The sequence below is a fragment of the Nothoprocta perdicaria genome, unplaced genomic scaffold (genome assembly GCF_003342845.1).
Source record: "Nothoprocta perdicaria isolate Ctin4 unplaced genomic scaffold, notPer1 scaffold_1, whole genome shotgun sequence".
Taxonomy (NCBI): Eukaryota; Metazoa; Chordata; class Aves; order Tinamiformes; family Tinamidae; genus Nothoprocta; species Nothoprocta perdicaria.
The window spans coordinates 13,643,273-13,756,557 of NW_020454093.1; the positions used below are offsets into that span (position 1 = coordinate 13,643,273).

The 113,285-nt window shown below is 40.2% G+C and overlaps 2 protein-coding genes across 4 annotated transcripts in view; one reads left to right on the forward strand and one right to left on the reverse strand.

Moving 5' to 3' along the window:
• Window positions 1-33,146, forward strand: part of LIFR (LIF receptor alpha) — a 49,593-nt gene extending 16,447 nt beyond the window's left edge. For all 3 annotated transcript variants that reach the window (XM_026037886.1, XM_026037894.1, XM_026037900.1), the window contains exons 3-21: window positions 4,539-4,693; window positions 5,374-5,494; window positions 7,490-7,641; window positions 8,784-8,947; window positions 9,686-9,860; window positions 10,024-10,293; window positions 12,074-12,203; window positions 14,118-14,281; window positions 15,506-15,651; window positions 17,975-18,140; window positions 18,283-18,353; window positions 18,764-18,977; window positions 21,366-21,545; window positions 23,105-23,206; window positions 24,463-24,630; window positions 25,254-25,415; window positions 26,373-26,466; window positions 27,053-27,131; window positions 27,791-33,146. In XM_026037886.1, coding sequence (XP_025893671.1) covers window positions 4,612-4,693; window positions 5,374-5,494; window positions 7,490-7,641; window positions 8,784-8,947; window positions 9,686-9,860; window positions 10,024-10,293; window positions 12,074-12,203; window positions 14,118-14,281; window positions 15,506-15,651; window positions 17,975-18,140; window positions 18,283-18,353; window positions 18,764-18,977; window positions 21,366-21,545; window positions 23,105-23,206; window positions 24,463-24,630; window positions 25,254-25,415; window positions 26,373-26,466; window positions 27,053-27,131; window positions 27,791-28,429 — 3,279 coding nt within the window. In that variant the 5' untranslated portion in view covers window positions 4,539-4,611 and the 3' untranslated portion in view covers window positions 28,430-33,146. The remainder of the gene's footprint in view (window positions 1-4,538; window positions 4,694-5,373; window positions 5,495-7,489; window positions 7,642-8,783; window positions 8,948-9,685; window positions 9,861-10,023; window positions 10,294-12,073; window positions 12,204-14,117; window positions 14,282-15,505; window positions 15,652-17,974; window positions 18,141-18,282; window positions 18,354-18,763; window positions 18,978-21,365; window positions 21,546-23,104; window positions 23,207-24,462; window positions 24,631-25,253; window positions 25,416-26,372; window positions 26,467-27,052; window positions 27,132-27,790) is intronic.
• Window positions 33,147-40,929: 7,783 nt separating this feature from the next.
• On the reverse strand, window positions 40,930-112,838 carry EGFLAM (EGF like, fibronectin type III and laminin G domains). The gene is made up of 23 exons (XM_026038651.1): window positions 112,745-112,838; window positions 91,837-91,946; window positions 89,750-89,833; window positions 88,018-88,044; window positions 83,570-83,687; window positions 82,681-82,816; window positions 76,463-76,629; window positions 70,779-70,894; window positions 70,193-70,535; window positions 67,711-67,811; window positions 66,594-66,694; window positions 65,441-65,585; window positions 64,276-64,465; window positions 61,046-61,171; window positions 60,228-60,471; window positions 55,382-55,493; window positions 53,760-53,876; window positions 51,116-51,296; window positions 46,993-47,071; window positions 46,004-46,147; window positions 43,470-43,553; window positions 42,433-42,536; window positions 40,930-42,014 (listed from the first exon to the last, which is right to left on the reverse strand). The coding sequence occupies exons 1-23, from the start codon at window positions 112,830-112,832 to the stop codon at window positions 41,860-41,862; spliced, it is 3,072 nt and encodes a 1,023-aa protein (XP_025894436.1). The 5' UTR covers window positions 112,833-112,838; the 3' UTR covers window positions 40,930-41,859.
• Window positions 112,839-113,285: the final 447 nt, after the last annotated feature.

The window sequence follows — 113,285 nt, forward strand, 5'->3', positions numbered from 1 at the left end:
TTTTTTTTTTTTTTTTTTTTTTAACAGAATCAAGCATTTGGTCAGCTATACTCTGAAAAAGATATGAAGGAATCAGGCCAAGAAATACACAATCCAAAACATAGCCTGTAGGAGAGCTTCTGGTTATCTCCTCTTTTTGGTGTGAAAGGTTACGCCTAAGGAGGTTGGGAAAGGAGGTTGTCACCATCCCACTAGTAGCACCATGCTTCTTTTCTCAGCTTCTCTCAGAATCTTTAAGCTTGTTCACAGCTGCCAGGGTTTGAAGGAAAGGTGTCCACAGATATTTTCCTAGGCACACCTTATTAATAWGGGAGTATTTTCCTCCTCTCTTTGATCCACCACTAGGTGCACTGTATGCATCGAAGCATCTTTAAAAGTCATTAAAAAAAAAGTAATTAAAAAGTCCACAATTTGAGCGGAGCTGTTCAAGGCTGCGTTGTGCGTGTGAGTGTGTGCGCGTGCACATGCTTTTTCTCATTTTGCTTTAAACAAGAGTCACCTTCCTTTGGCTTCAGTGATTAAGGATATGAATCTGATTGCTCTTCCGTTAATTTAACTGCAYGAAAAGCAATTGAGAATGACTTCTTGCTAACCAGAGGGAGAAGGGTCAGTTCCTCCGCACATCCCAAGGCCATGAGCAGAATCCTAAACATCTTAATGTCACTTTCAACAGAGTTATTACAGAATCCTATTTTTAGCAGTTGCTCTTAGACGTGGGCATTTATGTACTGAAGCTTGACATGCCTTTGCTGTAGGTATGTTATTACTTTGCATGTAAGTACTTGTTGAATATACACATGTGTTTGCTCGTTAGCATAGGTTTGTGGGAGTTTTTTCCTTGTTTTAAGTTTTCAGAAATGAAAGACCTTTTCAGGCAAGTTCTTCAAAATGAATTTCTTATTCAACTGTATTCCCACTACATCAAGAGGTTTGCAGATCATTTGATTGATTTGGAGTCTGAAATACCTGGCATAATAGCTATGTGGCTGCTTTATACAGAAAGATCTGCAGCTGGATCACAAGCTGAAAATGAGTCAACAAGTTGGAGTGTTGAGAGAAAAGCAAATACAGCCTGGGATGTGTAAACATGTACTGTGCATAGGTTTACTTTAGAAAAAGTCTTTCATTGTGCTTTATATTATTCAAGGCRTCTGGGGAAGAAATATGTCAAAGATGAGGACACCAGACTTGGTGAGTCTGGTACAAGAGAGTGTTGCAGGATTGATCATAAATTGATTAATTGGTCTGAGAAATAGTGAGAAAAATTTGGAGTTTTTAAGGGAGGAACTAGTGGAGACATGGTGTCAGTCATTTTCTGTATAAAAGGTTGCTGCAAGGGAGAAGATGATAAGCTCTACTTTGCCTGCTGGAGATAGGACAAATAATGCTCTTAAAATGGAACAAGGAATAGCTGTGAGCTCTTTGGGAACAGAATGACAGTGCCAGTGAAGAGACATGAATAGATTGCTTTGGGAGATGAGATTGTTATGGGGTGCCCTATGCCCTATCAGTGAGTTTTTAAGAACACATTGGACAGGCTTTTGTTAGAAATGATTTAGTTGTAGTGGCTCTTTCTGACAGAAAGATTGGGTTGATCCCTTGGGACCTTCATATTTTCTTTATTCTTTTTTTTTTTCTCTCTTATAAAAGGTTTGCAACCTTTAAGACTTTTGCACATGGTAGCAACTCTTCCTATTCCATTCCAGCAAGCCTTGGTTAAAGTTTGGCTTTCTTCTAATTTGTTCCTGAGCATTTCTCGCCCTAAAATATATCTCTAACTCTTATATTGTCCTATGCCATCTTAAGAGTAGTTCTACCTAGAGGATAATATACCCCGTATTCCTATTCCTTCAGAATAAGGAAATCTCCCTCATCTTGTTTGTGTTGTTCTTAAGATGATGAAAGGCAACTTTCACCCACAGAAAGGGAACTTCCTATTTTAAACTTAACTCAATTATTTTGTAACTTTATAATTAAAATAGATCTAAAAATGGGGATCTTCCTGACTTAGTTATAGAACGTGAGTCTGAACTGCCCACTTTTTATATGTGAGAAAACAAGAGCCAAGGAGCCTACGCTTCTTACGAAAACGTGTGGTTTACAAGATGCTCATCATGCTCTGAATGAGAGCACATAGGTTCCCTTTGCTGACTGTCTCACTTTGAAACAGAAGCTAAAATTGTTCTTACAATTATTTATGAGAATTCAGTTGTCTCTCTTTTCTTGTAATCCACTGTTATAATTTTATCCTTAAAACTTCCATGGTARAGGGATTAGTCAGTAAACTCAGTACTGTTTATATAGAAATAGAAGGTTTTCTTGAAGCACACACATACACAGGCACTTGCCAAATCTACCTCAGTAACTTGGTCTTTTGCATAATCAAATGGGTTTTGCACAGTCCTGTATAGAAATGTATTGTGAAGGTGAGAGACTTGAGATTTAATTAATTTCACAATGCACAGTTTGCTTTGCTTTAAGTGTTGCCAGTGCTTGATCCATCTTTTATCCTTTCCTTGGCTTCTGTTAAATGTCAACTAATTTTGATGTGAAACTTAAGATTCTGGTTATGGGCTTTCCTGCAAACCAGAAATGGACTTACTTTGAAGTTCTGAAGTATTTTGATTACTTCAGTTCTTCACAAACGGTTATAATTTACGTTTATGCATCCAGTGGAAATCAGTCATTTTATTCGTGCAATTCCCAAAGAATGCAAATGGGCTTCAAATTCTTGATAAAGTTAAAGGCTTGCCAGCAAACTTGAAACCTGGTTCTAATGTCAAAGATCTTCATTACTACAAATTCCCTGAGACATACCAAAATGCAGTGGTGCTTTTTGATCATGAGATGGTTATATTTTAAAGGCAGACAGGTTCTTAATCCATCTTGACCTCAACATGGACCTGTTAACCTTGACACCTGGTCTTTAACAAGTTACAAGACATTGATATTATTGCCTAGGAAAGTGTAAAAAGAAGATCTTTATGTATGTAATGTAGTCTGGCTTAGATGAATCAGTATGTATTTTAATGAGTTTTCAGCTGACTTGGAAACATGACGTAGATGAAATAGTTATTAAGGCTATTTACTCTGTTTTGGTTTGTTTTGTTAAGTATCTTYTTTTCTACCAGTGGTAACACCAGCTTTTACTTAGCTCCTTTCTCAGTCCCATGTTGATGGGGCCTTTTCCTCAGTTTTAATATTGCAGAACAAGAGAAACAGAGAAGAAGCCCCTTTGTATTATAGCCCGGATTATGCAAGTAGAGCTGATAAATTTATCCTAGCACAGGACCAACAGATTGGTGATAGACAGAAAAATATTTGGGGTATTCCCAACACTGTGATCACAGAGGCATTTTAAAAGGAAGAAAATAAGGCAGGGTTTAACTGTAGTGACAAGGAAGCATCTTCCTAGTGATTCAAGGAAGGCATCCTAAAAATTAAGGAGGCTTTTAGACAAAGTCTTTTTTTTCTGACCATGATATATGTCTAGCTTTTTGAAAAAAACTTCTAAGACAAGGTCAGGAGCCTTTTGACTTCTTTTACAAGAAGTAACCTGGACAAAATGTGAGTTTTAGAARACTGTTCTGTAAGAGAGACTTGCTCAGCTGTATTGTTATGTAAAAAAGTCCCTGCATTTGCTGTTTGTCAGTGTAATAGCGGCCAGTGCTACACGATGGTTATGGTCTCTGGGAGGGCACAAGCCTTTCGTGTATTTGGGGATGACACATCCGAGCCTGGCTGAGCTTTAGGCTGCAGCTTTCTTGTTGACAGCAAAGCCTGATGTTGGTCAATGTGTGGGTGGAACCGAATGTGTTCCCCAGATCCTGCTGCGCAGTGGAGATTCACTTTGAAAAACATGCAACTGACTGATCTTCAAAGAACACATTAACATCTATTGTAGCTCGTATTCCAACTGTTTTTTACCATAAGATCAACATTTGCATTTACAAAAATCCAGACTTAGAAAATGGCTATGAGTTTTTGGGCTTTTTTTTCTTCCATAAATCATACTTTAACACTGGATTGAATGTCTTGGATTACCAAGTCTAGTTCTGCACTGTCTCAGGCTTCTTATAACCTTGAGAAGCAACAATATGCAGAGTGAGGAGGGAAGAAAGAAAAGCCAGCAAATTCTCCTTTCTCCTTAAGCCCTAGTCCGTAGCAGGAGAAATTTGCATTCATGGTACCTGGGACACTTTGTGAGTATGACCTTTCATCCGAGTTGGAGAGCACTCTTTTAGAAGAGCACCTTGCCATGTTTATCCTGTTCTGGCCTCAAATAGCCCTGAAGGAGGTCTGCATACAACTGAATTTTACATGTGTGTGATTCTTGAGGTTATCTGTGAAATACCTCACTGAAAAAGTATGCATCAAGGAGTGGTTGGGACAGTGAATTAAGTTTGCTTGCCAGAGAAACTAAAAAAGTTACTGGGCCTGAGGGAAGTATTAGAGAAAAGGAAGGAGATAGAACAAAMACTCATGTTTGTGAAGGACCAGCTCTGGGATTTCAAAGGGTATTTTTGTTTTTATTTTAGACTTGACCAGCTTGTTGGAAGATGATGTTTATTCCTGCTTGAAGCTGCCATTCTGAAAACACACAGTAAAAGAATGTGGAAGAATTCAAGCCTTCACTGTGTTTTAGCACTAGCTATTTTATGTTTAACAAGATTAATATGTAGTCAAGAGATAGGTGAGTGTATTTTGATATGGCACACTAATTAATTTCTCTTTGCAGTCTATTAACCGACACCATTTAGCTATGTTGCATTTCTAATATATATTCTTCCAAAAATTGTCACCTCTGTGGTCCCACAAGATCCTAGAGTTAGTGGTACTACTAGGCTGATCTCTGTTTTCTGGAAACCAGGACAAAGCTGGGTCTTAAATTCCCTGAAGCATGACTGTGGTCACCTGCATACTCTGTGTGAACATCTGCTTTCAGGTGTTCTTGCTGTAGACCTCAGCTGCCTGTGACATGCTATCAATAATTGCTCTCTTGTCATTAATTGCCCTTGGTGTGGGGCAGTGAAGGAGAGCAAAAAGCTCATTAAGTTCATCATCAAGGCTTGTGGTTTTACCTTTGGCCCAAAGCCTGCTTCTTAAGGAAGGTCAGCAAATGGATATTGTGGAAAGAAATAGCTGCCTGTGATTAGGTACATGAATATAAATCTAATTTTAGGGTACTTCTGGCAATGTCTGCCTTTCTGTAATCAGGCACAGAAATCATTCATCAGTTTTTAAGATACTGGCCAAAAATACATGMAGTAAAATGGTAAAAGAATGGCTATTGGTATGCGCACAAACACCTGTTTTGCAGTTGGTCAATTTTGACTTGCATTATGTAACTGTATAGTTCTTATCCTACTTTAGGTTCTCCAGGGGAACCACAGAATTTGAAATGTATAATGCACGATTTACACAAAATGATCTGTACTTGGGATGTATCTTCCAGAAGAAGATATGGACAGACTGATTTTTGTTACACCACCAGGTAAGTCCACRTACACCTAACTGAAAATTGTAAACCTGTGATGAAAGTCTAGCTATTCCTCAGTCCTTTCCCGTGGAATATGTGATCCTATTGTTTTCCAGCATGTCCCAGCCAGTTATCCATGGGTGGTGCTCTCCTCAGGCACTGTTAACTCAGGCAATGGCAGGTCTTCTGGCAAAGTATTGGTTCATGCTAACAATTATCCAAAACAAAATCTCCTGCTTGCTCTCTTCAAAGGGCTGGAAGATGCTCTCATTTCTTCAGAGTTCTCTGTGTTTTTGCCTAGCTCTTGCTCAGAGATTTCATAAGGGACATCTCCATACCGGGTTCATTCCAAAAGGAAATGATAGTTGGAAGAAGCAAATCCTGGTGTTATGGGCCAAAGCAGTAGAATACATGACATAAGTGTCGAGATTCACATGTGGAAAAACATAAAAAATCTCTTGGTGGTTGTCTTATAACCTTTATAAATTTTAATCTGTCTGGAGATCATTATGTCAGAGGAAGCATGAAAGTGAGTCCACATTTAGACTAGCCTTTCCAAAATACATGAGAGTTGAAAAATTTCAAAAAACATTAAAAAAGAAAAATCTTCAATATATTTTTCACTAATGAGAACTACATGTGCAATCCATGCTATGGATCTGCCAAATACTTATGTGCTATGGAGTTTTTGTGTCTTGAATCTGCCCCCGGTCCAGTTATTTGTACTGTCTTTCTTCCTGTAAATCCTTGGACAGCTCTAACTTGTCCTTGGGGTCCTAGGATTTGGCTGCACTTCTTCTGCCTACATGCTTGACTTTTTTTGTGTTTAGTTCCGCTTGTGTTGACAACTATCATCTCTATACAACAAAAAATATGTATATGCAACAATGTAGGCAGAGTTTTGGAGTGCAGTTTGGGAGATTCTGTCCTCTTAACAAGAATAACCAGGTAACTGTTGCTATTCCTTCTTAGCAGAGCAGAACAGGCTTGACTCCCAGAAATAACACTGGAACTGGGGGCTTGGCTTAGCTCAGATAGGGCTTGACTTAGCTCAGMTATCCGTTAGGGAAAGAGAGTTTGGGTTTCAGTTGCTCAGACGTCCTCTAATGGCATCGCTGTAACTGATTAGCAGCAGACTTTCTGAGCACTCAGGTTTCATTGGCCTTCGCTAGTGCAGTCTTTTGCATGAATCTTTAAAGTTCAGCTGAAGCTTTTGACTTCAACAGACAGGAGTTCCAGGTCCTGTTCCAGTTGTTAAGTGAGTAATAGTCCCTCCACGGGAAGTCTGGTGTTGTTCTCTGTCCTTTCCTTCCTCCCTTCATCCCCCAAGAGGAAGATCTGGATTTTTCCAAACTATTTTCCTTTCTAGCTACATATCAGTGATTATGAGCAAACGGACTTGACCTTTTGATTATGTTCTACATTGATCTGCAACCTTCAGACAGACCAGTTCACCTTGCCCTGACCACTGTTTGAATGATTCTCTCTTCCACCCRCCTCATCTTTTTATATAACTGAGTATCAGAAGGAAACTAAGAATTATTTTCTTTTATTTTTTTCTGTGATGGAGTGACAAAAACTTGATGGTTGTATCCATGTTCCAGAATTCTGAAAAGGTGGGAGAGGAAGTCAAGAAATGTGAGGGGGAGGGTCCTGTTGGCTTTTGTTTTATTGATTTTTTTGCTTACTTTGAAATTYTGATTCATGGTGACTTGGGGTTGGGAATGTGTCTTTTGGTTAAAAAGTCATGTTTTATCACTTTGCGGTGTTCTTTTACCAACTGTGGAGCTGCATTATGCACCTAAAGTCTACCACTATGATAAAGTGACTTGAAAGAAAAGGGAATGTTTGGTAATCCAATATTAACCAAAGCATGTGCAATTGTAATCTTTCTCAGACTTGACACGGAGYTTCCTTTCTTGTGTTACATAGAGGTTGTGTTATACAAATGTCCTGGAATGTCTCATCTTCCTCTTAGCTGGAATACCTACCTAATCTCTCTCTTTTCAGTGACCTTCTCCCTCCAGTGTGCATCAAAACTAGAGAGAAAAGAGTAGAGATTCCAGTCACGGACAGTTCCTTCACTGTGACAATAACCACCAACAGCATTTATGGAGCTGCTTTTGCCACCAAAAAATTTGCAATTCACAGGAAAGACGTCTGTAAGTAATGGCTTTTATATGTGTATATAAGGTCTTTATCTGATCACTGTTAAGACATGCTCCAGAAGTGTATGTGCTTGCCATTTTCTGTGGCAGCGTTCCTGAATGTAAAATGTTGATGTGCAGAGTCCCTATGCATCTGGCCATATGCAGTAGGTTGTTTTTCTCCCCCTTTGGAGAAAAGAAAATCTCTCCACTTATGGCACTTTTCAGTAGCTTTTGTCTTCTCCTTTACTGTGAGCAAGTCAGAAACTAACATTTATCTAAAAAATGCGTGCAGTTCATACTGGATGTCTTGCTGACTCCAAGCAGAATGGGCCTCCTCACAGGTTATCCCAGGTAGAGTGCTGCCTGTGCTCAGCACTTTGTAGGCTCTTGGAGCTTCCCCTTGGCTGGTACCCAAGCTGGATGAATGACACACTGAAAAAAAAATAAAAACAGAATTTATCCTGCAGCAACCCCACTCTATTTGAACTGCCATAACCCTCTCTGGGTTCTCAGTCTCTTGCTTCACTACCGCCCACTCAYACAAGAGACACTTCTAGTTAGATAGTATCTCTGTACTGTTCCTGTCATTGCCATGACTTTCATCATGTTCCTCATCTTCCTCTACAGAGCCTCATTCAAACTTCTTCCACCATTTGCTTTTGCTCTCTTTTCTCCATGCTGCTGCTTTTGCTGTGGCTTATACTTCCTCCTTCACTCTTTCCTGCTGGTCTCCAAAACCCCTTTCTCCCTTTGGAACTTTTACTTTCTCCTCCCTACCTGTATCCCTTTGTACACTTAAACTGTAGTTCTCTTATCTTGATGGCATTGAGTGAAGGTTGTGAAAGGTAATACGATGCCTTCCTTGCAATGCATTTTGAAGAGTCATATTCATGATCAGTTACTCACACATCTGCATGCTCAAATGGCAGAAGAAAATGCCACTTAGTGACTCATCAGCGCCTGTGCTTTCCTGGGAACCTTCCCATTCAAGTAATGACAGAGCCTATCTAGTGCTAATTACAGACATTGACCTACATGTTTGTATGGCTACCAGCCAGTTCAGAGCTGAGACATGTGGCTATGAAACACCTGTAGGACTGATGTTGCTGACTAATGGCTTGAATATGGGCTCTTTTTCCCTCTCTCTTTTCAAGCATTCGTTCCACTCGCTCCACGCATTCTTAGTTTAACTCCTGACTTTTCAACTTACACATTAAATCTGAAGTGGAGTGATAATGGATCAGTCTTCCCGTATGGATTGGATGCATTTTGGCAGATTGAGATACTCCGTAAAGAAACAATGGAAAAAGTAGCACAAGTAGGTCTTTTCCTTTTTTTCCAAAAACTATATATATATATATGTTTTTATCTTTTACCCACAYGCACCCCGTAATATTTTGAAGGGGTCTTTTGAAGAAAGTTCAGAATGATGCAAAGCATTGAGCTTTGYAGATTCTGAGCATAGTCATGATGCAAGTAGGTATCTTTCTGTTAAGTTTGGAGAGTAAGTTAGTTAAGCATTTTATAGACACGATATATACATCACTTTATTATCCTGAGGGCACTATGCGGTGTCATGAATTAAGCCAGTATTAGGAGAATGGCAGTCTCCATTTTCTAAGGTCTGTCTCTAACTTTGTTCTCTAAGTTTTGCAAGTGAAGAAAAAAGTATGACCTAAGAATAAAATTTAGAAGGAGGAGGTTCATTTTGCAAAAGTTGGAGCGTATCCCTGTGTGGGAGATGCCCTGAGTACTGGGATGCGACATATACCTTCTGAAATTTTTTGCAAGCTGCCTGCTGTCCCTCAGATATCTGCCCTCTGGCATTTTTGCCTGATAGTCTACCTGGTTGGTGGGCTGTTTAGCATCTTAGGCTCTTTTCTGAGTAAATTCACCTAGCGACTGAAAATATTAGATGGGATAATATGCCCATCTGTCAGGATTTTATGATTTGCCACAATTAATTCACCCATCTGTTGACACTTGCAAGATTCTGCATCTTTGTTAACAACTGTTCCTAAATTTTCTCTTTGGTGTTTGGGGGGATACTTTGTAGGTAACTTACCATTCAAAACTGACCCATGAAAACATCATTCTTTCTTGGAATTGGACATCGGACATGCCTTTGGAGTGTACATCGCACTACGCAAAGATTCGCTGTTACGTTAATATCACTGACTTTGTAGGCCACAAGGAGTGGAGCGACTGGAGCCCAGTAGCAAAGCTTCCTGGTATGTCTGTTTGCTTGACATCACATGGACTTTGACATCCATGCTTATTACAGAGATGCAATTATAAAAGCAAACACTGTGTTTTTACATATACTGGATTTATAAAAGCAAGCTGTTCATGAGTTTTCTTTTCATGTGTTTTCTGCTTTTGCTTCTTTGATAGGCAAAGATACTGAGCCCAATGGCAGTGGGGTTTTTCCTCAGGACACTGTGGTGGCAGTAGGTTCAGATGTGACAATTTGTTGTGTCCACGAAGAAGGTCAACAGATCCAACAGATGACTTATGGACCAGAAATATACCCATTAATACATCTGAGCAGTCGGAGCAGTGCAATCAGGGTGCTAAATGCCACTGCTTCAGATGCCAGTGGGACAAATGTAGTATGCACACTATCCCAAGATGGGATGGATGGAACTGTCTTGTTTGTAGGATGTAAGTATAATGACATTTGTTAACCTTAGAAAAATCAGATTGGTATTGAGACTCCTGGCTTTGAATATTTGCTCTCAGTTTCCATCCTTTTGTATTCACATCCATTCCAGTTTTGTCCTGGAAAGAGGAAGAGTAAGAGCAAGATTTATGAGTGAAAACATTTGTTTACCCGTCAGTCAAATGAAGACAATAAAACGGTTACATTTGCAGCAGCAGATCCTCCTCATCCAGGGCAATAGCTTTCTAGGAGCTCATTACTGCAAAGGAACCCTGTTGACTATTCATCTTTCCTGGAAAATCTTCTGAACATTCTTTTAATATTTTTGTTAAAATATTTAGGATACTAAGTCACTGTTTATATTTCTGTGTAACCTTGCAAGCCTCAGAAATGTCTTCCAGATATAGTTACCTCTTAAAACAAGCTATTGAAAGTATCTGGTTCTTCTTTCCCATAATTGGTTACTTCAGAGTTCTGCATGTTTTGTGCAGCAGTGGTCGAGGGGATTGCCTTATTCCAATAGCTGCCCGCTGGAATAAGTGTTTCGCTTTACAAACACCCACCTTTGAACTTAGGATCCTTGAGGGGGTCAGGGAAAGGAGAAGAGAAACTACACTTATTTTGAAATTTTGTTTCTAATTCCAGCCTGGGCCTCCTGTCACTGACTTTGCATATTTAGTGTATGATAGCAAATGCAAAAAGGAATCCAGCTTTTTTGGGAGTCTCATTGAGGTGCCCTTTTTATATTGTGGGCTTTTATTGGAGAACTCTCCATGTAAGCAAGTGAACAAAAGTAGCAACAATCCTCCTGGGGGCAGTGAAGCTTAATCACTGTTTTCCCATACAGCATTTTTCAAAGATTTGTGGTATGGTAAAGTGTATTTACTGCCAGTGTTTCCTCTCGCAGTACCTAGTTAGTGGGAAGTGAGAGATTTTGTAAGGATGCTCTTGTTGATGAAACATTTAGTCCTCCATCACTTCTTCCCCAAATGTGCATACCTTAGGTACCCTAGGTTTGGCAAGCTCCTCTTTTTGGTCAGCTGCTCCTAATTTGAACTACTGTTGCCTCTTGTAGTAGTGCCCCTTCTCGGTGTAGGTACTTGATATTGTAACGCAACCTCTTGGGTGACAGCATATGAGTCTTGAAAGAACAGCTTTTTTACAGCCTAACATCAGCATGATTGCCCTGTCTATGCTGGGAGCATCTTCTCTAGGAAAGCAGTTAACAGTGCTCTAGTGCAAGATTGAAGGACAAGCTTTAGGAGAAAAGGAAAGATGGGAATGAGCGGTGCAGGACTTGCTTCAGCTCCCAAATACAGGGTGGAAATTGTGCTGAAGGGAACTTCTCCTTGACATGACTTGCTTAGAGAATTCAAAGCTGGCACATCACAGCGTGTGACGCATGGCCAACAGCACTCCCAGATCGCTCAGCAGCTAAACTGACACTCAGAATTTTGGAAGTATCTTGGCACAGTTTTAGTAAAACCCTTCCAGAGCTTACAGCTTGTGAACATATTTTCATGTGATTTACCAGATTATCCACCCACTTAGAAGGGTAGAGTCAAGTGTTAGTCAGTTAGGGCTGTTAATAGTTATCCATGTGTTTAATTTGAATTATTTATACGGTTGGAGAGTAATTTTTACCATATACTTGTGAGGCACGCAATCTAGACCTAGCAGAAAAGCTCTTAATGGTGATGCTTTCAGGAAGTGGGCAGCTTCACTGTTGCACTAGGATGGGAAAAACACTCTTAACTCTTCTGGTTGCCTTTTGTAATACAGATGCCCCTGATACACCTCAAAACCTCAGCTGTGAAACATCCAACTTTCTCACAATAAAATGTACCTGGAAACCAGGCAGACCCAGTGGACTATATGGAGAACGAAGAACAAAGTACAGTTTACTGGAAAGGTAAAACCATTCATCATTGAAAAGAGGAAAAGATAGAACTTCAATATATATCTTGCTGTCRCTGACTTACTGCTCCAAGCCTGCCTCTAATTTAAATGAAATAGTATCAGTTTTTAGAGCCTAAAGTGTTTGTTTATTTTCAAAAGTTTGATATTTTTCATGGAACTGAAGATGGGACTAAAGTCCAAAACCAGCTCCAGCCTAATTTTGCAATATTGCAATGGGGATTGAAGATGTTTCTGTTTTTGTGTTTCTTTTCTGAAGACTTATGCTGTTATGGACACATGACAAAATAAAACCTTAGTGCATCAGATTTTTGCCAACAGGTGGGTAAGACCAATGTGAGATTACAGGGAGAGTCATTAACTTATTTTTGTGTGCAGCCTCGGACAGATCATCTTTCAGACATTTCCTGAGCTTCTGCATGACAGAAACTCACTGAGAAACCAGTGTGAGACAGACCATGGAGCATTTGCAAAATGCTGGTAGGGAGCATTGGGAAGAACAGAAATAAGCCTACTCCCCTTCCCTGTCTCCCAGCGTTGGGAACTGTGTGGTGCAAAACAAGTATGAAATATAAATTAGCTGGAAAATACTGAAAAGGACAWACAACATTGGCGCCATCTCCAGAATGAAATGAAAGCTGCTGTCCCCTTGGTTCATAGTATATGCTAGGCCGTTTACAGCCTAGGAAAAAGGCTTGACTTCCTAAAAGTGAAGAATCATCATTTTGGAATTTCACTGGCAGATGGTATTTTTTAGTGGTTGTGATTAGGAGTGGACAAGGAGAGAGCAAAATTGGCGTGGTGAGGAGGCTTCCCTCTAATGCCAAAGCAACAATCAAGGAAGAGAGCCAGAAGGCCTGAGTCACACAAACCGAGGGAAAACGGAATTTAATGGTGGCTTTTAAAGCAAGTCAGAGCAAATGAAGATGGAGCTATAGTCACGGATGTTATTGCTAAAAGTCATTTGTTAGGGTACAGTTGGTGGGGGAAACAGAAGTGATATCTAAGAGAGGAGCTCTAGCCACTGTACATTTTTAGATCATGAATGTGAGCATATAGTTCAGATTTGTTTTGCTGAGCCCATAAACGTGAGGAGGTGAATGTGATGCATTTCTGGATGAATATTCTCCTTGTTTTTGTGCCACATTGGRCTTTTGAAATGGATATTATGATGTGGAGAGAGTTCAAAGCTCAGCCGGAATACAGCAAGACTGCCCAAGAAAAAAATTAAATCTTTGCTGCTGAGTGAAAATTTATGCAGATTCTAATATACACACAAACATATGTGTGTGTATATATATATATATACACACATATATATATATATATATACACACACACGCACACACATATACATATATACACACTTTATTTTTTTACGTTTAGAAACTCTGGTCTTGGCTGTTAGCAAACCACCTTTCCTGCTTTTGCTTTGGAAATGCCTGGGACTAGTGGAAGTATCTCAGATGATAACCCRTAGTTTAGATTTGACAGGGTTGATGGAAGGATGTCATATATGACCAATCTGCTTAGTTCAGAAAGCAGTTAATGACATACTTGACATGCAAATATATGCTGATCTGAACAAAGATACTTCAAATCAGTCTTAGTTGTGACTTGTGAGGTAGTTTTACAGGACCTACCTGTTTTCCAGGCTTTTGAGAAGTGAGAGGATGGAAATGTAATGCTAGTGGAAGAGGAGAGTTTCATGTGAGAGCAGGGCAAGTCATGACTGATGCCAGTTTAACTGCATTAAGGTGTTAAATATACATCTGCAATCAAATCATTCTGTAAACCTCGTCAGTGAACCCCTCATGTTTTACTGTGTTTTAAGTCTAGATTGCAGACCGTTGATAGAAATTGTCTTATTCAAAAATTAAGTTGATGTCCTCCCCACTTAATTTCATAGAATATCTGGGAAAAACGTTTCATGTGAAGTAAATGAAATGAGCAGAGAGCGTGTATGTGGCTTCCCAGTGCTGGCTGATCAGAAAACCTACAGCTTCACATTAGGTGTCTCCAATCCTATTGGGCAAGCAGAGTCCTCACTTTTGGTTGATTTAACTCAGAGAGGTAAGACTTAAGAATTACAAAAGCAAAAACATCCACCTACTGCATGCTGACCATTTTTTTGAGTTCACATCTGTAACATACTGTGTCTACTGTTATTTTTCTTTGTTGTCASCAATATTTTGTGTTGCTCAGTAATTTGAAATTAAGAAAGTTTAGGACATGACTTGTGAAGCACACATCTGCATGGATACAGTGCTGTGGGGTTAAATGCTGCTGKGATCTAGCAAGTAGCCAAGGGCTGTTTACGTGTTACTGCCTAAGTATCATAAATTTGAGATGTAACTTCATGAACTGTTTATGTAACTGTGAACTGTTATGAACCAATATTGCAGTGCCTGCTTATAGGAAAAGATCTTACAAGCTTATTTTTGCAGGATTTGGAGCCTAGGACAGCAGCATTAAGAGGTCATAGCATACTATTGCAGCTGTGATCCTGTGCTCATCTGCTTTGTTGAAGCAGTATCTTTAARTTGACCCCCAATATCAATTTGGAAAAGGGAGAAGATGAGTCCTGACAAAAAAAATCACAGGTCCTAATTTATTTCTGTTAATTATTAACTAATTAACAGAATTAGTTTATAATTTTTACATTCAGCAAGTATGATTGCTGTTTCCCATTTGAATTCTGTCCTTTGTTAACCTCAGTGAACACATTGAACTCAATTCCCAACACAGAATGCACATTTCCTTAGAGGCAAGTGGGTCAATTGTAGCAGTTGAGGATTTTCTCTATTAGTTACAATTAGCTTTAAAACATTGCATAAAGAGAGTTTTAGGGAGGAAGAGGTTGTTAAATAGTCCTACCCTTCTGAGTCTTCAGATGGTAATTCTTAAGTTTAAAAGTTAATGGTGAACAAGTTTGGGTTAGTTTTGTGTATCGCTGTAGTCCTCTGAAATTTCCTGTGCTCTAGGTAACTACACCTTTTTTTTATAAAGTTAATATAAGGTGAAATGTATTTGTGAACCACCAACTTCTTACCACAGATGCCATTATGTCAGTAACATTCAGCMTTGAGTGAATTGTTTGTTTGATAACTAAAAATTGCGTCAGGAATGAAACTGCTTGCAAGTGCCATGAGAACACCAGCAGCACCAGCTGTCCTCGTTGCTAATCGGATAATTTATTTGTCTTTTGATTCTCTTGGCACTTTTAAAATCAGGATTTTTCTGAGTTTTTTTTTTTTCTTAGAACTAAAGGGATTTTTTTCCCTTTTAATTTTTAAGTTCATCCAAAAACTCCAGAAAAATTATTTGCTTCTGGGAACAGTTCTACAAGTGTCCGTCTGCGCTGGTATATAAATGGCAGCTTTACTGAGATCCGGCTTCTGTGTCAAATTGAAATAAGCAGTGGTCACTCTGAGCAAAAACTGGTAAGTATTGCTTTTAATGGAATTTGTTTTCTTCAAATGTTAATCTTTTTTACTGAATTAATAACACTTTGACATTCTTTTCTTGGCTTCATTCTGATCTTACTAAATKATTAATGCAGTAATGATTATAAATCCGTCTACTGAAATCTAGAAGAGATATAATTTATTCTTCTCTGCTTTGTCTTATTTGTTTAGTATTACACAACTTAGAGAACAGCCAATTTAGCAAGCACATTATTTGGTGCATTGAGAAGGTGCCTAGTGTTTTATAGTGACCTTTTGCATAGTAGTTTTCGTGCCTTGTCCTCCTCCTTGCAAGCTGTGCTAACACGTGTTAATTCCCATGATGTGCTGCTGCTCCGCAGGCTTCCATGGTGGTAGTTTCTCCTTGCCTCTTGCAATCTGTCATTGATATATTCTTTTTCCCTTTGGAGAACCTTGCAGCTGCTTGCTGTCAGTAGTTGACATGCATGTGGCTGTGTCGCAGAGCTGCTAAACCTGCTCATGTGTCAGTGCTGTGGAGACAGGATAGGGACAGATTCTCCCACTGGGCATGTGAGTAGGCAATCCCGTGAAGGCTTCTACATCTGGAGAGAAGATGTTGTTTCTGGGTGAAGTTCAGCTCTCCAGCATGTGGGATTCTCACTGTCCTGGTGCTGTGTCGCTGACTGGAGCTGCGTACTTACTCCACTGACTGTCAGAGTTGCTTAGGGTATTAATTTACACACCAGATTCAGATGCTGAGTGTAGGTGGTGGGAATATATCCTTGCCTTTCTTACTGCCTAACTTGGTGTGTGAGTGATCAGTCTCACTGGGGAAGCCCGATGGCCAAAACCAGTTGGCCCCGGGTCTACCCCCAACGCTGTGTTTGCGCATTCAGGTGTTGTATCTCTGACCAGCCCAGCTAAGCTCACACTGAAGTACCCAGTCTTGGAGCACACAGCATAGCCTGAATTGGTTATTTGAATACACTCACCTTCAAGGTTGCTTTTTAGAAAACTTGTTTCTCGGTTTGTTTTTAACCAGATTTCTGTTACTCAGTCAGAGTTAGTTACTTACCAGGGAAAGCCTTGAATAGTGTCAGTCCAGCCACAGAAGTGAGACTGAACATGATGATGAAATACCTTGTCCCTAAAATAATGGGGTGGTGGTTAATGCATGCTCTATCTAGAGTGTTTTTTACAATACTGTCACGCTGTTTACAGAGTATGTAAGCTCTTAAATTTTCTCTATAATCAAGTGTGTTTAGTAGTACCCTGAGACTAGTGCTGCAAAGAAAATCATAGCTATTTTGGGAATTAACAGAAGGAACTGGCTTTAGATATAACTATAAGAGCTCTGACAAATGAGCTGTGCTGGATTTTGATATAGTAGTTTGACATATTTTCATCCACAGTTTACATTTGTTGGCTCCTACAGTTACTGCTCCTGGAGCAATCAGCAGTGAGSGCGWACACTGATATTTCACTCACCTCCAKCTCAGCTAGCTGAAATTGCCAGCAAAGGTGGGATTGCACAGCTCTGTCCAGCCCGAGTCCCATGGGACAAAGTCTGGGGCCCCTCTTAGCTCTTGAGCTCTGCCTCAGTTGTCTGGGGCACTGGGAGATGGTCCTGCGCTGCCACTGCAAATTGCTTCCCTGCATCTGTATCAGAGCCCTCCATTATGGAGACTTTTGGAATATAGCACACAAGTTTATGTAAACTTTTTGCAGCTTTGTTTTGTCCCTGATTACTTTATTTAAAACAAAACAAAAAACTCCAAGAGTCCTTTGTAATAAAAAGTGGCTGTGAAGTTACAGTTTTCTGGATGGCATTTCGGGGATGTTTTCAGAAGCTTTTCCATCCATGTGAGAACCATGTTGTTGGCTGTCTGGTGTTTTTCAAGTTGTTACTTGGCTTTAGAAATGTACAATTAGCTGCAGCTTAAAATTGTTTGGAGTCTCGTTCTTGGCAACGGTAACGCACGTGTGATATAATTAGATGAAATAAAATATATTCTCAGGCTAAAGGTTTCTTTAGTAGGCATGAAACTGAAATACTGTCGAGACTTGCACCATTTTAAGAATAACAAGACTGGATAGTGCTGTAAAATAGATATGAATAGAGATCACTTGGGTAAGACTTACATATTGTCCTTGGAAAGAAATGGGACTACTAAGAAGACTCTAGTAAGTACATTGCTCTTACAGACTGTCTCCAGTTTGTGTTTTAGGCTTCTGTTTGTGTTTTAGGAAAATATGTCGCTTTCGTTATAAGTGTTGACTTTCAGCATAATTTAGGAGAAAAAAATAATTGTGTCAATTTTTTATAATTTTTTAACAGCACAACATCTCCATGCCTGGTGGAAAATTCTCAACTTACRTGGCTCAGCTGAATTCCTTGCAGCCCTATACCAAATACCAGTTCAAGGTGCGCTGTTCAGCTGCTGACCACTTCTGGAGATGGAGTGATTGGAGCAGGGCAGAGCAATACACAACGCTCGAAGCCCGTAAGTCTATTTAGTTTGGTGACAAAATATTGAACTTCTGAAGCCATTTTAAAAGTTACAGAAAGGGAAGCTGTCTTTTTGATTGTTAGATGTTAAATTGTCTCTTATGCAACTCACGAAAATAYTTTTTTTTTTTCCTCAGCACCTGTAAGAGGACCAGATGTCTGGAGAGAGAGAAGTCCTTCTGGAAGAAGTCTAAAAATCTTCTGGAAGGTAGATAGGAACTTAAAGTTTTTAAGCATTATATCAGCCAGTCAAGCAAAATAGTATTCATTACACATTTATAAATGTGCAAAGTTTACAGTCAGTAAATAAGATTACATTTCTGAACTTTTTAGAATCATTTGTTAAGACAAGTATTTTTCCCCAAATGAAAATATTATTTCAGTTCTATATTTAAAAAGAAGTATTATAGATTTGAGAAGAATTTCACTTGAAGAATTAAATTTTTAAAAGGCCCTACATAAAAAATAAGAAATTAGGACCTTGGATGTTAATTCCTAAAATCACACTTGAGTTGCTGTGTTTTTTGCCTGGCAGTCCTATACGTTAGATTCCTATAATCCTATGTCTCCCTCTGCTTTTTTCCATTTTGTTTCTTATGCACTTTTTATGCTTCATAGCCACTGTCCCTTTCCGAAGCCAATGGAAAAATAGTGTCTCATGAAGTGTCGTGCTACCTGCTAGATACGCCGCTGGAGTATAAAGAAGTCACCGAACCGTCACATAGTACCGAGATAAAGCTTGGGAAAAACGATTGCGTAATTAGCGTTGTAGCCAAAAATCACGCAGGTTCCTCTCCCCCTACGAAGATAACGAGCGTGGAACTGCCCAGCGGTGAGTGCTCGCAGCAGAGGTCTAAGCACCATCTCAGCCTGGAGAGTACCTGGGCAAGCTTGTTTATTGAAAAATAAGGACATGCGTGCTCTGTTTGCTTTGGTTTGGGAGGTTTCATCCCATCCACATCTACATGTGTTGCTTCACTTTGGTGCAGTTTGTCACCAAGCTGAGAGAGTGCAGTGTCTGCAGCCGTGTTGCACTTCTCTGGAGGCTTCCCAGGAGCAACAAGGGTGAAACGAAGTCATTGACACTGATTGGTCTGTGACATTTGGGGAGCTCAGTTTGTTTCTCTGTCTCCTTGTTGAGATACTGAAATGTTGTACACAATAAAGAGAAACAAAATATGGTTGTGAGGGCATGTTGCGTGCCTTCTTAGGTGGGAAATTGTCAGTTCAGTAATTCTGAGCTCTCTGTTATATAAATATTATTCAGACTACTTGGAAAAGCATTTGCCTCCTTGTATTGGAAGCTGGGGTTTGAAAAGAAAGTGGACTTAGCTTCCCAATTAGAACATTGTCATGCTTGCTGTGGGTATCTATGAAGTGATGTAGCTGAGACAGAAAATGATTTTCATGAAAATGTTTTTATAGCTCTTCTAGAGCAAAAAGAGAATTAGATTCTGGGAGTTGTGGAGGTCTCTAATACAAGTTTGTGGTGTGGGAYGGATGATGGCAGATGGAGCGTTGCAAGTCATTTGCAGCTTTCACTTGGAAAGAGCTCGCGGAAGTCTGAGGTTCCCCTTGGTGTTACCCAACTTGTATTCTAGAAGATTTTTGTCCCAAGTAGTATAGGAATTATCTGAGTCACTGACTGGAGACACGAAATCTGACTCATTCAATGAACTGCATGACATTTGTACCCAAACAGTCTTTTCTGGCTGCTTCCTGTGTACACAAGTACTTCTTGGATCTGTAGCAGAGCAGTGGCTCTGAAGATTGAGATCTGCTGATGAGGCTTCATGGAAACTGAAAATAGGCAGGGGGTCCTCTGCCTTCATTCCTCTGTCACTGCCTCTGAAAAGTGCTCTGTAGAGAGCTGAGGGCGTGTAATCTGTCTGCCACTTGCTCTGTTGTTACAGGAGGTAGTACTGGTAGCAGAAATGCACCAAAAAGCAGAATACAGAACACTGCTCGTTACTGCCCAGGGTGAATCTCCTGTCTTCTGGCTCAGGAAATAATATTCAGTGTGGTTTACTTAAAAATTTTTAGAGGATATGTGCTCCTTGTCTGTAAAATCTTTTCTGTAAATAGAAAAGCTGAAGCAGTTTCATTAGAAGTAATGACGCTGAGGTAATGATGCTCTTCATGCAAATTCTCAGCACCACAGAAATGTGGTTTCAATGGTTATATAATAACTTTTTGCAAGGGGAAAAGTATTAAAAGTACCTTTGGAGTTGGACTTCTCTTTGTTAAACTTTATGTATCTGTCTTGCTATGAACAAACAAGAAAAGAACTAAATTCTTCAGTATATATTAGTGATGTTTAGAAATGTGCAGTCCTTCAACATTCACAGCATGGCTGTGAGAATCAAGTTTTTACRACATTGCCTTTTAAAAAACTGCCCTTTCCCTTCAGCCCCCCCATGGTGTAGGGCTTTAATGACATGAAATAATTGACTCCATAGGGGGTCATAAATGAGAACATTGGAAAAGAAAAACTGAAACCCTGAGACTGTTTTTGGAGATCTGTCATGAGGCCCACAGCTGTTGCAGTGGCCTTTGGAAAACATCCATGAGCTCTCCAGGACCCCTCCTGACAGGCAGCTATAGAGGGAAACTACTGGAATGACATGTTGGTCCCTGATCTCATGAGTTCAAGGGCAGCTAAAACTTTAATAACAGAAATAAAAGCAGAAATAAAAATTTTAAGACCACTGAAGGCARAGATTTTTTCTTTTTTAATTACCCTTGGTGTTCTGCAGGCTCCACAAAGTTCACTGGGGACTTGTCTTTTGCTGTTGATCCTTGGTGAAAAATTGTCTGCGGTTGGATAAGAGAGACTTCTAAAGAAACACACAGCAACCCCCTTGATGGAATGACAGGAGGAATTTGTAGCTGGGGGCTCCTGCCAAATTGGTGTCAAGTTAGATTTGAACACGACCATCTGCTGGAAATGCTTACCTTGAAAATGTGCTTCCCTGGCCGGGCCTGCGCTGCAGCTCCAGCCGCGCCGCGGGATTTGCCGCAGGCTGCGTCTGATCCCGGCGCTCCGGAAAGCTCTGGAGCCGAGAGCGGTGCACCGGGTGTCACGGCACCGGCGGCGCGCGCCACTTTTCTTAGAAATTAGCGTGGTTTGCAGCGGCCGCGCGCCGTGCCCGGGAGGCTTTCACGTGGCACAGATAGCTGCCCGCCGGCTCATGGGGCTTTTGTGTCGTTTGTGTCGCAGACGATGTCAGAACGGAGCGCGCCGTCGCACTGGGGAATGGAATTTATATTTCTTGGAATTCTTACCCCAACGTGACCTGTGGCTACATCGTAAAATGGTGTCATTCATCTGGGGATGAGCCCTGTAGCGTGGACTGGCAGAAGTTTCCTGCAAACACAACAAATGCAGTGATAAAATCTGGTAAGGCAGAAATGAAAGTTTTTGTGAGTCTGTCTGTTTCAGAGGTTGAACAACAAGTAAAAAGAGAACATTTCCAATAGTATAGATCAAAGGTTGTTGTGTTGCTGTGTGCTTGTGTATATAAATGAGCCTCCCCTTGGTGTTGTGTTTATTTTGATTTCTTATGCTGCTCTGCCAAATCCAAATATTCCATCTTGGTTTGATTGTCATTATCCTATTTTATTAACTATTTTGAAATGATCTTTTCTAACTGCACCTAAAAGCTTCGTCATCCAACCCTAAACTTCCTAAAACTTCCTAATGTGTAATGGTTAATATAGAGCTTTGAGTTTTATTCAGATGCTAAACATAAACCGTGCTGCCTGGGACAGAGGGGAGACTTATCTGTTGTTTGTACATGAGGCAGATATTTTTAAGTGTGACCTCCTTGTGCTGGCTTGCTGTCAGCAATTGAAGTTTCCTGGAACGGGGCACATTCCAGGTCTCTAGATGCTGGTGGGCAGATCAGGGAAATGAAACTCAGCTGTGGTGAGACTAGTAGGAACGGAAGAGGAAAGAGAGCTCTCGAGAAAGATGTTGGATTTTTTGCTGCTCCCTGAAAAGGGTATTTGTTTGCTTTTTAGAAGAGATTAGTATATAAAGTCTCCATGAAAGAAAATAATTTGGAGCTGTGTACATGGGGATTATGATAGGGGGCAATAGCGTTGTTCGTAATGTGGTTACAACTCTTTATCCATGTTGGGTTTGTTTGCATTGGCTCTAGCCTGCTTTTCCTGCGCAGACAACACGGGCTTTGTCCTGGGATGCACTGATCTCCTCCTGAGCTCTTTGCTGGGATGTTTCTTGTGGCAGATTGTTGGAGCTACCAGGCTGCGAGGGCTCAAACCAGCCCTGTGCCAAGTGCTGCAAGGAGAATCTTTGAGGCTAGACCTGAGCTCTTGCAGAAACCCCCTTGACTGCTCCAGTGGGTCACAGTGGCATCCTGTTTAGGGGGAAAAATGGGCAATTTGGGCAATGAGAATCAATTTGATGGATATCAGTTTTATGCGTCAGAGTTTGGACCTGGATTTCACTGTTGGAGTGATTCAGTATCATTTTTGAGAGTTCTCCAAATTATTTTTGACGCTGTTTCTGTAATAGGCCTGTGTTTTAAGGATGTGTTTTGTATTTCTGAGTAAGCAGGATCTATGTAAGTACTGTAAGAGGCAACAAAAGGGATTGTTTCTGTAACTTTGCAATTTGTGGTTCCTCATGGAAAGAGCAATTTAATGCAGTTCCAGTAGATTGTTTTCCATTCTATTTGTTTAGAACTGAAATTGCTCTGAGCTACATTTCTTTTTTTCTTTTCTTTTTATCTTTTTTTCCCTTACTGCCTCTAAACTGTGTTTGATGGCATAGCTTTTATAGGAATTACAAATGAGAATAGTATTGATACCTAACACTGTGGTCTAAGATTTAATGATTTTTTTTTGAGTATGTACTTAAAATGTGTGCATCATCTGGAAGCTAAAGGCATCATTCTTCCCAAGCCAAATCTTAACAGTAATTTTCTGTTGCAGCACTGTTTAGACCTGGTGTGCGATACAACTTTTCACTGTATGGCTGCAAATCCAGCGGATATCAGTTACTGAAGAACATAACTGGGTACATGAAAGAGCTGCGTAAGTTTACCTTGTTGTTCAGAATCACTACAAGGTGGAATTTGTAAGTGTGCCTATTTTTAATTCAATGTTAATAGAAGAATGAAAACAGAATGGTGCTACCGACTTCCACAAAGTCGCTTTCCCAGGAGGGGATGGAACTTTGCTTGGTTTGTCAAGTCAAAGTAAACTTCTGAGCACAGGTGGTACAGCTCGGTAACTCTAAGAGATGTCCACAATGTTGCCAATTAAATGCTGCACTTCTTAGATTATTTTGTTTTGAAGTTTAACTTGGTTTTGTGGAATAATTTGCTTGGAAAATTAAGCTGAGCACATAACCTGAGCCCATAGATATGTCCTTGTTTATTTCTGAAGATAAGATTTGGGCAATTTTATCAAAAACTTGGAAGAAGGTTTCTTGGAAGAAGGTTTCTCACGTGGTTTCTTAACAGAACTGTAAACTTCAAGATAAAAGACTAGAGAATTTCAGGGTAAAGGAGAAAATCCATACTGAAAAGAAGCTTGTTAGGATTTGAGAAATTTATTTACTTTGCTGAAGATCATAGATATATTCTAAAACTTCTTGCTTGCCTTGGATGAATAGCCCTGAAGACAAAATAGATGCATTCTTAAACATGAATTCAACTTTGATAGACAGTCACAGATTAGTGACAGACGTCAGCGATGTCCTATTATGTGACCCTACGCAGTCGCAGTGGTATTTTTGGTGGAATCTAGATATTGGAATAAGGATTTGCAGTGCCTGCTAAGAACTAATTCTTTTAAGCAGAGATAGATTTCGTTGATAGGAATGTGAGCTTTGTTTAATTTAAATGCAAGCAATGTAGTCACAGAGTTAAAGCTTTGAAAAACCTAAACACTTCAGCTTACATGCTCTGAATGTTTATGCAAACTTTCTGGGTTTGTTGCAGGAAGAGGGGCATATTGCACATGTGTCAGCAAGAAGGCTGTTTAAGGAAATTTTTTCACTGAGCTTCACTCTTCACTGCTAAAGAATATTGCAGTATTTGCTGATAAGGAGATAGATATCCTGATTACTTTGTAGGACCACCTACTTCGTTCTTTTACATGTCCTTGAGAATGAGAGAAGTGTATCCAGGAAGGAGCCGAACGTACTAGCCTTGAAATAAAATTGTTTCAACATTTACATTATTGTATTATCTTATTCTCTCTGTATATTCTATTAATTATATTATTCAGCATTTAATAATAGTGTGCTTTCTTACTACCTTTCTCCTTCATAATTCTCCTTGCAGCTCCAAAACGTGCACCAAATTTTACTGTAGAAGAAACATCTTCAGATTCGATATTGGTAAAATGGGAAGACATTCCTATTGAGGACTGCCAGGGCTTTCTAGAGGGATATCAGCTTTCCTTTGCAAAAGGTGAAAAAGACGCTTTAAAGCCTAGGCTTTCAGAATCAGGTAAGCGAAATCTGTAGTTTGTAACTTTCCCATTCAAGCGTTTTTTTATTCTCCAATACTTAAATTTCACTTTTTCTGGGGAAAAAAGAAAGTTTAATTGTAGTTCAGTTGCATTACTCAGTGACAGGATTAGTGCCTGGTATGCGGCAAAGGCATTAGGAAGATCAAGTTCTTTGCGTTGGTAGCACAGTTATTCTTTAATATAAGGCAAAAGTCAGAGAAAGCAGTGACTCACCGAGGCCATGAAGCTGTGCAGTGACTAAGTGACAGTGTGACACACTGCCCAGTGTACAGACACACGGGCTCAGTTATGGGTAGGCTATATTTAATCAGGTGTATCCTTCCATCCCTCTCCTACAAGATCATGTCAGCTCAGAAGTGAACCCAGGTTCATGACAGGCAAACCTGAGTGTAAAAAACAGCCTGTGACAGCAACACAAATATTATATTGTTTGCTCCTGCACCGCTAAGCCGCATTCTTGGGATTCTCCATTTCTTTCTTTTCCAAAGACTACTTTGCCGGCTCAGTATGCTGACTTTAAGAAATTTTTGCTTATGTCAAGGCTGTCTATGAGAATCCCTTCTTACAAAGTTTTATTTTCTTACTCCTCACAAACAAACAGGGAATCCAGAACTTAAAGTTAAGAATATCACTGACTTAACAAAGAAGTCTTTGAGAATACTTGATCTTCAAGGCAAAACAAGCTACCAGCTGGACCTACAAGCCTACACTGCTGGTGGGATGAGCCCTGCAAATAGCCTCTATGTGGTAACAAAGGAGGATTGTAAGTTGGATATCTCTRTTTATTAATATTCTTTAGCACAGGCACTGTACAATGTATATAAAGCTGAGGTTATTTTGTTTTGTCCCTGCAAGTAGTTTGGGCTTACAGACTACGTTTTTATTTTGATTAGTTATTTATTTTTAGATATAAAAATTGTTGCAAGAAAACATTCCTGTTATAGCTACCGTGTAGTTCATGGAAATGTATGCAAGAAAAATAACTCTCAGGCTGCTCSTAGACGTGGTGGAGTCCCAGCTTTTTCAAACAGCTAGTTGTTTTTGTCAAGTTTCCCATGATGAATATCTGCTAATAAATGGTGGGAAGAAATGCATTATGAAAATATTTACCAGTTTTAGAATTATAAACAGATGCCTCTCTGCTTTGATTTCGGCTTTATCAATCCCATGACAGAAGCAAACTCAAAAAAGAGACAGACTTTGGTGGATGAGAAAAATTTTTTAAAATATTTCATGTGGAGGGAAGAATAAACATCAGGGTACAATGAAGATATATGAAAAATCAAACCTGAGGCCCTTAACATCGGTGGGAATGTGTCGGAGTAAACTCTGGGGATTAGAAGCATTGTGAGATAGATAAAAGGCAGTGCAGAGCCATTACCAGAGATTTGGCCTCCTCACGTAACCTGAAAGTGTGATTCTAGTGCTTCCTGAGAACAGRCCTTGCATGGCAATCCTTCTTGTGTTGCACACAAGCTATTTTCAATTAATCAATTGGAGAGAAATATCTATTGATTTCTGCAGTTATCCTTGAAATAATCCCCTTACTGGTAGACTTTTCCTCTCCTAGTGGAGGGGAAGTATATGGTATGAGTCACAGTTAAATGAGTTTCTTGTTAGATTAAATGGTCTTTGGTCTGTGGGAATGATGCAAAAACTATAAACCTTCCTGGTAACTTGGGATATGTCTTTACCATTTTTTTCCTTTTCTCCCCTCTAGCTGTGGGATTAATCATTGCAATCCTCATCCCAGTGGCAGTGGTTGTGCTGCTTGGAGTAGTGGCCAGTATCTTTTGCTACAGAAAGAGAGAATGGTAAACGCCTGCCTTCAGTTCTGGTCTTCTCCTGAATGTGTTTGCTTCAGGGCTAGAGTTTTCTGTGATTTGCATTACTCTCTTGTTTTCTCCAAATACCTAGAGATGTCAGTGAGGTTTACAGGCTTTTTCTTAAGAGMAGGTGGCAAAAACAGATTGTAGAATGTGAGGAGGGAGCTGAGTTGAAGAGAAGCTGAAAAGAGCTTGGAGCTGGTTAGGAATGCAACAAAAAAGGGGTTGCGGGAGCCTGTCTCCCAGGGAGCACTGTCTATAAATAGTGCCCAGTGTAAATAGGCTGGTGATATTTTGTATTTTCTGACCTGTCCACAAAGAGCCAGGTAGACACTTGATCCTCAACTTCTCGTAAACATGACATTTCAAATTCCCAAGTTAAAAATAAAAAGAAAATGTTTGCTGTTCTTTCCATTAAGTGCTCAGTGACAYGTGGAAATGTAACACAGTAAAGCTTTATGCCAGATGTCTTGCGTATTCTGAATTAAAGGGAAATGTCCCCGTTCCTTTATTGTATTGTCAATCTATTTCTAGGCCTGGTAAGTTTTGAAAGTTCTTTCTTTATTCTTTAAAGGATTAAAGAAACATTTTATCCGGAGATCCCAAATCCTGAGAACAGCAAAGCGCTGCAGTTTCAGAAGAACATCTGCGACGTAAGCCTCCTTTTAAACTTGGTATTTTAAACTTCTAAAAGCTTTTGTGAGTAGAAGAGTCTTTTGCAAACTTTGAGTCTTCTGCTCCACTTGTAAATTAACTCTGTGACTGGGGAAAACAGCCCCAAGTTGCTGAGTTACTTTTGCCAGACGGTATCTGGAGCTATCGTGTTGTAAGTGTGGTTACTTGGAAAACTTGAATAACGAGAGCACTGCTGCATCTCTGTTGTCTTACACTAATAGCACATCTCAGTAGACAGGATAAATTCCTGATATAGTTATCATCTTTCTCACAGAAAGAAAGTGTGTATGCCGTGTTCCCAACTTTCTGATGCACTTAATAGCTTGACCTAAGGGTAACATTTAAATATTTTTTCTGAAGTGACTTATGCAAAGAGGAGATTTGGGGAAGCAGTTCTGAAGCACTTACTGCAAAAGCTGGAGTCTCTTTAAATTAACTGGAATACTTTTATGTTAACAGGAATGTGTCAATATTTGTGAGACTGAGAATAAAATCACTTTTTGTATTGTATTAGTAGTAGTGGAATGAGGGCAAAGCTGCAAGCCAACATACTGCTTTAATTCAGGCAGGCTGTTGCTTTCAAGCTTTCCTGGTCTTTTTGCTTAGTCTCTCCCTTTTCTCCTTTTTCTCATTTCAGGGGAATAAGACACTTAAAACACTGGAAATGAACCCCTGCACCCCCAATAGTGTTGAAGTGGTGGAAACACAGTCTGCCACTCCCAAGATAGAAGACACAGAGATGATGTCCCCAGCCGCAGACACCTCCCTGCCCGAAGATGGCTCAGACTCAGAAAACGAAAACCATGTAGTTGTGTCCTACTGCCCCTCTATTGTAGAAGAGGAGATCTCAAATCCCCCTATGGATGAACCTGTGGGGTCATCTCAGGTGGTTTACATTGACATCCAGTCAATGTATCAGCCTCAAATTAAAGCAGAGGAGGAGCCAGAAATAGACTTTGTGACTACAGCAGGCTACAAGCCACAAATGCAGCTGCCTATCAGTGCTCTGAAAATAGAATCTCGCTCAGCTACAGAGGAAGAATCAGATAAAACTGCAGGTTACAGGCCTCAAGCAAACACTAATGCCTGGAACATGGACACTCCAGACTCGCCTGGATCAGTTGAAAGCAACAATGAAAATGCATCTTTTGGTAGCCCGTGCTCCATTAATTCCCGACAGTTTTTGATCCCCCCAAGGGATGATGAAGACTCTCCCAAACCCACTAACACAGCGTGGTCCTTTACACACTTTTTTCAGAACAAACCAAATGATTAGCAGTGGGTCCTCATCACGCCTGAACCTGCCTTCTAAATAAGCTCTTATTCCTGATGTGTTAAAGAAAGGAGGAAGAAAAGTGCAAAAGGCACGAATTATTCTTGGACACAGTCAGCAGAGGCTCAAGTGAGCTTGAATGTTACCATGTTTAAGTTGGTGAAAGTGTTAAAGTTCCATTTTAAGAGAGACTAAAAGGCCAAAGTTATATCCATTTACTTATTATTCTAGCAAAATATATTGGATGTAAGGGGTATTGAGTTTAGATCTCCTGATAATCATAGTCAAAGAACTCTGCCTACCTTCACTTAGTGTTCCAAGATTAATATGGTCTCATACAACTTATAACTTAGATTGCTTTGCTTTGTTGTAGTTGATCTCAACTGTGCATACTCAAAAGATATAGCCAAAACAGGTTTACAAACAGAATGTTTAATTTATCACAAACCTCAGCCTTAACACATAGAAACAGCATGGTTGGAAAATCTTGAGATCTTTCACCTAGTCATAAATTAAGAACGTTTAAAGTGCTATTTTTTTCTCTCATGTGGAGGAGTATTGTTGCTGTTTAACACTTCTTAAGCAATGGCCATTCATATCTGTTGCTTTTTAACTAGACACTAGTTTCTGTACCTACTGTACAATGTTCATTCAATGTTTGACTCAGGGGTACAAACTTGGAAAAAAAAAAGTGTAACACTGATTTAAACCTCAATGAGAGCTATATCAAGTTGAAAACTTTTTTTTTTAATTGTTAGAATGCTCTATATTTTTTTTCTATCATTTGATTAAGGAGTAAATATTTCCTAATGTATTGCACTAATGCATTTTGTATTTTTATAGCTTCAGCTCTGGATCTCTTGTCTCCAAGTGGTACAATATTCCTTTCTCCCAGTGTTCATCAGACTTTGGTTATACTATACACCAATGTAAGCCATGAGGAAAACTGCACTAGCATCAGCTGACCAAGCCCTTTGGCACTCAAAAGTAGAGACAGTAATATTAGCTCTTTTAGAACAAATTGCTCCTTGGATTATCTTTACTGTATTAGCTTTGCCACCTGCTGCCTGGCTCTCCTTCACAGTATCTACCCTACAAATCCTACCTAGGAGTACTAGGTGGGATTTTTCTGCTGGCAGGAAGAAGCTCAAGGAGGCTTTGGTGCCACTAATGCTACCTCTCCTTTACCAGACATGTGATGCGAAGATAGCCTAGATAATATAAATTTGTGTGTTTAAAGAAATGTTCAGAACAATCGTCTTTGAATTTTGTTTTCACATGCACACCTTCAGGCAGCTCTGATTGTAACATTTCACTGTGCTACCTTCAGCTCTGGCGCACACATAGCTTATATAAGAAAGTGCTTTGTAATTTACCTGTTCCTTAGCATCGAACACAATCACAAGAGGATGTATGTTAAGGCACTTGGTCAGAGAGGCTCTCCATAATGTCCTACCTGAATGTCTGGGTTTGTTATAGATTTTGATTTCTGAAACTAGTTTGTGGCTTTTTAGTAAGTTGAAGGAATGGATTTCTAAGCAAGAGAGAGCCTGAATTTGCTAAGCTACAAGTTCTGAAGGAGTGTGAAGGACCAGGAAGATGGCTAGCTTGGTAGACATGTGGTCCACAAAATCAAATGATCTAGCTATCAAAATAAATCCAGGCAGTGTGTTTGTGCCATCTCCATGGATTGAAAGAATAGGGAGATTTCAAAACTAACAAGACAAAAGAAGTAAATAGCATCCAAATCCTTATCAGCCCTAACTGCTTGTGTGCACCTTCTGGAAGAGTGAAAACAGTAGAAATAGACCTGTTTGCAGACCTGAGCAAATGCAAGGTCTGTCTGAAAGAAGAGAATAAGATTAATGCTTATTTGAGGATGAATTTGGAATAGAGACGCAAGTGAAAAGACAGACYCTAAAAATAGCTGGAATCCATCCATTACCAGATAGCACTACAGGGAAAGGTTTCATGCCTAATTATTGCTTCCTGTTATTCAGAACAGTAAAAAGACCTACATAAAAGTAAGTAATTCTGTTCCTTTGTGCTTGGTGGCTGGGAGATGGCTAAATCCAAGGAGGAAAGCCCCGTTCCTTCCATGCCAAAGCTTGTAATCCCTCTTCATTTCTTTTCACTGCTGCAGAACTGTTTTAATGTATTTAGCACCCAAYGTGAATTTTGTATTGTGCTGCCATATATTGTTACTGGAAGCAGATGATGTCAGAGACAAAATGTTTGAGTAGTGTGTGTGATGGGGGTGGTATTTGTGTGTGTGGTTTTCATTGTGGAAAACCTTTCCTGTGCAGCAGTTTTTCAGTACAGAGGAGCGAGCACTTATGATGTGATTTGGATCATCATCCAAATGAAAAAAAAAAAAAAAAAAAAAAAAAAAATTGTGTTGGAAAAGGTAATTTTGAGGAATAACAGTGCTTTCTTACAGCTGTATTGCAAGAAGCAAAATCATACTGAATTTAAACATCCTGGCAGTTTTTAATTCAGCATACCTGAGCCCAGGGCAACTGCAGAGCAAGCAGAGAACAGACTGACACCCCCAGCAATGCTTCCACAGAGGGTGACTTAGATACAAGCACCATGTGCTTGGCATTTCCTCTGTGCTGCCTTTCCTTTTTAGCAAGGGCAATGGYGTTTTTAATTGGTTGATTTCCTCGTAAAACACTAGTGAAAAATTCCTCAAATACGGGGTCTGTCAACATTATCAAAGCGCTCCCACCTAATTATCCATCACCTTTTTTATTTTTGATTACCTATTTTAATTGACTTACTTCAAGGCTGTAAAACAGAGGAGTCCATTTAGCAGTAATGGCTTACCAAACCCAAAATATTTTATGGATAGCAATTTTCATTGGACCAACTGAAAGCTCAGGTAGAGACTCGTTCAAATGCCTATCTAAAGTCTTCAGCAGYGAGTCCAAATTTGAGCAGGGTGGTGGGGCTATACAAAGCATGTGTGCTAACTTAGTRCCCATGCAGAGACACTTCTCAGTATGGGAAATGTCAGGGAAGAGCCTTGATTTTTGAGCCAAAGCGATTTGTTAAACATCAGCAAAGCATCTGAAAGAATGGGTAGACTGAGAAGCAACTTGCCTTCCACACCAAATTTGCTTTCAAAGCATGGTGCTGTTTAACTTCAAATGTATTGATGATCAACTGGGCTTCAAAGGGGATCAGACTCCCTGAACTGGTGGTGCCTTCAGTTTTCCCGGTCAGCCTCTTGCATCAGACTAGCTGTAGGCAGAACTTCTTCCCCTCGTTTGTGGGGAAAAAAAAACTTAATAACTTAAACTACATTTTCTAACCATCACTCTTTTGAAAGATCTTAGTTCTGTATTAAATATTTTTTGATGTTTTAGTTCTTCTGTGATTTTGTTTTTTTCGAAAGAGTAGAAAGTTCTGGTTTAGAAAGAAACAACTTCTAGAAGGGATGCAAACAAAAGGGATAGTGTCCAAAACTACCATTACTCTTAACTCAGTGTTTGATCAGTGTTCGGACACGTAGAGTGTTAGTGTCAAGCAATGACTTCCTGAAGCAAAGCTTTGGTGCTGCTCCTTTTTATTTTTGAGCCATGCCTGTCATATGTGACAGTTGGGGTTGGTTTTTTTTAATGGATTCTTACACCGCTCGCTTTATGCATGGAGCATCAGTCACATTGGATGTAGTAGCACGCGCTCTCCTGTTCACTTCTTGTTTTACCCAACTGATAGACGGTGGGTTCTGGCGTCTTGGGCTGTGTGTTGAATACGGGGCTGTGGATACGAATGCGATATACCTCACAACTGCTAGCTAATATATCGTCAAAAAGAGTAAGCTAATGTTCCAGGCAGCAGTGAATTATCTCCCTGCTATGTGGTGRCTGCATGTGCAAACTTAGGACCTAGTGACTGCCCTTTCCTGCCGTAGCTGCCTGTATTATTTGTAGTTGCAGCTTTCATAGGTGAATCATGTCCAAAGGGAGCCAGGAGCTGTGCTGTCCGTCAAGGCACAGGTAGCAAATGTAGCTAATGTGTTTCTTCATCTATGCTTTATGTGGGGGACCAGAGCTTTCCTCTGCTGGGAACATGAAGGCAGGGAATTCCTGCTGAACCACGRTTTTAGGCTGCTCTGAAGAGGCACCTTCAAGCCTATGTGTGTGTGTGTTTATGTATGTGTGTGTGTGTGTGTGTAAGTTCAACTGGGTGAAATTGGAGTTCAGGGCTGTGAGATTCCCCCTGTTGTTGTCCTTTTATGTGACGCTCAGCTGAATATGAAAATTCCTTGTCAAGAATAATAGCAAAAATGAGGGCAACTGAATACATTGGAGAAATAAGTTGTTTGGAAATCACTATTAAAAGGAAATGAGAAATGGTGTGCTCTATTTTTAGAGTTTATTTCATTGTAAATAAAATATTTGTATCTGTAAGTAGATGGAAATATAGTAAAAGAATTTGAAATATTTACAAAACGATGTGAGTGATATTTGATGAATCAATTACTAAGCAGGCTCTGTGTACCATAAATTTATTAAAAGTTTCCCATGTAAATAGCATCCTCTGTCCCACCACCGATGTTGATGAAGTCTTTAGTTCAAATGGCACTACTATTTTTAACATTGCAAAAGGTCCTAACTCCTTATGTGAGTATGTGCTTACATCCGTATGTGCCTAGGTGGGTCTTGCAGAAGTTGACTTGCAGCTCTCAGATCCCTGTACTTGAGCCTGCTGAGGAGACAAGGAAAAGGCTGTTGTCCACGCTCCTCCCAACAGGCTCACGCTGTTGTGCATTAACCAGTGACCTGTGTGATTAATGTTCAGAGATGCTGTTGGCAGTTCTGGGGACTTGCTGTTGGCTTTCTCTTTGGCTTCTCCAGAGCAAACATGGAAACACAATCCCAGACCTCAGAATGCCAGACACAGATTCAGAAGTGTTGGAGAATTTAAAAGATTCATATCCTCATGCTTAGGCCAGTCGTAAATTTTTAGCTATCTTGCTAAAAGCTGGAGAACAGTTTCTTCAATAACAAGTTGATTTCCCTCTGCTCCCCTTTATATAACTCTGGATTTCCCCCAGTGTTTCTGAGATAGCCAATGTTTGTTTCCTTTCTGCGTGTTATACAAACAAACCTCTGATGATATTGGCAGGCTTTTCTGTGACTTTACATGTTGTCCCAGGGTGCATAACAATACTTTTCCCCCACAAGAATGTCTATTAATTTCTTTCACTTTTGCACCAAAAAAAAAAAAAAAACAGAAAACCTCAAACTGCAGAGGGGCCTTTCGTTTTCCAGAGGAGCTGCTCCACTTCCCAGGGAGGGGAGCTGGAGTGAGGGCCGGATGCTTGGGAGCAGGCTCCAATGGAAACACAGGCAGGACTCACAGCTATGCACCAACTGGCATGAGTTTCGGTGCCTGTGCTACAGGGCTGGTGTAAAATGTGGTACCTGGAGAGTAAAGCTTATCCAGAAAGTATCACAGAATCACAGCTTGGTTAAGGTTAGAGATCATCTAGTCCAACCTGCCCGCTCAAGCAGGGACACCAAGAGCATGTGGCACAGGGTCACATTTCAGAAAAGTGAAATATTCTTTCTTTGGCTATTTGGGCTGACGAAAAACTGGAAAAATAAATAGCTCAAATGGGGCAAAATAGAAAGTGGTGAGAGCTCACACTTTTAAGTACTAATACGATAAAAAAATAAAAATTTTAGAACTTCACATTGACAGATTGTCCATAGTATGATTTGAGTGATGAACAGCATTTTATGCTTCATAGTGTGTTGGAAAAGCTTTTAAAGTGGGGAACAGTGAAAAATAAGATAGCTGACTCTTGTCTGAAATCCCACTCAAACATCAGAGCAATTCAATCTTTGATCTTGTTGTGGTGCACAAAGCAGTGGAGCTGGTGGAGTCATACAGGTCACCTGGAAAAAAATTGCATTGTACTGAAATGCTGTAACTTGTAAAATATATACTGTGAACAGGTTCGATGTTTTTTTAGCTCTCACTTTTTATACCATATTTTTTACAGCATAAAATGATTTGTTTAGAGATGTTTTATGTTCTGTTTTTACAAAAAATTTAATGGACTTTTGTTCAATACTAGTGGAAGTATTGTTTGCCAGTTTTCCATGGTCATTATACAAATTAGTTCAGAGAATAAACAGTAAATCTGTCTGACAAAATAGTCATCCTAACACGCTAGACCTAATCAGCCATTTCTCATACTTCTTTTGCGGAACAATATGAAGCTGTCCAGCTTCCAAATCTGTTGGAAAAGACATTTCTTTCATAAGTTAAGCAAAATGATCACAAGGCACTTTAATGAAGTTGTAGCATACCAAGTAAAGTACTGATTCAACAAAATGTATCAGCAAGCAAATTTATTAGCTAAGCAATTAGACAAATGCATGCTTGAAAAAGGAAGTGTGGAATTATGTTGAGGAAATAATATTCCAGTATGGCAAGTGACATGTAAAACTAAACTAACACTAAGATACCAACTTTGCATACTTTAAAGACCTAGTTTGCTTGACTGTTGTAACTCCTGGTGTATTGCTTATATGTGTCTAAAAGTACGCATGTATTTAACAATTTTGCCATAGTATTGCTATGGAATTTAATAAATATATTTTCTTACACTGTTATATGTTTGGCTATTCCTCGCTTGCATGTTTAGTTTTTAAAAGAAGAGTTAAATTCTGCTCCTGCTYCAGTATAAACTGAATTGTTTAAACTTAGTGCCAGAGTAAATAACCACAGAATCTGGCGTGCACGGCCTTGGCTTCTTGACCTGCAGAACTGGTAGTAACTTGAATAATCTCTGAGCAGCTGCTCCTTTGCGCATCATTTCATAGCAGATGCRTGATTTACTGGATCCCATCTGGTTGAACGGGACTAGTTGTGCTTGGCTGCCGTTGAGCGGGCGCTGTGGTTTTGCAATGCAACTTCCCTGCAGGCTTGGGCTGAGGTCTTCTGAGATGAGCAGGGGGGCTCACGGGGGCACTGCTTTCTATTGCAGGATGAAGTCAATAGCAGCAAGGAGAAGCGGGGCCAAGCTGAACACAACGAGGTCAGTTTAGGTGGTGCAGGACACTTCCTCAATGAGTTCTGGCAGAAACAAGAGGACCAGCTTCTGCAGTGGCTAAAACACTCTACTGTTGAGACAATTTATGCCATAACACTTGCTGTAGCAAGGAGTTTTGTGGCTCATTTARCTTTGATCTCCACTTCCTTGGAGGCAGTCTGGAAAGGCGAATAACTGAATCCTTGTCCTGAATAGCAAATGGTCACACAGCCCAGCTAGCTGGTAACATACCAGTAAACAGTGACCTTCACTCAGTGCAGGACAGGTGAGGCGTCAAGGGGCAAAGTCCTTCAGGCAGTCCCAGAAGCATCTTGGAACACAAAGCAGTATCTGGAGTGGGAGAATGAGGAAAGGCGGCAACTGTTCCCAAGTGGAATCCCAAAGCTGCTGTCTCACAATCTGGCACTGCTTTGGCAGAGCTGGCACCATTGGTGGGACCTATGGCCTCAGGATTCAAAATAAGTGGAAGGATGGTGGAGTTGCAGTATCTCCTGAAGAAGAAGGTTTCAGCAGTCTTTCAGCTATAGCTTAACTTCTTACTTTGAAAAAATAGATAAAAATCATTGGGTTGAGCATTCAACATACCTCCTAGCTAACTGGACATTGCTCCCCTTTGATAATGATGTAGTTGTGCAACGGCAGCATCAGAGGAACATGCACGTCATGGGCTTCTTTGCAGGACCACAGCTGAGCCAGGCATATGAGGGATGACAAGTGGTTAGATCGATTGAGCTCTACCATTACATAACTAATTTTCAACAGTAGCTGAGAGCTCTGCCACCAGAAGAACCAGGGGGATGTCTCACCCTGCTGCTGACAAGTGCTGTCCCTTGCTCTCTGGCAGGAAGCTCAGGTGTGACAAATAGTCTAACTGCTCTTTCTTATCAGCTATTTGGTGCCCTTGCTGATTACATAACAGTTATCCTCAGTTCTGTGAAGATGTACCCTAAGGCTACCTTTTTTTTCCCCTAAGTCAGTGCAAAGCCTTGTAGCAGCTAATATCCCATGCTCTTCATTTCCGTATAATATGACTGTTATAGATGAAGTATAGATGGTGCCCTGAATTTTGAACATATTTCATAATCTAGCTTCATTTTATGAGGTACCTGGGAACTATTAATGCAGACAGTTTTAGAAAGCAATCAAAGACAATCACAGAGCCGAGAGGAGTCTAGGATTCATGTAGTGATATATCTTATCAAAAAAACAAATTGTATTATAAAAATATTCTGTGTTTGAAGGCAGGATAGTGAACGATCATTTGGAACTGCCCAGTGTTTCATGATGAGGATGAGGGTGGTGAGTGGGAGTTAGCCTGAAAGATTAAGTTAACCATAATATTCTGCTTTCCTGTATTTCCCTTTTCAATGCAATCTACTCCTAGCATGTCGCTGGCTGTAGAATCAGGATTTAGCATTTATTGTTGCAAAGAGTTATTTTCAACACATCTATAAAGGAGAGAGACTCCTTCTGTGTGAGGCATGAATGCTTAAAAACCTCTCATTTAGTGAAACAACCTAAATATGGTGATTTCAGTTTTGAATTCTGTTTTGTTGACATCATGATTCAAAGCCACAATGTGGAAAAATGGAAGCAAAAGAAACCGTGAGGGCACTTTGTGTAAGGACACACTGTGTCTCTGGTATCTTCCTAAGGAAAATCTACAAAAATTCTAAGGCGCCCTCAAAAAAATGACTATGTAGCCACAATAGCCCCTGAAAATTATGTAWGAAGGTTGGAAAGCTGTCGATTTGTGAGTTGACTTGACACCATYGGGTGTCTGTGATCTATGGTTTCATTTCTCCTGCCTTTTACCTTGTGTCAAGTTCTGTGGCCTTCTGCCCTATATGGGAATTTGGGGCAGTTCTCTTCCACACTTCAGATGATTCAGCTGTGATACACAGGGCTGGAAAACCTGATTCGTAAGGAAGACCTTGAAACAATTGGCAGAACGGGCATTGCTTTTTCTTAGCAAGTTAGACTGAGGAAATCTTATAAAAAAAATAAGAGGAGGAGGAACCAAGACAAAGTCCTTTTTGCCTTGTGCATAGTAAACAAGGATTAATGGTTCTACATTAAAACAAAGATAAATCAAGAGACATAGGGGCACTGGCTGYGCTCCTCTCATATGGACACAACGATGACATTGACAATGTTCTCATGGAGCCAACATTCAGAGGCATCACCATTCCATTGCACTTCCTGTTGCCAGCTGCTCCTCTGTGCCAGGTTGGATTTGTCATTCCCAGTGATTTTTCCCACCTGTAGGGGCTGAAAAATTACTTTTCCCTGCCCTGCCCAGACCTGGATGTTTGCTTTTTCTTGGTCAACAGATTTGAAGGCTAAAGCTCATGGTGGCAGTTTGACATAGGAGATGCAGGTGGGCACCTTGTCCAAAGCCTGCTGTTTTTCCTGGGATTCAGATGCCAGGGCAGTGCCTGCCTTGAGGCTCAGGAAGCACCTGCTSGGGCTGGAACTACCAGCTCCTGAGCCATCTTTACAGGATGTTCTCAGCTCCTAGGAGATGTTTTATTGCCTCATCCACCGTCCCACCACCTCATACACTTCCCATATCCCCACTACTGCCTCTGAGAAAATAGTAATAATAAAAATACTAATTTAAAAATTAATGGAGAGGACCTTTTTTATTTTATTTTTTTTTTATTTTTTTTTTCATTCAAATCTTTGTGAAGCTGCTGTGCCAACGCAGGACCACTTGTTCATACTGCAGGACATCCCTGTGCCAGGGATTTGCCGTGGTGGTTGAGATTTAGGAAGAAAAGTAGGCAGAAGGGCTGGGCATAGTGCAGTTGGCAGTGCCCTGGCTCATAAAATCAGGGCAAGAATTCACTTTAGAGAGGGAGGAAAAAAACGCTACCTCTGTGCAACTCCCTGTGTTTACAGGCACTCGTGGGCCCTTTAGTCTCCCTCCAGGCCAAAATCATGTGGACGAAGCTGCTCCACTGCACTGCAGGCATACTTGTGCTGGAGCCATGGGGAAAAGCTTCAACCTCAGAAAGTCTTTTACAGCAAAGGCAGAAAAACAGGCAATAGGACCTGGGATTTGTTTTGTAGGAGAGAGGTTGGAAGTCTTAGGACTTCAGGGCTCATTTTCAAGCTTTACTGATGCTGCCTTTCTTGCCCCGCTATCCTGAGCCCTGTTCAGGGCAAGCAACCGATGCCTAGCAGCCCTTTGCTGACCTCCTTGGCATCATTGCCTCAAAAGAGCAACCCAGTCCMAGTTTGCCAGGCTGCCAATTCCAGCTGCAGGTGAATGGCTTTTCTCTTTCTTCTCTTTCCACCCTATCCGCACATGTGAGACTACAGCAGASTGTCTGGACTCAGCAGAGTGCCAGGGTTGTATCCAGCAGCAGATGCACATGGCCACCCAATGCYGTGATTGACAAACAGACACGAAAGCGTCAGGCAGCACATTCCAAGGAAGTTCTTGTGAAAATAAGCCCCGGCTTTGTCAGCAGCAGACACCTTCCTGCTCCCTTTCCCTGACACCGGATGAGAGGGTGAACGGCCTCCAAGTAGAGTCAAGTGCTTCTACATTTCTGGCACCTCTTTCCTGCTAATGAGACTGTTTGAAACTTTGCAGCCCAGCAGGGACACAGTGCTGGGAGTCATGGTCCCTCCTGGCACATGTGGCCGACACATGSGTTGGAAATGTCAGCAGGAGGACACTGCCTGTGAGACAGCAGGGACAGCGGCTTTGGCTCTTCCACTCTGCTCCTTGGAAGGGCTTGGGACCGCCTCTAAAAGGCTCCAGAAAGGATTTTTCTTTGTTSAAGGAACGCAAACCCACAGCACCGTGGCAGCCCTCGCTCCCTGCAGCGCCCGCCGTCCAGCTGCCGCGGCTGGGGCTCCACGTGGGAAGCTGCAGACGCAACGAGGCCTGCCCAGAATTCCCTTGCGGTGATAAATACATTTGTAAACAGGCATTTTTGGAGCCGCAGCTTGTTTCTTTTCCTTTTCCACATAACAACAGAGGTATTTCCTACCCGATCTCCCCCCACATGCACATTTCCAAGAGCAGCTTTCGCCTAAAGAAGTATCGCCCTGTACCAAAGCGCCTGTTATTCCGCAGTAAATACTCTTAAAATAGAGACCTGCCCTGCCAGATGTTTGCCTTGGAACCGATCTCCCAACGCTGTGACAGAAATGAAAGGGTACTTTAAAGAACCAGATGGAAAAAGTAAAAGCATTTGTGACAAAGCAGTGAATTATGCTRTTTCTGGAATAACGCTGTCCCTCTTCATGGGTAACGTGGCATGTCTGAAAGACCAGGTTTGCACTGGGCCAGCAGGTCTTGCCATGCTGTGTAAGGTCCACACTGGTAGCTACTGCTTAGGAAAGGTCCTAGCACATACATAAAGTGACTCTTTCCTTTCCAAGAGCCACCAGCTGAGAGACTACCTGTACCAAGGCTACTTCTCCACYGGCTTCAGCAGGGTTGCTGAAGACTCAGCTTCAGTCTCCACAAAGCCAAGTCCTGACCTTTGATTTACACTTTTTCCCTTTGCATCCCAGAGCATAAATCCCATTTACTTTCTTCCTTTCAGGGTGCTGCTTGAACATTCCCTTTGTTTACACTTAGTTCAAGCACTCTATCTCTTTCCCTACCAAGCACAGGGTCTCCGTTCCCCACGGGTCTCACCCATGTATTATATACCGTGTATACACCCATGTATGTATACACCAAATGTATGGTTAGATGGCAAATATGCCGGCACCATGATATGAATATATATATATATACTTATACATTTCTAGTCTTCTAATAAGTCCCAGTATCTGTTTTTTGGCCACTGCTGAGATAGCTACAATAAGCCTGASATCTTTTACCTGACTGATTAACGTTAGTCTTTCAACACACACAAGAAGGGCTGGGCTCTTCTTGAGAATTATTTTGCATGTGCAGAGATCAGGCAGCCGCATCCACGATTCTTTTCCCGTGATGCTGCAGCTGTTTGCAGTCGGCTTTGGACRGGACTAGCCTCAGTTATGTGTTTTGATTCCAAGGCAACAGGGAGCATCGCGGGCATAGCATCAACACAGCGGCAATCTCTGTATGTGCAGAGCTTTTGTCACACTGGCTTGTTTTAGCTTGCCAGGGCTTAGACGGAGCCTGTCCGACACYGACTCGTAGTGACACTATAGTCAGGGCCTCCATGAAGTCTTCAGCCAAAGAGCTGATAAAGAGAAAATTGCCACTTGCTGAAACTGGCTCATTTCTTCCCCAACTCACCAGCACTCTGTTTGACTACTTAAACTACAGTTTGGCAACCCAAATTACCTAAGTGTTGGTTGGATGCCTAGAAAATATTTTATTTTAGGACGATTGTGACCTACAGAGGTATCCTGCACATCCCTTTTCTGTTTTTTGATCATAAAAAAAATGATTAGAAATATCACAAGCAGCAAGGGTTTGCTCTTACCCCTCCCCCCCTAATCTTTAATCCTTTTAAGTCAGGAAAGCTTCATAATGTACAATTTTCAACTGTCAAAATTTACAAAAGCAGTCAAATTTAAAACTGGTTATAATTCACAAATATCTCCACCAAAACTGTATAATACAGACATGAGCATCCCATATAACAAATTTAAACCATGGTTCGCTTTGCTGTTTTTAGGAAAGTGTGCAAAGACCTAATTGTATAGTAAGCCTAAATGTTAAAAGTTATACTATGTAAGCAAGTCTGCTGCTGCTATAAAAAATATACAAGTATAAAATTACATCTACAAAATTGGTTCATTGATCTTGTTGCTTGTAATAAAAAAGTAGACTTTAAGAACTTTCTTCCTCAACAAACAACAACATTTTGAAACCAGTCACTGTGGGTATTATTTACACAGGATGAAACATAATTTAGCTAATTCAGAGAGTGCTAAGAGGAACAACTGTTCATTCTGGTACCAGTACTTGAATGCATAGATATAATGCCTGATAATATGTGTGCTGAACAATGCAATCCTTGTATCATTCTAGGCTGGAATGAATGCAGATGTTTCAAAACTGCTCTCTTTGATATTAAAAGAAATAACCTACGGACCACAACACAGTCATTAAACTACTCATTACATCACACAGTTCTTTGCCATTTGCACTGGCATACAATCTTTAGCGTTCACTAAATATTTAACGYGGAAAAGGGAAGGTTCCTACACAAAATACTCAGTTCTGTTTGCTTTGGTCAGCAGAGGAGAGGAGAGGGAAGATGTCCTTCCTTAGGGCTTCCTTTTGGCTCCGATGGCGAAAGCAGCCTGGCCGTGGAGGACTGTGGTGACCAGCGCAGTTTCAGCCACACACGCAAGTGCACGACGCGCTCTCCGTGCCACGATTCCTCTCTTGTCACTTAGTCCCACACATGTTGATGTTCTTCCCATCAGCTGCATCCTCCACGAGCGAGATGTGGTAATCCGTGGAGAGTGTGAGGTGGGATATGCATCCCACAAGGCCCCGCAGGTACTGCCTGTTGGTGTGTAGCGCAATCTCCTTCATCCCACCTGGGAGGAACGCGGCCATCAGCAGCTTATCACCAAAACCCGTGGTTATTCCCACCCGGCAGACTATACATGCTACAACAACGGTCTCCTTCCTAGCTCCTCCCAGAAAGTAATTTTAATTTGCAGGTTACTCTGTGCTTTTTAATGAAGTTTTTAGACATTATAAAGCATCGATGGGTGGCAGAAGAGAACAAACCAGGGTGCTACCTCTTTACTGCATGGTTTGTCCCATCCGTAAGAGCTTAGCAAGCTCGTGGTTGGTGTGGATGCTAAGGTTTGCAATGGCACCAATGATGTCTGCATTCTCCTGACAGGGGGACAATGGTGCACATTATGTCCAGCCCTCCCCAGGTAGACTGAGCCTGGGCTCAGACAACACTACAGCTCCGTCGAGYTACCCTGTGCAGCAACTACTCACCTACATAGAGAACCCCGTTAATGTTCAGCTGCCTCATCTTCCCAGGGGATTTGCCAGTTCTGGCACCATAGTCATCCACTGTAACTTTGCCAGACTGGCCATCTCTGAAACAAGAAAGAAAATGTTTTCACACATCCAGTTGACATTTGAATGGGAGGAGCAGCAGCAACAGCATTTCCCTATGCCAGAAGATCAAGGTGACACTCCATTTAGCACAAAGACCTGAGGCTGATGCTGGGGAGAGCCACAGATGGTGATGTGCTGTGGCAGTCCTACTGCATCAGGGGGCCTTTTCCARGGAGAGGAGTGTCAGAGAGGCTGCAGGCACAAAGCTCTTGGAGAGTGTACCCCACACTTAGGGCAGTGCTGGCCAGGAGGACAAGTATGGTTGGCTCTGACCTCGCCGGTGTTCCAGGCGCAGCCTCTCCTACTTTTTAGCCAATACAAGCTATAAAACTTATAAAACTAAGTTATGCTAATGTCAGTCYGTGATTTCCAGGGATCCAATAGCTCACAAAGAGAGGGATGCACACTTTGCCTGCTGAACACACTTGCCTCCTATGAGGCAATGAGCTATAAATACGAGTTATACATACACTGAAAGATGTCCACATCTCTTCCAAATAGTTTAGAAAATGTAGACATCCACTGTCAGTGCTCCAGTGCTTGTGCCAGCCCACAAAATGCTCACTGGGGAATTTCAAAGTGCAGACATTAGAGAAAAATTCTCCTAAGCCAAACGGTATGGGTTTAAGGGAATGTCTGTCACAACCTCAAAATAGCTCTGCATGACTCTGGCAGCCTGTCTTGAGCTGTGCTGAGTTGCAAAGTTGGCATTGTCACCTCTAAAATAATGGTCTTTGAGTACATCATATTGAAACAGCCAAGCTGCCTACAGTTCAGCTCCGATGTGTTGTGAGAGCATGGAGCTACAACAATTCATGACCAACCACTRCATAGTCCAGCAGCACCTTTATGGCAGGGCATCACCAAAATGCCTCTGAGATGAAGTGTTACCAGTCAGAGAGAAGACTTACCGAACAGCCTTGACTCTGTGCCASCGGCCGTCGCTGAAGGAGCCATTCACCATTATGGATGCAATTCCACTGCCCAAATTATAGCTAAAAATGAAAATAGAAAATGTTATCACCTTCCTTGCAAAGACCATTTCTCTGCAAGTTTTTTCAAATATCCTCATGCTGAACCACAAACTGAACCTCACAGCTAGGGTTTTGGGGAGATAGGTAGGATCCTTTAGAAGTCCAGTCGTGACCTGTTTTGCAAAGACAAGCTTCCAGAGGAACATGCAAAACTTTCTGCTGCAGAAGTGCTTCTGTAGGTCCATTCTTCCTCAAAATAGARGGTGACAAAGGTCAGTGACCTACAAATCTTTTGCCCTGATGGGAGAGAGCGGTGGTTGTTTGCAAGCACATTTAACAAAGCCTGCAACCTGAAACAGATCTACAGATCATCTGAATTGTAGGGTAAATAAGAAGGGGTGAAGTCTATTGATGTAAATGCAAAGATAGACATGAACTTCTTTGCTTMAGTTGCAGCTCTCATTATTTCTTTGTCTTTGCCACTAGTAAAATTACTCAACAGACATAATGTTCCCATCATGCTTACACTTCAGGGATGTGGGTTTACCTTCATGGTAAGGTAAGCTCACTACAAGACAGTGAGCTATGGRCTATTCAGCTGCCTAAATAAACCAGATGAATTAGCCTGAGCCACCACTTCTAGACTTGTGCTTGCACCTAGCTATAGAGTATAGTGATAATGTCGTTATCCCTTCAGAAAAGACTGAAACTGGAGKTAGGTTCAGGGATAGAGTAAGGGACCTGAGAATTGTATGTTCAGTTGTGTGCTATCCACAGGAAAAAATATTTTAAATTTGATCTCCTTAGAAGCTTAAGTGACTCTCAAAGGGGCATCTGCTTTTACTCTAGAGGCACATATTGGTGTACACTAACATCTGCAGAAGAATCTGAGTATTGTGAACCTGAAAATGTTAACTAACAGTTAGATCTTTGGCTACAAAAATTACATTCATATGCCTGATGAAGGAAGATTCCTTAAAAAAAGGATATAGCTGTGTATAGTTGCTTAAAAGAGCAGYCATTACACTTCAAAGAGAACCTACACTCTGTCAGGCAATGGAGAATGGAAAAGAAAAAGTGTTTATAATTCCACAAACATACCTAAACACAGGTATCTGAATTTGGGGCTGCAGGAAAATACCTCTGATGAATTCAAGCTCACAGCCTTTATTATTCTCTTGACCTCATATGTCTRAGTTGTTTCAAGAGCAGCAGGAAGACCATTGTTTGTGAGAGGACATGACACATCCGTTCTGCATTTGTCCTTTCACAATCTTTCTCAGTGCTCCCTTTAAGTATGCAGTGGCTATTTATATGAGCTATAATTTAGGACATTAATTTTACACTTGCCTAAACGTAAGCAGAAGATACAGCTATAGCACTAAAATTCAGCTGCCTCAATCTCAAACCTCTGTGTATCTTTCTCTTTTAGAGAGACAAATGACCCTAAAACAAATGTGCTGCGTCTAGAGAAACGACAGAATAGACTGACTATTCACTAACCAGTATCATGGAAACACACATTTTCCTGAAGGCATTCACAAAATGCACCACTTCTGCAGATTCAGCTCCTTGTTTGCTCCTACTAGTTTGTAGTACAAGAAAGCTAATGGTTTTTGMAAAGGAAATAATTTTAAATAAATCATTTTAAATAGCAAAATGCAATTTGGTCTATGCATCTATGGCTGCAAACTACAATCAGATTAAGTCACATAAATTCAAAATTTATCTAAATTAGTAAAAAAAAATCATTTCACTGATGCTCTTTCACAACAATCTATAATAATAAAAAAGATATTTTTAGTTTCTATTTGCATATTGCACAAGMTAAATTGATGGATGATGAGGAAAGATATGCCTTTCATAAGGCAAGAATCCCAAAAAGCACAATGCCAAAAGTTGCATGAAGTCTTTGTCTAAGTGCCTATAAGGGAGAAAGCAATTCTGGAACAGAGCACATGAGCTCAGTCATTTCTAAAATGTCCAAAATTCTGTCTATTGATATTGTTTCTTAAATAAGTGGTTCTGAGGATGGTGCAATTAAAAAACAACTGGTGTCAGCTGGTTTTGTGTCACAGGGCTGGATATGCTGGGGTGCTGGAAGATGGGAGCCTGCTCCCACATGCGTTTCTGCTGCAGTGAGCATTGGTATTACTGCATTTTCCTTCCTCAACCTGTCTTCTTTGCAAAACCCACACGTGCTCTATGCAACTAAGATGGCAAGTGCTTCAAAAGGCATTAARAGAAATTATTGACAGCACTCATCCCTCATTTGGTAACTTTCAGAACGTCAGGCTAAAAATTTGATGTTGTTAAAATCCCAGCTTCTCCCAAACAAATTGGACCTATGAACCTTGAAGTTATAATTGTTCTGCAACATACTGAAGGACAAAAGCATTAGATGTGTTGCTGACATTTGCTTGAGCTTCAAGTGTATTGCATGCAATAAAAATAAGGAAATTAGAGCTTACCTGAATATTAATGCTCCATCTTGAAGGCCTAGAGAAATGAAATCACTATTGTGCCTCATGGGACTGTCTCCTCTCCACAGCAAAAGACCTTCCTTCATTGTGGTTTTAAACCTCATAAAAATATTTGTTCTTGATCCTGATACCCTGTTTGATGTAAGGGCAAAACACAATAAAATATTGGACTAAGTCCTTTTTAAAGCAAARCTAGAAGATGATGGAAATATTTCTTCTTGCCTGGTTTTGCAGGTTGCAGTCTAATAAGTTGCCTATTTGCTGCTTATAAGCAACTCTTGTTTTACATCCTTATTTCCAGCATTTCAGAGTGGGGAAATGGCACTTRGGCCTCAGAATACCAGATGCAATAGTAGCTAAGTTGCTCAATACAAGTATGAGAAAAAGATATTTTCTGTCTAAGCCTAGCATGAAATCCACTTGCTAATAAGCAAATTTTGAGGCCCGGTAGGCTTTGTCCCTAAAAGACTAACCAGAGTCCTGCTGTGAGAGAGAAATGCTGAGCAGCAGGTCAGCATGGCGAGGACATTTGGGAAGCTCTCATAGCCTCTATAACGCTAATATAGGCAGACTGGGATTTTTTGGAATAACCTTAAATTTAATGGAATTTGGATAGCTGTTAGACATCAGCCAAGCAGAAGTTGAAGACCATTGTTTTAGGCTTAGGAGGCTYAGGCAGTAGTTAAAATTTGTAGTCCCTTTATTGATATAGGGTCTATATATCTTCTGTTCTTTGCTCTCAGAAACAGAATACAGTCCATCTCTGTGTCAGAAGCAGGTGGTGAATCCCYGTTCTTCAAAGGTTGCAAGATGCTCAGATATTACCATAAATTGAGCATATGCCTAGAAAATGTGCTTTTATGTGAAATTTAGAAAAACAGCAAATGCAGCTTAAATTTAATATGGCTTAAACACATCCTCCTGCCTAAGACTTCTAATGACATAATGGTAAAAAAAGAGCACAACCAGTTGATTACCTTTTCAGGATATCTGGATTATCATACGTGAGGTAACTGCGACCGATGAACTGTGGGATTTCAATTGCTTCTGTAATGCCTAGAAGTAATAAATACATAAATAAAAATAAAAAGGCATGTCAGGTGACTGACAGGCAAGCACAAGAAAAAAAACTTTTATTGATTTATTCTCCCACATTTATTTATACCCACGAGTACCTGTCAGTGGCACAAAAGAAAGCTATATTTACTCATACTGGTTTGCAAAATGGCGATCAGTTTGTACCTAAACATCTATACAGTAGAGGAGAGAGTTTAAACCGTACCTTCCCAAAGTTGGTTCTCTGCTTATGGTCATCATATCTTGGGCCTAATATGAAAGTTATAGCAGAAAAATATGAAAAACGGGCTACAACTCACAAATTCCATTTGTAGCCCTGCATCTCCACATGGTTCCCAGGGATACCAGAGTACAGCCCTCCTTCTGCCAAAGTCTGTCCTTAACCACCTATCATCCTTAATCTACAAAATGCCTCCCATGCTCCTCATGCAGCATCCTGCATAGGGCACATCCTGGGATTTTACATGCTGGGATCTCTTATACCCCAGAAAATGACGTGCTGAGAGGCAGCATGGGCAAATTTTGAGCTCCCCATCTTCTCCTCCCAGCTGTTTCCTGCAAGGCCTGGCCTTCTCCCCCTCTATGCCTAGGACTTTGCATAGGAGGCCACCAGGAAAGATGCTGGTGGCGCCTACCAAGAGCAGCACAGCAGGCAGCCAGCTCCAGGAGGCACATCCCCACCACCATTAATCAGTTTAGGGATACTAAAAGCAACTGAGGATACATCCCATGCTGGCATTAAGGGCTTAGGCCATAAAGGCTGTATTAGAGAAGCTGCAGGCGCAAAGCTCTTGGAGAGTGTGTGCCACACTTAGGGCAGTGCTGGCCAGCAGGACGAGCACAGCTGGCTCCAACCTCGCCGGTGTTCCAGGCGCATCCTCTCCTACTTCTGCAGGGGAGAATCCTCTTGCAGAACTATGTCCATCACGAGGATAGCACATGCGGCCACCTGACCAGCCAGACCTGGAGCCAGCACATGTCTTCACCCAGGGCAAATGTTARCAAAATAACTCAGATCCATATATAATCCAATGAGCATCCCTAATGTAGCTCCCTTGGTAAGGTTGGATAGCTGGCCTGAGCAGATTTGCTTCCAAGCGAATCCTCTACAGTTGGCTGTTGATCTGTCATAGCTGAATGCTACAATAATATAAAGCAGTTGTATAAATTCCCCAAAATAGCTCATTTCATCCTATTTTCTTCCTGAGGACTAATCTCTTCAACCCACAACTAATCTCATTTATATAAACTTTAAGCTTTTCAGGGCATGGATGCTTGCTTTCTTTGTGTGATACAAAAGCTGGCTGGCTCTTAAGGGCTGCCTGCAACTGCAATACGCAGCAGCTTGTGTAATCTGGGAGCCAAGAGCAGAACTATGAAATTTAGGTATAAATGCCAAGACASAGAATTTCAGACGGTGACAAATGGCTGTTTTCATCCATAATGAAATCAGGAAAACTGCCTAATGTGTCTAAGGAAAACACCATACGCTGTCCACAGCCTGCAGTTTGCCAGCATTATTAGAAGATTTCAAAAGATGTGTTATGCCAGGCAGTGGGGCTGACGCTTTCTGGAACTGTCTCTGACCATGGCTGGAGGCAGAGAGAGAAAGGAGCCTTGCTGCAGTGATACCAGAGCCCCGCTGTTCTAGCCTTAAGGAATGTAACCTCCCGGAATGTTTTGGCTTATCCACAGGAACTTGCCAGGTTTCATGCAAATGCAACACCCAGCTTGACAGAACCGAGCAGACACACAATGACAGAGCAGTTTTCACATTATTTGCAGTACTTACTGTTTAGGCAGTAATTTCCACACTCTGCAGGAAGTCAGCAGAAAACAAAACAAGAACATTCCAATTTTATTTTTCTATGCCATGGAAGTCTCCTCTCCAAGGACTGACTAGTTTCCTTCCCACCTTTTGTAAATGAGTGATCCCCACTTCCCTTTTACACCTCAGCAGGTAAGTGTAAGCAGCTACAAAGGCATTCTTTTAGCACTGTTTTATACAGCTATTTATCACGCCCACTCAAAAGGCACCAAGCCTGCAGTCAGGTAGCAGTACCAGCTCCAAACCCTCTRTGCGGCCAGGTACTCACTGTGGTTAACACAGAGATGGATGCTAAGCAGGGAGGAYGAACTCTTAGCTCTTCTGTGTTGTCTTACAGTTAAATACAAATGCCTTTAACACTCACTACAGATTGAATAAAAGATACAAAATACAGCCATGCCAGCAGAAATTCCTCTGTATCTTCAGCCAAGAATCCATTAAGRTGTCAATGAATATTTCATATGTGTCATTTTACTATAAGTGGTAGCTTTGGAGAATGAGGCCCAGCCCTTCATCAGTACTTTTTTTTTACATTGCCTTGAGTGGGAGCAGCTCAACAGCAAGCTGGATAGAGACTGCACCTCCAACCTAACACTGGCCAAAACACTGCTCTGATGTTGGAGATTATATACATCTAGATTCTCCTTTAGGCATGTGTCCACTGTACCAAAGAAATATCCAAAGAAATATATTTTATATAAATATATATATATATATATATCTTTTTTTTTTGAGACCTCTACTGTCAGTTCACCAGGCTGAGGATCAGGAGGACTGACCTCTGTACTCTGTGCACAACTAGAATCCTGGATTGTGGTAGAAGCCAAAGTTGGATGGGCAACGAAGGCACCTGAAGAGCACCGGCAGGCACCAGGAACAGAAAGGTTGGCTCATACCTTCTGACATCCTCAAAAATTAACTAAGACTGGATCCAGAAAGACATTAAAACAAACAACCCATCGGATGGAGGTGTGCAAAGGTGCCCCAGGGCAGAACTCAATGCTTTGCATGCAGCATTTAGCTCCGGTTAGAAGGAGAGGAGCAGTGAGGAGTGGGGAGCTGAGGCTCGAGTGATGCACCGTCACTCACTAAACTGGCAGCCAGTCACATGCCAATGCTGCAAAGCTTTTCCTTGCCTTGCCTGCCACTGCAGACCCCGGTACTTGCTGCAGGGACCATCTCCAGCTTAGAGTTTGGCAGCCAAAATCACAAGTCTCCTGTTTCCTCGCAAGGAAAACAAGATAAATAAGTGTAGCTCTAGCTTTTAGTTAGGTCAAATAATGTAAGCAAAAGGATTTTTGCATTTTCTGTTTTCAATAAAAAGGTTTTTTTTGTAGACATTTTGTCTTTTTTAGAAGAAAAGGTCAATCTATTCATCATGATTTAACCAAAACCACTGTTTGTTTTTGTTTTTTTTTACTGTGGAGTTTATGTTTGTGAGAAATGAGTGAGTGAAGAGTATAATATCACTCAGCTCTTTTAATTAATTTGCTGTCATGGTACCAATTTTTTCTTTAAAAGTGTTTCAAATTCAAACTTGACAGAAGAGAAACAGCTCCACCTAGTGAAATCCTCTAAAATGCATCACCTTTAACACACACAAACGGAGCCCTTTCCTAAAGCTAAGGTTTGAAATATTGCAAGCGTCTCTGAGAAGAGTAACATGTGTCTAGGCAGGTTTTCTTCCTTGGTGGTCTGCACTGTTSTGCTGATAGGATTTGTGCATATGGTGAAATTAAAGAGTAGTTAGAATCTGAAAAAAAAAGGATCAGACCTTTCCGTGCATGAGAACAATCTGTTGTTAGCACTAGGTAGGATAAAATGACAGGGGTTATCAGTCTTCATGCTTCATGTAAAATAATCACTAGCTGCAGGAGGCTGGCAGGAGTTCCCCCTTCATCCAGYACTGCATAGCCAGGGAGCTGCACGCAGCCTGCTGAGCTGGCTCCCATGAGCAACCAGACACCTGGCTGCTATCTACAGCTGCGTGATCTGTGCTGGGATAACAATTACCATGTTCCTAAATAACAAAAGGAATGTTCCGTGGGTATGCGGCATGTGCACGGATGCAAAGAGCTCTGGTATACCAGGATTTCTATTTCAAGGGATGGGTACAAAAGCAATTGTAGGTGCTAAACTTCTCTTATTTTTGTGTCACGTATCTGTGACACAAATCTGTGCACAGTCCCCATTACCTTTTTGGCAGTGCTGCCCATCGAAGCCTAGAGGGCAATCACATTCGTAGGTGTCCTTTTTGGGAACGCAGCTGCCTCCATTTGTACACGGCGAGCTCAGGCACGGATGGGCAGCGTTTTCTAAGTTGACTCCAAAAGTGAAATCCTGTTTCACATCTATTGTCCGGTCATTCAAGATAATCTATGTGTGTAAAACAAAAAAACAACAACAAAAAGGAAAAAAAGAGATGAGAGAAAAAAAAATGGTTAAAAAGTTCCAAGACTGGATGAATGCCTTTTGATGTTTCACTGCTAGTCAGAAGACTCCTCTAAATGACTTCCAAGAAAGATAAACCTGGACATTTGTCCTGCAGTCTGTTTCTTATCAGGATGTTTTCTAGGCACATTCTGTTGCTCGTTGTGATGACATGAAGATTAATTTCTTTTGTCCTTTGTGACACAGATTTAGGCAACCCACATATGGACAGAAGCTGTATGGAATTTACCCATCTTGTATTTGAACACCGGTGCACTGCTTTGTAGCCGAGCTGTGAGCTAGCACTGTAAAAATTAGATGAGCTTTGCTGAGGAAAATATTTCTGAGATCGGGAAACAACCAAGGAGAGTAGTGTTGAGAACAGAAATATTAGGCAGAACAGCTTTTTCACATTTTTACTGCCTTCAGGTATCTCCTCTTGCCTGAAAGAAGCTAGTATTATGAATTGAAGAAAAACATATTTAATTACTTCATACAACTGTTGATACACAAAGTGAAGAGAATTGTTAAATGCTGTAATTTTTCCAATGTGTCAGTGCATATGTTTTCCAAGAAAAACAACACTTGTAAAATATCACCTGATAACTCAGTGGTGAAATTATGCCAATAGGCTTCTTAGTGACATCAAAATAAGTAGTACATTTTCACAAACAAATAAATTTTAAGGCCACACAAATGTGTACATTGTTATAACACAGGTAATGAAGTTATGGTTTCTGAAAGGAAGGGTAGTCCAGTAATCAAGCCCAGTAATGCTGCTTGAAATTTCATTACACAGCATTAAACACACACTTTTGTCTTAAAGCTGGGCCAACAAACTATCCTTTAGCCACCCTTGTAGCTTCTTCCTGACTTCCATGTAGGTTGTTCCAGTGGCTAACTACCCCCACTGTATGTCTCACTTCTGGACTGAATTTATCTTCTGCTTCCAGCTATTGATTCTCATCAATGACTTTTTCTGCTTCATTGAAGAATATCTGCTCTAGGAAATCTCATTCTCATGGACAAATTAGCAGACCACAATCAAGGCACTTCTTAGCCTTATCTGAATAAACTAAATAGCTCAAGACATTAGATCTTTCTGTACAACATACACTTTTCAAAACTGAGTGACTTTTGTGGTTTTATTTCTATACTGTCTCCAAAATTCTGCTCTTCCTTGATAGTCCACTCAGGCCTCTAGGGCAGCAAACCCACCTTAACTATGTCAAAGAAGTAAGAGCTCATTCTTGTTTTTTCAAAATACTTTCAAATGCCACTGTTTTTTAGGACACAGCCCCTAACCTTGTAAGCACGACCTACAATCTTTGCTCCTGGGCAAAGATTGCTTTCTCTATCTTGCTCTCTATTAAAATGATACGATCGATGAAGCCCCAGAGATGAGTTTGTGCAACTGACTAGTTCCCATCACTGTTTCACACTCCACCAGTTTTCTTTACTTCATGTTTTCTGCTGGAAAACTGATAAAGATATTGGAAAAAACTGGACCAAGCGATAAAACTATTTACACTGAAACATAATTATGTTTCTGTCCCTGACCAATTAATATGGGCTGCACTGCTATCTTTTTTTTTAAATTTGTTAATTAAATTTGATCCAATAATTTTCTTATTTTAAACTGAGGATTCAGAGTCAGGCTTTGAGCTTTATCTAAACTACTTTAAGTAYGATTAATCTAAAGAGATCAAGTTCAACTAAAAATGTCTTTTGAGTACTTATTAGGACTGTTTTATGAATTCATGTTTCTCCAGATTTCTTTTCCAGAATAAAACTGCACCTGAACAAACCTGACCTTACTGGAACACTATCTATCCCTAGTATCTGCCAGCAATCAAAGAGCTTCTCCATTCAAATATGCCCCATACAAAAGCGTAAGTGGGGAAGGTAGTGCAACTGTAGTTGGATATGAAGCATTAGCTAGCCTGGAATCCAAACTAATTTGCACTTTTTTTTTTTTTTTGGTCTCTTTATGCTCATGCTGTGTACACTTAAATGCCTTGGTCTGCCTACTTTAAAGTATCTAACTATCAATTCTCTTCACTTTATTATGGCTTTAAAGGGTATTCTGAGGCATTTATTCATGACTTCTTTCTATGCATCATTCTGAACTTGTTCCAGTATGGCTCTTGTTCACTTTCAGAGAGCGGGACTGTTCAGGGAGGATGGCAGTAGCAACRCTTGTTGGCTGTTAAATCTAGAAGGACTCTTCACTGGCAGACACGTGCTCAAGTACTTTGTGGTGGGCTGCTGGAGTGCAGAAGTGAAATCCAGGATTATCCTGAATACTGTCAGTGCTGTAAGGCCAGGTTTTCACCTTAAGTGTCCACTGCAAGGGATATATGACGTGATGGAAAGAAATGCTTCCAGGATCTTACTATGGTGACTCACCTTCTGGATGCTCCCACTAAAAGGCCGCAGGATCCCCGAGTTCTTCTTCACAGCATCATAATTAGGGACTCCACCAATAAATATATCAGAGCTGCACTTAATCTGTGTGAAAGCCCCCTGCAAGAAACATATAAATAATGTTTGATTAGAGCAGCCAGAACCATGCTTGTATCTTCACATCAGTTTACACTACATGCTATAACTTACTTTAATGTCTTGCTATGACTGCTTAATATACAGCCCAGCCTCACTTGTCTGTTTAGTTCTCTCACAAAAGACTCTGTAGGATTCTCTCTGTTGGCTGTTTGAACTCTATTCTAATTAAAGCCAACTTAAAACTGACAAAATTCAAGTTGGGAGAAATGAAAGAAGAGAGAAAGGAGAGATCTTGAAACAAAACAAAGTTTCTTCCCTCCTTATTTACCAGTCAGTTGTTACTCAGATTTCCCATCTGAACTGAGAGGAAGTAACTCTATTTGCAGTGATGTGAACTACATTGGCATGAAGCTAAGACTAGCTGGACTAGAATGAAATCTGTGAAGTTAAAATCAGAGCAAGACTTATGRAATAGAGACTTGTCCGATGTTTCCAACACGTGAAAAGCAAGATACATGCCTAAAACATGCACTGGATTTGTGTTGATTACTAGAAGCAATCAGTTGGGATACCTGACAAATCTAGTCATCTTCATGGTGTGAACTGAAAAGCTTTAAACAGCAAAAGACAGGATAACTATGTAATTCCAGCCTTGCAGAAGTTCCTGTAGTTTCTTTGTTGGCAACTCCACCCAAATTGCATTGAATCCCCCTGATCCATTTGCTTAGAGAAAAAAGCTCTGAGGCCTCATCTTGGACTCTATATCTAAAGATATATATATATATTTATATATGTAAAAAAACTGTTTGGTTTAATTTTTTCCCATTCTACCTGTTGAAAAGGTAAATATTTCCTTTAGGAAGAATAAAAGATTTATTTTTAAATAAATCTTCTAGCATCATATTCTCAGGATAAAAAAAAMCCCAAAAACATATGTACTCACTTAGAGTCAAATAGCCCTGCTTGGATTCCTGGAAGCAAAAGTTAACCTTATTAAAAATTTTACTCACTATGAACTCTTAGTGGGGGAAAAATAAAATGCAAGTAATTAACTGTCTGAGTATTCTAGTATTTATTCTGTCCTGAAAATTAATCTCACAAGCAGTAGAAAAAGGAATTTTCTTTGGGTCTACTCCCAGAGAGAAGCAGAAACAGGACTTTGTGCACATCATTTTCTGCTTCTTCTTCACCAGATGACTTGTTTCATGGTGTGCATGCTGTGCAATAGATTCACTTACAATCAATGAACAGCCAGAAAACATTCTCAAGAACACGTGTAACCTCCCAAAAGGAGGTCCAGCCACACAGCCAGAGAAAGGAAGGTCTCAATGTCAGCTGCTGTTAGAATATTTCTGTCTCCTGGAATTTCTGCTGCCTTCATGTGCAAATTTCCAGAAAAGTATGCCCTGATGTGTACAATTTTTGCATCTCTTAAGAATTTCTAGAGTAGCCTCCATGGTTTATGGTGTGGTCATTTTATAAACTAATAGTCACACTCATGAACATCTGTGTCATACACTTCTCACCTCTGCCATCCCTTCCACTGGCTTTTGTTTGTCCACCTGTAGGATGCCATTCTTTGCTGTGCGAGACACTCGTATCTCATGCCATTGACCCAAACTAACAGGCTCTTCACTCCTGTTCCAAGGGAAAGAAAACTCTTCAGTATTTTATCCTTCCATCTCTCTGCTACTTTCAAATATTGTCAAGATAAAGAGTCAAAGTTCTCTGAGGATGACCAAAAAAAAAAAAAAAATCACAGGGTTTCTAAAAAAAAAAAAAAAAACACAGGGTTTCTTTCCTTAGAGGGAAGTAACATAACTTCTGAGTACCATCACAAAGGAACCTAAAAACCATGTTCCTACAGCAAATAACAAGTCCTATATTTTTATTTAGAAAAAAATCAACATACATTTCATCTATGTCAGAGTTTATTTTTCTGCTAAGTCGTGTACAATATACAAAGACAAACTATAATCTCAGCTATACATCCTCTTTTCCTGTAAATTTGTAGATTAAGCTCCCCACTAAACAGTCAGTTTAGACCCACATTCTTTGTCTTCTTTTAAAAGAGAAGCACTTTGTGTGGGCTTATCAAGGCTAGTTACGTAGATTAAGTGGGATCCTCAGACACACACATGCACACACGCAGGCTGCTGTATGTTAAGCGGATGTAACTAAAATATGATGCTAATGATGTGATCCTGACTAGGAACAATAATCCCCAATCACTCACTCAAACATTCATCAGTCTCAAAGGGAGCATTTAGAAACTATTCTTATGATCTCTATTAGTCCAGCACTGATAATAACAAAACCCTGTATAACGGGTAARAATACATCCCTCATCAGTGAGGCTCTATAGAACTTCGTATTTTATTCTAATCAATGCAGTAGAATGACATTTGAAAACATTTCATGTCCAAATATTATCTTGCCACCTTTTGTCCAAAACTCACTGGTCAAATTGAAAAAAAAATCAGAAACAAAGTTTAGGATACATGAAGACTTTATAGTTTTGTACTTTCAGACTGTATATATTTAAAGATGAACAATGATACATTTCAAAATGGAATATTTAATTGAAAAAATGTGCTCTGAAACAGTGATTCAATAGCAATTGAAATGCTGACTTTAAAAATTCTTTAATTTTGAAAAGGTGAAAATAACTTTTTTTTCTGMACAATCAACATAAATTCAGACCTATTTTGTTCCTCCAAATTTCTCTGCAGTCCATTTCATCAGTGTTTTTACTATCAATTACTTTTTACTAATACTGAGGGTTTTTTTTTTTTTCAGAAAACCTCCATTAGAAGATACCACCAAGCAAAGTCATTCACTTGATGTCCTTTTCCTTGTTAAGTAGTAGTATTTAGGGTTTAATTACCTTGGGTAAATCAATATGTAATGAAATTTAATCACCTCGCATAAGTCAATATTCATAAGGAAACCATACAGGTTTGGCTACCTAATAAGTGGCAATACAAACATTTTTATCTTCTCTGCTGATTAGGTCATCATCATGTTAACCCTCCTGCTCTGCCARATGTAATTACAATTAGGGCTGAGTAAACCTTGCAGAACTATCATTTGAGATCTGTGAGTTATTTCTTGGATTTACAGCCCTTTTTAAACAAGCATGAGTTTCTTTTAAAGCTTTTTGCAGGCATTTGAACTCTTCCAGTTCTTTGCTGGATGTTGGGGCTGAGAATTATTTTTTTCCCAGATAAATCAAAACTTAAGAATTCATGCAATTCTTGATCCTGCAAACATCTGGCATACGAATTCCCAAGGCACACGAAATTTTCCTCTAAGACTTCACAGTAAACAGCTTAGGTCCCTATCTAGAATGGTGCTTCTCCACCTCAGCCCAGACTTGCAGCATTTGGGGTGGCTTTTCCAGGGACCTGTGGAGACCACCTACTCCAGCCCCCTACTCAAGACGGACCAACCCAGTACTGAAGCAAAATCCAAGCAAGGGTCACAAAGTTCCGCTTTTCCTATTGCTGACATACTAAAATAAGCTTGCCTCATCCCTAATTCTAAAGATATTATAATCATATTATAATTACATTCTAATATTTAACATCCTGTTATATCAGCCYGGCCATATAAACAGCGGCAGTCAGGATTATTTTGCACACATTATGTAGAAAAAGTACCTGAATCGGACATACAGCTAAATATTCACACTATTTGGTGGTGGYGGATGACCACTGTGGTCTGTGAGGTGGTGACTGGGGACAGCATCTGTGTACATGGCACAATTTCACTAGGATATCTGCAGTTTTGATGTACCGCAGCCATGAAAGGATTTTGCAGGCTGAGTTCAACATGTCATTCAAAGATATGTGGTTAATGCATGACTTTAGTATGTAACCATGCTGTCCGAAGCTTGAATGTGTGTTTGTACACAGATAGTCAGGCAGAGAAGGAAGTACAGAAGGGTGGAACTAGATGGTAATCAGCTGGAGAAAGAGTGACACAACTCCTGTAATCAATTGGTAGTAAGGAGAATAGAGATTAATTTATTTTGGATTACATTTATAGGATCAAAAGGATTCCAACGTACACCAGCATTATGCCTCCCACAATATAAGCTTGCTAGAAAAGCCTGAATCAGTGAAACCATAGTAAAAACTCATGTTGAGCAGGCAATCAGAAGTTTGGTCTTTCCTCATGTACCTGACCACACAATCTATATCATATTAACAATACAAATGTCTGTAACATATTGTTTAACAATATCTCTGTACTTTGGAAAACTCTTATGACCTTTAGCTGTGCCTGTCAGCTTCAGGACATTATTAGCTCTCATAACCAAACTCCTGTTTCCTTAATATTCATGATGCAAAAGTTAGCTGGCCTCTGACTCTCTCTTTTACTTTCAAGGAGAAAGGGCTATTTTCCACTCTCAGGCATATACTTGCAGGTTGTGTCACATTTTACAAGCCAAGTACATCTTGGTTAAACTTTTGTACTTGGTGTTTTGCAGCACTACAGTATTTTKGGGGTAAAAAATGGTTGTTTAACATCTTATCCTTGCCTGTAATAAGAATTAGACAGAGCTAATCAGAAAGAGGTTGAAAGCTGTTATAAGAAGGGCCATTTGGGTTGGAGCAAAGGTCTCTGACATTAGCTATTTCTGCCGCTTTGGGCAAGAGAAAAGAACAGCACAAGTATGGATATTTCCCTTGATATATCCTCCTCGCTCCTGGCAATGTGTCACTTGGCAATTTCCTGAATGTGAAGCTGCATCCGTACTATTGTGTTTGATCTCCCTCAATGGATCTTTCTTCAAATTTACCCAATATTTTTATGAACCTATTTATAGTTCTGGCATCTGGAACCTGCTGTGACAATTAGTTTCCAAAGCGACTTTGTGTGCTGTCTGAAGAAAAGACTGATTTTCTTTGTTTTATACTACTTGTTCACTTGTTCTGTGGTCTCACAGGATTCCTTCTTATTCTCTGATAATGAAAAAATATGTAATAATCATTTCTTATTTATTTTAATGTCACTCACAATTTAAAAGTCTTAATCATACTTCCACCAAGCTGTCTCTTTTCCAATCTAATGGACTCTACTGTATTTGTGGAAGCTGTTTATTTCCTTGTCCGGTATATGACCATTGTTCTTCTCCAGACTTTTACTGATTTCTTTTGAAATGGAGTGAACAGAACTGCAGGAAATTTTCAAAACTGCAGGGCGTATGTATCAAGAATTTTTATGGAGCCCTTGTTCTTCATTCTCTTCCTAGTAATTCTCTGCACTGTATTTGCCCCTTTCTATTTTTTTTCTGTTGCTCTCACAGAAGGACTGGTCACTCCCGGGTTTCCGTCTAACAACAATTCTGGCTTKCCACAACTGTGGTTGTTAGAATCGTGCACCATTTTTTATTTGCTGACTTGAAATTTCATTTCTCACTTTCCAATATGAAGGAGTTTGCTTGGGTTCTCATTCAGGGAAAAATCAGTGTATTCCTCTTAATTGCCTCACAGCTCAAATTCACAGTGTTCAGAGGAAATATATGRTATGCAAGGAGTTACAGTTACAGGCAATGTACATATTTTGCATGAATTTAGCATAGATTATATATAGATATTAGGTCAGCCTGGTCCAAGTGGCAGCCTTCTGGATCAGATCCAGGGTACTGAATGTTTCTRTTTGGCCCTTTGCTTTTTTCTCAGAGCACAAGGGATGGCTGCCAAGGGACGGCACACTCGGTTTTTGCAGGCAGGTTTTTGCCCTTTTCTGAGGCATATCCTCAGTTCCATTCTAGGCACATATTTTAGGATGGGATGAATCATTCTCAGAAGGTCTGTCTTTATCTGGGAGGCAGACATCTAAAATTTTGGCTGATCAATTTAGGTGAACTGGATCCCACCCTTAGATTCCCAAATCCCAGCACTGTGAGAAGAGGGAAGCTAAATGTATATGTGTTCACCCAGCGATGCCTCCAGCCCAGTGCTTACTGTAAAAATGTCATACCAATATTTTAGTATCCTGTGACTGCAAAATACGAACATATGAATGAAGTATTCAGCAATCTTTCTTTATTAATCCATAATTTGCTGTGACATAATATCATGGTGGCAATGAGGGAATTTMTGCAATATCATACAGAAATAAATGTAGCATCTGCAGTAAGATGGTGCAATAAAACTATAACACTCATAACAGTACTTTGAGATGGAAATTAACGTAGGATGAAGATGGGAAAGTCTTATACACTTAAATATGTGTTTCCTTAGAAATAGTAGCCACTAGATGGTGATGAGTTCAGATACTCCATTRTAGGCTATTATTCTTTCTAGCCCACTTGGTTTTGCACTGTGGCACTGGAAAGAAAGTAGAAGTAACACAACTTACCTGAGGACAGCTGTTCCAGAGCCACAGTCGAATCTGAACTCCACATAACTGTGCACCATGTTAATGGCGAGGAAGTCCTTGCTGTCTGAGTCGTAGCTGTATAAGAGGACACCGCTCTCTACATCGGGACGAAAGGTCATCTCAAACTCYGTGAAGGAAAGGTAGTTCTGGGGTGCCAAGGGCCAAGGTGTGCTAGCAAATGACATCAGGGATTCGTTGAACTGAGGTATAGCCAAAGTGATTGCTGGAAATGCAGAATACGCAAAAAGATAAACTATAAGCTTTATTCTTGTTAGAAGTATTTTTATCCTAACCGACAACATTGCTTCCCTTCTTAATCCCTTCTTTCTTCGAAGATATATTTGTTATATTAATAAATATATCAAATATATTAAAATACATAATAAAATACTTTGCCTCTTTTCTGTATTATGGCCATGGTCAAAGCAGTAGGTATGCATGTAGCGGTATGCATGTAGAAAAATGATATTTGGTATTTTGCATTTTAGAGTATACAACCAACACTGTTTTTAGGAGAAATGCATTTGTGTCTTTTTAGAGTTAATATATAACTGTGGAGAGGTACATTATTTTACTTTCTGAAAGGCACGTTTGGGAAAACAATTACACAGGAGCTGGATAGAGCTACAGAGTGAATGGCAGGAGCATTTTGTTTTATGATACTAAATAGGAGAAAGAGCAAGGATTGTCTTCTGTCCGTGTAATATTGTAAGGCAGCCTTGGATATTAATATGAAGAAAACMCCCTGAACATGAGAACACACACAAAGAAATACAAGCCACCTAGCATCCTCTTACCTTCCTCACAGTGATGGCCTTTAAATCCAAGAGGGCAAAGGCAAATATATGAATCAGCTTTGCTTGCAGTACAGGTACCACTGTTGATACAGGAAGCTTCATCACAAATCCCACTGCTACATTCACCTAAACACAGGGCCAGAACATGTCAAAGAAGCTTTTCAAAGACGATATACTCAGTGACAAATACAATTTGCTCTCCTATCTAGACTGTTTTCCAGTTTGTCAAAGTGCACCTTTGCAGCAATGGAACTTCACTGTCCGCACTGGCTTTAAATCAGACTAGAAAGAGACTTTAAAAATAGCAGAAACTATCACTAACCAGCAAACTGTGACAGTCAAATATTTCGCTCATTCCCAAGATAACTAATTTTCTGTCTTTGCTTTTACATTTATTTTCTTGTGTTAATTTCAGACTCTGCAAAAGCCACTGGCTGCTTACAAGCATTGTGATTTGTTTAATTTCAATTACCTTAAGTGCTTCCTTCTTCATGGTAAATTTGTGCAATGGTAATCTGGAAAGGTGTTAATCAGCAACAGCTAATCTTATTAACTAAAATGAGGTTAACACTTCTGTCTGCACTAAAAGGGATCTGTATTGCCAGGACATAGGCTTTCTAAACCATAAAATTAGGTGAAATTGTGGTTTTTATGACGTTTGGGTTAATCTTATTTTTCTTATTTTAAATTATTTCCAATTCCCCTTTATTCACATTACTAAATGAAATTATTCACTAAGAAAGCTCAGATAACACACCTGTGGTATATGAGCAAAAACATATCATTTGGAAGGGCGAAGTTTCTGACAAACTAAGAATCACATTTATTTGGGGGTGCTCTGAAGAGCATCTCTGAGATGAGACAGGTGCACTAAGGCCATTCTGATGCCCTAGCTGAATATTATCAAAAATAAACAGTTGTTATCTGGGGTGGCCAAGGAGAGCCTAGCAAATCTACTGCAAGAAGAGGATATGTTGTCTGTTTTTGTTTTGCTATGGTTAGGTGCTCTGTTTTTTGCTGTGGTTAAATACAGCATTCTGACAGGATTGCTCTTGACTGTCAAGACAGCATCCAGAGCAAGTCTCTACAAAACTTCMGTTAGGTCTTGGCATTAGTACAGTGCCAGCTTTATAGTTTGGTTTCCTGTCATATATTCAGAAATAAAAGCTCAGCGAAACCTCTCTTGTGCAGTTGCCTGAGGTGCTGCTTCATTCTGTTACCAAAATGAGAAGATCACTCAGTTACCCGGTTCAGAAAATAATCTTTGCTTACTGAGATGCGGTAATAACTTTTAGGTCATCTGTAATAGCTCCCTGTCAGAAGAGGCTTGTCTCAGATCATACATTTACAGATGTCCCACGAGGCCCATTTTTCATTGTGAKAGGGATGGCATGGGTATGCTGCTAATAACACTAGGCTCTGAGGCCAACCCATGGACTGCAAGCAAAATATGAGAGGTCTCTGCAACTGAGCAAACACTGCTTCTAGATGGATGGAGACACTTAACMCTTTCAAACGGCCGCCTCATGACCAGGAGTGGGAGCTCCTGTGCACAACACTAATTTAACCATCTATTCTGGGCAGCTAGTGGCCATGGTAAGACAAAATAGGGCAGTACTGGGGTTTTGGTCCAGGCTTTTCCATGTGACCGTATCCCATTTCAGCAGAACTTTAACTACAGTTTCAGTGGGATCCCTCTCCTCCCACTCTCAATTCTACAGTCTATGCTCCTCACTACTGCTGATTAGTATCAACAGGAAAGAAAGAAACAACTGGCTAGCAAAAAACATTCCGAACTTGCATAAAGTTCACTTCCAATTTACTGATTTTAGGTTTAAATTATATTCTATACTGTTTGCAGATCCCTTATGGTACAGTTTCATACAATATGTGCAGCCACGTAAGGACAGTAGGGCTCTGTCATTCAGCTTTGAGTCACACATGGCGAAACCCAGCATTTACTTTCATCAATTTTGACTCTTAATGCAATAGTACTTGGAGCATTCATGGATGGCAAGGAAGCTAGTGCAAGCCAAAAGGCAATAGAGATTAGGACTCAGAGAACTTTAGCAAGACTTTCATCTCTMTATATAAATTCCATAGATTTTCACTGTATCGTGAAATTACTCTGTTTCGAAAGTCTTTTCGCCATCTGCTTCTTGGRCCACTCTCTTTCCTTCTCATATTGCACAGAAGGTTGGTCACTTTTTCAGGAGAATACAGAGCAGTTGTTAGGAGGTTTCTCATTAATCACTTCCTCCTCATGATTCTAAACACAAAGCTATAAAGGAGAAGAAAGATGACTTTGTGGCTGAAGCATGGCACTGAGAGTTGGACAACATGGGATCTATTTCCTGCCTTTACCACTTGTTTTTCTGACTTGCAGTTTAGTCTTTGTCTTAAACTATTTAGACTGGGGAGCCATTAAAGTGAGGATTTTGTTTCTTTATTTTTTTTTTCAAATGTCCRTTAACACAGAGATGAATAAGTTTGTATAGATGACAGAATTAGCTCATTATCTCCCTGCTTCTCCATCTTCTCATCTGTGAAGGGGAAATAGCATTACAGTACCACTTCGTAAAAYTGTTGAGAGAATATATTCCAGGACATTTTTTTTAAACATACTGTGATCCTGYAATTGAAAGCAATGCCTGGTTGACAGGAAAGCCTGTTTGCCTCAATGGTAATGAATGGGATTTCATGGGAAAGAGCCCTTTACAAGGACAAAAGTACTGCTGGGAGGCTAAAAGATMCCTGCAGACTTCACACAAACGCGATGATGCCTTTAGGCAAAACACATTTTGTTGTGTCCTTAGCATTTTAAATACAAACATARCATGCATACCATTGATTTCTGATGATGTGAGTGCACCAGATAGAAACATGAAGAGCCATCCTGAAAGATGCTGGCAGAAATACTGGTGCAGGCATGATTATAACAGTACCACTCAGTTTCTTTCTTCTTCTTCTTCTTTTTTTTTTTTTAAAGATGATTTTTTTTTAGACAGCTTTACTACTATTTTGAAAAGCTGTSTCCACAAGGAAGATTTTTGGTACATCACACTGATCCTTGCACAGCGTGATCAAGCCCCTCTTTTGCAGTCAATTTAAGTAATGCATGAAAACATGCAAAGACCAGAGAGCACAACCTTCCCTCTCCAACTTGGACCGCTGTTGAGCCAGGCCCCAATACTGGCTTAGCACTAAGGACTCCGCATTATCACACTCACCTACATCAGCTCCGCTCAGCGCTCTCCCCAGCGGCCAGGGCCTCATATCCACGACCTTCCCGTTGACGCTGAGGCTCTGGACACAGCCCTGGAAGCCGCGGTTGGTGCCGGCTGCTCTGACCAGCCAGTACACGCTGGGGGCACCGCCAACGTAGAACGGAGTCCGGAATGTAATTTTGCTATATTGGCCCTAGAGGGAAAACAGCGTGACATGATATGGAACAAACATAACACATGATAACTAATTACACCACCCTGCATGTAATCAGTTATTTTCTCCCTGAAGAACTGTCTCAGGGGAGACATAGGCTGCTCATTAGTAATTCCTTGCCATTAGGCATTCCTTCTCTTGGTGTCATTTTAAATGTTACTTTTTGCATCCATAGCCATTGCGACAGGTTGGAGTATTTAATGCAAAATAAAAAGCTTAAAAATCACTATATTCTGWGGAAGGATTGAGGATATCTGTCTTTTCCTGCCATTTCTTCCTCTACTTTCACCAAAACTGTTTTTCTTCTAAATTCTAAGCCCTGAGGGACACATACCAATGTGATACAGCCTTTTGGGCAGAATCCAGCAAAAATTTGCTATAGAATAATAATAAAATGATGAAAAACAATGTTAAAAACAGATCCAAGACATAAATTGATACAACTTCACTGGGATTCTGCTCACTTTGCTACAACTAAATTTATATTGTATTATATTTRTTTACTATTATTATTATTTATTATATTTAWTATTATTTATTATATTATATTTATATCTATTATATTTTATGCCAGCTGTCTCAWATGTAATCGTTGGTGTTAATATAATGCAGGTCATGAGGAATCTGGCCCTCTAACTGCATGGCAATCTTTACAATCTAACATTARCTTTGTTTTCTTTTAGATGCTTTGCTTTTCAATTTATTCCTCAGCAAGGATGCTTCTGCAGCGCATTTGTGTTCTTGGAGTTTCCAGTCAAGTGGAATTCTCTTTTAGTATCTTTCATCAAAATAATATTGTACTTAAATCTATGCCCATTTTATACACACCATTACACTTACATATATATATACCYGCTGTCCATTTTTTAAACTGATTGGACTTCTAGCAAGAAGAAATGTCATCATAACCTAGAGAGAGGCCAAGGTAGAGGTCCAGGGTGCAGGATTACTCACCTGAGATTTGCCCATGACTGGAGCATCGTTGTCCATCTTGAGCCAGCCATTCACCCCGTCTCTGAACACTGTGACGCTGTGCCAGTTCCCCAGTTTGATTTTGTTTTCACTTGTTATGGCTGCAACTCCAGTGCCACAGTTGAACCTGGGAACAAGAGAGAGARAGTTCAGGGTGACAATGTTTCATTAGCTTAAATAACCCACAGTCATCCTTAGGCTCTGAATATTCCCTTCCCTTTTGAGAACCTCTTTGTTTCACATTCCATATTAAAATGCCACACGAAGATTAGACAGCAGGTCTAAACCTGATCTYCATCTAAATCTGATCTTTATCTAAAACTTTCCTTAATATACTTCTTTCTCTCATGGAAAAGSTTTTTGCATCCTTTGGCACCACCAAGTTCATGCAAAGCTTGCCAGCAGCAGAAACATTGCTTTGATTGACAAAGATACGTCCAAAAGAAGCTCTGTGGAGCTGAACACGAACAAAACACTCCATTTTCTCTGATTGCCTCTCAGTACAGGAGGTAAGTAGAAACATGACTAAGACACATCTTCTTCTTGGTCTTTCTCCACTTTCAGAGGAACCACCCTTCCAAACAAGGAGACCTCTGAGACCTCTCATATACTAACGCACTGCAAGAGACTTCCTCTATCTTAATTTAAAAGAACTGCCCCTCCTATCTAAATGATGGGTATGAGATGAAGTCCCAAGCCCCTTTGTTACACTAAATCACTTTATTTTACTGTATTCTCTTTAGGTCCTTTTGCTGGGAAGCAAAGAAACTCTATATAGCAAATGGGTGAACAAGTGCAATGGCTCACTGGCATTTCTGGTAACACAGAAATGAGCTCCTTAATAATGGCCTTAAGAAAACTCATTTCGCTAAAGAAAAACGCATTTTGCCTTTGCAGTGAAGTCTCTGTAAAAAGTGGATTAAACAAGGCGTATGTCTATGCACGACACAAAGATGAGAGAACAAAATATTGAAGAATTGCTCAGTGAAGTCATACTGTTCATCTTGTGCACTGCCTTGGACAGAAATCAAAGATGCAACAGATATTCCACACCTAACAGAGTCTCCGGAGGCAGCAATGACCCCTTTACTTTACAGCAGGGTGGAAGCGAGCCTAGTAGAAATCAATGTTTTACCTGAACTGCAGGTTACGTCTGATAATGGCTAGTGACATAAAATCGCCACGACCATGTTCATTTTCTCCACAGTACATCAGCAAACCATCTTCCGATTCAGCCTAAAATCACCACATCAACATGAATTATCAAAGTGCAAGCCTCAAAGTGACAGACAAATGTGAGCAGGAAGGGGTACTTTTCTTCAGAAAATGTAAAAGATTTATCAGATAGAGTCTTTAAGTTGCAAAAGAGTCTTTAAGTTGCAAAACCAGAAATAGGTTAGTCTAGTTCAAATTGATGATCTCTTGAAGAACCTGATGATCACTTGAAGAACCTAAAAAAACCCCACACACCCTTAATACTTAAATGGTTTAGAACCATCTCTCTTATGATAGATCACCAGGGGAGACAGTAGGTTACTCCTGCTCCAGTGACAAGTCTCATAGCTGGAGTATGAGGCTGGCAACTCTGTAGTACGTAAGAGCAGAGGATGCCTGGACTGCAACTGTGACACATGCCTGATCACCTTCCCATCAGCAGGCACCGCCAGCTCTCTCCGTAACACATGGACAGCATTAATACATGGCAATGTGACATTTACTCTACTACATCAAGCCTGCAGTTTGACTACTTCAGTATCTTGCAGTTAGTAGTGGTATCTTATATCCTTATTTCTTATATTATATTCTTATCTTATATTTCAGAGAGGAAAATCAGTACTCCAGCAGTCTTTTGCTCAGGTGAGCAAGATCACCATTTCTCACATGTAAACATAACGTGTGACCCTTCCAAATGACAAATTTGAATTGCAAAAATACAGGTGTATTTCAGCCTGTAGTTCATGCAGATGCCTACAGTCCTGCCAAGGCACATTGCTGCTAGCCTGCAGTGCCCGCTATTGCTAATGCCAGGGATTCGCTCATGCACTATCAATAATAAATATTGTAGCTCAGATTGCCAAATTCATTCACATTCATTGGATGTGAAGCCAGATCTTTAGAGATGAAGGTTACATATATACTTGCCACAATTACATTAGSAGCTATAATGAAGCTAATTTATTGTTCCAGTGTCCATAGCATCAGAATAAGCAAAGAAATTGTAAAGCTTCTATGTGAACTCAGGATAAACTTACCCTAAATTCAAGGGTAATTTGAAATGTCTGATAGGAGTTTTTCAGTGGTTCAAAGGTGATATATGAGTAGCCAGAGAACTGAGGATACTGGATAATAATATCTGAAAAGCAGAGACAGAAGCATGCTGTTTAAAAGTTTTCTCCCATATAAAAATCAATACACACATTTAGCACCAGATAACATCAGGTGAAAATGCAAGGCAGAGTTCCTCCAGAGACAACTATTACTCAGTAGCAGTCAGCAATCAGTTAACCTATTGCTTTGTCCTCCCACCACCTTCCACAACTAATTCCTTTATTCCCAAGGTTCTGGGGAACTTGGAAAGAAAAGGGATACTGAGGGCMAAACACTGCTCAACAGTTTAATCGCTGGCTTCAGAGCAACTTACCCCAGATTCTCTTCTCTCTTACAGAAGAAAAAAATTGGCTATTTTTTTTATTTGTCTTCTTCTAGGCACTCGTTTAGCAGAGTATCAGAGTAATTCTCTATTTTGATGGATTATAAAAACATATGTGGGAAAAGCACTCTGGGTTGGATTCCACGCCGCGTTAGTCACTGCTGCTCTGTAGCTRCTGCATCCAGCATCCTAAGCATCCTAAGCTGGCTCCAGATAGCACACCAGCCCCTGACCCTTCCCCAATAACCTCWGCATATAAAGTAAAGGAGGTGATGGGGAGAAGAGGATCCCTGTAGGCACTTCTCCATCCTGGGACATCCTGGCTGCAAAAGAGCCCATTTGTATTGCTGTTGTTAGTCGCCCTGTCAACCATCACACCTCACTGTTGTACATCAGAGCACCATCTCCAACACTGGGAAAAGCAAAAAGTTCCTTACTGCTGCCTTTGCAGCTCCTTTTCCTAAGAAGCAGGAAGAAAAGACCCAGTTTCAGTCCAGAATTCTTATTTTGGCAGAATGAGAGGTTCTAAGCATGAGAAAGAAAGGATAAGGTGCCCTACTCTTCTTTGCTGGTTGAGTTTTGACTGGATTTTACTTGCATATTTGGATGTAGAAGCAGTTATCCCAGCTTTGTTTGTTTGTTTGTTTGTTTGTTTTTGTTAGCAAACAAAAAAAAAATACATTTTAGACTGGAGAGAACTCGTAATATAAACCTGAATGCAACTAGAGCAAAAGGAAACTAATTCAGGGTTCACAAATAGAGCTGGCTGGACCACAGCCGTAGCTGTTACACAGTTATTGATTTTAAAGAAAAGTCCATTTTCAGTCAGATTAATCAACTATTTAGCCATATTCGCTGCTGTGGAGAATCGTAGAATCCTTTAGGTTGGAAGGGACTTTTAGAGATCATCTAGTCCATCCTCCCTGCACACGCAGGGTCACCTAGAGCAGTTCAGTACAAGGAAAAATAGGTACACAATGCTTGGCTTCCCAGTGAATAAAAAACTCCCTTGTAAAAAATACGTACTCACATAAACAAAAATTCACACTCCCAGTAACAAAGTGGTTCTGCAAGCTGTATATGGTCAACATAAATCCTTGAATTTTCATACTCGATCTAGACCAAAAAAATCGTATCTACAGCTGTTCCATGCGGCTGAATCACAACAGATTGTTTTCAGAACAAATTCACTTACTCCAGCATCAAAAATACAAGACCAAATCCCTAGTGTCTATAGCTCTGATGTATAATCCTGTGCATCAAGAATTTCTGAAATGAGGCTGCATAACAGATGGACGTATCTGATGTTCTGCTGTGCAGAAGGGCCCAGAGCAGTGTGAAGAGGCAGCAAGTAGCTTTTTTCTTAACTGCATTACAACAAAGAAGAGGACAGATCCTTATCACTGCTTGCATTCACCACTGAGGATAGTCTGGGGACTCCTAAGTCACAACACTGTCCTGATAGAAAGRGTCTTACTTGTAAGTCATTTTCCTCATTTATTCCTTTGTTTATGATCATCATTTTAATGGTAACAACATTTATTGCGGCTTTAAGCAACTGTTATCACAGTTTGACACTTAATGAGGAAGGGATGCCTGGGCAATCGTGGCAGAGGAGCAAACACTGCCTCTTTGAGAGCTACTGATCAACCCATCAATTTCTGCAGTTGCTCCCTTTCAGGCTGAACAGCTCTAGCAATCATAACCACCCACAGAGGCAGGCAGCTGCCGTCTTCTTCCAGGCTGAAGAACGGAAAGGAAAGGAAGTGACTTGTGTCTGAATTGGGAAATAGAAGTTGCTGTTATACTTAGGGATCCATTCTGACCAAACTGCTATGTAAAAAATGCATTCTTGTTGGTTTGCCATGAAGCTGCTTCTTGCAGAAAATAACAGCAGAACAACAGAACCTCCAAGCAGTCTGCAGCATCTTAGATCAGCTGTCAAATGCTCAGAATGATGCATCCACTGCACAAAGACCACACGTATTCAGCTGCTTACTTTTGGAGGGACCCCTTGTCTAGAAGCCTGAGAAGTAAAAATCCCAGACACTGRCAGAAAAGTGGCCTAGCACAAAGTAGCCTACCTTCTGTGCAAGCATCTCCTCCTTTTCCCAAGTTACAGTGACAACGAGAGCCACCCCGGTCATAGTCATTGACACAGAAGCTATCTGTAGAACAGATGGTCTCATCACAGGAGAGATCAAAGAAGCGCGCTACCGAAGACATGCTGTTCCTCCTCAGTGTCCGAGCTGTAGTAGTCCTCAGCGTGGTAGAAGGGACAGGTCGTRTGGTTGTAGGAGTGGATGTCGTGGGTTCTGAGGTGGTTGTAAGGAGCCTCGAAAGGAGCCTTGAACTGGACCCTGGAGTGACCTTAGTTTCAACGAGGAATTTTCTGTTGCCTCCTTTAATAGCAGGAAGTGGTCTGAGCTAGGGTGAAATAAAGAAACATAAATCCAGTATAACCTCCATGGAAGTGAAAAAATACCTACTAAGATACAGATCTGGTGGAAGAAATTCATCCTCACTGAAGAAAAAATTAAACATTCAGACTGTCTTATCTGTGTATCTGAAGTTCAGGTATTAAATTTCGCAAGACCAGATTATTTATAGCATTTAAATATTATAACTATAAAGAAAATAGAAATGTTGAAGTGAAACCTTGAAATTTACCTCTTCTATGTAAATGTCATAGTCCGAATCATCAATATCGAATCCTTCGTCATCACCAATTACTGTGCCTGTGACATATCGATGCCCATAGCTTCCACTTCCTAATTCTTCAGAGCCTGTAAAGACACAACTGGCATATTMAGTTCATAGAATTTTTCTCTTGACACACAGCTCAAATATTACCTCTCCCTAATTCAGGACACTAAAATCAGAAGTGCTGGTATTCATTTTGTGCAACAGATGTATCAGGTTGAAGAGGGTAAGCAAGTAACACCTAAACAATTTAATRCAAACTAAGCAAAGATCTTCATTTAGACATTTATGGTGGCTCCTTAACAAAWTCAGGAGAAGCACAGTCTTGCAACTTGCCTTTTATCTATCATTCTTTCAAGAAAGTGCCTCTGAAATTCTGAACTTTTTCTAGTGCTCGCCACTAGAAAAAATCAAGCCTAAAGTCAGACAAGAAAGCACTGGTCTAAAACTTTCTGTACTCTTGCTCTTCCACTACCATGACTGCAAACCAGAAATCCTGGCAGACAATTATAAAATCAAATRTATGTGCACCAGAAATGAATGTGTGCCCTGGCTGGCAAATCAGCCACTCACAGTACTCACTATGCAAGTTATATAGCAATAGATTGTACATGTTGTATCAGCATACATAAAAATCAGAGGCCAATCAGTAGCTATTATGAGGCATATACTTTTCCAACCAAAAAGTATGTTAATCAAAGAAAGAAGATGTATAAGCATTTCCATTGCWATTCATATACTTAACCATTTGTAACTAAGACATTTTCCTTGTGGATTAAACAGAATTAATCAGAAAAAAACACAGAGTTTGACTAATTGACCTGAGCACAGAACCTATAGTTTTATAATTGATAAAGAGGTCAATGGGACAAAATGTATCCCGATTATTTTTGGTAGGGCCCTCAGCACAATTTCCTGTCCAAATTCTTGTATGTATGTAATTCCACCACACTTTTTTTTTTTTTCCCAAGCAAGGTTTCTATTGGCATAACGGGATTTTAGTTGATAAGAATGGCAGGAATGAAGTAATACAGGGAATGAAGTATCTTTATTCACACACCATCAGAAAATGTTAAGTCTCAATTTTGTTCTCAGACATACTTCTTGAAATATATATACCTGATTTTAAATCATGATGCTTTTACATAACTGTAACTCTCTTGATTTGAGTGGAGTTATCACTAAACTGCCTCAATACACACCAGCACATAATCAGACCCGTTAACTTAGAAATTGGCAGTTCCCAATATAAAAGGTGTCCTTCTTTCATCTTTCAGACCAAAATGTTCCATACTCTTCCAATAGAAGACCTTGGGAGACAAAATGTACCCACTATTTTAAACCAGACAATGATTCTTTTTATGTTATTGAACTGGTACAACATTTGCAGCCTGGAGAGAGCAAAGAAGGTATGTCTTATTGTGGTTGGTAGAAAAGCCTGCTTTGAGGTCCTTCTTCAAACACCTTCAGCATGTAAGTTTGGCATCACCAGGGAAAGTGCAACTTCAGAAGGTGTCCTGATATCCACAGGTCTCTGATATGGTCCAAGATCTCCCCTTTCAGTTTCTGACACCTGCTGACAGGTTCATCCAGCACTTGCTGTGGGATGATTTGCAAGCAGGTTAGGTAAAGCATAGTGCATCTGGGAGCATGTGGAGATGTACCCTCACCTATACGGGCTGAGTATACACATGCACGAGACTATCCAACATCCCACTGGGTTTTCAGTCGCATTCTACTCTTCCCCACATCTGTTGCTGGTTTATTGGATGTGAAATGATTCCCACATACGGCATGATGCAACTAAACTATAAMATAAACAGAAAGTAGAGAAGCTAAGAGGGCTGTCTGTAGAGAAACCTCAGCCTATATTACACTTAAAGAGTACTCCATAGTTTAGGTGGAGAGTTCACCTGAGAAGCACTGACAGAGATAACTAAACAAGTTGGTACTTTGCAAATACCAAAAACAATGACTGCAGAGATTGCAGGCATGCTATATTTCATTACATCAGCATTTCAGTGTACAAGGAGATGAAGCCTATGGAAGATCCTCTACCAGGTCTTATAATCATGATTAAAAAAAAAAAAAAGGAAAGCTGTTGGGCAGCACGAACATTGCAAACATCGGACAGTTTCTTCCCAAATAGTTAAGTATTAAGATAAGTCAWTTTTTTTTTCTCAAAACAAACAGAAAGCCTCACAAACTTTGCTTTGCCACTTAGGTACCAGTGCTTAGCCACTGGCATATTGATCAGAATTCATGGGGAGGAGGTAGACCACAGAGTACTGCAAAGTGGATGGATTAAACAGAAATGTTAACAGRACAATCAATGTCAAAGTTATACCAAACAGGTCTAACTTTTAAATGCACCAGAGGAATTTCTATCTGATTCAGTTCCTGTTAGTGACTCACACCACGCCATTACATATAGCTTGGCCCATCTCGTGCTTTTTGTTCCTGTCTGTTTAACGGGGACAATAAACACAAATCCTGCCCTCGTAAAGCAGGTGGGGATCTCTGAGAAACATCTGTAGAAAGAATTCTCCAATTTCCATTTTCAAGGTTCCTCACGATCATCATCTACATCAAGGTTTGACCCCAAGGGATTTCCTGTGCCTGAGACTCAGCTGATGCACTCAAGCACCATGCAGAATACTTTAGTATTCTAAAGAATACTTTAGAATTTTTATTCTTCAGTGCCAATTTCTTTCTCAGTATGAGCCCCAGATAGAGATGCCTCCATTTGTGAGTTGTAAAATTTTGATGCTTAGGGCCTGAGGAAGTGATGTAAACAGATCAAGCGGYCACGTTTGCTATGTTTACTGTGGAGACAAGCAGGAGGGTATTTTTAACGTAGTAGAGGGTATTTTTAACAGAGTACGCTTCCTCTGTTGGTCGGGCACAGCCCAACTGTTGACCTTCAGGGCATAGTGCAAACCCCATCTGTTTCCCTAGGAGATAAAGGGCAYTTAAGTGGTGCAGATGAGGACATTTTCTTTGTTTGTCTCTGCAAGATAATTTATTACATTTGCTGTTACTGAACTTGATATGTGAAATCTTCTGGTTTTAAGTCAGTTGTCTAAGACACCATGAAAGGTTTGATATCGCAAGAAAACAAAAAAACATAACCAAAACACCTATAGCAAACACCTTTAATTAAAAAATGCACAAAAATTGATTTAAGCAAATCATTTCTTCCTTTTCTTCCATAACAAAATGAAATCAAGTCATAAATAAATGAAAATCCTTGGGGAACTTTGCCCTCTCCTTCCTCCCTCGAAATGGATCAATGTAACATAAACCAAGCACTCATTTTTTATTTTGTAAAGGGGTAACTATGCTGGTAATCAAGGCCACATGTTTTGCTTGCAAGGATCTTGGGAGGTCTGTCACATTAGGTGATACAATTAGCAGCCCTAGGAGAATGTTTGAGTAAACACAGTCCACATTTTCTTATGATGATCTGAAGAACTGCACAGTCTGGGATGCTGCAAATCAAGTCACATTTAAAACCAAAGCATGAGAATGATACAAGCGCAAGGTCTTATGTTCACAGAGGTCAGTGCAGGACAAGCTCTCAGGTAACACCGACTCAGTATCTGCTGAACTCACTTGCCCATAAGAGGTACAAAAGACTTTTCAGCAGGGCCACTGAAGGTCCAGTGTAGTTGAGGTAACATTGGGAACTCGWTTTACAGGTAAAAGAAACATCAGAAAGTCAATAATTATGTCAAAATCAGTATAAAACCATTCAAGATATAGAAGCATAAAAGTTACAATCTTTTGAATCCAAACGTATTGAGGACCTTAGCATCAGCACTAAGTGGACTAAAKGTAATGCAAAGGAACCAGACAGTGCAGGGTTTATGCCAACATCCCAAGATACTTCCGATATTTCTGAGGAAATACATTCTGAAGAATCCATGAATGGTCAGAAAACAGCACCAGAGATTTGTGACCTGCTCCACTATTCAGATGAGAAGAGGAAAGGTGGCAATAATGATGGTGGGATATTCCTGTGATGTCCATCCTGAAGAACAAAGATTTCTTAGTGTCAGACACACCAACTGCCTGTCACCTCAATATGTCCTTTTCAGCAATGGCAGGTGACTGTGAAGTGTCTATTGCCACTGTGGGAGGCTGAGGCATTTGGTGCTGCCTGAGATGCAGCTACCTGAGACATTCCCTTGGGGTTCTCAGGTTACCTGGCAGACACAYGGGAGGCATAGGCCTTCTTGCAGTGACAGATGGAAATTACCTGCTGCACCCTCAAATGGGACCTCAAATGCACTACATATCTATCCAAGCAAAGGAATATGATGATTAGCTGGATTAAAGAAGGTAGGTAACCCCTGGCTACCTGGCTACTAGAAGGATGTYGAAATTTTACCACCTGCAGATACACAGTGTGTAGTAACTTTTAATTCATTGTCCCTAAAAGTATGTGTGTTTTCTGTCACAGTGAACTTTTCAACAKTTGAAATCACTTCTCACTACTTTTTGAGTGCTTGGGGGAAAAACAAACAGTTGATCAGGCTATGCACTGCTTTCATCAACATTTCTTTTGCAAAAGCACCTTAGTTTTTTCTATTAAAGAATGGCATACTGTGTAACTGATTTCCATCAAACCATCAAAAGTTTCTTATCCAGATTTCATTCAATAAAGCCAAGTGACTGTTCCTATACTCAGTTATAAACTTCGTTCATTAAGACATAGTCATTCCAAGTTCCCCCGATAACTGTACTTGTTTTAAAKGCATTTTGAACATGCAGTTTCCAGTTTTCAGGCTTGCAAATGGCAAATTTCTCTCATATAGCAGTAATAAGACTGATATGAAGAATAACTAAACTCTTTATCTTTTCTAACCAAAGAATGTAGACACTCATGTATGAAGATAAACAGGATACAGAGGAACAGACAAACAAGTCCAAGGCAGAGGAAGCTGACCCTGGGGTATCTAAGGGCCAAGGAACCCAGGAGCAAGCTGCACCTTCACTGGTTTCACAAATTGTGGTTCAGAAATTAAACAGCAGCCACAAACTTTATGCAAACTGCTCAAAGGATTCAACTTATGATGGTGTCAGAAAAAAAAAAAAAAAAAAAAAACAGAGATAAAAACTGCCATAATGGCATCGTTGAGAACACGGAATTTAAAGACAGAGAATACATGGTTGTGCTTAATAGTTTAAAAGCTTTACTTCAGAAAACAGCATAGATTTGCTTTGGTCATTCTGAGTTTCTTGAATGATACATGAGATATACACAGAAAAAAAAGATGAACAATAGATTTACTCCTCTAATTTCTCCCTGTGAGATTCACTTATTAATTCTGTATGAAGCCAGCACAAACATCAGCAAGTAGAAAACTAAAAACACTTGGTAATAACCTCCTGAGCAGAGAAACGGCAGGAGAGTGCTGATGCCTGGAACATTTCAAATTTTCATCGATACCTGGAACATTTCAGTTTTTGATCAATGGCTCAACTTCTGCAGGACGCTGCAAGCACCACAAACAAGAACGAGAGCTCTAGGACCTGGGGTGCCTCTGTACCCCAGCTCTGAGGGGGAGCTGCTTCCACCAGCGCCCGGTAAAGGCTGCCCTGAACATGCCCTGAATATTCAGCTCTGAAAGGGCAATTGTACTCACTGAATGTGCGGACAACATCGCTTGGTGTGCTGGGGAGGCTGGATCCATAGGAATTTRCTGCTCGGACGGCAAACTGATACTTGGTATTTGGGAGAAGCCCCTTGAGAACCATGGACTCCATCTGGATCTGCTCCCTTATTACTGTCCAATTGCTGTCAAGGTCTGGCCTTCAGGATGAAAAAAAACAAGATCATAAATAATTAAAGCTGTCTGTGTAAGTTAATTGCCTTTTAACTTTCCAGGGAAATACAGGAAATAAATGAGAAATCAGCTTGCTAAACCACCATCAAAATCTTTCATTCTTAAGGGGCCAGACTGTGCAACCATTAAAAGCTGAAAAGACTGTGATAAAGGAACATTGCACTACATAGTGTTATGGAAACATTATTTGGATTTTGATTAAAGCCAAGAAGATGGCTCAGAGGAGAGTGTGACCAATCAAATTCTTTTAATCTTTTTTTTTTTTTCTTTTTTTTTTTAAGGTCAAAGAAAGGTATATTACCGGAAGTTCCAAGTCCCATATCTGTCTATTGAATGGAATACATCGCGATGGAGGTAAAGTTTCTTCTAATATATTCCTATAAGCTTGTGTCCTAATGTCAGTGAGTATCTTCAAATATATRCAAGCATTAGCAGAACAGGAATATATCATTTGATTTACTAGGCAGCCAAATTAATCCACCCATATTGGAAAATAGGGATCCAAATTCTTCTCACGCAAAATGAGAAAAATATTGAATAATAACTGAGAGGTCTAGCCTATGTACATGGATTTTGCAAGAAAATTCCCATGCCTGGCGTTGGACAATGCCTGCTTAAATCCTGATTCACACTGCAAGCTGGCTGCCAATAATGGTTTGCTCTGAGTGCTCTTATAATCCATTTAAAATCAGTATAGTCATCCATATGGCAATTTGATTTCAACAACAACTTAGGGAAACTGAAAATGCTGAAGTTTATGTGCATCAGGATATCTGAAAGAGAAAGACTACTTCAAACACTCTGAGAGAGTATTCTGATACTTTCACATCACTTCTATGCTCTCTAAAAGTGACCTCTTCTAATCAAAGAGGAAACCTTGTGAAGGAAGTATATACACATAAACAAAATAGAAAATATAAATATTAAGTCACAGCCATCCAAAATATTCAAATCGAAGCCTATGAAAGTAAAATAGGCTTTGACCTTTCAGATCAAATTATTCTGGTGGCCTTTGCTAAGATGTCCTTGTGATATTTATTACAGGAAATAACCTCCAAGTGCTCCCTGGATCTACTAGTGTTTATATAGGACTTGCTGCAAATGTGCCCAACAGTCTTCCAGTGAAAATTATAGCACAGAGAAGGCATTTTGTGTTTGTTTATTTGCAGCTGGAAGGAAATGCCAAAGTTAACGTATGTTTTCTTTTACCAGTCAATACAAGATTTATTGATCACTGAGGTCTCATTTCTGTGTAGCTCCCAACCTGCTATGCAGCAGCACACAGCACATGAATATTACTTTATCTCACTAACAGTAAAAATAAAATCAGGCAAAAAAGATGCAATGACAGCTAAGCATTCTATCTTAAGTCATCCTCTATCACCATTYCCTGGTAGCTAGAGCATTTATTTTGGCTACTTTTCTGTTCTCTTCCCTCCTCTGAGCTTTCTTTGCCTGGGTCAAAAGGAAAATGTTTATGGTTTTTCAAGTGAAAGCTGTTTCGGTCACTGCTTGGCACATTGCTGCCTTTGTAGCATAATCAGTTTTCCTATACACATCCTTGTTTGGCTCTAGTTATAAATCAAGGAATTTCTGCTAGCTCAAGAACTGCTTTATAGTCACTTCACAGCACATACTGCTGGTCTGCACCAGACTGGGAGAGYGAATGCTGAGGAGATCTGTGCACTACAAAGACATTCAGGAGATAATGCCCCATCTCCTCAAACCATCCGCTAACATGGACTTTACTGATTGCCTCTTGCAAGACTTCCTTCTAGAGAAGGGAATAATAAAGGGAATGTCTGCAGACTCGTAAGTGTCTCCAGCTGAAGGAGGAATGCTGAGATTTATCACTTGACCTTTGCTGTTTTTCCAGAATGCTCCCTGTACGAATAAATCGGGGCAACATGATAAAATAGCAAACAGATGGGAAGTTTCAATAAACTCGGCTGGTTAATATGTTCCCAGTGAGCCAACTTCTACATTTTCTAAACTCTAAGTGTTTTGCTGAAAAATATCTTGGTTGGCCTTCTTGCAYGAGGTTTTAGTTTATATCAACTTTTACATCAAACAGCTATTAGAGAGAATCATCCCACTTTTCCAGTCTTTTCACAGAGCTACATGGCCTGGAAAGGGTTCACTGCTCCTGTTCTTGCAATGCACATGTCCATGAGCTCCCAGGACTGACTTCTCTGTACCACAAACCTGGGCACATGGAAATCTGCAGCCTCCCACAGGCATTTTTGCTCTTTACATTACAGACATGCAGATGTCCAGTGCAGAAATGCAATGCAGTAAGGCCAAGAACAAAGCCAGTGCATTCTTAAAATACTAAACGTATGGGGAGAGTCATTAAATCAGGCAGATATAAACTAAGGGCAGAACTCTGACCTTAAAATATCAGGATTATTGCTTTACATTGTAACCTATGGATAGATTCAAATTAAGGAGATCTTTCTGATGCAGAGAACTGCAATTTCACACTCACTTGAACTTGCTTTTAAAATGACCTGAAAATTATTTGTCAGTGAAGCCATCTGCTAGTAATCTGTTAACCTATGTAATATTTACTGTTATTTTATTTTATTGTGACACTTCTACTAAAAAAAAATGCAAGATCAATACTGGAGAAAAAAAAAAGGGAGAGGTGCCCTTTCAAGGCTCTTGTTTTGTATTCTTTGCAAATGAAGACAAACATTGAACCACTGCTGACATGTCAGGATTTGAAGCATCACAGTTGAGATAAATGAAAGGAAACATACTTCCCCACAAGAAAATATAATGTTTCCAGTGTTCAGTTTTGTTCTGTTCTGGGATGAAAAACTGAAATAYCAAAATAATTTCAACTGGGAAAAAGCCAAACTTCTCTTTAGATGTTTTGATCAAAATGAAGCAGGAGCTATTCAAATACAACTACCTGATTCATGCAGCTCTGGAGACAGATTATTCAACACAGAGGGGATTTAGTGGATGAAACTTTCTGAGGATGGGAGGAAGGAAAGACATAAAACTAATGAAGAAATCTGCTGAAGTCACTACACTGAATCTACTGAATCTATATACTGATAAAACCTTCCAGGTTTATCAGCAGGACCAACTTAGTTCATTGCAGTACAAGTTTCACATTGCTATTGAGACAGTGAAAAGCTTTCCCTCCATGTCAAGATTCATTTAAACTTGTTAACTCTGTCTAGCTAGCAAGGAGATGAAAAGAAAACACATTACTCCCATTACAGGATGGGTTGCTGAAATACTTCGTGGTTCTGTAGAAGGTAGTTGGCTGCAAAAATCGGCAAGTTAGTCTCTGAATTTAGAGGTCTGGATAGGCATTCARTAGACTAGAAATCAGCATAATTCATGTGAAAATGGACAAGATGTTTTTGAAAATTATTTTTATGGCATCTTTAGAGGGCAAAGAGAAAAAAAATAGCATGTCTAAATGCATGGTCTTGCTTTGAGTGTCTTACGTAAGAAAGTTTTCATCAGAAAATATTCCTCAGCATAAACCAACTTAAACCAATAGAGTAATAATACTGCTAGCTTCTAAAGGCACTGTTAGTTATTTGAGGTCTAACACTTTCTTTTATACATTTTATAGAAATGTTTCACTCTCCTAATTTTAAGTATCCAGCCACTTTTGGAGCCTGATTTCCTTAGAGTCCTCCTATAGCCAGGAATAGAGTTGGGCATCTCCAGAGCATGAGTCAGCAGAAGCTGCGCTATACCTGAAACAGTCTGGGGCTCTAAACCCTCTAGAGATCTGAAAAATCCCAGAGAAGTGYCTAAAGGAAAGCCCTAATTTACAGTCATCAAAGGGCAGAAACAGCTCAAAGGCTACCTCTGATCTGCAATTAGGTTCTGATGTGCAAGCAATGAATTCACTGAATTTTCACGAGAYTTTAAACCCATCGCAGTTGAAAAGAGTGTTTTTCTCTTGTTTTAGTCTCTCATCRTGTTTTTTTTGTTTTCCTTAGGGTAAAAATGATAAAGTTACTCCTATGGGAACTAATACGATTGAAACAATGTCATCATTTCTATAGGTTGGTGCTATTGGTATATCCACACCCAGATAAATTATAGATAATATAAGAAATTTAATAATCTTGCAAAAGCACAGTATCATACTGGAATAGTATTTATTTGACTTAAGTGGACTTAATTCCAATTTGCTTGTACTGTTTTTGTGCTTTTGTTGTTGTTTTTTTTTGTTGTTGTTTGTTTTAATATTGTTTTAGCATAAATGGCTTTGTTGTTAATATACTTCATGGCAATTTAGCTTTAAAACTATATGCAATTTCAGAAGACAATGAAGCTTAAAGTATATCTTTTCCTCTAACTGCCATTAGTGTTTACGGCTCATTGAGCTTTCTCCATATACGTGTACTCAAGCTTCCCAATCTAAGACAGCATATCCCTAAAATTAACAAACACACTTCAAGCTTAGCTTTAAACCTCAAACTAAGCAGTGTTATCAAAACATTGTGCTGTTAGCAAATTCTTTCACAAAGTCTTAAAAAAAAAAAAAAAAAGATGTTTCAATTACTTGTATCCCTTGATTTAAACAGAGAAGGCAACTTTCTGCTCTCTGACTGAACAAAAACATTCAAGGGTTCAATTTCAATGTGTCAGATGGACATTATGATGTCCACATCTACTTCCATTAGCAGGCCAGTGGTTTTATGAAGATTTGTACAAAAACTCCCCTTTCCTGGCCGATGAATAGAAGAGAGAGAAATGCAGTCAGTCAGAACTTAGCAAAATCCCTTTCCAATCCACTGAGTGAATCTGAGCTAAAAGATGAGAAAAAGATTCAGGTAACCATTATGTTACAAAATAGGTATTGGAGAAATTTTGTGGTAATTCTGTGGCAGAATTTACATGATGGCCATTAGGCATCTCCAGGTGTCATGTCCTGCCTCTAAGTGAAAAAATATTGTAGGACTTCTCAATAAATAGGAGGCACTTTGATCAAACACAAAGTGCAATTTTAAGTTTACAAGCAGGCTTATAGTCTGGGCATTCTTTTCATTATATCTATATTCTCCAGGCTGTAATCATATTTAGAGCACTGACAGTCAATTTTTCTTTCTACCATTTTTTTACAACAATTCATTAAAAAAAAGTATTTTTCTGAAGAAAGATTTTATTTGACCTTTATAGCTTAGAGTAATTATGGAAGCAATTCTCTCTTCTTATCCAGCAGCCTCAACTAAAATTTGTTATCAAATGGTCACTCAAGTATTAAACTTTTCAACATTCATTGAAAAGATAAACACAAGTATGAGCACATGAAGATAGATAGTTGGTATGCAAATATTAGCTTATACAAGCTTAGAAACACATTTGAGCATGCAAACACAATCACCAGCTCCTGATCATTGAGATGCATCTTGTAAATGCTACTCAGATACTTTGCAACCTTTTTGTTTGTGTCAGTTCCTCACATGGCAGTTCTATTACTATAAATTTTATAGTTTAACATTAAAAAGAAAAAAGAAAAAAAGAAAAAAAAGAAAATAAGGAAGGGCCATCATTTCATGGAAATGATAACATTAGGAAAATTAAGTGGATCTGATCCTGCAAGCTTAAGACTCAAAAGAATTGTTAACTAAAAGTACCCAACATACTTACCTAGCAATTCCTGGTTTTATTCTGATAGTAGCTAGGGGTACATGAGCTCAATGGAACCACTCTCCCCTAGACTGATTGCTCAACATGATTTGACAGAGTTTAATGGCATATAGGGTAGATTTAAAATTTTATTTACCCAGACTTTTACTGGACTGAGCATAATAAGTGAAGATATTTTTTCCAAGCACAAGGAAAGACTTATTGCTGATCTTACATCAATTTAGATTATTTCTGGCTATGACTTTATATTTTCATGGTAATTCAACACATACTGAGAGTGAAAGTAAATGTACTATATTCAATGAGTAAATAAATAATGAAAAGAGTGTTTAGGAAAAAAAAGTAATATGCAACCATTGAAAATCTATTTCCATRGCCAGACTTACCTGATAAATTCCACTGTATAGTACTGGATGGGAGAACTTCCTTCACTGACTCCAGGTTTCCAGGACAGTGCAACTTCGGAATCAGAAACGACAACAATCTGGGGCTGGTAGGGTGATGCAGGGGGCATGCACTTATCTAAAACAAAAGAATTGCATTAGAGAAGACTTTAATACACTTAAAAACTCAACAACCACAGACTTAGGAAACAAATTTGAGGACGAGCTTTTCTCAGGGTGACCAGTGAGAGGACAAGGGGTAATGAGTACAAATTGAAACACAGGAAGTTCCTTATCCACATGAGGAAGAAATTCTTCACTGTGAGGGTGACAGAGCCCTGGGACAGGCTGCCCAGTGAGGTTGTGGAGTCTCCTTCTCTGAAGGGCTTCCAAACCCGCCTGGAYGCCACCCTGTGCCATGTGCTCTAGGTGGCTCTGCTTGAGCAGAGGAGCTGGACTAGATGATCTCTAGAGGTCACTTCCAAACTCAACCATTCTGGAATTCTCTGATWTATAAGCTTTTCTGCCTATTCTGTTGCCTCTCTATAACCTCAGGCATGTGGAAATGTAATAGTAAAATATTAGCAAACCGCACACAACAGATTTATGTGTGAGCAATTAGCTATGTCACACGTAATACATATACTAATGTAAAGAGAAAACTTTCTTCAAAGAGTTCAATAGGTCCATAAGGCATCCCAAGCACGATGGCTATTATCATTTTAAATCATTAATAAAATTTTTGGCCACATCCTGCTATCTGACCCCTGCTGGCTTTGAGCAAACAGAGGTTTCAGCATGGTCTGTATTTACCTGACAGAGCTGTGCAAAATCTTGGGTTGACTCTGCCTTGCCACTTTTGCAAAAAGAAGGTATGTACATGGATTTTTACCTGGAGATAAGGTGGTTACATGTCTGGGCATGCTGGGTCGTCCTTTTCCTGCCCAGCCATATGCTCCAACACTAACACGATGTGGAGTGCCTGGTTTCAAATCACCGATAACAACTTCCTACCGAAAGTCGAGAGAGAGAGAGAGTCGAAAAAAACCAAGACAGAAATACTGTGAAAGTTATTCCATGCAACTCAAAATGACACTGTGTGCTGGGCTGCTGGGATTTTACAYGACATTTTCCATGTAATCTCCTAGGAGGATTGTACTAATTTCAGTTCATCTCAGAAACACTAAAAACAAACAAGATCACATGTTTCCTTTCAAGCTGCAGCTTTACCCCAGAGAAATCTGTAGGGCTGACCTAGACTTATTTCTCAGAATAACTCATGGAGTTGCAGATAGTTTACATTTACTCTCAAGTTTTTGCTGGTGAAGTTAAAGTCACATACTGTTCCCTCCCTTGAGCCAATTGCTGACATTCCTGAAGAGTTTGAAGCATATATATATAACGTATATATAATATTCAGAGACAGTAGAAGCTTGTGAGAATGAAGCCATGTAGAACAACAAGAATTCTTGATCTTTACTTTCTCATTTCTTACTGAAACAAGTGGTTCCCTTCAAGAGAAGGTAGAGATACCTTTGTCTTTCTACTATAAACACAGAATGCCAACTACTACAAGGAAAGCCATGCTCACTTCCACATGAAGAGCTCGTTCTGTGCAATAGACAGCTGTCCTGTTCACAGCAGCCTGCTCAGATCTGCCAAATATTAGCAAGTGGCAAACAAACCCTTATATCACGGACTTGTCCAAATAGCATGGATTAGCCTCAGACTTTTAGATCTGGTCCTGAAGGGAATGTGTGAATGTGCATATGAAAATTCAGAATTCTTTGTCTGTAACATAGAGAGTAGAAATTCCAGATTTAATGATTTTGACAATATATACAAATAAGCATAAAATATGTGGCTTAAAATCTGATATTTTTTGATGTGAAGAAATGTAATTCTATACTATAAATGTATTTCTACATTGTATAGAATTTTTTATCAAGAGTTTTCTTTCTGTTTCTCTTTCTTCATTATTAAAAATAACATTCACAACACATGGGAAAATGCAGAGGGCTCCTTTTACTTCAAGCTGGAACAGACCTGAAATTGCATTTCCAGGTGCAGGAAAATAGTGAACCACCCTAAAATTTTATTTCCTGAGAAGTTTCCTTATAATGTTCTTTCAGACAAACTCTCCCTCTCTGTTGTTTGTGAGTATATTGTAATATAACAATATTGCTTAGCAACATCCTACCATCTATCATTTCTCTAGCCATGGCTTTGAAGCCCCAGTATTCATTTCCAATTAACTTGGAACGCCTGCCTATTATCCTGTTTTTCCATCCTTCATCCTTGATCTGCTTGACCGATTTGGATTCATCTCAGAAAGATAACATTGCTGAAAAGTAACTGTTCAGAAAGAGACAGCAAGATCACTCAGACCGAAAGGTTTATCTGAGTCTTTCAGTTTCACAAACAAAAAKTGGGAACTTTCAGAATGTGATTATTAAAGCCAGCTGCTGAAAAYCCTGCTGAAAACCCTGCATCTCCTCTTGATGGTGGTATTGATGATCCTGCTCCTGCAATTCCTTTCTCCATGCCATAGATACAGTCCTTCTGTATTTAGCTTGTGCACATCCATTATTGCAGCTTTCCTCTTCATTACGTTAATTCTCAGAGAACTAATTTCTTCCTTACATGCCACATGGCTTTTAAACTTTTGAAGAAACTCTAATCAGCAGATAGTGGGATATGATCATCTTTGTCAGTCATTGCTACCTCCAGACTCAAGTCAGTTATAAGATAAAATGCATGAATCTCAGTGACTGCAAAGCCAATTAGGATCAAAGTGCTAACATCTATTARGGCATCAAAATTTAGAGTTTGTCCTCAAAACTTCAGCCAAGTGCTCTCTAAAGTGACTGCTTGCCTAGTTGGTAATGTCCTCTCCATGAACACAGACTTGGGCACACAGTAGATATCTTTAAGATTAAGCATATTTAAWCTTCCAGGATAGAGACATTAGTGAATGGGTAACTATTCTGGACACCATCGGACTGACTTCCTATGGTCGTCTCTCCTGTAGAAACTATTTATATAGACAATTTTACGGAATAGTCCCCACACACCGAGGACAGTGTGSAATTTGATTTTGAAGAAAAAGTGTATCTCCTTTTACTCCATTTTCTGAGAGGTAAAACAAGTTATTTCTTCTACTTGTGTTTAAGCCTTAAACMCCATGTTCTACATCCCAGAAGAGAAACAGTAGCCTCATGGATATGGACATGGTTACATAGATATGRTAACACAGGGAAGCGGATGAGTCAGCTTCCCATGAGGTCTGTAGCTTTCCTTTTTACTTTCTCCCACTTGCCCTCTATCTTTTTAAAGCATGAGATCCAAACTTGGACATTATATTCCAGATGGAGCTTTACTATTACAAATTGCACTTTCTTGTCTTAAATATGTCACTCTTGTTAGGATCCTGTGAAATRACATTTGCAATCTCACTCTCCTGAATATGGTGAGGTAATGCGATGCTTTTTCTGTGGTTAAGTTAATTACATGTAGGAACTACACAGCCCTCCAAAAGCTGTCTTGATTTGTCAGACAGTTTGTCCTTCCCTCAGCCATACKGATAAAAATGTGAGGTTGTCTGCAAAGCTGCTTGCAGAAATTGTTTGGATTACAAATTATGTTTCAAAGAAACCTATTTTTTTTYCAATCTTTTTTTTTACCCTGAATTACAGTGCACCTGCAGAAACTGGTTGTAATGACACCTTGATCCCTTGGCATCTCCTTYCCTGCACTATCGGTTTCAGACAGTCACTCCCTATTTTGCGCTTGTGTTTTTTTGGTCACTTGAGAGGRAACACTGTTGTTCTCCATATCTCTATACCAGACCTAAAGCATTCCACTTTTAATGTCTGATTTTTTTYCTTTTAATATATATTTGTACTCARTTTCATAAAAATTCTTATATTCAGTGGAACAACAGCATTTGCACTTTTCCACATTGCTTTCATTTATATWTTTACATTATGAAATGATTACTACACCAATATAATAGATTATCTAATTGCTAATGAAYAGATGCACTACTTCATGCATGCACACAAACAGATGATCCAGCCTAGCTCTCCTTACAAGTCTCCCACAACCCAGAGCAGCATCTGAGCTGAAGCAGTAGAGACATTGCTGGGTCAGTAGCGGAGGCTTAGGGGCGGAAAGACAAATAATGCAGCTTTAACCACAGAGCTTGTGRATTTCTGTTGTGTTTGGTATGAATATAACAGAAAGCATTTCAGCAAGAACATCACTTCCTGAGGATTAATGACAGCTGGGATCTGATTAATCCCATTCGGCTATACTTTTCCACGAGTATCCCTCCGAGGTATTATTTTTGTCAAGTAGAAGAAGCAGCCCAGMATGGAACCCCAGCTCTGAAACACCATAGCCCAAACTTAGCCTAACTGGGACAGAACCAGACAGTCCTGGTTCAAGAACATCCTGGACGCTGGCCTCCTACAGTTCAATCAAATTACCCATATTTCTGGCAGGGAAAGTCCCACAAGATCAGCTAGCTTCACGCTATTTTTCTTGAGATCAGATTTCAGAAGAAAGCTTTGCAAGAGGTTATTCATTTTAGGGATTTCATTAGATGTGGAAATCACGGCCCTCATACTACCCTGAACTGAGCACCGCCTGCAAGTTACCTCCCTCCTAATGAGCTGGATCCATTTACTGTTCACAGGAAGCAGAATGGACTGAGCRCAGGACTGGAAATAATTAATCTGAATAATTCACCAGCTGCAAAGCCATTGAAAGGGTTAGTATTTCTTTTAAACCTATTATGTAAGATTTAGTCTCCCACTCCTTCCTCCTGCGTGTTCACTTTGCCTGCCCATGTTTCTATACATCTTTCTCCTCTCCTCTCTCTGGAAGGTTTCAGATTATTTTCCTCTCCAGCAGCTCTTGCACTCCTGGATGCTTTGTGTTTTTCCCATTACTGTGGCTCTGATACCTGGCTATTCCCATTCCTTGCAAGTTTTCACTGCCTGAATTTATCTCATTCTTACACACATCTTCTCAAGGAAAATAAGGTAGCCATAAATACTTTTGATGACTGACAGAAAAGATTACCCATTGCATAAATGGAAACCGCTATACCTGTGCAAATATATCTTAACAGAGTGTTTCTTTATCTCTAGATTTTGAGCATGAGCTATTTGTCACATTTTCACTATGAAAGACTCTGTGTAAGTGCTAAGCAGAATCAACATTCGAGATCAATATAGAAACATTTTTGTGGGTGAATCTGTGGAAGGGCAGGATCAGGATGTTCAGTGTTATTTTAAATGACAGCTGTTAGAGTTTATGAGAGGCAATACTTACAAAAACTGCTTGACCTTCAAGTTGACCCTGGAAAAAGTGAAACAAGACTTGTTAATGAAGTATCATACTAAAAAAAGTGGTGGCAAAAATACATAAATAATGGGTCAGTGAAGTAAAACATGGCCGATGTTGCATCATATAATACTCTTTGTGGCTGCTATTCATCTATATGGGTATTGGAACGTTAAATCTGTTCTCCCAAGGAGTAATAATTGTTGTTGTCAGGATTAAGATAAAAAACAATGTGCTGTTTGATCTTTATTGGCATTACCAATGAGAATGTTTTTCGGGAAAAAAAAAAAAAAAAAAGGAATACAGAGATAAGCATCAGAAGGAAGAAAGTAACGCATAAATAAAGAAATAATTTATCATGGCAGTGAGACTATTTCATTCATTATAATATCCAAAACCTACAGGAGTCAGAACTAACAACTATGATGACTGAAAAATGCAGGAAATGGGTCAATTCCTCTCATTCATGCTTCCCATAGGGAAGGTTTCTGAGCACTGCTCCACACAGATTAGAAGATATCAGTGCATTTCAATGCATTTCACTGAACATAGTAGGAAGGAAAAGGAGGAGAAAAAGGGAGAAAAAAGTGAGGAAAAAAGGGAGAATGAAAATGAGTAGAAGAGAAAGGGGCAAAAAAACCTCAAGCCGTGAAGAGGTATCATAGAATAAATATCATAAATCCCCAATATGTCCTCTGCTTGCACACATAAATCCTTGATTCCTGTGTTGGCGACATCACTGCTTCAAGGTTTGACTGCTTCCCAATCACCCCCACAGCACCTAAGCTGGGATTCTTTTGAGCAGCATCTTTACGYTTTGCTCGAGCAGTGGCTGGAGCATCACCAATCCTTTGCTGAACTCAGAGAGTCCTGTACACTGCAGAAACAGCTGCATGTTTTGAGAAGACCCCTTAAAAACTGAGAGTATCCAACAATCCAGAAGCATGGAGGGATAGCTTCCATCCCAGCAGTAACTGCTGAGCAGTGCAGTAGAAGGGACCCTTCACAACTGTAAATGAAAAAGGAAGGTGAAAACTGGGSAGAAAGAGATGGAAGAGAAGGGGAGTGAGATAAGTGAAGAAAATAAAGCAAATGAAAGGGAAAACAAAACTGAAGAAAAAGGGAAAAATAGGAAGCAATGAGAAAAATATGTGAGTTTAAGAAGAAAAAGGTCAGAAGCTTGGACAGACTTTCACAAATGCACTTAGAACAGCACAGTTAAACTCCAGATCCATGCTTCTGGATGCCAGTGTCTCACGTGCAAATAAAAATACACTAAAAATTGTGCATATTCTCTAACTTACACACCTTCCTGGGTCAGACACTGCAGTACCCACACACAGATGTTGAGACTCATAACTGAGCACAATGGTAGACTAATGTAATTCCCCTTACATGGGAGGAGTGCAGCAAATCTCTTACTGAAAATGCACAYTCAAAACTGGAAGTTAAATTTTAGTAAGTACCAGAAGTCATTGCAAGTAAAATGCTCAGCAAGTGCCAATAGCTTCACACTAAACATGAGGCTGACAATGAGAAGTAAAAGGATTTCACAGCCTCCTGACCGATTGCAAAATATTATGATTTGTTTCTTGCCTAATGCAAGAGAAAGCTGGTGCTTGAATGCTGGGGTGATTCAAAAGGCATCAGCAACTAGAGAGTTTTAAGTTCCCTCCTGCAAGCTTCCCACTAGCATCTGATGATGAAAAGCAATGCTTACCATGCTAAGCATATCCAGACTCAGGGGAACATCGTGGGAAAGCGGTTTGACTGKTTTGTCTTCTTCAACCTCTGAGTAAAAGACCTTGGGAAGAAGATAGAGTCAGGCCCATGCAAGCAGTAATGCTCCAGAATGATGGAAAAACCAGTGCACTGTTATCAGACTGTGGGCAGCATCTAAGTTTATGATTTCCTACCTTTCCAAATGTATGAAAAGCTATCTCCCATTGACATTCCCTCCACATTTGTTAGACCTTGTATCACGGTCAAATGACATTCTTTGATGGTCCAGGTACTAATGATGTGAAATACAGCCTAGCTTTCAGGTGAGACTTCAACTGGCAACTTAAATTGTGCATCYTCTGGCCATAGTTAGCTTGAACAGGTGAAAATTCATGTAACTGGTCTGCACRACTTAGGCATTTGATTTCATATAAGGAAGAAATTGATATTGTGTGATTATGCAAATTGCTTTATCATAACTGTCTCTCCTCACATCTATTCATGAGTATAGGAAACTAATGAACCACAAAGTATATAATTTCCTAAGCACAGAGAGACCTTGAGATGCCAGAGCATCCAAAACTAATCCCAAGTAAAGTTGGTTTGGGCACAGCATATAAACAACACATTTGTCATTGGTTTTATTATCATGCCATACACAAGCTCAAGAGTAAAACTGAGACTTGGATATTTCATCTACTGAATGAAAAGTGAATAATATTTCTCGTATGAGTCTAATTGTATTATAACAGTTTTTAAATTATTACAACCTATAGAAAAGTCACTTAAACTAGAAAAATATCCGAACAGCCAACATTCTTTCTGTAGTTGATACTAGAACCGTAGGCAATTGGAGCAACTTTCCAATGCCATATGCAGTCCTATTTGCTGCAGCCTCTCTTTTTACACAGATGAAAGGACCAAACTACATAGAGTGCCTGGCAGAGAGAGGGTCTGGCCACAGCAGATAAGTCTAGGTATGCTATATTACGCATAATTTAATAGCAATAGAATACCTTGTAGGGGTGTTGCATTAGTGTCATTTACAAAGTCTTAGGGTGAAGGGGTATGTGCGCCAACCAAAACAATTTCAGAGAAACCCCTCATGCTTCTGGAGTATATCAGCATTAAAGGCAGTAAGGAGTTTTACACTTCAATCTCTTTCAGTAAAACTGCATTTTAGGTTACATTCGTTTTTCTAGGAAATGCAAATCCTTCTCAGTCAAAATGCTAACAAAATTACAACTTCTATTAGTTTCTGTAAATGGGGAAAATTAACAATTCTAGTAAATCCACTATGTCTTTGGTTCTAACTTGCCCATGGCAAAATCACCTTTGGTTAGCTTCCATTTTGAGACTGACTTGCATTGCCATGGAGCATTCTTCCATGGGGATGGAGGGGAGGCTGAGGAGCCAGAACAGGGTCAGAATCCTCCCTACAGAATTTCTGGGCAAAAGAAGGAAATTGCTGGACTTCTTGAAAGGGAATTCACCACAGAAATAGGAGGGTAGATAAACACAGTTCTCTATGATATTTAAAGTCAAACCTGGGCTCCCAGTGATGTCATGCAGTAGAATACGTGCTCAAGAGGAGCACACCAAGTCTTTCCTCTGCTTTAACCTACTGCTGATGTGGGAAGRTAGGAGTTTAACTCCTCAACTTGCAAGAGCTCTTCCTGCTACTGCAATCTGAAAGTACAAGGCAAAGGATCTGAAAGGGCCTGAAATCACTATAACTTTCACTTGCACTGTGTAATATTGATATCCTCCTCTGTACTTTTTTGTCAGCTCCAAAGAGCTTTGAGATCCTTGGGTGGGAACTACAACACGAGAGCAATCTATTCCCACTGCAAACCACCGGCATCCAGCCCCAATTCCCATCATAGCTTGCTTCTGAAACACAAAATGCTCCTTTCTTAAAGTTACAATTCAATCAGCTCAAGCCCACTGTCCGCTGAACACCTTCTGGGCAATGACATTATTTGTTATGAGAGCCGTCTCTCCTGCTTGCTTAGGAGTGATGCATAGGTGTGAGGCCAGGCAGTATATTGCAGTTCTCTATGAATCATATAAAGATTTACTTACTGTATACCCCATGACGGTGCTTGCTTGCTGCTTTGGCATTCTCCATTGCACGCTGAAAGCTGTGCAGTTCAGCGAGTCCAGTATTATATCTACAGGAGGCCCCAGCCTATCTGCCTCAAAACAAAATGACATTGTGTAAGAAAACATAGGACAGAATCTCTCTCCTTTAGTCACCTAGCAGGTAGGTTTTTAAAGAACTGATATGTGCTGCTCTCTTCTTTAAAAGTCTGTCAAATATAGTCCACAACTCATACTCAAATTGGTTGTTACTACCCTAAAAACTGTCCCTGAAGCTAATTTTGTTTTACATGTGAATGAAAAATAGAGATGAGGAAAGTCTTAAAAATCAGGACAGTTTTCTCAATTTAATGTAGCATRTGCTTAAATGAAACCAAGGAGGCAAATTAGGAATGGATTAGTAGTTTATCTCCTTTTGCTTTCTCACCTTACCCAGAGGACATGCTACTGCTTCCCTTCGTGCCCCTCAGAGGAGGAGCAGAATGAGGAAGAGGAGGAGGAGGGCAGGCAGGACAAGGGAAACACCTCAGACTCCAATGTCACCAGCAGAGTCACATACCTCGCTCTTCCTATCTGGCATGATAGGCATGGGAATGTCCCATCTGGCAAGGGAAGGGAACAGGAGATGGGAGGACCTCTCCTTTTCAGCACTAATAACTTACTAGTCAACTCATGACATCTCATGTAGCTGCAACTTCACTTAGTAACATTAAGTGTCTTCCTCATTCCCGCAGACTTCAAGTCCAACAGCAGAACCCCTGGGCCGTGGGAGTGTCCCTCGAGCCTATTACCTGCATCAGATACCAGCTGCAATCAAGTCAGTCACACTACCATTCCCACATATGTGTTTCCAAGTTAATTTCTTAATTGATCTTCTCTTTCCCTTGGTGATGATGAAAAAATTGAAACCAAAAAATGCCTCATCCTCACACCAAGTGGCTTTGGCACAGGCTGAAAAATCTCCTTTATGAGTGAGTCAAAAGGTGGATGATCTAATCACTGCCAGAACTTCAGTTCCTTCACTACAGCTATAGATGTGAAGGACAATTTTAGAAGTAAACCCGCTTTTTCATCAAGTTTAACTTCTCATCAAGTTTAACTTGATGAGAAGTGAATGATGGAGGGGTCAGTTCCTCCCTCCTGCTCGCTGGCTGCTGAGGGCTAGATGCAGTTATAACGATGGGCTCCCTTGTTTCACCGCTGCATGCCCAAACAGAGCTTTCAGTCTTGCCAAGATCAATCAAGTGTCTCATCAAATGAAAAGGGAGGGTATGTTTATAGCTCTATATCGATCTCGCAGTATCTGTCTCCCTTCTTCTACACTATACAGGTCATCATTTCAGTGCAATACCTAACTACTGCAAATCAGGAAGATAGGAAAAAAAAGAAAGAAACTGAGATCTATGCCTTTGGTTACACGCTAGCAACACTATTTACTGTATGAAGAAGGAGACAGGTAGAAGAGTTTGCCTATTCTGTAACCAGAGTAAAACTCTGGTGTAATACAAACCTTGTTATCCTACTCAGCCTCTCAAAGAGATTTTTCAAGGTGTTTCTAATTTTTGAATACATAATGTTTCTTGCACAGTCTTGCCAAAAATACTTTCCCATTAACCAAGAAGGATCATTAGCTTCAGAAACACAAAGGTACTTTATCTAGTAAAATAACAAGGATCACAGGTCAATCATCCCCTTAAACACGATAAAGTTCTGAAGAAAACTCTATCATTTCTAATCAAGCTGCAGGGATCTTGAAGCACTTGCAGGGTCACTCCTGTAATTTTAATGAAGGCATGAGGCCAGCATCTGACCTCTGGAAATGAAACCAGTGAGGAAGATGTTGTGCCTGTTGAGGACAGCATGAACTCTGTGCTTACCTAGATCAAAAACAGTAATAGTGCTGCTTTCCTGCTTAAAAGGATTTGGTTATTTCCTAGGCATCTTCAATACAACTCATGTCCCCAAACCATCTCACAGGCAGCGTATGTGGGCTGTGGGAATTATTTTGAGGTTGACTAAGTATAGATTTTGTGATCAGGGCCAAAATTTTCAATGCATATTCTCTAAATAGCCATCATTCATGCTCTTGAAACCTAATTTATGTCATAAATAACTGCAACGGAAAACTGATCAAGATATTTAAACAGCAACTTCATCTCCTGTATGTAGTTTTCTGCATGCCTTTGTCTACGAAAATTGTAAGCAAAGGTTACAAAAACCACCATTTTCTTGACTAGTTCTGAGAAAATATCAAAATAAATCAAGTTACTGTAAAGGTTATTTTAAAATGTGAAGCAAACCTACATCAGATTTACACTTGTCACTTCCCCAACACACTTGATTTGAAGCTAAATACAGAACTGAACAGCTTACAAACTCTCCACGCTATCAATCAACAACAATATTGAGAAGTTAAAATAAGAGCAGATCTTATATTCTGGTCCTTTTAGGATTGACACTGCTTTTTTCTTCTACTAGGAAACTTTTTGTTTCATGTTTTTTATATGAATGACCCAGTGTGACTAGACAGAAGCTACACCTTACAGGAAACCCAAGGGATCTTTGTTTTCTTTTTCTTTTTACATATTTACTTTCCCATTCCATTCCAAGTAATGCTGGATAGTGCTAAGTCCTACATTGAATATAAAAAATTGCCGAGTCCAGCTGGAGGCCGCCGAGTCCAGCTGGAGGTCGCCGAGTCCAGCTGGAGGCCTGTGGCCAGTGGTGTCCCCCAGGGGTCAGTGCTGGGCCCAGTGCTGTTCAACTTGTTTATCAATGACCTGGACGAGGGCACGGAATGCACCCTGAGCAAGTTTGCGGATGACACCAAGCTGGGTGGAGTGGCCGACACTCCGGAGGGCTGTGCTGCCATCCAGAGGGACCTGGACAGGCTGGAGAGTTGGGCAGAGAGGAACCTCATGAGGTTCAATAAGGACAAGTGCAGGGTCCTGCACCTGGGGAGGAATAACCCCAGGCACCAGTACAGATTAGGGGTGGACCTGCTGGAAAGCACCTCCACGGAGAGGGACCTGGGAGTCCTGGTTGACACTAAGTTAACCATGAGTGAGCAGTGTGCCCTCGTGGCCAAGAAGGCCAATGGCATCCTGGCCTGCATCAGGAGGAGCGTTGCCAGCAGGTCAAGGGAGGTGATTCTGCCCCTCTACTCAGCTCTGGTGAGGCCGCACCTGGAGTACTGTGTTCAGTTCTGGGCACCCCAGTATAGGAAGGACGTGGAGCTTCTGGAGAGGGTCCAGAGAAGGGCAACCAGGAYGATTAAGGGAATGGAACATCTCTCGTATGAAGAGAGGCTGAGTGAGCTGGGCCTTTTTTCTCTGGAGAAGAGACGGCTCAGAGGGGATATGATTAATATGTATAAGTTCAGGAAGGGAGAATGCAGGGAGGAAGGGGACAGGCTGTTCTCACTGGTGGCCAGCGATAGGACGAGGGGTAATGGCCACAAGCTGAAGCATAAGAAGTTCCATCTCCAGGTGAGGGGCAACTTCTTTACTGTTAGGGTGACAGAGCAGTGGAACAGGCTGCCCAGGGAGGTTGTGGAGTCTCCTACTCTGGAGGTCTTCAAAACCCGCCTGGATGCCACCCTGTGCCACATGCTCTAGGTGTGCCTGCTTGAGCAGGAAGGTTGGACTAGATGATCTGTAGAGGTCCCTTCCAACCTTAAATATTCTGAAATATTCTGAAATATTCTGAAATAAAAAATAAAGTAAATATAAAAAATCTTTAAGACAGCCTAACTTCTTTCACAATCCTATTTCAGTGCAAAGGGCTACATATGAAGACCTCTCTTTTCATTGAAAGTGTACAGGGAGAGAAAAGAAAAAACAACAACAACAAAAAAACCACATACTTTCAGAAAACAAGACTTCCAGTTGTATGTTAGAGATTTATATAGACACATCAGAGATCTTCCTTATCAGCTAAGCTTGAAAGAAATTCTGAAAACAAATGAAATATTATAGCATCTCCAAGATTTTTTTTGCAGGTGTAAGAAAATGCATCTCCAACCCATATTAATTGTTCTTATCCACTGAAATTATCTAATTAAAACCAATGGAAGCATTCAAAAATGTATCAGTAGCACCAATAGATTTTGGGTAGTAAACACCAGTCAGTCTGTCAGGTTTTCTCCAAGCCTTTCACATTTCCCACACAGTAAAAGAGGGAGCAGTTTCCTTCCAACCACTTTCTAGAGATACTACCAGCATCTTTGTCTCCCTTTCCTTAATTCCTAGAGAAGGGACAAGGAGAAGCTGAACATGCCCTACACAGATACCTCAGCAACCAAATAATCTGGCAGTGCATCAAGCAGTGCATTGAAGCTAAGCTATCCAAAGGCAGGTAAGAACAATCCAGTTGAAGTATCTCTAGGTTCTCTTAGCTCTATTTAGGCAGCACTTTACATGCAGGAAATGCCTTATTATCTTCACAAAACCCAGTGAGGTAGATAAGTATTGAACAGACATCAAACTTGTATTTTGAATGTGTTATAGGCTAATAAAATTATTTACAGAATGTTTTGGTGAATAATTTGGAAAAAACATAAATTTGAAAAAAAGTGATCCATCTGTAGACTGTCTGCAAACACAGAGCAGCAACATGGGTTTAATAAGMAGCTTCACTACAAATTATTCATCCAGCCCTACTAAACAGCATTATCTCCAGTTCACAGATGATGACACAGACTCAGAGAGCCAAACACTGGCCTCAGGTGCATCAGCTATTAAATAGTTACTAATTTATTCTAGAGCAAAACTGAGTCAGAGGTCTACACTTTCAATTGTTTTGCTTAATTTTCCATAAAAAAAAATGGAGAATTTCCTTAATACTGCAAAGATCATGGTAGGAAGGGACCAGGCATGCCGGGTGCCCAGCAGCACCACTTCCCAGTGTTCAGGGTCCTCCTCGAAGCATCCTGCTACCACATCAGCTCCTCTATCTCCATGCAATCCACTCTTCCCGGCAAGGAGCTTCCCTGCACTTCCTGTGCCAGGCAAATCCCTGAAGCACATTACTCTCAACTAAAGCATGGCAGAGGAAAAGGAAAACGTGACCAGGCTCTGGTCTCCACTTACATGGAAGTTATTCCTAAGGAAGAGTGAAGGGAAAGGCAAATTGGGCTATCTCATACCATGTAACATCCCCCACCGTCCTCCTCTGTCACAGCTTGTGACCTTGTCATTATGGATGGGCTTCTAGTGATTCAAAGCAGCTTTGTTAGAGTCCAAATTTCACATACTTCAATAGAAAGCGAAGAGGCTGAGCTTTCCTTTCATAGCCATGACAAAATAACTGCAATATCTGACACATGCAATGTTTATCCCACTAAGATACAAGAGCTCCCATGGCTTTTAAACAGTTGCTCTGTAGCATCATATCAAAGGGGTTTGTCAGCTCATCACAACTGTTGTACAAATTGCTGCTTCTCTAACAAATTACTTTGAGATAAATGTGTGCTTGAGGTATTTTGTAAGATTTTAGAGAGCACCAAGTATTGGATATACTGAAATGGATGGCAGCACCAGTCTTAACCAGCTATGGTTTTATGACATTTTTGAATGCTGAAATAATTTCCAAAGGTAAAATTCTGTAGTATCACCTACAGATCAGCTCAGAAACAGCTCTGTTTTCATGTTTCAGCACAACATTCCCCTTGATCTGGTAGCACCATATACTGCCCAAGAACACAACCCACAGCACTGTGGGTTTGACCTGCATGGCACAACTATGACAAATGCAGATATACTGCCCCATATATCCTCAATGTCTTTGCCCTCACAGAAGTTCAATAGCTTCATCTCTTCCCAGGCAAGGCTTAGTAGTATGGCAGAAGTATACTGCACATCCCACTTGCAGGGCATCTACAAAGAGTGATGTGCAATTTCCAGAGCAGGGTGTTCTGTCTAAAGCCTTGTTAAATATAATCCTGTAAATGACAGGTGGCTTGATGCCTGTACTAGATATGGGCCTGTTGTTGCGAAGGAAAAGGGAGAAATGTATTTACTATATACTACAAAGATTTGCCTCAGCGATGATCCCACCTGAAAACAACCTCTACAGTTGGATCCTATGAATAGCTAAGAGCTCATGGATGCCAACTCTAATAATAAAAAGTAAGGAATGAATTTGTATAAAAATAAAATGAAACACTTTTTGTACAAATAACAGTCATCTCTCTTTCTGACCATTCAGGCACAGGAGGTTCAATATTGTTCAAAATGCTTTGGTGAAACAGGAAATGGAAGCTATGATTTTGTTCCCATACAAAGAAGCCCATCAATCAATGTGCAGCATTCTTACACATATGACTATACATTGAAAAAGAGTATCAAATGTAAGGCAGAAGGAAGGACTCAGCTGTATATAAACAATGTGGAAATGTTGCTGTTGCATTTACTTCTCTGCTTGCAACAATTTACTTTACTGTTTATAGATTTCTTACGTTCTGTACTTCCAAAAATATACAAAAGATATTAAAACAGTGAAGAAGCAATCAAGTTCTCCATGTGACCTGAAGAATATGTGAGTCCTCATTCAGATGGAGGAAATTTTACTGTTATTTACCTCTGCATCTCAAAAGATCGTCAAATTAAAAATGTCAAAAAAAAAAAATCTCAGTTCTATTTATCACTGCAGGCAGATTGCTGATAAATTATGACAATGTGCTCCTGCTCCCTTTTACTTGATCTGTGTGAGAATTAAGACTACAGTTGACCCTTGAAGCACATTGGCAGCATGTCAAAACAGTCTCAGGATACATCCATAGTAGTCAATGAAATGTGGCCAGCATCCTTCTATTCTCATCTTTATGCAGTCAGTGGACAAGGAATAGCCTTGCTGTGTCCATCTTATTGTGCCATACTGTGGGTCCATATTGTTAAAGTCCCACACTCTATAATCAGGATAGCCAGGTACAAACTGCATACTTGAAATGGTCTCTGGCCTGTGGCAGCTTCTGCATCATCCCAGGAAGAGGGGGAGGTTCTGCTGCAGGAATGATAAGTCAACCCAGCAAAACATGTGCCAGAGACCATGAGCATCGTACCAGAGCCTGGGAACATTCCTCAGCACTGTTTAACTCCCAAGCTGCTATGCAACTGGCACTAACAACCCTAAAAAGAATTAGCTTGGATGTCTAAAGTGAACACACTGGTTTAAATTAATCTATGTTTCCAGTTCAGCCTCAATGGAGGCAGAAAATCTCAGAAGTAACTGCTTCAGATAGCTACTTTGCTCCAGATACTGCAAGAAACTTCCTAGCATAGATTCAGCCAGGTTTCTCCCTCAAGTAAATGATGCAGCGACCCTCAAATCTTCCTACAGTGATGACTAGGGATGAATATTTAAAATAATCTTCAAAATAACTACATTTCTTATGTTCACAAGCTTCAAATCTGAGGCACTTCAAAAGAGTTGAATAAAGATTGTCACATCTTCATGTTTCCATTTCAGTGGAAATTTCTCAACAGGCCATGGCCACGGGTCAGCAAAATGAAACAGCTGTCTCATTATTTTATTTTTAAATCTCTGTGGGCAACTCTTAATAGGTAATGATCAAAGAACAACTTACTTTATAGGTTGATGTGTTTCCTATCTCACAAAACAAAGGAAAGTTACTGTTGAAATGCTGTCAACTTAGGTAATGAAATGATAAATTAGGAAGAAAGGAAAAAAAAAAGAGAAAATTCAAACTAATTCTAAAACTAAGTTTTCAAACAGAAACTTTATCAAAAAAATCCTTCAGATTGCTTTTGTTTCAAATATTACTTAATTCAGTTAACTGATGGATAAATCTATTTTAATGTAATGGAATTTCACAATATCAAAAAAAAAAAATTCAAGAGAAGATTCTGTCCTTTACTAGCATTAAAATAAAGTATGTTGTGGCCTGATCACTCTCTCACTGTAATAATGGTGAAACTCTGATTTGTAAAGCACCAAACATTGATAGGGGCTTTTTTCCATTTTGTTCTTACAGACTGAACTAGATTATGTAAACACCACAGGGGAATGAGGACAGCAGGACAAACCAAAAAAGGTCAGGAAATCCTAAATGAAAAAATGTGCTGTCTTTTCATCTCTTTGAAGCTTTTTCCAGCTCCCACTGCTCAGCAGCAGTATGTAAGAAAGCAAGAATCTCCCAACCACAATAATTACAGAAGACAACGGCTGCATCGAGAAATGTTCAGGCAGCCTCTCCCAATTCTGCTTGCTGCAGCATCAACCTTAGGAAACATCAAAAAACATGCTGAACCCCAAGATTTTTCTTTAAACAAAAGCAACAATGAGGAAATGGAGGGTGCATGTGAGGAAACCCTGATTCCCCTGATTCATAACCTCAAACAGAGCATGGATGGAGGAACACAGTGTGTCCCCTTCACTACTGCTATTCATCCACTGGATCCAGACAAGAGAAGATTCCTCTGGATCTCCTACACGCTAACACAGTACAAAGGGAATCTAGGTATTAGAGTCCTTAAAGGTGACTATCATCATAGTATTTATAGCCCAAGATGAAAGGAATAAAGAAGGCATGGTCTAAAATCCAAGCTACTGGGCAATACATGCAATACAGGGAATCTCACTAAAAATGAACAGGCACAATAGCAGTAGCTACTGCTTTCCTGCTTTGCCTTGGTCCTGCAAATTGCAAAAGTGAAGGGAAGATGTAAGAGTAGGGAAGAGGTCCCATTCCTTGTACTCCCTAAAATGCTGATTCAGTGCAGGGCTCCAATTCTGTAAAGAAAAGGGGGGAAAGATATTTTCTGGAGAGATGCCTGTTTCCTAGTGCAAAGACCAGTTGTTCTGGAAGTTTATGTGAGAAGAAAAGAAGATTTTATAATGGATTTTTTAATGAGTTAGATGTGGAAAAAATTCTAACCGAGCACAGTTGTCCTGGAACAGCTTTTGTGGAATTCCTGATGCTAAAGGTTATTAAAAACATGGTAGACTGTTATCTGTAAGCAAAGGTCTAAATTTATACCTATCCTGGACTTAGAGAAGGGGAACAGACAGGGTAATCTTTTGTTATCTTTGAGAGTCCTGCATGTCTTTGATTATTACAGATTAGGAGCTGCTCTAACACAAGTACATAAACGGCACTTGCATTCAGACACTTAGTGGAATATTTCTCCTAATACGAGTGCCTTACTGCTCTAGCTAATGGAAAGAGGTGAGTGGAGATGCCTTTAAAGGAAAGTTCCACAAAGGCACTCTGGCTGCATAACTTCAGGTGTATTTCTGAAAGCCTGAGCCAAGATCAAGTGCTCATGGCCCTCAGCAGACATGCACTTAACCGGTCATAGTCCCAGTGCTGCAGCTTGGCTTCCCTAATTCATGAGGTCTGTCTGCAGCATGATAGCACCGTCAATAGAAAAGGTAGCCCAGTCTTTATTCCCTGAGAATCCACTGCTTCGAGGCTAATCTCTCTGTGCTCAAGTCTACAGGCTGCTTTTGCTGTAATTTTCCTTATATGTTTGCTTTTCATTTCCAAGAAGCTGCCTTTTTTTTTTCTATTTTTCAAATCCCATCTCATCTGCTGGTGCACCAGTTTCCAAAAACCTTAAAAAAAAAAAAAAAAAGTTGCTTTAGAAAAAAAAGTAAGCTTTAGAAAATAGCTGTAAATGAGCAATAACATGTTAGCATGTCTACACAACACAGAGTGAGAATTAACATTTTAATGATCAGAGTCATTAAATGGAAATGTCATTAATATGGAAAATGTCATTAATATGGAAAAAAAAACAGTAATTCAATCACACGTGCTAGCGTGTTCCCCTCACTGGTTTTCTGCTTTGCAATATCCAACAGCAGTGAAGAAAAAGCAAGTTGGCTAAAGAGCAGCAGCTAGCAAAGAGCAGACACTTTGCACAATGCTACCACAGAGGATTTGCCACATCTGCCTCGGGGAAAACAGATCATGAAAGCTGCAAATTAAACCCTGGACCCGGGAAAACTTGCACCATTTAAGAGTGTAGTTTCACACTGCCATGGAGCAGAAGTAACAGCTCATTGCCACTGAAAGGGAAAGGTCTCATCCCTGGCCCTGCCACCTTGCTGCTTCCCCATCCCTTTCCCTCTCCACATGCTCCTCTACCTTCCCACTCTGACTCCCAGTGCTTCTCCCTCCCTTTTTGCAGCAACTCAGATGTTCATCTGAGCTCATGGTAAGAGAATTCAACTCACTAGCCCCAGGGGAAAAAAACACTCTTTTCTTTTGGTTAAGTATCTGAGTCAGTGAGGAGCTGACTGGAATGAGATGAGCTCCAGGGGCAGAGCAAGGCGAGTGACAGGACAACATGGCCACAGTTTGGAAGCAGGAAGATGGGACAGGGAACCTTTCCAAGATATGTTTCTTCAAGCCTTAACCCTTCAAGTTCCAGGCCACATGAACCTTTCCACAAGAAACCACTACTACTACTAAGCACGCCAAGAACTTAGTACTTGTTTTAGTAACACTGTTTTATTAGGCTTAAAAAAATAAAAAGAAATTAAGCAATTGAGTAGCTTTCTTGTCCTCCAGCTATTCTTTCCTTTTATAATATCTTATTACAAGACCCTCACAATAGCTGTCAAGGTGGCAAAGTAGTACACATATCACCAACACAGGTAATACCCTATGAGGTTTCGAGCACTACTGAAGAAGTTTTCTTCATGTTAATGGTATGAAAAAATCTGCATTAAGATACACAACACTTATGCTGCTCTAAGAAGAAACCTGAAAAGGTTAGCAAAGTTGACCACCCAGTATTTAAGTTCATAAAAACATCTTATGCATATGTACAGTATTAAGTAGATTCTTACCGTTCTGAAATGAAAATAAGAATAAAAGTCAACTTGCTGTTAATTTTCTGAGTGTTCAGCACAGCTAAAAGCTTTTGTATATATTATCAAAAATATAGTTTTATGTTATGTGTGTGTGTATATATATACATCGTTATGATTTTATATTGTATCTATACACACATATATGTATACAGATATATTTTATCTATATACATTTATATATATATACACACACATTTATTTTATATCCCTCTATATTTTATCATATCTATAGATACCGAAATACATATATAAAAATTCAGTTAAAATGCCAGGTAAATAATTTAAAAATTCCTTTTCCCATCCATCAATATCGTTTGAGAGTGTATTTTTTCAGGAGTTAGCTATCCAAAGTTTAATATCTTCAATAAGAACCCTGGCTAAATATTTTGGGCTACTTGAAAAATGTTTGTCTTGATGTCTCTTAATCTCTTTGCTCTATCTATGACAATTTTTCACTCTCAATGTTTCTCTGATACAAAACACTAAATTAAACTCTTGAAGAAACATTTAACTTGGTATAAGAAATAAAATGCAAGGATATCTTTTAGAAAACTGATAATATATCAGATAGAAAATTCCTGCAATCACTGTGCACACACACACAGATATAAATGAAGATTAAAGTATAAAGAGGACAGAGCCGAACATGTGACAAGCAGTAAATGTGTGGGCTGATGATAGGACACGCAGCATCTTGGCTTCACACAATCCCTTCAAGTCCTCCCTAATTATTTTGAAGCTCATTACTGATGGACACATGTGCTTGAGAATGCACTAGAAACAGGCATGTTTCTAACCCCTGGAACAGGCTGCCCAGAGAGGTTGTGGAGTCTCTGGACATCTTTAAAACCTGCCTGGATGCAGCGCCGTGCCACATGCTCTAGGTAATCCTGCATGTCCAGGGAGGTTGGACTAGATGACCTCTRGAGGTCCCTTCCAACCTTAAGCATTCTATGATTCTATGAGAAACCATAACAAAAAGGAACAAAAAGGAATGTCCATCCAGGTTGGTGAGACAAGAGATTTAGTCACAAGTCTCGTCAACAGTTTCACCACCTCAAACACTGCAGAACGGAGCAACGTCACACAGAACAACTCAGTATTGATTACAACTGAAAGCAAATGTTTGATTTCTTTGTGCAAAGCAGAGGGTAGTTATAATTGCACAGCTGCTGTTTTCAGTCAGTGGCAGTATGGAGAGCAGCATGAAGGAGGTTAAAGGCAAGTGCTGAAATACACATTTTCAAAAGTGGCTTTTGACACTTCACAAAATCACATAATGGTTGAGGCTGGAGATGTCTCTGTAGTTTGCCTGGCCCAAACCCTTGCTCAGAGCAAGGTCAGTTACAGCAGGCTGCCCAGGACTGTGTCCAGCCAGGCTTTGGAAATCTCCAAGGACAGAGATTCCACAACCTCTCCAGGTGACCTGTTCCAGTTTGACCACTCTCACAGTAAAGACATTTCTTCCACTGTCTAAATGGAACTTCCTGTAACTCAGACTGTGCTCATTGACACTTGTCCTGCCGCTGGGCTCCTCTGAGAACAGTCTGAACCTGTCTCCTTCACACCCCACCATCGGGTATTTATATCCCTGAGCCTTTTCTCCTCCAGACTGAACAGTCCCAGCTCTCTCAGCCTATCCTTGTCTATCAGATGCTCCAATCTCTTAATCATCTTCATGACCCTTCAATGACTCACTCCTGTTCCCATGTTTCTTGTACTGGGCAGCTCAGTACTGGGTCCAGCCCTCATGTGGCCTCTACAAGGCTGAGCAGACAGGACCACCCACCTCAACCTGCTGGCAATGCTCTTCTAATGAAGCCCTGGATGCTGTTGGTCTTCTTTGTTGCAAGGATACACTGCTGGCCCATATTCAACTTATTGTACACAAGGACCCCCAGGTCCTTTTCTGTAAAGAGGCTTTCCAGCAGATCAGCCTCCCACCAAGGAGCTGAAACTTGGCACAGCCTTTTTTGAGGGACAGCTAAACATAAGATTGTGTCTCCTGTTTTTAAAACATTAAAACAGGCCTCTTGGAGCTATGTAATCCAAAACTTCAAAGAATGAAACCTTAACTTTGAAAATGCAGACATGAGGCCATGTTTTCAAAAATCCTGCCACTGTTCCAAGGGAAGACTTGAAAAATCAAGATTCACAATGAAACTAAAAATTTGAATTTTGGTCTTTCTATAAGACTGAAATCTAACAAGCTAATAACTTTTGCTATTAAACCCATGCCAAAGGTTTTGTAAAGGGGCAGCAAGTCTTATTTATATATTACTGTCCAATTATTTTACACTGACTGCAGATATTAGCACAAATGCAACCAATATTATTAAAGGTTACTGAATCAGAGAGGAAATCTGGAAACTTTTCAAGCAGCAAGAAATTCTTTTCAGACTCTGACAAAATAGGACAACTTCTCTATCTACTATAACCAGTAAGTCTCTCTATTGTCACCATCAATAGAAAGTGGAAAGAAAGTTATTTGTACCTATTAGGTGAAAGATGTGTTTTTTTAATCTGAATCACTTCGCTAATCTAGTTTAGGACAGAGCTGTGTATCTGAAAAGCCAGTAAAATGGAGAGGGAAAAATGGGAGGCGAAAGCAGGGAAAATGACTGTGAGAGCTGGGGGAACCTCTGAAATGTTCCTGCCAGAGAAGTCTCAACATGGAAACATATCAGCATAAGTAGAGACCAGTTACACAGAAGAACAGCAAGTAGCCTGTGCACAGAATTATCGTCCATGAAGGTAACTCCCTGCTGCTCCCAAACCCTATCATTTGCATTTCCTGATCCACAAGTACATCGCTTCAACTTGCAGAGTCCACCTTATCCATACAAATCATGCACTCCCTTCAGCCTCTTCAGGGAGGCTCCTCCTGGCCTCAATCAGTTCAAAGGCTCCTTTYTTTTCCTGTTTCCACCCGTTTTAGGTGATGGCTCATCCCTTTTCCTGCAGTGACTTTTCCCCACATTCCTTCTTTCATCCTTATTACAGTTACTAAGTCTTACAACTCCACAAATGAAATGGCTTGAATGGATTCATTAGCACATATAWGAAGAAAATTGTAATTGTTGACCATATAGTCAACGATATGGAGACTGTAGTTCATTGTAATATAGTGCTGACAATATGACAAGTCAATTAAGATAAAAAAAGTAACAATCTGCATGGAAAACCTAGGCAAAAGTATCTGTAGAATTTGATCTTTCTGTATATGGCTGAATTACCACTGTAATTCCACCATCTCTGTAAATAATTATCTTAATAAAAAACGCTTGCTTATTTTTAGAAATGTGTGGTCCTCTCCCGTGATCTAGCAGGATATGAAACAGACCTACCATTTCTGTTCCAAATAACACATTCTGGCTYCTACTATCTTGAGTTAAATCACAAAAGTTTTGATTGGTTCTAGAAAATAATTTGCAGATTAGTGGATTTCACCCATTTGTTGTTTCTCAAAATGATCTTCTGGTTGAAATTTCTCATATAAACAGGAATTTGAGGAAAAAAAAATCTATATTTTTTCCCATTCACTTTTTTTTTCAGAACTTTTTTGAGCTCAGCAACTTAAAGCCAGCTCTGTTTTAAAATTTTGTACGTGGAATAATACCTCTAACTCATTAAAAGAATTGGAATGATTTCTGTATTTRAAAGCAGTATGCTAAACATTCACAACATGGTCCTTCCCCTCAATTTTAGAAAAACAATTCAAACTACAGGTTTTAAGTGTGCACAAGTGTTATATATTTGACTGTGCCATCATTTTCACAGTTGCCTGCAACTTTTGATGACCATAAAAATCAACAGAGGAGTGGAAGATAATTTGTCTGAGGATTCTCCCAAACTTAGAGATTTTTCAGTTTGAGATAATATCAGCTGAGAACTGCTCAGTATCCCTTATTAAAAGAATTGAAACTGTTCTTAATTTACCTGTCATACATAAAAAAAAAAAAAAATTATTCCCAGAATGATTGGAAGAGATCATCTAGTCCAATCACCCTGCTCAAGCAGGGACACCTAGAACATGTGGCACAGAGYCACATCCAGGTGGGTTTTGAAGATCTCCAAGGAAGAAGACTCCACAACCTCTCTGGCAGCCTGTTCCAGGGCTCTGTCACTCTCACAGTAAAGTTCTTCCTCATATGGAGATTAAACTTACTATGTTTTAATTTATACTCAATACAATTAATATTGTGTGTAGGTTGTAGAAACAGAGGCAGTTCACGACATTCTTGAGAAAATTCAGGTAGTGTAACATCAAAGACCCCTTCCAAGTGGCTGCTCTAACTTATTCAACAGCAAAATTGAAGGTCATATCCTAGAGGACGTCAATGGATAAGTTATAAGGTAAATTGAAAAATACCCAGCCACCACGTATTATGCACCTGGCATTCTGTGATACACATATGTTATCACTTGGGTCTAAAAATTAATTTCTGGCATGTTTGAATGAAAAATCTTTTTAAGAAAACATATCTTTTGACTAGCAATATAGTCATAAAATTGCTAATAGAATAGGTGGTTTCATTTGCAGCCCATAAGCTATCCTGTTCCTTATGCATAAAAGTTCCCTGGCTTACTATTGTGTGTTTCTCTCTTATTTGATGCTAAAATCSCAATGAGCTGTCTTCATGAGTAACCCTTGCTCATGGGGGTAATTACACAGAGCTCAGGAGAAGAATCCACTTGAACTTGTTGTATTCGACACTATACACTTTTCGCCCGAGAGTTTTATGGATCATCTCACACTGTATCATTAGCTGGATTTGATTTAGCTATCTGGGTGAGAYGGAGCTTTTCCCTCTAAGCCTTCAATTTTCAATGGCTTATGCCTTTCTGAAGCAGTTACTTTTGAAGACGAATTTTACTGCACTTGCTCTCAACTCAGTGAAAAATGTTTTCTGAAAAGTCTGAAAAAATTATGTTCACATCCTTCTATGATTTGAACATTTGCATTGAGAAATTGTGGAGGTGGGAAGGTTATATTACACAAGAAAAAAAACATTTTTCTTCATGTGTAAACATCTTTACTGAAAATAAAAAAATAACAGGAAAWCATATTATGCATGTTTTTATCCCAAAGCAGTTCCTTTTAACAGGGGAATAACAGGAAAATTTGTTCTTAACAAATAGTTGTTAAGAACAGGTTCTTGTTCCTTTTTTTTTTTTTCCCCTCTTTTCCTCCCCAATAGATTACTCGTATGCACAAAGAAAAATTAGGAAATTTCATTCAAACCTTGTAGCATATGTGTCTCCCTCATGCTTGTGCTTTAAGTACTGGATCACAGACCACTGTTACATGATCATTAATTAATATGTCGCTGAATTGTACACTCTAATATTTTAATAGATCCTGTTTCTAATAGAAAAGCTGAATTATCTACTAATACAAATGAAACAAACAAATCTGCAAATACTGGTTCGTGGTCATTTATTATCATCTTTGACATTTTTAATAGTGATTACAATATGAGGAAAAACTTTCTATTAAGCTTTATAAAGTAGTGGGTTATAAAAAGCCATGAAGAAACTCTATTGGTTATAGGGGTTTTTTTGGTTCTTTTTTACTTTGTTTTGCTTTTTGTAACACTACATAAAATGATACAAACAGGATCAGAACATAACGTTGAGCCCTAAAATAAATTTAATCTGAAGAATGGGAAACACCCCAGGATACTCTCATCCAACTAACAAGTTAATGGGGTACTAAAGAGATGTCATCCACTCAAGTTTTCTACTTTAAGATCAAGCTTTCCTTTTGCAGCGGAAAATAGCAATTCTAGGAGGCGAAGAGCAGGAGGAGACATATTGAAATGAACAAGATTAAATAAAATTATAAAACATACTTTGAAATGAGTGATATACTAATTGCTAAATGCTAAAGTGAAATAATCCAATGAGTTCTTAGCCAGAATGGTATCTTCTGCCCTAGAGGGAATGGGAATAATGTTTGTAGCTCTCAGAGAAAATTATCATGCAACAAAGTGATGAGATTGATGAATGTTGGCCGTARCAGCACCTGAATATGGGCTCAAAAGTTATGATTGCAAATCCAGTCAAAACAAAAACATCAGTGTTGTCACACAAGTGACACCCAAATGTGATAAACAACAGCAAACCCATACATCATTAGTGTGTGTTTGATTTTATTGATGTTAAGTCATACACCACTGTAATATTATACATTTTAGTGCAGGTCTGAAAAAAATAGAAGAAGGAAACTAATGTTCCCCCAAATAAATAATTCACATCTTTTTTATTAGTTTTAKCTCATAGACATGCACCTTTGATGCCAGTTCTGCAGCCCTTATATTAAGAATCATTCAGGCTTGGACTCATTTCTTTCCTCAGAGGCATTTCAAACTCAGCAGAAGACCAGCCTTATCCTTGCATGTTTTACAAGCAGAATTTATTGTGACAAGGAATTACAACCCATTCTAATGCTGTTCCCAAAAATGTGTAACATTTGAAAAAAAAAATAAAACAACCCTTTTTTCCCCTCAAAGACAGTAACGTTTTCCATGTCTACAGACATGCTTTTCAAGGTAGCTTGACCTATTTTGATATCTAAATAGGACTAGATTTCCCAAAGTGTTCCATATCCAGCAGCTCTTATTATAGCCAGATTTTCTAAAGAATTCAACTATCCCAGTGCCAAGTTCTTTGGGAAAGAAAGTCATTTAGTGCAATGCTGACCTGAGGGCTGGGTTCTTTTGAAAATCTGGCTCTGTTATTGAGTGCTGCACTCTCATGAAGGTCTGTCTCCAGCTTTAACGGGTCTAATTCTTCCAGCACTAACATTCACAAAGTCAATGACTCTGCCATTGTGCACGTCTGTGAGACTGATTCAAGCTAGGAAATTCAATTCTTTATTCTTATTAATTGGTGATCAGGTCATTAAAAAATATATATCCCAAAACATCACATATAAGTGCTTATTATTTTCTGTGCTGATCAGCTGGATAGGTGTAATGTCTGCAGGCCTTTGGATTTCTGGATTTACTCTCTATTATAAAAGTAAGTAACACATAAAATTATCAAAGTAATGTAATACAGTGCAACAAGTTCATGCCATGAACATTCACGGACAATCATGTTACTGGTCAGCTGTTTCCCCTTTGGTTCTCTAAAATCACAGAACTAGTAAAATTCAATGTAATTGTAGTAGTAGCAGTATTACATATAAAAGATGTAGGTTTCCAGCAATCAGTTAGCTGACACATGAATCAGAAGCAGTAAAAGTCTGTGGCTTTTCAGAAGGCAAAAGCAAGAAAATCATTTGAAAGAAAAGGCACAAGTGCCATCTTCTTCCGGGAGAGAAAGATTTAGAGAATCCCAGACTAATCTGTTCCCAACTATGGTATTCACCACCCGGTGTCTAAAGATTTGTTTTAAGCCTTTYCCATAGTGTCTGTCAACCCATTTCCTTATCTCCAGTGAGGGCATCACACAACTGTAAATAAATGTTCAAACGAGTTTAGCAGTCATCAGGATGTTTTGATTTTAGCAAGACAGTTTTTATTGCTGAAGTTGAATTTAGCAAGCTGTATCTGTGGTGATTTTACAACTCATTTTAACTTCACTAATAGATTTCCTTCTCACTCCACTGCTTTCTTGGGATTATAAAATTGATCTTTGTAAACCAAGTCCCAAATGAAGAAAATGGGAAAAATTGAGGTGCATTTGACTACTTTTGCTTCTGACCCACAGTACTTCCCAGTTAGCTCACATTATTAAAGATAAAGTGGTTTGTTTCATCACTTTCCTCTGCATGTGATCCCTTGCCTGCACCTCAAATACAGCTCCTGTAGAAATCCTACTTTCTACCATGAAATCCTACTATGCTACTTGCATTAAAAGGGCAAAGTGGAAAACCTCCACACCTTTCACTCTCCTATCTTCCTCTTCACCTATTATTTTTTGACATGTGAGTAAATGGTAGTTGCCTTTCATTGCTAACCGTGCAGCATAAGATGAGCTGCAGGAACAAGGCAGAGATGTTTTCAGTGTTTTGAAAATGACACTTCAAAGCAGGGACTGAGGCACAGGGTTCTTGGAAACTTCCCAATTCCAGTAGCCTTTGGCAGCAGGTAGGTGGAAACTATATGTCACACTTGCACACAAACTCCCTTCTGTTTCTGCAAACAGAAAACGCACAGCTAAGAAAAGTGTATGTCTATACTATGCTAACATTAATTCATCTTTTTCACAGTACTACAAATCATTTGTTTCTAAGCTAGACTCTTTCAATACTTAGGAACACACCATTCTGCTGTGATCAAGGGAAACAGGAAGACAAATATCTTAACRGGATCTTTAAAAATACCTATATGGTCCCATTCCCAAGTTTACATATCTAATATTTTAATGCAAGCTACCAATCATCTCCTCACAACTACTGCCTATTTAATTTCCTCATGTACTTAATGGTAGCTATTATGATAACCAAGGATCATGGGACTAGATCCCTAAGAGGCAAGGTCAGACCAGTAAAATTAGCCATCTGTCCAATAAGGCTTTAAGCTCAGGTTGTATTTAAGTATTAAGCTTCCAACTGTAGAGACATGTTTTTCCACCACAAGAGCAAGAGAATGTACAATATTGATTGTGAAACATGGCCAAAAAAAGTCCAAACGATGTTTTAAAAATACAAAAAGGGTCTGATACTACAAACATTTTGTCAACTGAGGAAAAAAAAAATACTAAATTTATTAAATTTTTCACTTCATCTGACTCACTCTGATCTGTGTAATGTCAGCGATAAAAATCAGCACTGGCCTTAATGATTTCAAGATATGTCTGAGTGTCTGGGACTGTCTCAGAACATAAGTACTTTATGTTCACAATGTTTAAAGTACGCAAAATGTCAAACCTCATCATATACTCTGTCCAGCTCACGGTTCATACCACACAGACTACAAATGCTGTAGAAGATGCTTAGAGTCCAGGCCTTTAACTTTCGATCATTAAAGGCCATCTATCAGCTTGATTAACACATAAAAATCCTCTCAACACCAGTGTGAATGTCTTTGTAGATTGCAGGTAASGTCTAGGCAGAGGAAATGCAGAGAAGCCCAATCCTGAAGTGCCCCAGGTAACCTATGTACGTAGTTACTTATGTAACAGGATTGCCACCTAAGAACTGGAACTAAAACCTAACCATTGTATTTCAAGATGCGCTCCTCAACACTACCTAATTCACTACTGTACAAACATGCGTCCTAGCCCAAGAACCGTCCTGCAGCCTCAGCCAGGGAAACTCCGACTGACAGAGAGCTTCACCTGACCCTTCCCTCTGCTCGGGCAACAGAGCAAATCATGGGCTACTGCTCATCCCAGAGAAACCACTCAAATGTGTGACAAACACTCCAGCAACAGCAGTTGAGTCTCCATTTGTAATCTGAATGATTTGGCCAGAATGGGATGGAAAACACCAGGCACCCTATTCTGCAACTTTGTTTCTTTAACAGCTTATTTCTAGGTGTATCCTCTAAGTAAAAGTGAACATAAATAAATGCAGCCTCCTGGAGGGGAAGGCGGGAATGCTGCGTGCACACAACTGATACAGACTCAAGGAGGGAGCAGCACGGAAGACCCAAGCCCCGCGCAGCCCGGGGATCGGCTGAGCCGCGTTGGCTCCGCACGCCGCGCGGTGCGGCCGCGCTCACCCGCATCGCCAGGCTCCGTGGAAGCAGCAGCAGGAGCAGGAGCCGGCAGCGAGCGCTGCCCGGCGCGGCAGAGCGAGGGACCGGCCTCTGCGCGCACCGCCCGCCCGCGCCGTTATCCGATGGCAACGGCACGGACCGATAACAGCAGCGATAACAAATAACTAAGTTGCGGACTGGGAGACGCCGCCGTCTCGGGGCGCCGCCGTCCGCGCTGACAGCTCCGCGCTGGCCAAGCTACTTTTAAAGGGAACTAAACTTTGGGAGGCTCGGGCTGAGCGCGGCGCGGCGCTGAGCGGGCACCCCGCCGCCTCGGTGCCAGTCCCGACCTGGTGTCGAGCCGGTGCCGGTGCCGAGCCGGTGCCGGTGCCTACCTTGCCTGCGCGGGAGGCTCCTCCGCGGCGCGGCCGCGCAGCCGATGCACGAGGCGAGAAGCAGCAGGGCGAGGCGCGGAGCCTCCATGGGCGCCGCCTTCCCCCCGCCGCCTCCGGCCTGGGGGCGCCTGGGGGGCCGCAGCGGAGCGGAGGGGAGCGGGGCCCGGCCCAGCGCTGCGGCAGCCGGGCGCGGAGCGGGGCTGGAGGCGGGCGCGGAGCGGCCGCTCTTCTGGAGGCGCGGGGCCGGCACAGGCGGAGCGGGGCCGGCGCCGGCCGCTGATGGGATTACGGGCGCCGTGGGGAGGGCGGGTGGGGGGCAAGGCGCCTCCCCCGCCCCGGCCCCGCCGCCCTCCGGGCCGCCCCTGACGGGTGTCCCCGGGCCCTCGGAGGAGCCTCGGGGCGGCCCCCGCCGCCCCTTCGCCCTCCCGGAGCGGCCCTGCCCGGGGGGGCTCTAGGGACCCACTCTGCTCAGGTGCGGGTGGCCCCCGCGCCCACCCCGCCGCCCCCCTCCCGTCCCTCGGATCTCCCGGTTCCCGAGAGG